Genomic DNA, 117,320 nt, shown 5'->3' with positions numbered 1-117,320 from the left:
GAATTGAGTTGGTATGTAAAAGAGGCGGCACCATCCCCCTACATTGCTTCCTACAACTGAATGTACTATATCTCGGGGTCACTGGGGCATGCACCTAATGAGGGCTTTTAAAACTCATGTTCAGCTGGGAATAGTGGCGCACACTTATAATCCCCACGCTTGGGAGGCAGAGACAGGAGAATCGCGCTGGTTTGAAGTCAGACTTGCTGGCTTAAGAGACCCTGTTTCCAAATAAAAAATATAAAAAATAGGTCTGGGAGTGTAGCCCAGAGGTAGAGGGGTTTCTAGGAACCCCAGTACCACACACACACACACAAAAAAAAAAAAAACCTCATGTTCATGGTCACTGAAGTCACTCCTTATGGATTACCCACAATGACCTTCCTCCCCCACAAGAACTCTGAACCAAGAGACCTGTTCTCAAGCTAGATGTCGGGGATCTGTGGATCACAGCAGGCGGGACCCTCAGGACCTGAGGATGGCAATGCCATTTCCAGTTTGGCTGACTGGGCACATGGTGATGAGTGAACTCAGACAAGGAGGAAAAGGGAAGAAAGCAGGTCTGGAGGTGAAAACAGTAGTCTGTCCTTCGTTCCCAATCCAGGAACCTAGGAACCGTGGAAACAGGAGGCACAAGAGGCTTTCCCAGGCTGGAGGCTCAATTCCAAACTCCTCTTTCTGGAAGCTTCCCCTACATTAGATCCAGGACACCCCTCTTAGGTGAATCTTCCTTATCTTCTAAGCCTTGCCTTTGCAGAGTTGTCCTCAGCTACCCTAGTGAGTAGGACTCTCTCTCTTTTCTGATTTCTGATATCACCAACGTCAATGCTATCTAATGTGGCAGGTACTCGGCTTTTATCATGACTGGAGGTCAAGTCTTCTTTGTCCACCAAGGCTGCAGTTAGGTCAGTCCATGCTTGTAACTGACACCTAACAGGTGCTCAGCTCCAGGAAACATGGTACACCCCTGGAACACAAAGATTTTGCATCTAAGCCACCCACACAGCTAACACAGTGATGAGCACATATCAGATGTTAAGTAAATTTAAATAAGTATGTTTAATTAAGTACATTTAAATAAGTGAGTTGAACCAAATATACAAATCATAATGTATTATTTACCTAGTATCTCATGGTGCTTTTCTGTGCAAACTCCATTATTCTCTCACATATTCCTTCTAGAACAACAGGTCTTCAAGTGTCTCCTTAAACTAAATTATTTTGCCTCTCATGTGTGCATACTTCACCGGTCATTTTCCTAAATAATATTCATCTTGTTTACCCCACACATACACCTTCTCAGTCTTTGTGATTCTTTTCTGGTATAAGAAATGAAAATCCCTTTGGTGTCCTAAATAATCCTTTTGCAACCTGAGAAGCCTGGGCCCAAAGGCAGATGGGCAGCTCAAGTTTCCATGAATCTCCAGGACAAAGGGCCCTGAGGAGGGACACCTGGTTAAAATACTTCAGCACTCACAAAGATTGCCTGCTCCACCCAGCCAGAGGATCACAGGGGGCAGGGCTTCCCGGTGAAACTCAGGTCCTGGCTCAACCTTGGGTTTCAGCCTTCCCGAGGTTACAAGAGGAGTCCCAGATTCTGTGACAGGACAGGATGACAGAAGCTAGCACTAAGCTGCGTGCCGGAAGCAGGGTCCTGGAAAGTTCCTCCACAGACAGCGTGGGCAGTACAGACAGCACATCCACAGACAGCTAGAGGTCCAAAGCTTGTTCTCACACCTCAGTCATTTCAAGCCTGAGAGTCACAGATTAAGTGTACGTGCCACAAAAGACACACGAGGGAACACGGGACATGTTCTGGTGTTTGGGGAGCAATAGAGGGCAGCACTGAAGCATGAAAAAAAGAAAGGCTCAACCTGCAAATGGCTACAGGGCAAAGTCCCTCTGGGTCCTCACACCATCCTTTGAGGAGGCTGGTGATTTCCAACACCAACGCAGCTAGCTTGGCAGGACTCTTATATGAACTTATTAATAAAACACAGAACAAAACAAATGATACCTAGCTAAGCACACCAGAGGGAGTGCTCTTTAATAAAACTACACTTGGCTGAAGAGCCCGAAGTGAAAAAAATTACAATAGTTCTAAATTATAGAAAGATCAGATGGGATTTAAAAGAGACACACTGATAATATCAAAAAGTAAGAACCAATGTTTGGAATTCACAGTTCATCATGTGTACCTTCAACTTTCCTGGCTGCCCTCATCACCCAGTACCTACCCGGGAAACTCCAATGTGGGTTTCTCTGAGTTCAAATCAGCTTCATGCCTGTCTCCTCCCAGTTGAAGAAACATATATCCAGGCAGCTGGGTATGCTCTGATTCATCACCTAGAGAGATCCCTTCGTGCCACCTGGCAGTCCACCGACCTCCCCTAGTCCTCTCACACCTCCCTCTCCTAGACTCCAGTCCTCCTGCTCCTCTGACATCAGCTCCCAGCCCCCTCCTCACTCTCAGCCCGGCTTGCTTCATCCTGCCCTAAAATGAGAGAAGCAATCAGAAAGCTACCCACATTCTCATACCTCTGCCACCCTCCAGTTGGCGTTTCCCCCACTGTGTGGGTGATGTGCACACCCCCAAGGCCAGCCTCCAGCTGCCCCATCCTACTGGTTTTCTTCCCTACCCCAACAGCTCCTACACAGAATCCTTCACTAGATTCCCCTAGTCCTCAAACCTCTAAATGCTGGAGTGGTCCTGGCTCAACCTTGGGTTTCTTCTTCATCTGGATCTATTCCTTGCTGATTTCACCCACTCCTGTGGAAACGCCACCTTTCTTAGACTGATCAGGCTGCTATAACAAAATCTTTGAGTATCTTATAAGCTGAAACTTATTTCTCATAGTTTGGGATGCTAGGAAATCCAAGATCAAGGTGCCAGCAGTTTTGCTGTTTGTTGAGGACTGCTCTCTGCTTCAGAGAGGGGCCTTCTAGCTGCATCCTCCCAAGGCAGAAGTGCAAAGGGTACTTCTGGTACCCTTCTGGAACTGGCGAATGAACGCAGGGGCATTCTACCTCTGAGCTACATCCCCCCAAACCTATTTTATTTATTTTGAAAAAGGTTCTCACTAGGTTGCTAAGAGTATCACCAAATTGCTGAGGCTGGTTTAGAACCTACAATCCTATCTCAGCCTCCCAGGTACTGGGATAACAGGAGTGCGCCACCACTCTATAAGGACATTAATCCCATTAGGTCTGCCTTCTGAATCTAATCACCTCCCAAAGTCCCCACCTCCTAATGCCTAATGCCACTGTTACCAGGAAGGTTCCAGAACCTGTTGTCCCATTCAAGCTCAGGTGGCAGACTAGTAAAGGAAAACAGGTTTATTAAAGCCAGTTTTGAGGAAAATAGAGACCTTTTCCTGTGCCAAATTTCCATCTTCAGGAGTTCAGGTGTGTGGATAGCTTTTATAAGAGGAGAAGGGCCCAGTGAGACAGGAAGTATACATCTGCAGATTAGCCAGCTGTGCTAGTCAGAAACAGCACAGTCTCAGGTTCCCATTGCCCATCAGGGCCAGAGGGCAGCCCCTCAACCCCTACTCTCAGTAGAAGGAAACCTCAGATGCAAAAAAAAAAAAAAAGCTTCTAATTTTAAACACCTTGAGGTTTAATTTCCAGCCTAGGAATTTGCAAGGACATACATTCAGACTCTAGGATTACCTATAGCCAATAATTCCCAAAGGCCACGTGGTGCTTGGTCACTGTGTCCCTTGGATATGTAATCTGCATTTTTATCTTACCTGTAGCTGAGCCCCCTAATTCTGCCCTTCCCTGCTCCTCCCACAGCCTTCCTTATCTTAGTAAATAAAATCTCTTCTACTTGCCCATGGAAAAATCCTGAATCTATTCTTGATAAAAAATCATCTCCTTTCAAACCCACATAGGAATGTCCAGCAAATCTTGTGATTTTCACCTTCAAAATACATGGGGCCTCCAACCACTCCAGAGCACCTCCACCTCCACTCTGGGCCTGGCCTCCAGCCCCTGAAGTCTATGCTCAACACAAAAGCCAGAAGAGGCCCTTTAAAGGGAAGTCAGAAGATGTTATTCCTCTAAAAGGCCTCCAGGGGGTTCCCACGTACTTAGAGTGCAAACTAAAATCCCTACAGTAACAAAGACTTTAACAGTCTGGTCCCTCCTGTACCTTCTGGTCTCACATTCCGAGACCCCACCCACACTCTGTTACAACCATTTGGATCTATCTCTTCAAAAAAGCAAGACCATAAGGACAGCCTTTGGACTGGCTGCTTCCCCATCTCCCTATACCCCATGAACAAATGCCTCACTGTCTGGCCTCCTTGACGTCTCAGCTCAGGTTCCCTTCTCAGTGCTTCCCCCAAATCACCCTATTTAAATTTCAAATTCTCCCAACTACCATCCCTGCCTTATTTTTCTCTAGATTACTCAACCACCATAAGGTATAATAGTATATACTTTAGTTACTTGCTAAGTGTCTTCTCAGTTAGGATTTCATAAGTATAGGAATGACTATTTTCTTTAATGTCCTAATATACTGCCACCACTGAAGTAATGCTTAATACTTAGAGTTTCTCAGTGTTGAATGAAAGACCAAGAATGTTAAACAAAAACAACTTACAAATTGGCTTGTTGAAAAACACTGTTAAACTTTCAGACAAATATTTAACAGCTAGAAAATGCCCCATGCACCTGGCTCCCTCCTCCTTCTCTTATTCATCCTTTTATCCCTCTGATGGGAAAAACTCAGTGTTGAAACCTGGTCCCAAAGCAGCAAGGCCAGAGGTGGGGCTTGGCTGGAGGAGATGGAACAGTGGAGCCATGGCCTTGAGGACTGTCTGACCTTGGCTGCCTGCCTGCCCCCCACCTCTGCTTCTGGCTGCCATGAGTTGAGCAGCTTTCCTCCACATGTTGCTTCTGCTTTGGAGCCAGCTGACTATGGACTGAACCTGTGCAACTGCCAGCCCAAACAAACTTCCTCCTCTACTTTGTTCTTGTTGAGTTTTCTGATCACAACAATTAAAAGTTAACATACCTAAAGAAGCAAGATATCATTTCTCATCTCGCTCCAGCTGCCTATGCTGAGAACAGGCAAGCTCTCCCAAACACATGCAGTAGAGAGATGGAGACTGTCTTCCTCCACCCAGCCCCCACATGTGGCGCAAAGGCCCTGTCTTGGGCATAGTGCACTGACAATAGTAGGCAGCAGATTGCCCTTGTCCTGACTTGTAAGCGCGTAGCTCCACACCAGGGAGGAAAATGGGCCAGAACTAAGGCTACCTCCCAAACCCTCTCCTCTCCCCTCAAGCACTCAACTCCTAAATCAAGAGTCACTCAAAGAAGCACAGGTCCAGAGCTGTAGCTCAGAAATATTGCCTTGGGGGCTTATAGAACAGATAGCTCCTAATCTTCCCCCAATGTCTCCCACTGACTTCATTTACAATTAATACAAAGATATTTTTCTACTTCAGAATCTCAGCTGACTTCTTTATAGGAACTGCCAAGTAGATTTCTAAAACTCTTTCAGAATTGCAAGGGATCCAGAATAGCCAAAATAATGTTGAAAAAGAACACTATAGGAGAATTCACTTTTCAATTTCAAAACTTACTATAAAGCAATTATAATCAAAACAGTATGGTAATGTCACAAGAATGGAGATTCAGATTAACAGAAGAGTCCAGAAACAAGGCTATGTGTCTAAGGTAAACTTTTTAAAGCAAGGGTGGAAAGACTATTCAACAGGAAAACACTAGCACTATTTCACAAATGGTGCTAAAAATTTGATTAGCCACATGCAAAGGAATGAAGCCCTTCTTTCACATTATATATGGAATTAATGCAAAATATATCAAAAACCTAAATGTAAGTGCTACACCTCCAAAGTCTTAGAAGGGAACATAGGGGTAAATTTTCATCTCAAATTTGGCAATGGATTCATTTGAAAATGTACTCAAAATATGTTAAAAATTTTTATACCATAACAATAAAAAGGTAACCCAATTTAGAATGGACCAAAGGATCTGACCTTTATCCAAAGAAGTTCTGTGAAAAGCCAATGAGCATATGAAGAGATGTCCTATCATTAATCATTAGTAAAATGCAAATCAAAACCACCACCAGGAGATGCCTCTTCATATTTATTGGGATGTTTAGAATTAAAAAGTCAGATAATAACAGGTGTCAAAGAGGATATGGAGAAATTAGAAGAGGTATCCACTGCTGGATGTGATGTAAAATGGTGCAGCAGCTTTGCCTTGGAAACCAATCTGGCAGTCTTCAAACAGTTAAATTTAAGGGTATCATTTGAAATTGCAATTCCCATGAGAAATGAAAGCAAATGCACACCCACATGCACAAACACACATACCTACAAACAAACCTGTACTCAAATGTCTATAGCAACAATGTTCATGAACACCAAAAAGTGGAAAGAAAGGAAATATTCAGTAGTTAGTGAATGGATTAAACAAAACATGGTGTATCTATACAGGTAACCTTATTTGGCAACAAAAAGGAATGAAGAAATGATACACATGTATGTATAAATCCTGACAACATGCTCCATGAAAGAAGCCAGTCACAAAAGAGCATTTATTTTGTGATTTCAGAGACGGACAGTAAATTAATAGTTGCTCAGGTACGGAGGTCACGGAGTGATAGCTAAAGGGTACAGGGTAACTTTTTGAGATAATGAAATGTTCAAAAATTGACTTTGGTGATAGTTGCACATATCTTTTTTTTTGGGGGGGGGTACTGGGGGTAGAACCCAGAGGCTTTCTACCTCTGGGCTATACTCCCAGACCTTTTTTATATTTTATTTGGAAACAGGGTCTCACTAAGTTGCTGAGAGCCTCACTAAGCAGCTGAGGCTGGCTTCGAACCCGTGCGATCCTCCTGTCTCAGCCTCCCAAGCGCGGGGATTATAAGCGTGCGCCACCACGCCCGGCTCAGTTGCACATATCTATGAATTGTATGATATGAATTGTCTCTCACTATAAAAGTAGTAAAGGTCATTTTAGACCATTTTTGCTACTTCAATAGAATGCTTGAGACTTGCATGTACAAATCATAGGAATTCACCTCTCCCTGTTCCAGAGGCTGGGAAGTCTCAGCTCAAGGCTCTGGCAGGCTCAGTGTTGGGTGACAGCCCATTCCCCATAGATGGCATTATGTAGGTGACCTCTCACTGTAGAAGGGTCAGAAAGAACAAAGAGGGTAACAGCTGTTCGGCCCTTCTATAAGGATGCCTGATTCCACTCATGAGGGCTCCACCTTCACAACTGTATCACCTTCTGAAAGCCACACTTCTTAATAAAGTGCAATAATAAAGCGCAATTGTGGTTTCAACATGAATTTGAGGGGACAAAAATACTGCAACCAGAACATTTCAATCCTGGTCCCCCAAAATTCACATCCTTTTCTCATACAAAAATACATTGATTCTATTCCACTAGTCCCCAGAGTCTTAACGTGTTCTTTTACCAGCCTGAACCCCCAAATTACTGATAGCCTGTTGTACTGCCAGCTATGCTGCCTGCTTGCAAAGGTCAAAGCCTGGGTGTTGATAACCATGTGCTCCCAATGGCTGACCTCAGAGCTGTCACATGTTCCCCATCACCTAGGGACTCCCAGACCTGGTCCTCCTGCCATGTTGACACTCCAAACGGCCTTGGGTTCATTAAAAATCTCATCATAGCCAGGCGTGGTGGAACACACTTGTAATCCCAGCATTCAGGAGGCTGATACCAAAGGACTGCAGTTCACACACAGCCTCAGCTACTTAGCAAGGCCCTTCACAACTCAGTGAGACCCTGTTTCAAAAATAAAAAGACTAAAAAACAGGCCTGGGGGTGTAGCTCAGAGGTACAATGCCCCTGGGTTCCATCTCCAGTACCCCCCCCCCATAAAAAATCTCATCATAATGAAAGAAAGCACACCCAATGGTGCCTGACAGATCCAACAATGCCCAAATTAGGGAAGAAAAGAGGTGACAACCAGATCCCTGGAAGTTTCTTCCCTTCCCAGGAAAACCTCTGATGACAGCCCTCCTCCACCCCAGCCCTTCCCCCAACTCCTAATCCTACTTAAAACCCTGCTCTGAGATCTGCTGGAAGGAGATGCTTTTAGAGAGTGTGCTCTCCTTCTCTGTTCTTTGCCCATAGGATAAAATTTCCTGCTTGCTCCCAGGACTGTTTGGTTATTTGCAAATAATACTGAATAGAAAAGGAACCTGCAAATTTCCCACCAGTTCCAGTACCAACTCAAAAGTCTAAAGTCCAGGGTCTTATCTAAATGTCATTAAATCAGGTAAAGTTGAAACTCAAAGGTATGTTTCATTCTGGGGCCACCTGCCCTCTGAACAAGAATTAGGTGTCTAAAATACAATGCTGGACAGACACAAGACAGACATTTGCATTCCAAAAGAATGGAAGTTAGGAAAGAAGAAAAGGGGAACTGGCCCCAAGTAAGTCTATTTCTCCTTTCTCTCTTTTTTTCTTCTTTCTTTCTTTCTCTCTTTCTTTTTCTTTTTCCTTTTCCTTTCCCTTTTCTTTTTTTTCCTCAGTGCTAAGGATCGATCCCAAGGCCTCATGCATACAAGGCAGAACACTAAGCTACACCCCAGGCCTCATGCACACTAGGCAAAACACTAAGCTAAGTGCCCAAGTAAATCTAAAACCCAATATGGCAAACCACTGTAAGTATTTTCTTTGTTTTGTTTTGTTTTTGAAGCTAGGAATGAACCCAGGGTCTCAAGCATGCTAAGAAAGTGCTCTATGCCCCAGCCCAAGCAACATTAAATCTTAAGGCTTGATAATAATCTTCTTTGGCTCCATGTGCCACCTTCTGGGAACACTGAAGTGGGCCCTCACAGATTTAGTGAGCACAACCCCAACAGCAGCTCTCCCAGACTAGGCTCACACTGCAATGACTACAGTCCTGGTGCCAAAGTCCCCCACCCCACCCCCAGTGCCAAGCAGATGTTACTGTTTACAGTAGCCCTGCCCCTGCAGCTATTCTCTGTGTGGGCCCTGAGTCATGACTGATCAAGGTAGAGGAAGCCCTGCCCCCTCTACCCTTGCTTTCTGCACCCCTGGAGTCAGTACCATACGAATATCACTAAGGTTTCCAGTCTGTACCCTCCCAGTGTGGCAGCCTGAACCACACCTGAGCCCACTTGAGCTATAGCTGAGGTGGCCAAGAAGCACTGGAAGATGGGGAGCAGAGACTTTAGGTAGCCCTGAATAGACAGAGCCAAGGTCTTCAGATGCCCTGGGCCCCTCCCTTGAAATCTTCTCCTCTCTACACCCCACACATGGGAATGGCAGATTCAAAGATCTCGGACACCACTGAATCCTTCAGAGGGTCATTCTTTCACTGTCTGGAATAGCACCTGGCTTCCTTCCATCCACAATAATCTCAGCATGTGTTTGTTTGGCCATAGCCTTAATGCTTTCTCCTAAAAACAACCTGGCCAGGCTAATTTTCCAAATCCTTAATCTTCTGTCTCTCTTTTGATTAAATTTCTGTCCTTAATTAATTCTCTCTTCTTGCGCATTACTATCTGCAGTCAAAAGAAGCCACACAGCACTCAGCATTCTTTGCCCAGGATTTGTTCCACCAAATCACTTAAGTTCCACCTTTCACAAGGCATGAAGACAGGGACACAACTGAACCCAAGTGTTTTTGCCACATGGTAATAAGGATGTCCTTTCCTGCAGTTTCCAAAAAGATGGCTCTCATTTCTAAGACCTCATGAGAGCCTTTTATTGTCCATACTATTACCAACCTTCTGCTCACGACTTAAGTTATCCCGAGGAAGATTTAGGCTCTGTCTACAGGTTTCCTTTTCTTCTGCGCCCTCACCAGAATTACCCTTAGCACTTTGTTCATAGCAATCCAGGCTTCTTCTACTCAACTCCTCCAAACTCTTCCAGCTCTGGCTCAGTTCCCAATTCCAGGTATTTGTTATAGCAACACCCTACTTCTCAGTACCAATGTCTGTCTTATTCTGCTTGTACTCCTATAACAAAATTACATAGACAAGGTGACGTATAAGCAATATAATTTTATTTCTCATAGTTCTAGAAGGTGGGAAGTTCAAAATCAAGGCAACAGCAGATCAGTCAGCCTCTGGTGAGGGCTGTTCTCTGCCATAAGATGGTGCCTTGTCACTGTCCCCATATAGGAGAAACAGCATCCTTACAATGGTAGAAAGGAAAAAAGGGGTTAAAAGAGGCAAACACCCCCATCAAAATCTTTTATAAGGGTACCTAATCCCATTAATAAAGGTTCCACACTCAGAATTATCTCCCCAGTACCGCACACAAAAAAATTACCTCCTAAAGGCCACACCTGCTAGGTGTGGTAGCACATGCCTGTAATTCCAGTACTTGGGAGGCTGAGAAAGGAGGATCACAAGTTCAAAGCCAGCCTCAGCAACTTAGCAAGGCTCTCAGCAATTTAGTGAGACCTGTTTCCAAATAAAAAATAAAATAATGTTGGGTGTAGCTCAGAGGTAGACTGTTCCTGGGTTCAATTTCCAACAACAAAAACCTAAAGGCCAGACCTTTGAATACTGTTATAGCAGGAATTAAGCTTCAACATGAATTTTGGAGGGGACAAAAACATTCAAACATAGCAAAGGACATTAAAATAAGAACTGGGAGCCAGGCATAGTGGTACACACCTGTAATCCCAGTATTTGAAAAGATGAGACAGGAGGATCACAGGTTCAAGACCAGCCTCAGCTTGGGAGGCTGAGACAGGAAGACTGCACAGGTTCAAAGCCAGCCTCAGCTACTTAGTGAGGCTCTCAGCAACTTAGTGAGACCCTGTTTCCAAATAAAGAATAAAACAGGTTTGGGAGTATAGCCCAGAGGTAGAAAAACCCCTGGGTTCCACCCCCACGTACCACCACCAAAAAAAAAAAAAAAGGACCAGCCTCAGCAATTGAGACCTTTAGCAACCTAGCAAGACCCAGTTTCTGAACAAAAATTAAAAAGAACTGGGGGTATAACTGAGAAGTAGAATGCCTCTAGGTTTAATCCCCAGTAATGGGCACACACATGCACGTGCGCGCGCGTGCGCGCACACACACACACACACACACACACACACACACACACACACACACAGTGGGAGGGCCATGCTTTCGGCATTCATAGAAACTAGAGTTTCAGGACAGTAGTGATGGCAGGACCCAAAGGCAATGGGAAGAGCAGTGGGTACACGACTGTGTACATCAGGAGGCACAAACAAGACTCTTTGCAGCAAGTGGATTATAACTGCCAAAACCCATGAACCACCAGATAGCCTCCATGGAGCCCGAGTGAACAGTGCCACACATCCATGGCACAGGGCACAGCAATAACTCTTAGAAACATAGTGTCTAGAGAGAAAAATGAGTCCTTTAAGACTCTACACATGATATTATTTTTGTAAATCCAAGATACATGCAAAACTTAATAATGTATTGTTCAGGCATTTATAATATATGTAAAACTTTACAAAAAATAAAAATTGGGTTATGGAGGCTGGAGTGCAGTGCAATGGTAAAGTATGTGCTTCATATGCATAAGACCTTGGATTGGATCCCCAAAGCAAAAAAAAATTTTTTTTAAATAAAAAGAATGCAGGGTTGCAACAAACACAAAAGTAAGAATGATCGTTACTGCTATAGTGGGCACATTTATGGGTAGCACAAAAAGATAAGAAAAGAGCAGTTGGGTGAACCTCATGGCATTGATAATGGTCTTGTTCTTGGAACACATGGAGCAAATGGCTTCACAGGCAGAGAAAGGGAAAGACTGGAGGTGAAGAAGAGTTGGCCAATAAGGGCTCCAGACAGGAAAAAAGAAAGGGATCAAGGGTCCTGGCAGATAACATGACCTTGCAAACAAGGCAGGCTATCCTCTGATTCTAGAGAGAAGATAAAAGTAGGTTGTATGTTGTGTTAGTCTGATTTTTGTTGCTATAACCAAAATACCTGACATGAACAACTTAAAGGAAAGGTTTATTTTGACTCAGCTTAGAGGGGCCAGTGCATGATTAGCAGGCTCCATGGCTCTGGCCAGAAGTGAGGCAGAATAACCTGGTGGAACAGGGTGGAGAAATAATAAACCCTTCCAGGGCACACCTCTAGGGACTTACTTCCTCCAACTAGGTCCCACCTCCCAGTAGTCCACTCAGCTATCAATGGATTTATGCATCTAAAAATCAAATGGGAGGTCGGAGTCCACATGATCCATTGCATAAAAGCACCACCTCTGAACCTTGCTACATTGGAGAGTGCTTCCAACACATGAGCTTTTGAGGGAATACCAGATTCAACCCACAATATATGTCTAAATCAATTTTGGGGAGAAGGTGTGTAAGGCTGAGCAAAAAGCTAAAGAAAAGTATTCCCAGGGTGTCAACTTCCTTAAGGTAAGCGGAGTCATGAGTTAAGAACAAATGTGAGTTTGCAAGTCACACCACATGGACAAGAGGTATGCAAAAGGCACAGGAAGATATAATTAGGATATGGAACAAAAAATTGCTAACACCAACCATGTAGTTGCCTGAATTTCTGGCACTAGCAACACTGCTATGTTCTGAAACAATGAATTTCACAATTCCTGGTCATATTTGGCTGGGAATGTAGTTCATTGGTAGAATATCTGCCTAGCATGCACAAGGTTCTGGGTTCAATCTCCAGTTTCAATTGATAGATAAGTTCCTCTCTGCTTTGCTCTCTATCTCATCGACCTTTGATCTGCTTGCATTTTCTCCTTGGTAAAGGGAAGGAAGGAAGGGAGGGAGGGAGGGAGGGAAGGAAAAGGTCTAGGAATGTAGCTCAGTAAGACATTGATTGCCTAGTATGAGGGAGGTGCTGAGTTCAATTCCCAGTACTGACAGACATTTCAGAACTTTATTTGGCCCTGATTCCAATTTTTTCCTGTAGATAAAAATGATATTAAAGTCACCTGAACACAGATACTTCTTGGTACCTGCTATGGTGTCACTGAGCAGTAATCATGTCTCCAGGACATGGCTATCCTTCTGATTGAGAGGGAAATGCATGTCAGTAAAGCATTTAAAATCTAGCTCCCAGAGCCGGGCATGGTGGCACACCATGGTGGCCAGGGCTGCCCCAAAGAGAGGGCCCCAAGGAGAAAAGGATGTGGGGACATCATGCAGCCATTCATTCATTCAAGAACAATTGTGGAGCACCTTTACATTCTGCAGAAAAAAATTTTAAAATATACTTTTGTTGGTGCACTATAGTCCCACATCATAATGTAGTTGAGAATAATAGAGACATACACCCACACAGCACTTGGTGAGCTTCCCTCTGGCTCCTTCCCCTTCCCCATATATGATAGAGAGTGATATCATAATATCAACAGAACTGTTTCCTCCATTAATTCTCCCTCCCACCACTACTGCCCTCCCCTCCACCCCCTCCATTGCTCCACTGGGGCTTCTCCTCCATTATCTGAAGTCCCTTTTGTATCCTGATTATTCCCATTTCCATATATGAGAGAAAACATGACCTTCACTTTCTGTGACTGGCTGATCTCACCTAACAAATCATCTCCAGGTCCATCCATTTTTCTGCAAATGATGTAATTTCGTTTTTCTTTATTGCTGAGTAGAATTCTATTGCATGTATACCCCATAATTTTGTAATCCATTCTTCTGTTGGACACCTAGGCTGGCCCATAATTCAGCTATTATGAATTGTGCTGCCATAAACACGGATGTGCATGTATCACCCTAACATTCTGATTTCAGCCCCTTTGGAAAGATACCCAGGAGTGGAATAGCTGCATCATATGGTGGATTCATTCCTAGTTTTCTGAGGAATCTTCACACTTGTCTCTATAGCAGTTGCACTCATTTGTAATCCCACCAACAGTGTCTAAGAGTTCCTATTTCCCCACATCCTTGTCAGCATTTATTATTGTGGAGAATATTTTTAAATGATATGAACCTGATCCCCATTTATAAAAAGCACAGAGTTGCAAAGAAAGGCTATGTTCATTATGTGGTATGACTTAGGACCGAGCAATTTCAATCCTGCAAAAGCCAGACAGGTCTGGCTAGGACTCAGTCTAGATCCGCCTCCTATAGCAAGATACCTTCAGCAAGTTAGTTACCTCTGCCTCAGTTTCCCCATATGTAAAGCAATGATGAACTCCAATTTCATGTTCTATCACTTCCCATTCTCTCCTTCCCTCTGCTACAGCCATTCTGGCTTCCTTGTGACTCCTCAAACACAAAGGCCACACTCCTTATGTACTGCTTCTGCTCGCCACACTTCGTGTGTGTGTGTGTGTGTGTGTGTGTGTGTGTGTGTGTGTTACTAGAGATTGAACTGTGAGGCATTTTACCTCTGAGCTATACCCCAGCCCTATTTTACTGTTTTATTTTGAAACAAGGTCTCACTAAGTTGTAGTAGGCCTCCCTAAATTGCTGAGGCTGGCCTCAAACCTATGATTCTTCTGTCTCAGCCTCCCAAGTATTGGCCTGTACCACCATGTCCAGCTTACTCGCCACACTCTGACACAAAACATGTGGGGCTCTTTTCTTAATACCAACCAATTCTCCAACTTTCCAGGCAATGACTAGGTAGTCTACAGTTCAATTTGGTTCTGACACTACCTGGAGTTAGCACAGACTCCACAAGGTTAAGGGTACAATCCCACAGGCCTGCCACCAACTTATGACATCAAGTCCAGTGCACCCAAACTTCCAAATGACTGGCTATAATGTCCAGAAGGCCCACGCTTTAGTATGGATAATGTGCTAGGGATATCACTCAAGAAAGTATCCTATGTATAATTATAAAGTTTATTACAAAGGACACAACTCAGGAACACCCAAATGGGAGAAATGCAGAATGAGAGATGGGGATAAAGCCCTGTACACCCTCCCAGCGTCACCCCAAAGCCAATGAGTGTACACCACATGGAAGCTTTCCAAGACTCTTGACTGTCCTGCCCTGTAGGGTTTTTGCGAAGACCTCAGTCTTTAGGCATGGCTGCTTATACCACTGGCCAGTGTAGATTGGCTGGATCTCCAATCCCTGTCACCTCCCCAGAAGCTGGGGCATGGAGCTGAAAGTCCTAACTCCCTAATCACAAAGTTGGTTCCTCTGGAAACCAGTCCCCACCTTGAAGCAGCTACCTAGGGGCTCATCAAAGGCCACCTCAAAACTCATACACTGAAAGCATCTTACTGAACACAACAAAAAGTACTCCAATCCGGGAATTCCAAGGGAATTAACTCTGTGTCAGGAACCTAGGACAAAGGTCATATATGCATTGAGATTCTCATTATCACACTCCTTCCTTAGGCTTAGATATTTTCTAGGTTCCCAAGCCAGAATACTTCCCTGAAATATGAATCATTCAGGTCCCTACTAAAATGCCACCAGCCCTGAAAAGTATTCTCTGGCCACCTACTTAAAACAGTATTTTCTTTCCTACCCATGTCCTTCCTTGTGCCCCTAAGCTAATTTATTTTCTCTCCAGCACATATCATACCTGAAATAACACTATTTATTTGTTTACCCTCTCCCCACCCCATGTAAATTCCTTGAGGGCAATATCTTGGTCTTAGCTGAATCCCCACTTCCTAGAATTCCTGATACAGTACAAAAGAATAGAAATAAAAAATATTACTTGTTGTTGAGTATGGTAACACACTTAAGAGTCTCAGATATTCTGGAGGTCTGAGGCAGAAGGATGAATGGCTTGGACCTAGGAGCTGGGAGGCCTGGGCAACACAGCAAGACATCATCTCTCAGAATAAAATAAAATAAAATAAATTTGCTGAACAAATGGTGATAACATATTGGGGGACAGAATGCTGACAGGCCAGTCATGAAAGTTTGAGATCACTCCCTAAGCCCTTTGATATATGAAGAGCAGCAATCGGTTCTTGGGAGTTCATCTTAGGCCTTGTTACTCAGGCTATATTTAACAAGTCTGTCTCATTTCAGTTCCCAATTGCTTTGTCTACGACTGGTCACATCCTTAAGTTCTGTACAGAATATTCTGCCTGATAAGCTCCTAGTTATTTACTCTGCCCAGAAGGACCTCCACCCTTGTTCATGCTTTGAGAAGACTTTATGGCAATGAGAAAACTTTATGCTTGATATGAATTGCTGACGTGGGTTAAAGAGTTCTCGGTATTTCTGTATGATATAAATATGCTGCAGAGCTGCATAGTAAACACCTGTTGTGGTTCCAAGCCTCATGCCCCCCATGTCCTTCTTTACTTTCTCTTTTTCCTCACTATCCATTCCTCAGTCCCGACCCCCATGAAGAGGGGTCACCACAATAACAGAAGGATAATTAATACCCTACATCAGGCCAGGAGTGGTGGTGCATGCTTGTAATCCCTGTGCTTGGGAGGCTGAGATAGGAGAATCACGCAGGTTCGAAGCCAGCCTCAGCTGGTTTAAGAGACCCTGTTTCCAAATAAAATATAAAATAGATCTGGGAGTGTAGCCCAGAGGTAGAAGGCCCCTGGGTTCCATCCCCAGTACCACCATCAAAAAAAAAAAAAAAAGAAAAAAAAATACCCTACATCAGGACTGGATTTAGCTCAGTGGCAAAATTAAAAAAAAAAAAAAAAAAAAGAACCCACGACTTACATCAAAGGGTCTTGTGTGAATTAAATGAAAGAGTGCACTGTAAGGGATATAAAGTGCTTACTATAATACCTACCACATAGTAAGCTCAATGACGTTGGCTAAGGCTATTATCAAAGGAATCCAGAAGAGGGTGAGGTCAACATGGGTCCCAGGCAGTTACAGAAGATTTCAGAATGGTGCCAGATCCTATGCTTGATCTGGAGAGGACTTTTCTCTGTAGATAGGGTCAATGCAGAGGGTTGGAAGGGTCTCCATCCCTACAAGAGCCACCTCTCCCCACATGTGCTGTTTTCACACCCCAACTCTAACGCAGTCTTCACAATGTAAGAGTCATCTATTGATCACCTTCTTCACCCATCCACTTATCTTTCATTTCTATACCACCAGAGCTTACACAAAGACACAACTAATGGAAATTCAATAATATTTTGAATTAATTAGCTTCTGAGGTCTATAGAAAAGAAACAACCTACTCTTCAGTGCAGCAAACAGGCTGAGGTGTCTATCCTAAAAAAATACTCAAGTAGCCAGGCGTGGTGGTGTACGCTTGTAATCCCCACGCTTGGGAGGCAGACAGGAGGATCGCGCAGGTTCGAAGCCAGCCGCTTGCTCTGGCTTAAGAGACCCTATTTCCAAATAAAAATATAAAAATAGGTCTGGGAGTGTAGCCCAGAGGTAGAAGGGCTTTCAGGAACCCCAGTACCGCCAAAAAAAAAAAAAAAAAAACACAAGTATTAGCATTAAAATACAAATATGGGAGGAGGGTACCAAGTGCTGTGTGAATATGTCTCTGTCAACATGATCTACATTATGATGTGAGACTATAGTGCACCAATAAAAATAATAATAAGAAATAAAAATAAAAAATAAAAAGAGACAGAAAATACAAATATAAAAATGATGTCCACTTGTGAGAGAGGGGGAAAAAAAGAAGCAACCAGAATGTCCATCCACAGAACAAGAGACAGGTACATCCATCCTGTGCAGAGGTTAAACTAAGACAAGAGGATGAAAAAATATCCAAAATATATTGCTAATTGAAAAAAGTTGCAGAATACACAGCTTGTGACTTTGTTTAGGTTAAAACAATTTATTTTTTTTTTTTTTTTTTTTTTTTGCGGGTCTGTGGATGGAACCCAGAGAGAGACATTTGACCTCCGAGCTACACCCCTTGCCCAAGTTTTTATTCTTAATTTTGAAACAGGGTCTCACTGAGTTGCAAAGGGCCTCACTAAGTAGCTGAGGCTGTCCACGAACCTCCATCCTCCTGTCTCAGCCTCCCAAATGCTGGGATGACAAGCTTGTGCCACCACGCCTGACTAAAACAAAATGTTTAAATATAACACATGGTCTTGTTAGCTCCTATATATAGCCACTCTACCAACTCTTTCAATACCTTCTCTGGAACACAGTAAGTTTTCAATAAATATCTGCTGAATAAGAATATACATACAAGAAGGGGAAACAAAAGGATCGTAAAACTGATTTGCTTTTCATTCTAAGTCCTATTATACTGCTCGCATTTTAAAGAGATTGTATTAATGTTTATATAATTAAAATGAATTCAGCCGGGCGTGGTGGCGCACGCCTGTAATCCCTGTGCTCGGGAGTCTGAGACAGGAAGATTGCACGGGTTCGAAGCCAGCCTCAGCTACTTAGTGAGGCTCTCAGCAACTTAGTGAGACCCTGTTTCCAAATAAAATATAAAAAGGGTCTGGGAGTATAGCCCGGAGGTAGAAAGCCTCTGGGATCCACCCCCAGTACCACACACACACACACACACAATGAATTCAAAACAGTTACTATAAAAAACACTGTAAGACTTGGATATATACTGTAAAGGGGTCCAAGCACCGGACTGTGATTAACTTTCCAAGTAACTATTTTTGAGCAATTAGGGCTTTTACACAGCAACTCTCACTGTGCCTCTCAGGCATCAGACTCCTTAACACCAGAAAAGAAGAGAAACGTTCTGCGTTTGCAACGCTCCTGAACACCTAGGAAGCGCGCAGCCCTGCTACAGTGACTTTCTGCCACGCAGGATTCCCCCGGGCCGGGTGCGGGAGCGCCCGCCTTCCCCGCACAGCCCAGGCGCCCGGGCCGGAGGGCAGGTGGCAAGGAAAGCCCTCCAGGTGGTGCGCGCGGCGTGGGGAGGAAACTTACTTTGCGACTGGCCTCTTCCCTGGTGGTAATCTGTCTCTCCTGCTCAGGCATCACCCCGAAGACACCCGTTTGTTTCTTCTCCGATCGGGCCCAGAGCGCAAAGGTCACCTGGTCGGGCTGGGGGAGAAAGGCGAGTTAAAATCCAGGAAGAAGAGGAGTGGGTGTGAGGGCCCGTTCCGGCTCGACTCTGACCCAGGGGCTGGCCCGCGGGATCCGCCGCCCTCGCCTCCGGGTTCAAATCGCGCGCGCCCTTCCCCTGACGCGGGCGCGGGGTGAGGCGCGGGGCGGCGCGGGCCTCGGACACTCGCCCACCGAGGCCGGCGGCTGCCGGGGGTCAGCGGCCGAGCCGGACCGCAGCGCGGGCGCCCGCCCCCCGCCGCCGGGGCTGCGCTACCTCCCGCGGATGCGCGGCGAGGACCGTCCGCCCGCACGGCGCTGGGTCCCTCCTCAGCCCCAGTCCAGATCCGCCCCCGGTTCCAGGACACCGCGGCCACCAACGGCGACCGCTGCGAGAATGGGCTCTAAGCCCGCGAGGCCGATCGCCACCCGCCGGGGCCTCGCACGGGTTCTCCAACCCGCGGCGGGTTCGGAACTGGGGACCCAGGCACCCAGCGGGGGCTTCCAGTGGGGGAGGGGCCGGGGCTCCGGCTGTCAATCACAGGCCACGCCCCCCTCCACGGTCCAACTCCCACCTCAGCGCCGCTGATGGGGGCGGGATCCCAGGGCGCTGCGCTGAAATCGCCTCTCTGCCTCGGCAGGTTCTATTGGCTGGAAGGCCGTGGGAAGCATTTACCAGAAACCAATTGGAATGCAGAAGCGCCCGCGAGGGCAGAGGGAACGCCCTAAGCTTCCTCAGAAGCCAATAGAGGAGAGGAGCGGCCGGCGCTTCCTGACCTCCGTGGAGGGTGAAAGATGGCGGCCGCCAAAGGGGGTGTCTGCCTGTGCGAGATCTTGAGGTGAGTGGTGTCGGGTCGCAGGCGTTGCGTATTATTCTGGGATATTACTTGCCCGTCCAGTGCAGCTAAATGTTGTGGGACAGTGGTCCTCCTTGTCATGAATCTAAGGCATTTTCTTAGGCCGTTGAGCTGTTTGCTTCCCCCTTTGGGGTCTCGTAGATAGAGCAGACTAGGTCTTAAGATTCTCTTTACCGCAGTTTTTTTGTTTGTTTTGTTTTCTTTTAAATTGGCCTCCCTGTGGCTAAGGGGTTATTTCCTTAGGTTTTCCAGCGTTTTCTTTCTTTCTGCAATCCAATTACTCTACCATTAATCATTCATATTCTTTCCTCGTTTTCCTTAATGATCGAGCCGCGAGTGATTTTTCCAATCTGTCAGGTCTCTTTCTTCGATAAAGAAGAAACTGGTTCTTCCTTGTCTGTTAGTTTCTCCTCTTTAACTCATCAAACTGCTATTGTTAACAAATGTTACTTCCTTATTAAGTTTATGTTGCGTTCTGTTTCTTTCTTTTTGTGCGGTACTGGGGAATGGAACCCAGAGGCATTCTACTTCCGAGCTACACTCCCAGCCCATTTTTTATTCTTTATTTTGAAACAGGGTCTCCCTGGGTTGCAAAGGGCCTCACTAAGTAGCTGAGGCTGTCCTCGAACCGCGATCTTCTTTGTCAGCCTCCCAAATGCTGAATTTACAAGCATAAGCCACCACCACGCCCGGCTTGCGTTCTGTTACTTGAACATCCACTGATTTTATTTTCTCTGATGTAAAAAAAAAAATAGGTACTTATTATCTTTATAGTTATTGTCTACGTAATAACGTTGTTTCTTCTTTAAAAATTAGGGAATAGTTAAGTAAAAGGAAAAGTCAAGAATGCTACCATCAGGTGATAATCACTATTAACTGACCTTTTTTCACCTTTGTTGCTATATTTGCTGCGTTTTAAATACCTTTCCCAACACTGATTAAAATGGAAGACCTAGTATATTTTACCTACCTAGTTGTTTTAATACCCACATATATTTTGTTCAGATAGAAACTTTATAATAAACAATAGCCTCCTGAATAACGGTTATATACATATTATTGCCAAAATTCAGGTGTTTCTTCATTTTTGTCCTCTCTTCAAATTCTGCAGTGATTATTTAAAACATTTGAATTTAGAAAATGTATTCTCAAATGTGTTCTTCCTTACGCTAGAGAATAACACTAATTGTTTTGTATGTTATCATGGCTAAATGCTTTCTAAATGAGTGACTTAGTGTTAATTAGCTACCTTTTTAAAAAACCTTTTGTCTGAATATGGGTGAATATTATTTAATGCTACATATTTTAGTAGTAATGTGTAAACTCTAAAATAGAAGATCATTTTGATGTGCAAGTACTATAGGGTGTTTAATAAATTTATTTATAGAGCCAGTAAGTGTTTTTGAAACTAGACTTAAAGGATTGGTTTAACTTTAGTCATTAATGGGATTCTTTTTCTGGGTTAAGTTGTTCAGTTTGAAAAGCCTATCACATGAATTTCCCCACCTACATCATTGTCATAAAAATCTTCAGATTCTATAAGTTATTGCATTTTAAATAAAATGGGAAAGTTTGCCCCGAGGAAAGCAAATTGTCCTATATATAGTATTGTTTTGTGAACTCATATTCCAAATGTTTAATAAATGATGGCTCTTACCACATCTGTCAAACACTGTTCATTTTTTAAAGTGCTAGTTCTCAGTGTTGTTTGTGGATCCATGCAGATCCAAGATTCATTTCAGTGAAACTTTTTAAAATAATGTTAAGGTAGCCGGGCATGGTGGCACTCACTTGTAATCCCAGTACTTGGAAGGCTGAGACAGAAGGATAGCAGATTTGTAGCCAGCCTCAGCTACTTAGGCTCTGTTTCAAAAATAAACCATAAAAAAATAGGGCTGGGGGTGTATAGCTCAGAAGAAGAACGCCCCTGGGTTCAATACCCAGTACCACAAATAATAATAATAATAATAATAATAATAATAATAACAATAATAATGTAACAATTGCCTTTTTCATTACCTTGAAATTTACACTGATGGTACAAAAGTAATGGTGGATAAAACTACCATAGCACAAATCAAGGCAGTGATGCCAAACTACACTCGTAATCATTACCACATGCAGTTACTGAAGCCAGTTTTAATTAAGGATTTTTGTGGTGAAATAATAAAATTGTTAATTTTGTTAAATCTCAGCCCTTGAGTGCATATCTCTTTAATATTCTGTATCACAAAATGGGAGAAGTACATATAAAGCACTTCTGAATATAATAAGGAAAACCTCTTAAATGGTTGACTGAGTTGTGTGCTTATACATTTCTTATGAATACCATTTTTACTTGAAAGAACTAAGGACAACTTGTCAGGCTGAGACAGGAAGATCATGGGTTCAAGGCAAGCCTTAGCAATTTAGCAAGACTGTCAATAACTTAATGAGACCCTGTTTCAAAATAAAAGTAATATAGTACTGGGGGATATGGTTCAGAGGTAGAACATCCTGGTCTCAATCCCCAGTGTTGCAAAAGAAACTAAGAATGGCAGACTATCGAGTCATAATGTTATAAAATGAAAAGATCAAAGACCCACTGAATCCTGGGTTCAAGTGGTCATCCTGTTGCAGCCTCCCAAATAATATGGGAATACATGTGCATACCACCTTGCCTCAGTAGAGTTTTCAAAATTAAAAATCATTTTTATGCCGGGCGTGGTGGCGCACGCTTGTAATCCCCACGCTTGGGAGGCAGAGAAAGGAGGATCGCGCAGGTTCGAAGCCAGCCACGCTGGCTTAAGAGACCCTGTTTCCAAATAAAAATATAAAAAATAGATTGGGGAGTGTAGCCTGGAGGTAGAAGGGCTTCCAGGAACCCCAGTACCACACACACAAAAAAAATCGTTTTTATAGCCTGGGGATATAGCTCAGTAGTAGAAAACTTGCCTACCATGTGTGTGGTTCTAGGTTCAAACCCCACTAGTGTTCTTACACACACACACACACACAATTTAATAATTATTTTGTTTTGTTAGCTGGCTTGTAAAATACAAAAATTATCTTCTAATATGTAAAGTAAATATGTTAAAGTAGAAAAAATTGTCATTTTAGTTCTTTTAATGGGCATTAAATGGATTTTCACTTTTTTCTTCTTATTTCAGGTTTTTTTATTCATTACTCTTCCCTGGGCTAGTTGTATGCGGAGTTTTATGTGTATGCTTGGTCACTGCCCTTTCTGTACTCAGACTGCTGCTGCAGAGAAAGAAAAAGTCTGTGTTAACCAACAAAAATGGGAAAAATCAAATGGTTATTGCATTTTTTCATCCATACTGCAATGCTGGTGGAGGAGGAGAAAGAGTTTTATGGTGTGCTTTGAGAGCCCTGCAGAAAAAGTAGGTATGCATCTTTCTTAGCTAATTTGCTCTGGTGTTGACATTTAAAATAAGACAAAACAAACCATTACCTAGAAATTCATCTTTCTCTTATACCTTATTCATAGCCAGGAATTCCTCCCCCCACCCCGCCCACCGTGGTACCAGGAATTAAACCTAGAGGCATTCTGAGCTACAACCCCCCTTTTCTAAATTTTTTTTTTTTTAAAACAGGGTCTCACTAAGTTGCTGAGGCTGGCCTCAAACTCCCAATCTCCCTGTCTAGACTTTCAAGGTATAGGAGGCATGTGCCACCACACCCAACTTGAATTTCTTTTTTTTTTTTTTAATGTTTTTACTGGTGCATTATAGTCTCACATCATGTTAATCTTTTTAACTATTGTTTAGTCAAGAGAATATTTCTTTGCTATGCCCACCCCCCTCACTAGATCCTATTGAATTTCAATCCTACTGTAACATCACATTCACGTAGTCACAGTTTGAGGCCAGCCTCGGCAACAGTGAGACACCCATGTCAACAACAACAGCAAACATCTAGCTTTTAAGACATGTTTGCATTTCTCAGATAAAAACATTGAGCAGTGCTTTAGCATTATGATCCTTTCTAAAGACACCTTTAATTCTAGTTCGTGTTGTTGAGTATGTTATTATTATTTCATTACCATTTTTATACTATGAACATTGTTGAAATAGGCTTTGTTTTGTTTTGTGCTGCTGGGGATCAAACTCAGGGTCTCACACATGTTAGGCAAGTACTGTACCACTTAGCTATACCTCAATTTCTTAAAATAAAATTTTTAAATATTTCCTAAAAGTTAAAACTTCTCATTGTTAAGTCAGCAATTTTTGTTGGTGTCTGCTCTACCGGAAACCCTTAATGAAGAAATAGCAAAGAAATGGAAGATACAGTGTCTTAGTATGGTCAGGCTGCTAGAATAGATTGCCTTGTGGTAGGTGATTTATAAACAGTAGAAATTTATTGTTCACAGTTCCGGAGGCTGGGAATTTCAATATCCAGGCACCAACAGATTTGGTGTCTAGTAGGGGTCACTCTCTGTCTCATAGAAAGCAACTTCTTGATGCATCCACATGCTGCCTTAGTCCTCTTTTATAAAGGCGCTAAGGGTCTGGGATTATAGCTAATGGTAAAGCATGCTCCTAGCATGCACAAAACCCTGGGTTAAGTCCCTAGTGCCAGTCATTCAAGGCATTTCTTATTATGGGTCCCCTCTCCACGCCCGGCAGTACTGGGGTTTGAATTCAGGGCCTTATACATGCTAGTTAAGTACTCTAACACTGAGCTATACTCCCAATGGCCCCTCCTCTTAATACCACTATATTGAGGATTAGTTTTCAACATCTTATTTGGGGGAACACAGACATTTAGATCATAGCATATTGTCTCATTTGGAGGACTAACATTTTAGTCCTCAGGCAGTAAAAAAACTCAGGAAAGGACAGGGTCAATACTTCAAATGAAAAACACTGGGAAACTTTTTTTTTTAGTATAAAAATAAGTTTATGATTGTGAGAAAAATATTAACTTTCTGTTTGATTTTTTAGCCTAATGACATTCTTTAATGTTATATTCTATTTTAGGTATCCTGAAGCAGTTTATGTTGTTTATACTGGTGATACTAATGTCAATGGTCAACAGATACTAGAAGGAGCTTTCAGAAGATTTAACATCAGATTAATTCATCCAGTGCAGTTTGTTTTCTTAACAAAACGCTACCTTGTGGAAGATTCACAATATCCTCACTTCACACTGCTGGGCCAAAGTCTAGGATCCATTTTTCTTGGCTGGGAAGCTCTGATGCAGTGTGTTCCTGATGTTTACATCGATTCAATGGGATATGCTTTTACACTCCCTCTGTTTAAGTATCTAGGGGGTTGCCGAGTTGGAAGCTACGTTCATTATCCTACTATCAGCACTGACATGCTGTCTGTAGTGAAGAGTCAAAATGTTGGATTTAATAATGCAGCCTTCATTACCAAGAATCCTTTTCTCAGCAAAGTAAAGCTCATCTACTACTACCTATTTGCTTTCATTTATGGACTTGTTGGTTCTTGCAGTGATGTAGTGATGGTCAATTCTTCTTGGACACTAAACCATATTCTCTCACTGTGGAAGGTTGGGAATTGCACTAATATTGTTTATCCACCTTGTGATGTGCAGACATTTCTGGACATTCCCTTACAGGAGAAAAAGATGACCTCTGGGCATTTACTGGTTTCCATTGGCCAGTTCAGGCCTGAAAAGAATCATCCTTTGCAGATCAGAGCTTTTGCTAAATTGTTAAGTAAGAAAGCCAAGTTACCTTCTTCACTTAAGCTTGTCCTCATTGGAGGTTGTCGAAACAAAGATGATGAGCTTAGGGTAAATCAACTGAGAAAGCTGTCTGAGGATTTAGGAGTTCAAGAAGACGTGGAATTTAAAATAAACATTCCTTTTGATGAGTTAAAGAACTACTTGATGGAAGCAACAATTGGTCTGCATACCATGTGGAATGAGCATTTTGGGATAGGTGAGTTTGACCTTGAAACAACTTGTTTGGTTCCCTGAGATGTACATTTTAGGTTCTTTTGATAAAATAATGCTTTGGAAGCCTGCATTAGGGCCTGATTTTCTGTCCTTAATTCACCAACTATGCTTTCCTTATTTGAGACCTTTAAGACAGTAGTTTATGATAACGTGGGCTGAAAAGTCAGCAAAGAACAGAATACAGGACTGGGAAAACAGGCAGTGTGGTGCTTTGGAAACCATGGAAGACAGCATTATAGGTAGAAGGAAAAGGGCAGCAGATCCCAATGTGCCCAGATGCTAGGGAAGGTAGTAAAGCCATTGGTCAGCAGGCAACAGCAGTTTCAAGGGGAAGCAAAAGTCAGATGTGGCAAGTGAAACATGAGTTACAGATGAGCAAGTGGAGCCAGTGAGTGCAGACCACTTTCCATCATTTATCTGTGAAAGGGAGATGAAGGAAGAGAAGAGAGGGTGGCTGGGGAGGGCTTGTGACCAGAGGAAGCTTACATGCTGCCTTGTCTTTATGAGCTTCAGCTATCTCAGTTCTGATAGGAAGGGGCCAGGAGAGGAGAGGTGGGAGGTCATGAAGGGGAGTGCTGCCCTTGATTCGATTGTGGTCTCAGAATGCATAAAGGGAAGCTGCAGGCCTGAAACCAAACACGAACCCCTCTGCAGAGATTTCACCGTATTTGGAGAAACACTTGGAACTATTTTATTTCTCTCTTATGCATCTAAGATGATATTAGCTTTGATAGGAATTCTTCAGAGAATTAATCACTTCATTGTTCCTTTTCTAAAAGACTTCGTTCTCTCCAGGAACATGTCTTGAAGAGACTGGTTAGAGTAATTTATATCCTCACCTGTATTATTAAATAAACACTAATGACAAATTTTCACTTAGTTAACACTTGTTGGACATAGAGTAGTCTCAGATATGCCCAAAATCCAAATAGTAACATAAGCACCAGCAAGAATATGTTTCACTAAAGTGGCTTACATTTTTCTCTTTAATAATGTAACTTGAACACCTAAAATTTTGCTTTTAATTATTTGTATTCCTTTTATCTTTCTAATACCTAATAGTAGCCATTTTTATAACATTGTCTAGTCTTCTACTTTGTGTAGGAACGGTGCTTTTTGTGGACTTCTCTATCTACTTATCTGTTTTAATTAAGAATGAATCAAGCCGGGCGTGGTGGCGCACGTTTGTAACCCAGCATTTGGGAGGCTGAGACCTGAAGATCGTGGTTCGCGGACAGCCTCATCTACTTAGTGAGGCCCTCCGCAACTCAGTGAGACCCTGTTTCAAAAATAAAGAATAAAAAATTGAGCTGGGTGTGTAGTTCGGAGGTCAAATGCCTCTGGGTTCCATCCCCAGACCCTCAAAAAAAAAAAAAAAAAAAAAAAAGAATCAGCATTATTGTAAAGCTTTAAAAACTAAACATCTGCCGGGCGTGGTGGCGCACGCTTGTAATCCCCGCGCTTGGGAGGCAGAGACAGGAGGATCGCGCAGGTTCGAAGCCAGCCGCGCGCGCTGGCTTAGGAGACCCTGTTTCCAAAATGAAAATGTAAAAACAATAGGTCTGGGAGTGTAGCCCAGAGGTAGAAGGGCTTCCAGGAACCCCAGTACCACAAAAAAAAAAAAAACTAAACATCTTTATTTTATTTTGTACCATGAAAGTTAAATGAGCAAATTTATAGACATAGACATTTAATTAAGATTTTCCCGAGTCTCTTAAATTTTCTGATGGTTTTCATTCACCCTTGTTCTTATGAATACACCCAAAAACTTAAAAGACTTCTCAGTGCATTGGTGCATGCCTATGATCCCATAATCCCAACTACTTGGAAGGCTGAGGTGGAAGAATTGCAAGTTCAAGGCCAGCCTGAACAACTTAACAAGACCCTGTCTCAAAATAAAAACTAGAAAGGGCTAGTGATATAGCTCAGTGGTAGAGACCCCTGGGTTCAATCCCCAGTACTACTACTACTACTACTAATACTACTACTACTAATACTACTACTAATAATAATAATGAATTTTTTAACCCCCTCAGGAATTGTGGAGTGTATGGCTGCTGGCACAATTATCCTCGCACACAATTCAGGGGGCCCGAAGCTTGATATTGTCGTTCCTCATGAAGGAGATATAACTGGATTTCTGGCTGAGAGTGAAGAAGGCTATGCTGAGACCATGGCTCATATTCTCTCCCTGTCTGCAGAAAAGAGACTCCAAATCAGAAAAAATGCTCGTGCTTCTGTAAGCAGGTTCTCTGATCAAGAGTTTGAAGTGACATTCCTATCATCAGTGGAGAAGTTATTTAAATAATGCCGTATCTATTTAAATTCAAGTTGTGTAAAATAGTTGGACCAGGGGTATGGCTAAGCTGTAGAGCCTGTGCTTAGTATATACAAGGCCATGGGTTCAGTCCCCAACACCAAAAATAAAATAACATGGTTAAACACCTTCATAAGTAAATATTTTTCTAAACTCCTTCCCTGTTATGATGAAGTCAGCCTGAGCAGTGTTCTCAGTATGTATATAGACAAGGTATTTATTTCAATGAAATATGGCTAATTAACCTAAGTGGCAAAGTTTAATATAAATATGGCAATTACTTAAATGGCAATAGCTTAATATAAACATTTTAGATTAGCATTTGGACTCAAATACTGAAAAATGAGCCGGCGTGGTGGCGCACGCTTGTCATCCCAGCATTCAGGAGGCTGAGACCGAAGGATCATGGTTCGCGGTCAGCCTCAGCTACTTAGTGAGGCCCTTTGCAACTCAGTGAGACCCTGTTTCAAAATAAAGAATAAAAAATAGGGCAGGGAGTGTAGCTCAGAGGTAGAATGCACCTGGGTTCCATCCCCAGACCTGAAAAAAAAAAAAAAAACTGAAAAATGCAGATCTGGAAGAAAAAAATGAATAATCTTTAATTTTGGTATAGCATATATCTTTTAATCCTGCTTTTCAGAACACTTTACTTCAGGAAACAGGAAAGAAAATTTTTTATATACTTGTTATTTTTCTTGGTGCTGGGGATAGAACCCAGGGCCTTGCATGTGCTTAGCAAGCTCTATACCACAAAGCTACACCCTAGCCCTGTTTTTTTTGTTTTTGTTTTTGTTTTTGTTTTGCAATGCTAGGGATCCAAACTGGGCCTTATACATGCAAAATACATGCTGTACCGCTGAGCTGTGCCCCCAATTGAAAATTTCCTTTAGAAAAAAAGGAAATGTTGAAAAAAAATGGATGCAAATAAATAGCTGACATGTTAGAATTATCTAACATTTTCAGAATAAACTCTCAATGTCATGATGCATGACTAATCACAGTACTTGGGAGGCTGAGAAAGGAAAATTGTAGGTTCAAGGCCAGCCTCAGCAACTTATAAAGACCCTGTTTCAAAGTAAAAAGTAAAATAGGGCTGGGGGTGTAGCTTGAAGATAAATAGCCCTGGATTTAACTTCTAAGAACACACACACACACACACACACACACACACACACACACACAGTTTTGTTTTTGTTTGTTTTTTTCTTTTTTGGTGCTGAGTGGAAGGCAAGTGCTCTACCACTGAGCTATATTTCGACCCAAAAATTCTGTTACATTTAGACTCTACACAATATCATGCATGTCCTTTTTAAATGTGCTTAATGATATTCTTAAAAGAAAAAAGAAATTTTAAGTAGGCTTTATGTTCCCTCAGTCAAGAGTTGGGACTGAGGCTTCCTATGTGTGGAGGCACGTGGATTCCATGGTACCTCGGCAGTCTCTTTCGTAGTAAGTGCATCTCAGCACGTTTCTTTGGGTTTCTCATAATCCCAAAGTGACACTTTGAAAAGAACACTGGACTAGCAGTTATCATATCTGGGCCAGACCTCTTCTTCATCATTAACAACATCAGACCTTCTCAAACTAAACTGCTCCTTCATCTTTCTCAGTGTCAGATTTTGGTAAACTGGACTTGTTAAAACCCGTCCTTATTACCTTTTAGATTTGTGACACTTGAGATAGAAAGTGAGTAAAACATCTTTGAAAATTATAAAAATTACTGTAATTAAACCTATAGTAAGAAATATCTTCTGTAATTCTGTCTTTACCAGTGCATTACAACTACATCCCAGCCCAGTAGATACTTGGTTACTAAGCCAAAAGCTAAGAATTGGTATAAGTTTAATGTAACTTCTATCCTGAATAACTCACATGGAAAAATGAGTGTATGTGTGTGTAGATATGGCTATAAAGACGTATGATTTTTGGCATTTTTTGCATTCATAATGCCTTCTGGTTCAGCAAATTGGCCCCCTTACAATCTGATTTATATTTGTATTAGGAGTGTGTGAAGGAGGCATATTAGTCCCTTGCAATGTCCTCTCGATTATTCATCAATTCAGCCAGCTTTGTTTTCTACTCCCAGTTATGTTGCTTTATCTGCAGCCCAAATTCTGTCATCAAATCAAAAACTAAAAAACAGTCTTAGATGTAACACACCAACATAGCTCTGTGTTGGAGATGATTCGGTTTACAAAGAAAGATAGTAGAAATTGAAGCTCGCAGGAACTCTCCAAATTCTCTAGTCCAATTTTATTTTCAACTCTATAGACAAGAACAAAATAGAAAGGATGTAATAGACTGCTTCAGTGTCACAAAGTTGTTTTATGACAAAACAGGTTAATAACCTGGTGTCCTGACTCTCAGCCCAGTGCTTATTCTATAGCTCATCCTTGAGGTAAGATCTGTACTATTGCTCACTCAGCCTACACAAAATTATGGGATAAAAATAAATTGAAATGAACAGAGCAGAAGTAACGAAGGAAGGATTCTGGAATTCCTTAAAACTTTCTTCTGTTGCTGTGGTGGTAGTGGTACTGGAAATTGAACTCAGGGACACTCACTCTACCACTGAGCTACATCCCCGGCCCATTTTCTTATTTTATTTTGAGACACGGTCTCACTAAGTTTTATCTGAGGCTGGAAGCTGGGATTACAGGCATGCATCACCATACCCAGCTCCCTTAAAACATTTTTAAGTTTACTTAAATTCTATCACAGACACAAAATACTATTTGCATATATGTTCATTTCTAGTGTTCCCGAGGTGGTGTTACCTGTATTTTTCTGAATGAGTAGTACTGTGAATGTCAAAGCAGGTATATCGGTTATGGGGAACTTCTGAGTTCTATGTGGGAAACTTCTGAGTGATTATTAATTTCTCTAAGAAATTTCCCTTTTGGGTGGTCCAAGTATGCTGTTTTGAGCCCACAGCAATGAGAATTTACATTCTTATTTCCAGTTGTTACATAGTCTTAGTGTATGTTACATTGCCTTTATTTTTTTGTATCTATATATGATTTGGATCTAATAGATATAAACCTATTTGTATTTAAAAATGACTTAAAGATGTGAGTTTTCATTATCTGGGGTACTTTTCCCAGTGTGGTGCCTTTTATACCCTTCATGTCGTGTCCCGGTTCTGTTAGTATTGTTTGAAATGCTGAGAAATTTTTTAAAAAGAAGAAAATAAAAAATCTGCCATGTTGCCTAAGAAGAATTGGTTGTTAGGCTTCAGAGACTTTTATTTAGTGAATATTTTAAACACGTTTGCAGAACTTCACTTTTTTTTTTTTTTAATGCTACTGGGGATTGAATCCAGGGCCTTGTGTATACTAAGCACACTTTCTGCCACTGAGCTAAACCCCTGTCCCCATATACTTTAATAATTTTCAGGGTATTTTATTAAGGATCTCATAGACAAAAGTATGAGATAAAGCCCAGTGTGGTTATCACTGTTTCCAGAATATTTGTCTTTAGCAATGTGAGTATACCCTAGACTCCAGAATCCTGATGTGAATAAATGAATAAATTGGAGTGTTTGTGCTAAATCTGTCAATGAGAACAGCAAAGTTACTTCTGTCACATAACTATAAGGTTTGCAAGTTTCTAGAAGCCAGCTGGTCTCTGATTTACCCCACCTCTCCACTGCTCCTCTGCTCTTTCCCTGCTCTACATCTAAGGCTACCCTTAGCTTTGGAGAAGCATTGTTTCTCATATCCTAGTGCTCTGTGCTCACTTGAGTGTATGCAAATGTTACAAGACATTAAGAGGTGAAGTTGAGCGGTCGATACACTTATTGGGGCCATTTAAGAGATGATGAGTTTGATAACCATTATACATAGCTTGCAAAATGCTGGTTGTTCTAGTAAAATTTATTATATAAACAAGCACATGAAGGTCTGATCAAACAGTTTCAGTTTAATAGATACAGGCAGTCCTAAATCCAGAGCAAAGTCATCAGAATTGCCCTGGTATAACTGACATGATATAGGGAATGTGTATAAAATGGGTAAGGTGAATTAAGGGATGAAATAGGGCTGAAAACCCTTGTGGACTGCTGGGCATGGTGGCTCGTTTGTAATCCCAGCATTTGGGAGGCTGACACAGGAGGATCGCGGTTTGCCGATAGCCTCAGCTACTACTTAGGCCCTTTGCAACTCAGACCCTGTTTCAAAATAAAGAAAAAATAGGGAAGGGGGTGTAGCTCGAAGGTAGAATGCCCCTGGGTTCCATCCCCAGTACTGCAAAAAAAAAAAAAAAAAAAAAGAGCTGGGCGTGGTAGCACATGCTTGTAATCCCCAGCATTTGGGAGGCTGAGACAGAAGGATCACAGTTCACAGACAACCTCAGCTACTACTTAGTGAGGCCCTGTTTCAAAATAAAGAATAAGAAAATAAAGCTGGGGTTGTACCCCAGTAATAGACTGCTCCTGGGTTCCATCCCCAGTACTGCAATAAATTAATTAATTAATTAATTAATTAATTAAAAAAGAAAACCCTTGAGGATAGTATGTATATATCACAAGAAACATGTATTTCTCACAATGAATACTTCCCATTATACTATAAAGAAATCAATATCACAGAATGAATTAAAGCATGGTGGCTGTTATGTAAAAGAGATTTTAGCTAAGTATCTGCCACAGGATCAAGTCCAATATACTTATCCTTAAACTTTTCTCTTTCTTTCTTTCTTTTTTTCTTTTTTCTTTTTTCTTTTTTTTTTTTTTTTTTTTTTTTTTTTTTTGGTGGTACTGGGGTTCCTGGAAACCCTTCTACCTCCGATACTCCCAGACCTATTTTATTTTTGGAAACAGGGTCTCTTATGCCAGCGCGGCTGGATCCTCCTGTCTCCGCCTCCCAAGCGCAGGGATTACAAGCGTGCGCCACCATGCCCGTCTCCTTAAACTTTTCTTCTGCCTTTCATTAACTTGGTCCTTGGGCTCAGGGACTTTTGGAAATTGTGTTTCATTTCCCATGCTTTCAAATACTACTCAGAATGGGGTTACATGAAGGCATAGTAGATTTATTATGTCTGTACTCAGTAGATAATGTCCTGAAAGTAAATAAACATGGAAACAGCACTAACAGTGTAGAATTAAGGATGCTCCAGTCTCTCTGGGCCATTTGTTACCCAGTTTGAAATAAAATGGTGAGAACATTACTCAAGATATAAACATACTGAGCATTCTCTTTAAACAAGTAAAATGTAACTACATCAAGTTAAAGCAATAGTCCCTTAAACATCCCCAGGAAGGACAGCACAGAAAACTGGACACCTCCCAGGCAGGTGACCCCTGACACTTGTACCCCCACATTGTGGTGAAAAACACACCAAATACAAATAATAAGCACATCTTTAAAATAACTGGAACAACTCATTGTTTCTTTCTTCATCTAATAGTGTACCAACTGACGTGCCATTTTAGTTTTATTATTAAGCAGATATTTCAGATGGGATTCTGTCACTTAGAAATAGAGCTACCTTGTCCTTCCTCCAGCAGATGTGTCCCCTAGTATGTATTTTTTCTTTTGGGGGGGGATGAGGAGTTTGAATATTGAACCCAGGAACCTTCTACCTCCAAGATACAACCCCAGCCCTATTTTTTAAGTATTTATTTTTAAAACAGGGTCTAAGTTGCAGAAGGTTTCACTAAGTAGCTGAGGCTGGCCGCAAACCTGTGATCTTCCCGTTTCAGCCTTCGAAGTACTAGGATTACAAGCATGTGCCTGGTGTCCCCTAGTATTTACATGAAGAAACGTCCATTAAATTCCAGGCACATGTTCAACCCTGGAAGTGTGAGCAGTACTAAAAAGTTTAATTGGGCGTGGTGGTGTACAACTGTAATCCCAGTGCTTAAGGTTGAGACATGAGGATCACAGGTTTGAAGCCAGCCTCATCAACTTAGCAAGGGTCTCAGCAACTTAATGAGACCCTGTTTCCAAATTAAAATAGGGCTGAGGTATAGCTCAGGTAAATGCCCCTGGGTTCAATCCCAAGCACCACAAAAACAAACAAACAAACAAAAAAAAAATTGTTTATGTCATTTCCCCCTCAAAGAGGTTACAGTTAGCTGGATGTGGTAACACACGCTTATAGTCACAGCATTTGGAAGGCTAAGACAGGAGGATCGTGGTTCTTGGCCAGCCTCGGCTACTTAGGCCCTTTGCAACTCGTTGAGACCCTGTTTCAAAAAAAAAAAAAAAGAAAAAAAGCCGGGCGTGGTGGCGCACGCTTGTAATTCCCGCGCTTGGGAGGCAGAGACAGGAGAATCGCGCAGGTTCGAAGCCAGCCGCGCGCGCTGGCTTAGGAGACCCTGTTTCCAAATAAAAATGTAAAAATAGGTCTGGGAGTGTAGCCCAGAGGTAGAAGGGCTTCCAGGAACCCCAGTACCACCAAAAATAAATAAATAAATAAATAAATAAATAAATAAATAAATAAATATAAATAAAAAATAAAAAAATAGGGCTGGGGTGTAGCTCAAAGGTGGAATGGAATGCCCCGGGTTCCCTCCCAGTACCACAAAAAAAAAAAAAAAAAGCTTACAGTTTAAAGAAAGAAAATTTATTTTGCAGTTATTTATTCCTTCAAGAAGTTTATAAACTTATATATCTGAAACTATTAAAAAAAATCCAATAAAATATAAAATAGTTATTTGGCATATAACACAGTATACTTTTTTTGTTGTTGACTGAAATAAAATTAACCTAGTCATGAGCCAAGAAGATTACATTGATTTGGGGCTTATTAGGACTGTAATCTGAAAGACACAAAATTCAAGCAGCCTTGAAAATGTGCTCTGAGGCCTTACTAAATGGTAGCTATTTGTACTATCTTAAATTGCAAAGGGTATTGCTAATGGTATTACTTCTTAGGAATTATGATTGGTGCAGCACAACCAATAAAAGAATTGAGAAGAGTCTTAAGCTTTGGGCAGGGTAGGTGGGGGAAAGGGGCACATTCACAGGCTATGAAAGGGGCAGTGAATTTGGCACCAGAAAGTTATAAACCCAATCAGTAAATATTGACGCCTCAGCTCAAAAGTCCAGTCAAGCATGTGTCTGAAACTGACTTAAGACCTCCTGACTCCATTCTAAGTGCCCTGAACCAATGCTGTCCCAGGAGGATTTCCTCCCCAACACTCTCCTGGCCTAACTGCCTTCCTCCATATATGTCAATGCCAGCTTCAAGAAAAAGTATTCAATATAACGTCAGAAATTCTCAAAACCACAGTTTTGCAAAATGGTAGATTCATTATTTTAAGTGCTGAGTCTCTTGTATTAATTTTCTACCACTCTCCTAACATATTATCACAAACTTAGTTAAAATAACACATGCTCTGCCGGGCGTGGTGGCGCATGCTTGTAATCCCCGCACTTGGGAGGCTGAGACAGGAGGATGGCAGAGGTTCGAAGCCAGCCTCAGATTCTTAGTGAGGCTCTCAGCAACTTAGTGAGACCCTGTTTCCAAATAAATTATAAAATAGGTCTGGGAGTATAGCCCAGAGGTAGAAAGCCTCTGGGTTCCATCCCCAGTACCACCAAAAAAATACAGAATAAAAAAGTAGAATAAAAAGAATAAAAAATTAGGACTGGGGGGTTTCTCAGAGGTAGAATGGCCCTGGTTTCCATCCCCAGTAACACACACACACACACACACACACACACACACACACACACACACACACGCTCTGACAGTTCCACAGGTCAGAAGTTTGTAATGGACTTCACCAGATTCAAATGAAGGCATTGGCTACATTCCATCTGGCAGCTCTAGGAGAGAGTCCATTTCCTTACCTTTCACAGATTCTACCACCTGCCTGCATTCCTTGACTTGTGGTCCATCTTCAAAGACAGCAACATGAGGCTGGGTCCTTTCCTGCTGCTACACCTCTGGTTCTCTCTTTTGCCTCCTTCTTCCACCTTTTTTTTTTTTTTTTTTTGGTGGTACTAGAGTTCCTGGAAGCCCTTCTACCTCTGGGCTACACTCCCACACCTATTTTAACATTTTTATTTGGAAACAGGGTCTCCTAAGCCAGCACGCGCGGCTGGCTTCGAACCTGCACGATCCTCCTGTCTCTGCCTCCCAAGCGCGGGGATTACAAGCGTGCGCCACCACGCCCGGCATCCCTCTTCCACTTTTAAGGACCCTCATAATCACATTTGGGCGCATCTGTGTAATCCAAGCTAACCTCCCTTGTTGGAAGCTTAGAAAATTAGCAAATTTAATTTCATCTGCCACCTTAATTTCCCCCTTACCAGGTAACAACATATTCACAAATTCAAGAAATTAGGACATGACATCTAAGGTATTGAGCTACACTATTCTGCTTGCCACATATATTATCTCTAAGATTTAATAGAAAATTTTTTTTACTGGTATGCATATGAAATGTTTTTATTTATAGTCCCACCAACTCTACGTCTTTCTTTTTAAAAGTATGTTATTTTCTCTGAGTAATATTTTTATTTTATTTTTTATAAATTTTTATTGGTGCATTGTAATCAAACATCACAATGGAATACAAGATTTGTATGGATATCCAAGTACACATCATCCAATTAGCCTTTGTCCAATCCCCATCCCTTCCCTCCACCTCCCTCAATCCCATGCTTGATTTAGTGTTTAACACTGATATATTTCTTTACCTACATCTTATGTATTAATGAGATTCCATCTTCCCCCTTCCCATCCCCTCTGATTGGTCACCTTAACTGCTCCTCCATAGGGCCCTTTCTTCCACTAGATTCCCTCCTATTACCCATTTCTTCCTAGTTTTGTGTATTAGGGAGAGCATCTGATTTTTTATTATTCTTTGATATTTCTCTGTGTATGCCACATTGCAAGTTCTGATCCCACTCGCAAAGGCCCCAGCAACTGCCTGGTCACCTGGCAGATTCTGTTCCTGGCCTCGCTGGCTCCACACTGGCCTTGCCTCATGGCAGGCTCTGATTCTGGCCTCAGAGGCCCCTGCACCGGCCTTGCCTTTAGGCAGGTTCCTATCCCGGCCTTGCTGGCTCCATCTACAGCCTCACCAAATGGCAGGCCCCGATCCCGGCCTCGCTGGCCCTGGCACCGGCCCCACCCCTCGGCAGGCTCTGATCTCGGCCTCGGAGGCCCCAGCACCAGCCTTTCCTCACGGTCGGCTCTGATCCCGGCCTCACTGGCCTCGACATTGGCCTCACCCCTCGGCAGGTTCCAATCCCAGCCTCGCTGGCCCCGGCACCAGCCTCACCCCTTGGCAGGCTCCAGTCCCGGCCTCGGAGACCCCTGTACCAGCCTTGCCTCATGGCAGGCTTCAATCCCAGTCTCGCTGGCTCCAGCACTGGCCTAGCTTCACAGCAGGCTCCAATCCCAGCCTTGCTGGCCCCGGAACAGGCCTCACCCCTCAACAAGCTCCAATCCCAGCCTCGGAGGCCCCAGCACCGGCCTTGCCTCACGGCAGGCTCCAATCCCAGTCTCACTGGCCCCGGCACCAGCCTCACCCCTCGGCAGGCTCTGATCCTGTCCTTAGAGGCCCCAGCACCAGCCTTGCCTCACAGCAGGCTTCGATCCCGGCCTCGGAGGCCCTAATAGAAATTTAAAGTAAAAATATTAAAATTCTCAGAGCCTCTATTATCTAAATTGAAAGAAAGATAAGTCCTTGGGATTGCTGAAAAATGTTTATTATAATTTTTTGCTTGTACCCAAACAGTATAGTAAATAAATACTAATTTATTATTTTAAAAAAGATACATGATATCCAGTGCCACACACACAACACAAAAAGTATAATCACACTTGTACATTTTGACTGGTTGTTGGCTTTCCTTGGTCTTCATCAATAATACACTTTTGGCCATTCAGTGGACTAGAAACAGCCTCCAACCCTTCATTTAATTCTCCAGAATTGGGCATGCCTGTCCTCTCCCTTTCTCCTGACTTTTCAGCATCTTTTGAGGAACTGGGAACCTCTTCCCTTTTTACTTCTTGGGTTACAGTGAGTTTTTCTAGGGATTCTACTACTTCATTTCTCAACTCATCTTCAGATTCTTCAAAATTGCTGAAACAACAAACAGTAAAAGTCAACAGAGTCAACAGAAGAACCAGTCCTCTCTTTAGTTGTAGCTGTGTTCAATAACCTTTATTATATGTATTAATATCCATCTATACTTATGATTAAGAAGAGAGAGAAACAATAAAACTACTGCCACCTATTAAGCCCTTACTGTATGCCAGTCACTGTCCTCAGGTAGTTTCACATGCTATATTTAATATAATACTCATCCCTTAAGGTAGACATTCTCATCATCAAGTTATAAAGAAACCAATAGCCAGCCATGGTGCCACACACCTATAATCCCAGTACTTGGGAGGTTCAGATAAAGGATCATAGGTTCAAAGACAGCTCTAGCAACCTAGCAAGAACCTGTTTCAAAATAAAAAATGGGGGTTGGAATAAAGCTCAGTGGTAGAATGCCCCTGAGTTCTATTACCAGTATGAGAGAGGGAAGGAAAGAAGGGAGGGAAGGAAGGAAGGAAGGAAGGAAGGAAGGAAGGCAGGCAGGAAGGCAGGCTGACTCAGGGGAGGTTAAAAAAAACTGTTCAAGCTGGGACTATAATCCTAATACTTGGGAGGTGGAGACAGGATTACAGGTTCAAGGCCAGCCTCAGCAATTTAGTAAGATCCTGTTTCAAAATAAAAAGACTAGGGGAGAGAGTATAACTTGAAAGTAGAACACCCCCTGGGTTCTATCCCCAGTTAAAAAAAAAAAAAAAAAAAAAAAAAAAAAAAACCTCTTTAAGGTCACAGCTGCTAAGGTCACAGCTGCTACTGTCACGCACTACATGACCATCAGTGCTTCTGTCAGCAATGGACTGCATATGCAACAGAGGTCCCGCAGGATGAGGATGGGGCTGAAAAACTCCTACTGCCTAGTAACAACATAGCTACAACAAGGCTGAAGCACATGCATTATTCAGTGCCTGTGATGATGCTGGTGTAAATGCACTTACTGCACTGCTGGTTATCCAGAAAAATGGCACATACGATTATGTACCTCATACTTGAGAATGATAGCAGTCATCTATGCTACTAGTTTATGGAATTACTGTACTTACACATTTTTATCAATATTTAGTGCATACTTTGTGTATAGGGAGGCACTGGGGCATTCTACCTCCGAGCTACACTCCCAGCCCTATTTTATTTTTATTTTGAAACAGGGTCTCACTAGGTTAATGAGAGCCTCACTATTTGCTGAGGCTGTCCTCAAAACTGCAATCATCCTTTCTTAGCCTACAAATATTGGGATTACAGGTGTGTGCCACCATGCCTGGCTCTACTCCTACTTATAAAAGGTTTACTGAAGCCAGGCGTGGTGGCACACGCTTGTAATCCCCGCACTTGGGAGGCAGAGACAGGAGGATTGCGCAGGTTCGAAGCCAGCCGCGCTGGCTTAAGATACCCTGTTTCCAAATAAAAATATAAAATAGGTCTGGGAGTGTAGCCCGGATGTAGAAGGGCTTCCAGGAACCCCAGTACCACCAAAAAAAAAAAAAAAAAAAGAGGTTTACTGAAACAGTACACCGTGTTATGCTGACAGCAGCCTCCAATGTCTCATGTTTACTGTCTCTTGTTTGCATCAAGAGGTTATGTCAAGCCAGGTGTGGTGGCTATAATCCCAATATTTGAGAGGCAGAAACAGGAAGATCACAGGATCAAGGCCAAACTTGGCAGCATAGCAAGACTTTCAGCAACCTAGCAAGACCCTGGGTTTTTTTTTTTTTTTAAAGTAAAAATAAAAATGGCTGGGTTTATAACTTAGAGGTAGAGTGTCCTGGGCTCAGTACCTAGTACTAGATGATAGGAATGGAATCTAGGGTGTTTTCATTGGAAAAAAAAAGTAAAAAGATAACAAAAAAATAAGTGGTACCTGTACCATGAAGAAAATTACAAAAATGTTGAAAAATATATTTAAAGCTAGGCACAGTGGCAAAATAATCCCCAAAACTAAAATTAAAACACATATACATAAATAAATGTTAAGATAAATGGGTACAAATCTTTTTTTTCTCTTTTTTTTCAATGCTGAGAATCAAACCCAAGCCCTCATGCATGCTAGGCAAATTAATTACTACTTACCCACACCCCCAGTCCCAAATATTTTTAAAGTTTAGACAAGGTTTGTGGCCAGCAGGTTCATGGCCAGCCTCAGCTACTTGGTGAAGAACTAATTCCAGATGAGATTATTTTTATGGAGGATTTTAATAAATTCTTCTTATGTTCAAAGATATAAGTAAACACAAAAAATCCATTTTGAAAAATTTAGAAAACTGGGATTGGTTGTGGCTCAATGGTAGAGCACTTGCCTAGCATGTGTAAAGCCCTGGGTTCAATCCCCAGCACTGACAAAAAAGAAAAAAAATAATTATAGAAAGTGATCACATAAAAATGAAATAATATATGAATATAATAAAAGCAAGTACATAGACATAAAACATTCAATAATTTAAATAATAATCTAAATTTAAAACTCAATCATTGATACCCAGATAAGATTAGCAAAGGGTATTCAAGAATTTTTTTTTTTAATGGTACTGGGGGTGGAACCCAGGGGCTTTTCTACCTCCAGGCTATACTCCCAGACCTATTTTTTATACTTTGGAAAGAGGGTCTCACTAAGTTGCTGAGAGCCTCACTAAGTAGCTTAGACTGGTTTCGAAGCTATGTGATCCTCCTGTCTCAGCATCCCAAGCACAGGGATTACAAGCGTGCGCCACCACGCCTGGCTTGGTATTCAAGAATTTACCTATAGCATGTGCAAAACCTTGGCATTTGCCTATAGCCCCAGCTACTCAGAAGGCTGAGGTAGGAGAACCACGTGAGCTCAGGAGGTCAAGACCAGCCTCCTGCACTATGTAGCAAGACTCTGTCTTGAAATGAAAAAGTTGGCTCAGTGATGGAATGAAAGATTGTTCTAACCTATCGAAGTCAATCACTAAGCCAAACCTGAGACGCAGGGAGGGGGAGGAGTAGGGTGGGAATTGGAGAAGGGCTAAATGAGTGATGTGTGCATGTATGCCTCTACCATCTTGTATTCCATTAAGATAGATGACTACAATGCATCAAAAAATAAATAAATAAATTGGGGGGAAAAACATTGTTCTGTGGTCTGTCTCTATCTCAACAGCAGCATTTTCACTTTCTACCACGTGCTCATCTTAGGCATCTACACATGAGCTACTTACGTATCATCATCATCTGATCCTGGTTCCAGTTGTTCATCTACTTCAGTGCTGGAGGTCATTTCCACCTTCCCTTTATCTTCTTTAGGAACCCATGGTTTCAACATTCCTACCGTTAAAGAAATGGAAGAACAGGATTAGTGCAGCCCAGTCCATACACTTGATGAACAGAATATATCAAAACTCCTATAATGAATGAGTGAATGTCAACCGTGATGGTAAAAGCCTTTAATCATCTCCATTAAAACAGAGTAAGAAGCCAGGTGCACACCTGTAATCCCAGTACTCCGGAGGTGGGGACAGGAGGATCACAGGTTCATGCCCAGCCTCAGCTACTTAGTGAGGCTCTCTGCAACTTAGTGAAACCCTGTTTCAAAATAAAGAATAAAAAATAGGGCTAGGACAATTTGTAATAGCCAAAATATGGAACCAACCCAGATCACCATCAACAGATGAATGGATAGCAAAACGTTGGGAAATACACACAATGGAATTCTATTCAGCCATAAAGAAGAACAAAATTATATCATTTGCAAGAAGATGGAAAGCCCTGGAGAACATTATGTTAAGTGAGATCAGCCAAGCACAGAAGGAGAAGGTACATATGTTTCCTCTAATATGCCCAAACTAGGAAACACAGAGGATAGCAGTGGGTCTCCAGATAATGGAGGGGAAATATCAGCAAAGTTTGAATGGAAAGATAGGAGAGGAGGAAGGCTGATCTTGATTAATGAGGGTCTACATCTGAACATGTGTAAAATTATGAATATGACATGGTTAACCTGGATAACCATTGGTGGGAGGGGGGAAGGGAAAACGGGGGTGGGGGGGGACAGGGCACCAAATATAATTTAAATGTATACTATTTATGTTCAATAAAAAAATTGTTAAAAGAAAAAAAAGAATAGCAGTAAAAATTAGATGAATTGATTTTAAAGCTCATTCGACTCAACAGGCACACTTCAAAGAATATGTATAAATGCTATGTGCGAAATGTTTTTGTTATGGTGCCTGTTTACCACTTTAACATTGAATAAAACCTCAGTATCTTTTAAGGGGAAAAAAATAGGGCTAGGGGTATAGCTTGGATGTAGAATGTCCCCGGGTCCAAACCCCAGTACCAAAAAATATATACAGAATAAGAGACAGGTACTGTGGTGGATACCTGTAATCCTAGCTATTTGGGAGGCTGAAGCAGAAGGCAGGAGGATAAAAAGTTCAAGACCATGGGGATCGGGGATGGGCTAATTGGATGATGTGTGCATGTATGTCTCCACAAGTCTTTTATCTCATTAAGATGTATGACTACAATGCACCAATAAAAAAAGTTTTTTAAAAATGTTCAAGACCAAGCCGGGCGTGGTGGCGCACGCTTATAATCCCTGCGCTTGGGAGGCTAAGACAGGAGGATCGCACAGGTTCAAAGCCAGCCTCAGCTACTTAGTGAGGCTCTCAGCAACTTAGTAAGACCCTGTTTCAAAATAAAATATAAAATAGGTCTGGGAGTATAGCCCGGAGGTAGAAAGCCCCTGGGTTCCACCCCCAGTACCACCAAAAAAAAAAAAAAAATGTTCAAGACCAGGCTGGGCTACTTAGTAAGACCTTGTCTCAAAATAAGAATAAAAAGTAGGGCTAGGGATATAGCTCAATGCTGGAGGCTCTGGTTTCAATCCCCAGCACCACAAAACAAAGTCAGAATAAGAAAGGACAATGGACACACAATTATTCAGTGTTGTACTGAAAGTAGTAAGCAATGCAAGACAAGAAAAAGAGACATGCCCCCACTCATGAGGTAGAAGTTTTGATTATAAAGATAATTTAGGGCCGGGTGTGGTGGCGCACACTTGTAATCCCGGTACTTGGGAGGCTGAGATAGGAGGATCACAGTTTGTGGCCAGCCTCAGCTTTTTAGTGAGGATCTCGGCAACTTAGTTTCCAAATACATATAAAATAGGGCTGGGGATATGGCTCAGAGGTAAAATTCCCTGGGTTCAACCCCCAGTGCGAGAGAAAGAGAAAGAAGAAAGAAAAAGAAAGAAAGAAAGAAAGAAAGAAAGAAAGAAAGAAAGAAAGAAAGAAAGAAAGAAAGAAAGAAAAAGGAAGAAAGAGAAATAAAATGTAGGGAAAGTGTGCATAAAAACATTACACTTGACAAATTGGACCTCTCTTATTTTATTCTTTATTTTTTTAAACACTGAGTTGCAAAGAGCCTCACTAAGTAGCTGAGGCTGGCTGTGAACCTGCAATCCTCCTGTCTCAGCCTCCCAAATTCTGGGATTACAAGTGTGAGTCACCACGCCTGGCTTTTCTCTGTCCATCTTATGGTTGGGCTTAATTATTGATGTCTAAAGAACAACCAGCCGGGCGTGGTGGCGCACACTTTAATCCCTGCACTTGGGAGGCAGAGACAGGAGGATCACACAGGTTCGAAGCCAGCCTCTCTGGTTTAAGAGACCCTGTTTCCAAATAAAAATGTAAAAATAGGTCTGGGAATGTAGCCCGGAGGTAGAAGGGTTTCCAGGAACCCCAGTACCACCAAAAAAATAAATAAATAAATAAAAAATAAAAAATAAAGGGGGACTTCCGGGAAGATGGTGACCGAGAAAAGCAGGGCTTAAGAGCCCCGCTAACAACAAATATCCATTACCACAAAATCAGCGCCTTTCAAAGCCAGAAAACAACATCACCAGAGAAACAAAAAAAATCACCAGGCTCCAGAGAGAAAGCGGACTGAGAACAGAGCCACAGAGGAGATCCTCCCGCCCGAGGACGCGGCAGACGCAGCAGCAGCGCCATACTGCTGGCGGCACCGGCAAATTCACGGGACGGCCACAGCAAGCCGAGGGGAGCCGCTGCAGAACAGCCAGGCGGGATTTCTCGGCGCAGAGGACATCTAAAGCTCCCAGTGTCTGAGCTCAGCACACGCTGCAGGGATTCAGAGTGGAAATCAAAACCAAGAAAAAAAAAAAACGCCAGCCCAACAGCCGAGGGCGTAGCAGCGGCGCCATATTGCCACCGGCGGCAGCAGCAACGAATTCACTACAGCTACATCTGCGTACTCAAGAACAGTGAGTCAAATTGCGGGCCACAGAGGAGAAATCCCAGTACTGTACTCACTGGGACTTGACCCAGTGGGAGAGGGGCGGTGGCAGTGATATCACACCATAGGAGAACGTGCAACCTGGCACCCCCCACAGTCTAAAGCAGCCTCTATCGACTCTCTGGGTCGGAAACTCTGTGATACAACCCAGTAAAGGAGTAGTGGGGTCTGAGATACTACTGAATCGAGATCCAGAACACCTTAAGTGAAGTCATAGTGACCCAAGGGAAGAACCCAGAGAAGGCACAAACTTCCGAAATCATGGGAAAGAGGAATAATACTGGAGCAATGAATGCTCACAACCCCACAACATCAGAACCCGATAAAACAGAAAATCAGAGATTTCTAAAAGATCAAATCAGGAAAATAACTGTAGAAATAATAGAGGTGCTTCGAAAAGAACTCAGAGAGAGCCAAAAAGAGATAAAGGATGCAATTAATGAAGTAAAGGCCTCAATTCAAAGCACAAACAACCGATTAGAACACATGGAGAACAGAATCTCGCTCTTAGAAGATGATCATTCCAAAAATGAACGCATAGTTTCTAATCTAGAAAAAAATATCTGACAGCAGGAATCTGATATTGAAGAAATATGGGCCCATTTTAAGAGAGCTAACCTAAGAATAATTGGAATAGAGGAGGGAAAAGAAAGTGAAACCAAAGGGATCAACAATCTCTTCAAGGAAGTAATAGCAGAAAATTTTCCAGACATAGAGCAAGAGGTCAATACGCAGGTCCAGGAAACTTATAGAACTCCCTTTAGACAGGATCAGAGAAGAGGATCCCCACGCCACATAATTGTCAAAATGACCAATGTGTAAGCCAAGCAGAGAATCTTAAAGGCAACAAAAGCAAAGGGCCAAGTGACATTCAGAGGCAAACCAATTAGAATCACTCCAGACTTCCCAAACCAAGTTATGAGAGCCAGAAGGGCTTGGAGTAACATATTCCCAATTTTGAAAGAAAACAACTTCCAGCCAAAAATTTCCTACCCAGCAAAACTTTCTATCAAATTAGATGAAGAAATAAGAAGCTTCCATGACAAACAGAAACTGAAGGAATTTATGTCTTCAAAACCAGCACTAGAGAAAATACTCAAAGAGATTAACTACAAAGAAGAAATAGGTAACACACATCAGAACTAGAGAAACAAGATTTTCCATCCAACAGACAACTAAGATTGGTTATCTGTGGAGATTCATTATTTATGTTGGTCTGTTACCTATCTCTAAAGGGTATTGTTTGCCTTTATTGTTGTTAATTTTTAGGATTTCTAGTTGGAATATTAATATACCTTCAGATATAGCATTTGGAAATATTTTATGCCATTCTATTAGTAACTGTTAACTCTGCTTACATTGTCTTTGGATATACAATATGTTTTTTATTTTTTAGGGAGTTTGTATACTCTTCTGTTGCCTGTGCCATTGAAATCATAACCAAGAAATCACTGCCAATTTCAATGTTGTGAGGTTTTATGACCCAGATTTTCTCGTAAAAGTTTATAGTCTTAAGATTTATATTTAGGTCTTTTATCTATTTTGAGTTAATATTTGTATATGGGATTAGGTAAGGGTCCAATTTTATTCTTTTCCATGTAATTATTATTTTTCAACAATATTTAGTTAAAAGATTATTATTTCTACCACCAAATGTTCGTGGAAACCTTGTCAAAAATAACTTGACGATATAGGGAAGAATTTAGGTCTAGGCTTTTATTTAACTCCAATGGTTTATAGATCTGCCTTTAGAATAGTACTACACTGTTTCAATTATTGTAGCTTTATATGGTCTGAAATCAGAAAATATATATCTTCTAGCTTTGTTCTTTTTCAAGATCGTTGTGGGTACCTAGAGTCCATATTCCATATTAGGATAGATTTTTTTTTCTGAAAAATAAATATATAAATATATGATAGTTTCACCTAAAAAATAGAAAAAAATAGATTCTCTAGTAAGAAAGAAAGCAAAAAGAAATATTGAAATGTTATCTTTAAGTCATCAAAAGCTTGGTATCAGACAAATGAAACTGTTATGTGAGGTTATCATTTTTAATTTTGGATAAATTGCTATAATACTAGATGTCAACTACTAAGCCAAGCATAGGAGGGGGGGATAGGGAGAGAACGGGGTGGGGATCGGGTGGGGGCTGACTGGGCAATGTGTGCATGTATGTCTACAAAAGTATGTATCCCACTATGATGTATGAATACAGTGCACCAATTAAAAATAAATATGAAAAAAAAATAAAATAAAGAACAAACCAAAGCATGACTGGGAGGTATGGTAGAGCAGGTGACTCCCCCATGCATACGTGCACACACACACACACACACACACACACACACATTATTTTCTTGGGTAAAGGATTAGACTAAAGATGGCACAGTACTTCATTTCTCTATAGCAATGCAACATTCCCTTGAAGGAGCTAAGGATGTGCCATTATTATTGAGCACAGAAGTGTTGTCTATTTGTGCATAGAAGCCAATACTACAACACTAAGGATTTTTTAGAAAAAAAAGTAAAGCTTTATTGCACTGTCAATAGACAAGGAGGCCTTTACTCTATGTTCAAGTCTGCCTCCTGATCAGTTGATAGCAAGGGAAATCATAGGAAGGGAGAGGGAGGATGTTGCTCATCAATTAGATGACACACCTCTTTGCAAGTCACATGTTTTAGGGGAGTTATGTTCTGCTCAGGGGACTTTGAGCCTGTGGTATCATTGTGCAGATGACCTGGATTCTTCTGCTTATATTCATTCTTGAAAAGCTGATTTCCAAACCTTTAAAATTATTAGTGAAAGGCCTGGAGGCTTCTCCTGGAAGATAAGGTAAGGAATTTATGCCCAGGCCTTAGCCAGTTTCACCATTGCAAGAGATGTTGATTTGGTAGACGTATTATTTCAAACTGAGGCCAATTGAGAAACTGTGTCTTTGGAAAGAAACATTTGACCTGTTTTTTTGTTTTTTCTCCATGCAGAAAGCCACAACGATTCTTTGGAGCGGGGGGGGGGGGGTGTTCCTGGTTCCAAGGCAAGAAAATAGCCTTGATCACCAGAGACTGGAAATTGAGGCTATAATGAATTTGAATAAGTAAATTTACCTTCCACTAGCTTGCACATCCCCCATATATGTCAGGGAAGAGAAAAGGACTATTGTCATTTTTGCAATCTACATAACAGACTTCCTTCATAGCATCCCCAGAATATACTTCACTAGCTCAGAGATCCATCTGTCCAATCAGTCCTTCAAAAATTTATTGTTCTTTGCCCTAAAAATATAAATGTATTTTGCACTTTTGTCATTTCTTCAGACTTCCCTCTCTTGAAAATCCCCATGTACATGTAAATTTAATAAAATTTCTGTCCTTTCCTTGTGTCAATCAGCACTTGTATTAATTGGGTTCGTAGATTCAGCCAAAGAGCCTATGCAAGAGCTAAGGGGTGGGGGACTCCACAGTAGAGGAGATAATTCAGTCCTGTACAAGAAAGAAGTAAAGAAAGAGAGGGAGGGAGAAAAAGGGAAAGGAAAATAAAAAGAAGTAAGTCATGACAGAAGGGGTCTCTCATTCCCCATCACTGACAAAGGTTTGGGCAGATTCTCAACACCAGTAATCATGAGGAAAATGCAAAACAAAGCCACAGTGAAATACTGCCTTATATCTGGTAGGATGACCCCATTTTTAAAAGGTCAGAAATGAACAAGTGTTAAGGAGGATGTGGGACGAGCAGAATCTTTGTGCACTGTTGGTGGGATTGTGACATGGTATGGCTGCTATGGAAAACAGTCTGGAGGTTCCTCAGAAACTTAAAAATAGAACTACCAATGATCTGGCAGTCCCATGTTGGGTATATACTGTTAGGACTCAAAGAGTGATACCCTCGTGCTGCATCCCAATTTTAGAAACTTTAAATAGAGGAGGAAGGTGCATCTTAGAATTGTTGAATTTCAGGGTCCTGAGGCACAGAGTCTTAAGGGACCATCTGAGATCACAAAGTAACCAGTTGGGACCTGTATTAGAACCAAAAGCTATAATTTATTATGCACGTAAGCAACTTGATATGCATTATCTAATTTCATATTTTAAAAATAATTTGAGGCTGGTGTTATTCATAACTCTGATTTCACAAGTGAGAAAGTGGAAAATAAAACTGGTTATCTTATTGGGAGATCAGAGCCAGACGTTATACTGGATTTGTCTGAGTACAGTGCCCACTCTTAACCACTATTCAGTGCTGCTTGCCAAAAGACCATAAAGAGTCTGAAGGTGTAGCAGATTGGTAAAGTGTGTACTTACCATGCACAAGAACCTGGGTTTAATCCCCCACAACCAAACAAACAAAATTCTTTTGCAAAGAGGGAAACTGATGTAAAATAGCCTTTATTTAATTACAAATATAAGTGTTTGCATTTTATGTATTATTTCTTTAACTAGCACATAATACGCTTTAAATTTGCATACAGCCCGGGCCAGACCACACGTAGCATGCCAGACCCCTGGAGAAACCGGGCCAAGTACCCTGGGTCCCGGGCGGGGCTCGCGCGGGGCACGCCAGCCGGGGCCCGGGTCGCGGGACTCTGGGCCCGGGCTGGACCGCACGTAGCACGCCAGACCCCTGGAGAAGCCGGGCACAGTAAGATGCTGGGTCCCGGGCAGGGGTCGGGCGGGGCACACTGGACCCCGGAACAGCCGGGGCCTGGGTCGCAGGACTCTGGGCCCCAGGAGGAGTAGTGCAGAGCACGCTGGACCCATGGGGAAACTGACCGGGTCACAGTGCTACTGAGTGCCTGATCCCACTACCTCCTCAAACGACACATACTGTCTTCTCTTATTGAGAAAAAAAAAAAGGAAAAGAAAAAGAAAGAGGAAAAGGAAAAATATCGGAGAGGGGTTAAGAAAGCCATGGCGGATGCCAGGACACTGGAGATGCAGACAAAACTTATCCAAATGCACTGGAACTTACGGAAAAATTCCCCGTAAAGGAGGACTGCTGTTTTTCTATATTGTTAAGAATCTTGGACATCACCTGTAAGGAGAGAGTTTAGTGGAGACCAAGGAGAAAGGTGGTGTTGAAAGCGGTCTCTGCAATGGCGGTGGAGACTTGTATTCAGGAGAAGCAGAAATCGGATCCTACCAACCTTATTTTTTTGGAGAAATTAAACCAAATGTCAAATGCTACCGTCGTGCATGCTTAGGAACACTGGACAACATTCAGAGTGGAAAAAGAGCTTGGGAAAGATTTGAAATGGTGGAGGCAGTGGCAATGGCAGTGGCCAGTACTCAGGGGAGGCAGAGATCTGGTGCATTACACCTGGAACCTTTGAAATAATAACCCCAGAGGCAGAATGCTCCCACCACGTACCCTCAAGAACGTGGGACAATTGGTTGGGCGAAGAGGGTGCTCGGATTGGAGCCTGCCGAGGGGTGAGGCCGGCGACGGACACAGCAAAGCTGGGATTGGAGCCTGGCATGAGGCAAGGCCGGTGCTGAAGCCTCCGAGGCCGGGATCGGAGCCTGCCGAAGGGTTAGGCCGGAGCTGGGGCCAGTGAGGCCGGGATCAGAACCTGCCGTGAGGGAAGGCACTACTGGGGCCTCTGAGGCCGAGATCGGAGCCTGCCGAGGGGTTAGGCCAGTGCCAGGGCCAGCGGCCGGCATCAGAGCCTTCCGTGAGGCAAGACCACTACTGAGGCCTCCAAGGCCAGGATCAGAGCCTGCCAAGGGGTTAGGCTGGTGCTGGGGCCAGCGAGGCTGGCATCGAAGTCTGCCATGGGCAAGGCCGGTGCTGGGGCCTCCGAGGCCAGGATAAGAGCCTGCCGAGGGGTTAGGCCAGTGCCGGGGCCAATGGCCAGCATCAGAGCCTGCCATGAGGCAAGGCCACTACTGGGGCCTCCGAGGCTGGGATTGGAGCCTGCCAAGGGGTTAGGCCAGTGCTGAGGCCAATGGCCGGCATCGGAGCCTGCCGTGAGGCAAGGCCAGTGCTGGGGCCTCCAAGGCCAGGATAAGAGCCTGCCAAGGGGTTAGGCTGGTGCCGGGGCCAATGGCCGGCATCAGAGCCTGCCGTGAGGCAAGGCCACTACTGGGGCCTCAGAGACTGGGATCGGAGCCTGCCAAGGGGTTAGGTCGATGCCGGGGCCAGTGGCCAGCATCGGAGCCTGCCGTGAGGCAAGGCCGGTGCTGGGGCCTCCGAGGCCGGGATAAGAGCCTGCCAAGGGGTTAAGCCGGTGCCGGGGCTAATGGCCGGCATTGGAGCCTGCCATGAGGCAAGGCCGGCACTGAGGCCTCTGAGGCCAGGATCGGAGCCTGCCAAGGGGTGAGGCCGGTGCCGGGACCAGCAGCCGGCATTGGAGCCTTCCGTGAGGCAAGGCCGCTACTGGGGCCTCTGAGGCTGGGATCGGAGCCTGCCGAGGGGTTAGGCTGGTGCTGGGGCCAGTGGCCGGCATCGGAGCCTGCCATGAGGCAAGGCCGCTACTGGGGCCTCCGAGGCCGGGATCAGAGCCAGCTGAGGGGTTACGCTGGTTTCGGGGCCAGCGAGACCAGAATCAGGGCCTCCCATGAGGCAAGGCCACTGCTTGAGCCAGCGAGGTCTGGATCAGTCCACCAGGTAGCCAGGCCACTACTGGGGCCGTCAAGAGTTGGATTGGTACTTGCAACGCAGCATGCACAGAGAAATATAGCAGAAAATAAAAATCAGATGCTTCCCCTAATCAGCGAAAAACTAGGAGGAAAGGGGCAACAGGAAGAGGTCGAGCTATAGGAAGGGCCCTATAGTGAAGCAACTAAGGAGACCAATCAGAGGGTATGGAATAGGGGAGGATGGAGCCTCTTTAAAACACAGGAGGTACATAAACAAATGTATGAAAGTTAATCACCAAACAGGCATGGGATGGAGGGAGAAGGAGGGAATGAGATGGGGGCTGGATGAGGGCTAATTGGATGATGTATGCTTGTATATCCTCTCAAGTCTTGTACTCCAGTGTGATATATGATTACAGTGCGCCAATTAAAAAAAAGAAAAAGAAAAAGAAAAGAAAACAAAAAAATTAGAAAATAAAAATAAATAAAAATAAATTTGCATACAGAAGAAATTTATACCATCCTACTATAAAATCAGAGGAAAAAATCAAATGTTACAGGTATAAGAAATGAAGAAGAAATACCTTAGGAATGAATCTAAATTTATTTTTAAAAGGAAGTAAGTTATATAGTAGGTATTTAAACCAATAATAACATCTAACATTTAAAGAGTAGTATTTGGCCAGGTGTAGGGCATCTGTAGTCCCAGCCACTCAGGAGGCTTGAGCCTAGAAGTCTGAAGACAGCACGGGAAACATGTAAGACTTCAGCTCAAGAAAAAACAATTGAAAAAAAAAAAAACAGAATCTTGCAAAAAGTTGGAGATGAAACAAAATAAACTACTTTGGGATGAATGTTATTGCCTGTGAGATAGTAATTCAAGTTCCTTGAATAGCTGTCAGAAAAAAAATTGCCTCTTTCAGGTAGAGCCGAGTGATACTGGATCATAATTTACAAGGCTGCCAGGCCTTCATATCAGTTGTCAGGTGGCTGTCATTCATGTCATTTGTTGATTGCATTTGCAACAGGCTTGGATGAAGCAAGTCAGCTTCCACAAAGGCAAGACTCCTTCCCAAATATCTCTTCAAGCCAAAGGTGTTTCTATCCCCTTTCCTGCATTTATAAATCTTTAACAAAATTCTCAGGGGACTGGTTATAGAGTTAAAAAGTAAAGCACATACCAGAGTCTCCTTCGCTCTCAGAAAATGAACTGCTTGTGAGATGTGCTGCCGCCAGCGCGCTCATCAGGGTCCCTGGCGCCTCGAGCCGCCACTGCTTCCTAGCTTCCGGAATGCCTCCAACCTCAATAACTTGACCATCTGAAGAGGACATTGCATGACTGAATGTAAAATCTTCATTTCAGTTTTTCTAAAATCACAAACTGTTAGAACTGGGAGGTAATCCCACCCCTCATTTTAGTAATAAAGAAATTTAGGTATAAGAAAAAACTTAGTGACTTATTAACATGTAGCTGATGGGTAAAAGAGTTTTTGTTGTTTTGCCTTGTAAACCAACATTGTGTGTGTTGGGGGGAGAGAAGAGATAGATACGTATACACATATGTACATACGTACTAGGGATTGAATCCAAGGGCATTCTGTCTCTACGTCACATTCCTGGCCCTTTTTATTAATTGTTTGTTTGCTTGTTTGTTTGTTTGTTTCTGAGGATTGAACCCAGCGGCATTCTATCTCCGAGCTATACCTTTAGCCCTATTTTATTCTTTATTTTGAAACAGGGTCTCACTAAGTTTCAGAGGGACTCACTAAGTAGCTGAGGCTGTCCACCAACCACCTCCCAAATACTGGAATATTTTTATTTTTTTAATAAATTTTTATTGGTGCATTGAGGTCATACATCTTAATGGGATAAAAAAAAAAACTCGTGGAGATATACACGCACACATCATCCAATCAGCCTCAGACCTTACCCAATCCCTAACCCCTACCCTCCCCCTTCCTCCTTCCCATGCTTGGCTTCCTGATTGACTTTGATATGTTTAAGTACATCATGTGCTTTAAAGAGTTTCCCTCTTCCCCCCTCCCATCCCCTCAGATAGGTCACCTTAACTGCTCCTCTATAGGATCTCTTCTTTATCTAGAGTTCCTTTTGTTATCCATTTCTCCCTAGTTTTTGCACATTAGGGAAAGCATTTGATTTCTTATTTTTTGTGACATTCACTATAAATGTCATAATTTTGTTCTCCTTTATGGCTGGGCAAAATTCCATTGTGTACACATCCATAGTTTTGTAATCCACTCATCTGTTGAAGGACATCTTGGCTGGTTCCATATTTTGGCAATGGTGAACTGTGCAGCTATGAACATGGTTGCTCATGCATTCGTTTGGTATTTTGGTTTTCATTCTTTTTGGTAGATACCCAGAGGTGGTATTGCTGGGTCATATGGTAAGTTTGTTTTCCTTCTTCTGAGGATCTTTCATACTGTTTTCCAAAGTGGTTGCACTAACTTACAATTCCCACCAATAATGTATTAGAGCTTCCATTTCTCCACATCTGATCAATTGCAGTTGCTTTCTTCCTTGGAAGTCCTTCTTTAATTTCCACCTTTATTTCCACTTACTGAAATCCTGAAAGCCAGGAGGTGAGTAACTTTGACAAGATGATCCACTCACAATCAATTTTTTTTAATAGAAGTCACTTGAATCTAGGAATCTGCTGAGAGATGAGGTGAGGCAGTGCCAGCTTCTAGTGCTTCCTGGCTGCACGGTTGCAGGGACCTGCTGGTCCTTTGTTGTGGAGCAGGCTCTGGTCCTAGACCTGCCAAGCAACAGGCTCTGGGCCCGGCTTCTCTGGCTCCAGCCGTGGTCTCGCTTCTTGGCAGGCTCAGGTCCCCATCACTGTGGGCAGGACATCTACAAAGGTTTCCACTTTTCCTTCCATTTCATTTTTTTTAATAGGAGAAAACAGTATGTGTCATTTGCAGAAGCTGGGAGCCTGAATCCCTAGCGGCAGTGGATTTTTAATTCCCCACCAAAAGTGGAATGGGATCCGCTGCTCCAAGCGCACCTCAGCCCCTGTGCAGTGCAGAGGAGTGTGTCGGCCATGAGCACAAGGGTCTCCCGGGATGCCCAGTGCAGCAAGCCAGCAGCCATGTGGGCAGGGCTACCTCCGACTCACACCAGACTTTTTTTTTTATTTTTACATAGTATGTTGTTCAGAATTCCTGAGCATGTGTGGCAGGACCAGTCTACTTTCTGGGAGATTTCTTCAAAAATTCAAGGTGGATTGGATTGGATCTCTCTGCCTCTCCCGAATACTGGCCACTGCTGCCACCACCTTCTTTGTCTCTTCTAGAGTATGTTGTTAAGAATTCCTGTGCATGTGTGGCAGGAGCAGTCTACTTTCTGATCTCTTCTGGGATATTCCTCCAAAAATCACTTTTCTTGCAGTGGCGGGAGCCACGCTGCCATCTTGCCTCTAATTCCGCCATTTTCTACTCTCTCTCCTATATTTCAGAAGTCATGACTGGAAATGTCTCCATATGTTGTCCCAATCAGCTATTAAACCAAAATCTATTGTCCAGGGTTTCTCAGAGGAATGCATGTCCTATTTGGCCGCTGCCAACCATCACCACTGTGGCCGCGGTCACCCTCTTCAATATTTTATTTATTTTATTTATTTTATTTTTTGGTGGTACTGGGGATGGAACCCTTCTACCTCTGGGCTATTTTTATGTATATATTTCATTTGGAAACAGGGTCTCTCAAGCCAGCGAGGCTGGCTTCGAACCAGCACGATCCTCCTTTCTCTGCCTCCCAAGCGTGGGGATTACAAGCATGCGCCACCACACCCGGCCTCTTCAATATTTTTTATTATTTATGTATTTATTTATGTATGTATTTATTTATTTATTTTGCGGGTCTGGGGGTGGAACCCAGGGGCATTTGACCTCCGAGCTACACCCCCTGCCCTGTTTTTTATTCTTTATTTTTAAAACAGGGTCTCACTAAGTTGTGGAGAGCCTCACTAAGTAGCTGAGGCTGTCTGCAAACTGCAATCCTCTGGTCTCAGTCTCCCAAATGCTGGGATTACAAGTGTGCGCCACCATGCCCGGCTTCTTCAATATTTTTTAATAAAAAAAAGTACAAGTCTTTTGCAGAATTTGGGAGCCCAAGTACTTAGCAGCAATGGGTTTTATCTCCCCACCAAAAGCAGAAGCCCATGGCTTCACCATGGAGAGTGGGTTCTGCTGTTCTGAGTGCACCCCGGCCCCCAGCACTGTGTAGAGGAGCGAGGCAGCAGGAGAGCCTTTGTCTCCCAGGACACAAGGTGTACCAGCTGACCTGGCTATGTAGAGCTCCCTCTGATGCACCCTGACCCTTGTTCTTACATAGTATATTCATAGTTCCTGAGCAAGTGGGGCAGGTGCAGTCTACTTCCAGGGAGATTTCTTCAAAAGTTCAAGGTGGGATTGGATTAAATATGTCAGCCTCTCCCGATTACTGGCCGCCTCTGCCACCACCATCTTAGTTCTCCTCCCGAACATCTTTCTTACATAATGTGTTGTCCAGAGTTCCTGAGCATGTGGGGCAGGAGCAGTCTATTTTCAGGGAGATTTCTCCAACAGTTCAAGGTAGATTGGAATGGATCTGTCTGCCTCTCCCAAATACTGGCCGCTGCCACCGCCACCACCACCATCTTGGTCCATCTCTTCTCTCTTATATTTTAGATAGGAAGTCATGGTTGGAAATGTCTCTGTATGTTGTCTCAATCATATATTAAACCAAAATCTGTTGTCCAGGGCTTCTCAGAGGAATACATGTCCTATTTAGCTACTGCCAGCGGTTGCCGCCACCATCTTCCTTCCACACACCCCAATATTTTTATTTTAAAATTAAGGTCTCATTAGGTTGCTGAGAGGCTCACTACATTGTTGAGGCTGTCCTTAAACCTGCAATTATCCTGTCTTAGCCTTCCAAGTACTGATATTACAGATGTGCACCACCATACCTGGCTATAAACCAACTTGTTTGGTGTGATCAAAATTTTTATTCTATTTGCTTATTTGAAGTTGGGCTTTCCTTCAGTTATCTCATTTGATGGTCAGTAGTCAATGCATATACTTATAATTACTAATTGCAGTGATATACATTCACTCCCCAGGGTTACTAAAATCTGTGGATGCTCAAGTCCCTTTACATACGGTGTCATGTTTTCACAGAGCTCATGCCCATTATCCTACATACTTTTAAGTCATCTCAAGATGGCTTGGACTCATAAAACAATGTAAATGCCATGTAAATAGTCATACTGTGTTGTTTTGAGAATAATGACCAAAATATGCATTGAACCCAAGTATATAAAGAGCTGACTGTATTTACATATTTTAATTCAAAGCACATGATAAACTTTAGTGCTGTCAGTTCCATATACTCAAGAGAAACATAAAAAAAAATGAGTAGTAAAAATCTTCACCGCTCCAACACTACAACACATAGGCACAGACAAATATTTCCTCAACAAGACCCCAAAGGCACAACAAATTAAAAGGAGAATCAATACATGGGATTGCATGAAACTGAAGAGCTTCTGTTCAGCAAAGGAAACTATCAAGAATCTCAATCGAGAGCCAACAGAATGGGAAAAGATTTTTGCCACCTACACCACTGATAGAGGACTAATATCTAGAATATACAGAGAACTCAAGAAACTCAACACTAAGAAAACAAAGCATCCAATAACAAAATGGGCAAATGAACTAAATAGACACTTCACAAAAGAAGAAATTCAAATGGCCAATAAATGCATGAAAAAATGCTCAACATCACTGGCAATCAGAGAGATGCAAATCAAAACTACCCTGAGATTTCACCTAACTCCAACTAGAATGGCCATCATTCAAAACACAAACAACAACAGATGCTGGCGAGGATGTGGAGAAGTGGGAACTCTAAGACATTGTTGGTGGGATTGCAAATTAGTGCAACCACTTTGGAAAACAGTATGGAGAATCCTCAGAAGAATGGGAACAAATCTACCATTTGATCCAGCAATACCACTGTTGGGTATCTACCCAAAAGAAAAGAAACCAAACTACCAAACTAATGCATGTGTATCTATGTTCATAGCCGCACAATTCACCATAGCCAAACTATGGAACCAGCCAAGATGTCCATCAACAGATGAATGGATTACAAAACTGTGGGATATGTACACAATGGAATTTTACTCAGCCATCAAAAAAAACTCAATTACATCATTTTCAGGGAAATGGATGGAACTGGAGGACATTATGCTAAGTGAGATTAGTCAGGCACAAAAAATAAGAAATCAGATGCTTTCCCTAATATGTGAGAGTTAGGAAGAAAAGAGGAGCAAACAAGTCAACCTAAAGGAGGAGAAATGAGGGGGGAAGAGGAAAATCTCTAAAGCTCACAATGTACTTAAACATATCGAAGTCAATCACTAAGCCAAGCAAGGGAGGGAGGGACGGGGAGGGAATGGGGTGGGATTTGGGTAGGGGTTAAATCAGCGATGAGTACATGTTTGTACACACAAGTTTTTTACCCCAATAAGTTGTATGAATATAATGCACCAATAAAAAAAATTTTTAAAAAAATCTTCACCGCCTGTGAAGATAATGCTCCAAGGTTACTGTGTACCCCTTCTTGGAAAAGACTGTCAGAGCCTCAAACACAAATGCAGAAATTCATCAGAAACGAAACACTCCAGACATTTAAGGAGCACGTTGTATTACATCCCAATTTTATGAATATCTTTGCACTGTTAACTCTCAGTATCATAGGGGTAGCTCTTTTAATTCCAATTTTATTGAGGAAGAAAATGATCTTCCATAAGGAAGTTACTGAGCTGGCATTGGAGGGTAAATCAAATTGACTGCCTTCCTTGTACCTCTCCCTCTCTTTGAGGAAGGTGGCATCCTGGATTTTTCCCCCTTTGCTTTTGCATGGCTAATGTGGTCAATTATCTAACACAATTAGCATGAAAGTCTCTCTGGAGATGGAAGAGAAACCAAACCCTTGAAAGGTGTTTGGTACAAAACCTAAAGGGACTGTACTGAGTGATGGTAACATGGCCAAGCTGGTTTTGTTTTGTACTTCCCACCCTATTCAGGAATGGGATTGGACGCTGGGGTGCTCTACCACTGAGTCACAGCTCTTTTATTTTATTTTTTATGAAAGACTTATAGCATAGCTGTCTGGGGGCCATGGTCTCCTCTTGCAGCTAATGGGTTCTGATGCAGAGACTCACCATCAGGCACAGTGGAGCAGGTGGAGGTGACCTCGGCTGATGCCATCATCTGCAACAGAGTCTGGGGCACTCGGGCATCCCACTGCCTCCTGTCTTCTGAGGCCTTAGCATCCTGGATGAAAAGCTCTGGGCAGGAGAAAATAACTTGTTAGATCAAAAGCAACCAAAGAGTGACAAATTGTACCAAACAGTTCTTAGGTGCCCAAGGCACTCTATTAGCTGGTGCAAAACCAGAGAAATGAACACAGACAAGAATTTATCAGACGAAAATTACATGCTGGACATAGTGGCACACACCTGTAATCCCAGTACTTAAGAGATTGAGACAGGAGAATCAGTTGGAGGATAAGTTGGAGGCCAGTCTCAGAAATTTGGCAAGACCTTGTTTCAAAATAAAAAAAAAATAAGGCTGGGTGTGATGGTGCAGGCTTGTAATCCCAGCATTTAGAAGGCAGAGACTGAAGGACTGCAGTTCATGGGCAGCCTCAGCTACTTAGTGAGGCCCTTCGCAACTCAGTGAGACCCTGTTTCAAAGATAAAAATACTATAAAATAGGGCTGGGGGTGTGGCTCGTAGGTATAATGCTCCTGGGTTCCATCCCCAGTACCTAAAAAAAAAAAAAAATAAATAAATAAATAAAAAAAAATATATATATATATACATACTTGGGAGGCTGAGACAGAAGGATCATAGGTTCAGAGCCAACCTCAGCTACTTAGTGAGGCCCTCTGCAACTTAGTGAGGCCCTGTTTCAAACTAAAGAAAAAAAAAATAGGAGTCAGGTGTGGTGGCGCATACTTGTAATCCCAGCATTTGGGAGGCTGAGACAGGAGAATTGTGGTTCACAGACAGCCTCGGCTACTTAGTGAGGCCCTTTACAACTCAGTGAGACCCTGTTTCAAAATATAAAGAATAAAAAATAGAGCTAGGGGTGTAGCTTGGAGGTAGAATGCCCCTGGGTTCCATCCCCAGTATTGCAAAAATGAAAAAATGAATGAATGAATGAATGAATATAAATAAAATATGATTAGGTTGGGGGTAGCTCAAGGTAGAATGCCCCTAAATTCAGCCTCCAGGACCAAAAATGAAAAAATAAATTACATACATGTTTAAAGACTTTTCATTTTTATTATTATGAATAATTTCTGTGGTCCTAGGGATTAAGCATAGGGGCACTCTACCACTGCGCTACACCCTAAGCCCTTTTGCTTTTTATTTTGAGATAAGGTCTCATAAGTTGTTCAGGATAGCCTAGGACTTGTGATCCTCCTGCCTCGGCCTGCCAAATACTGGACATGTGCCATCATGCCCAGCTCTCACTTTTATTATTAACATTTGATTGACCACTCAATATAACTAAATGTTAAGGAAATATTAGTGACACAAAGAGACAATCCACTAAGGCATGTATGAGAACTCTTTAATCAGTTTCCACATAATGTGATCAGTTCCATTTTTTTTAATTTAAAAAGTAACTTGTATTAGCTTTCTCCTTATTATTATATTTTCACTATAGAAAACAGGAAAATTATTATTATTATTTTGCCAGTCTGGGGGTGGTACCCAGGGGCATTTGGCCTCTGAGCTACACCCCCCTGCTCTATTTTTTATTCTTTATTTTGAAACAGTCCCTCACTAAGTAGCTGAGGCTATCTGCAAACTGCAATCCTCAGGTCTCAGCCTCCCAAATGCTGGGATTACAAACATGCGCCACCATGCCTGGCTGTAAACAGGAAAATTAAATAAGTAGAAGAAAATAAAACACTTATAATCTCACCATCCAGAGAATATTAAAAATGTTAAACATTTACCTTTTGATATCGTGTGTGTGTGTGTGTGTGTGTGTGTGTGTGTGTGTGTGTGTGTTTCTGGGGATGAAACCCAGGGGCCTTCTACCTCCATGTTATACCCCCCAAAACAGGGTCTCACTAAATTTCTGAGAGCCTCAATAAGCTTCCAAGGCTGACTACAAACCTGCAATCCTTCTATCTCAGCCTCCCAAGCACTAGGCTTTAGAAATATGCACCACCATGCCCAATTTGATATTATTTTTGCTTTGCTTTAAAACAAAAATTGAGCCCCACATGATATATTCTTTTTTAACTTTTTTTTTTCAGTAAGCTACATATCTTATCTGGATTATTATATACTCCTCTATGCTATCATTTTAAAGCAAACATAGTGTTCAGTCTCATGAATATAAGTATTTTTGCTGCATTTTTAAGATGTTAGCAGTTTTTCAATGATAAATAATGCTCTAAAGAATTCATTTACAGCCAAATTTTTGTGCATATTTATGATTATTTACTTTAGATAACTTATTGAAATGACAATTCTAGGAATTAGTATTATTTGCTTTAGTAAAGCAAATAATCACTATCAATGTGAAATCTATTACTAATTTATTCTGTGATTTTTCCATGTATTTAAAATGGATAGTTCTTCCTATCCAAAAAATTTCCCATATTTCCTCTTACTTTATTTTCTAATATGTACCGTTTCTACATGTAAACTCTGATTACTTTGGAATTTGTTCTTGTATCATATTAAATGGGGATCTCTGGAATTACAGGCATGTGCTACTGTGGGCCACATCCATCCATTTTTCTATAGAAAATAGCATGTTTGATTTTTTTATAAGATTCATGTAAATCAAACCTTTGCCTATAATATGTATCATATATTTTCCTCAGTTGGTCTTCAGATCTCATTTGTAGTCACAACAATAAGCATATACATAAGTCCATTTTTATTTTATTTTGAGACAGAGTTGCCCAGACTGGCCTCTCACCTGCAATCCTCCTATCTCTCAGCCTCGCAAGGACTGGGATTATAAGCATGCACCACCACGCCTGGCTTCCATCACATTCTTGTCTCTGTCTGCATTTATCTAGCTCCTGCACCTGTCTTTTCCCCACTGGACCAGTCTCCTACTGTCAGTCTTTCCCCTCCAAGCTGTCCTCCGCCCTGCAACCAACATGATTGTTCTCAAACACAAACATGAGTCAGTCCCTTTGATTGAAAGTCGTCACCCATGTGGGTTAAAGCGCAGGCTCTGAGGATGCCCCATCGCTGGAGAAGCAAGGGCCTCTCCGGCTCTGCAGACAGCTCCCACCTCACAGCCATTAGCATTTCAGGCTCAGGACACTTTTTATGCCTCCTTTCTTCTGCTCATGACAGTCTGTGACATTGAGGGCAGTGCCCGGGTTTCATTCATTTATCTTCGAGCTCCTTCCCACCAAGCACAGAATGTGGCTGGCGCAAGGGAGACCCTCAGTGTGATGCCTGCTGCTGTGTTAAGTGTTGTGTGGTGCTATGAAATATATGTAGAATGGAATTTATCCTACGGGTCTTATCAAAATAGGAAAATTTGAGCAGGGTAAGAATATATCTCTAGCCGGGCGTGGTGGCGCACGCTTGTAATCCCCATGCTTGGGAGGCTAAGACAAGAGGATCGCACGGGTTTGAAGCCAGCCTCGGCTACTTAGTGAGGCTTTCAGCAACTTAGTGAGACCCTGTTTCCAAATAAAATATAAAAAAGGTCTGGGAGTATAGCCCGTAGGTATAAAGCCTCTGGGTTCCACCCCCCAGTACCACCAAAAAAAATAAAAAAGAAAAAAGAATATATTTCTAGCATCCAGGTAAGAGATGAAAGAGGAAATAGCAGAGAAAGGGGGGGGGCACATAAGAAAATAAGGCAGTACAAGGAGGGAAGGCAGAGGGCAGAACTAAGGAGAAAGCATTTGTGAAACCCCCAATGCGTGTCTGGACCTGATACATCACATCTCACTTTTGCCCATTATAACCTTTGTGGTCATTACTATCACTGTCACCCTGCATTCCTAGGAGGAGACTGAGATTCAGAACACAGAAGTAACTTGTGAAAGGGCCACAGGAACAGGAAACGCAGCATCGGCGGGATTCACACGCCCACGAGTTCCGAAGCCCATGTACTTCCTACCCCACCAGGCCACTGAGGTGACCCAGTCCCAACCAGTAGCAGAAGGAATGAAAGAGGAGGAAGAGTCCAGAGACCAGGGGAAAGTGCCCTGGTGTGCAGCACAAGCATCTACCCTGCCGGAGGCATTGATCCAAACAGAGGGTCACTGGGAACAAGGAACACAGAAGTTTGGTTTTATGCATGCCTAATTTGAGGGCTTGTGACACCTTCCTGGGAGGTTTCCAGGAGGTCATGAGAAAGACTGGCAAGTGCCGGGCTCCTGGGAGATGCCGAGGCTGAGGGAGGGGTGGTCGACTCACTGGTGGAGCAGGGCAGCCGAGCAGAGTCCCAGGGGAGTGTGTGGAGAAGAGCAGGCGGGGATGCTGATGGGACAGCTCCCACTCACCCATGGCTTACAAGGAATACACACCTGGGTCTGGCCCACAGAGCTTTTCAAAGGCTTCATCTGTGTAATTTTCCTGCTCCTTTATACAGTTATATTCCTTAAACTTCATGCCATCTTCAAAGGTCAAAGTTTCATTTAGTGCATCCACTGCCTGAAGCAGTCCCACAGTGAATTAGCCATATTTGAGGAGGGGGAGATAAAAAACGTTATGTTCCCATTAATGCTAATTAGCAAGATGTATGGTAAGTACTCAATAAATAAACAAATCTATAGAGTTTTAAAAGTGGAACTATGTTGAAATAGCAATGTTTTCATTCTTCTGTCAATAGTGACAAGCACTGGTCACAAGGCAGCTTAATTTTATCCAGACTTGCTGTCTTCGATAATATTTGACTTCAGTTCCATGTCACGGAATTCTCAAGGTTTTCTTATCCACACCCTGCTTTCTGTAGATAACACAACACTATTTAGCTTTGTTTGTTTGTTTATTTGGTTGTCTTTAAAACTAGGTCTCACTCTATTGCTCTGGCTGGTCTTGAAATCTTGGGCTCTTGTGATCCTCCAGCCTCAGCCTCCCCAGTAGCTGGGGCTACAGATGTGCAAGCCATCCAGCTTTATAACATCCTTGACTAGGCCATTAAAACTGTTCCTAATACTCCACAATCAATACCAAAATGATCGCTTCTGTTTTAACCATATCGATGCATAGAGTATGGAACACCTTGGCAGATGAGCTTTTTGGAATCTGCTCTTTCTTTCTAGCAGGCCAAGCTCAGCATCTCACTGCAATGAAGCCCTGTGGCTGTTCCCACAGCTCTGGGGCACTCAGAGGTTTAATGGTTTAGTAGAAGTAAGCACTAGTTCTCACCCTTCTGATGTCATCTTTATAGAACAAAATGCTTGTTAAAATATGAAATTATGAGCCAGGCGTGGTGGTGCACACTTGTAATCTCAGTACTTGGGAGGCTGAGACAGGAGGTTCAAAGCCAGCTTCAGCTCCTTAGTGAAGCTCCCTGCAACTTAGTGAGACTCTCTGCAACTTAGTGAGATCTTGTTTCTAAATAAAGAATAAAAAAATAGAACTGGGGATATAGCTCAGAGATAGAATGTCCCTGGGTTCAATCCCCAGTATTGCAAAACAACAACAAAATTATTTGAAATTATGATGCAAAAAAGTTGTGGACTTTTTTGTGGGGGTGGGGGAGTGCTGGGATTGAACCCAGAGCCTCATACATGCTAAGCATATGCTCTACCACTGATCTATACCTCCAGCTCCAAAAAGTTTTAAGTTAATAAAGAACACGAAGGGGCTGGGGACTTAGCTCAGTAGCAGAGCACTCACCCAGCATGCCAGGTTTGAGGCCCTAGATTAGATCTAAAGCACCACAGAAAAAAAGAAAAGGGAAAAATTAAGTCAGGTATGATTATTCATAGTTGACTTTTGGTAATCTAAAAATAAATTCAGAAAAGACAAAATAGAAAAATCAGTTCTCTTGACATCTGTTAGTAGATCTGATAAAATGAGATAAAGATGTTAAAATCAAGTAATAAAATGAGATATAGGTTTACTGTACATGTGTATTTATTGCTTTGACAAGGAGAACCCAAATGCATTGCTGAGATTTGCCCAAAGAAATGTACAAGGTTACCAGTAACTAATTAAGACCTGAAATAAATGTGCATGGTTTTTGGGTAACTGCTCAATTTTTTAAGGTCAGTTTATTAGCTGTTGAATATATACCATGTCTCCTATTTTAAATTAATAATAGTTGCTATTATAAGGAAAATATATCTCTCATAAAATAAAAATAAAGCCAGGCGTGATAGCACACGCCTGTAATCCTAGTACTTGGTAGACTAAGACGAGAGGATCACAGGTTCAGGGTCAGCTTCCGCAAGTAGTAAGACTCAGTAACTTAGCAAGATCCTTTTTCAAAATTAAAACTTAAAAAAGGAGCTGGGGATGTAGCCTAGAGGTAGAATAAATTAAATCCAATACTGTAAAAATAAAATAAAGCCGGGCATGGTGGCGCATGCTTGTAATCCCCGCACTTGGGAGGCGGAGACAGGAGGATCACGCTGAATCAGAACCAGCCTCGCTGGCTTAAGAGACTCTGTTTCCAAATAAAAAAATATAAAATAGTCTGGGAGTGTAGCCCAGAGGTAGAAGGGCTTCCAAGAACCCCAGTGCCACCAATAAAATAAAATAAAATAATTAAATTTAAATTCAATTAAATTAAAATAGAATAATACACCGAAGGAAATAGTCTCTTTTTTTTTTAAAGAAAAAGGATAAAAAGTTTACAAAGACTCTTAAATCCCAGATACCCTGCTGGGAATGTTTAAGAACATTTTCCCTAGAGCCTGGGCAACAACTTCATGAAACTTAAGATGTACTCATTTTCTCATACCTACGGATGGAAATGTATATGTAATGACATACCTCTTCCTCTTGAAGAGTATTTTCATCCAAAATACATTTACCTAAATTAATTTCAAACTTCACCCCTCTCTAGAACAAAATGAGAAAAAATTAGAAATTTTATAAAAGCCTTAAAATTATAACTCCCTACATCAATTTATTTTGATATTATATACATTTAAAACTATTAGTCTAACATAAAAAATAAGGCTATTCCATAAAATAACAATGAGGAGGAGTCATGTAGGCAACCAGACTATAGGGTGTGCCCCCCCAAGCCAGTTTTTGGAGCCAAAAGGCAAAAAATATTTATTACCTTAGCTTTAGATTTCTGTTCTGGAATTTTACTTTCCTTTATTTTCTGAAGTCTAATTTGTTTCAAATCTTTCTCAATGTCCTGAAAGTTTAAAGAAAAATATAATTCTATTACTTAATATTTATCAGTTGTATTTTTGCAACCTCTGAATTCATAGCCCTGTATGTGTACATTGTCTGCTTTCTCCCTCCCTCCCTCCCTCCCTCTTTTCTTTTCTGTTTGCATGCTTGCACTAGGGATAGAGCCCAGGGCCTCACAGGTGTCAGGCAAGTGCTATGCTACTGAGCTTTATTCTTATTCCTTTTTATTTTTATTTTTTTATTTTGAAGCAGAGTCTCACTAAGTTGCCTGGGCTGGCCTTGAATTTGCAATTCTGTTGCCTCACTAGGAAGCTGGAATTACAGTTCACCTGACTATATTATTTGATTTTAAGATTAAATATGATGCTTGATCCAGGCGTGGTGGCACACATTTGTAATCATCGTACTCGGGAGGCTGAGACAGGAGAATCACAGGTTTGTGGACAGTCTCAGCTACTTAGTGCAGTCCTCTGAAACTTAGTGAGATGCTGTTTAAAAATAAAGAATAAAAAATAGGGCTGGGGGTGTAGCTCAGAGGTAGAATGCCCCTGGGTTCAATTTCCAGTACTGCAAAAAAAAAAATTAACTCTGATGATTGATTATAGATAAAACTTGCTTTTATAAATGAAAGTAACAATTCACAAAAAATTGGGCATATAAGGGCTCATATGGAAACCTAAGAAACCTCAGCACAGAGTGCCCTTCTCAATTGTTCCCTTGAAATTCTTGTCATCTGTTTTTACAGATGACACTGCGCATTTAACACTGGCGTATCGATGGTTAAAAATTCGATATGCAACAATGCTTAACACTCCAGTGCAGTGTAATTCAACCTGATGAAATTCAAGAATGTAAAAGTTGGACTGGGGATATAGCTCAGTGGTAGAGCACTTGCCTAGCATGTAGAAGGCCCCAGGCTCCATCCCCAGAACTGCAGAGAAAAATAATGTAATTTCTAATTTTATTTATTTATTATTTGTGTGTGTGGTACCCCAGTTTTTGTACATACTAGATAAACACTCTACTGTTGAGCCTCATCCCCAGGCCACGAATAGAATTCTGACTACAGGATTCTTTCCTTAAAGAAGTTTATGATCTTAATCAGGAAAATAAGAAAAGTGCATAATTCATGGCAGTATAATAGGAAGGTTCAGAAACCTGACAGGTGATTTCAAGGAGGAAAAGAAGAAGACTGTAAAAACAGATGACAAGAATTTCAAGGGAACAACTGAGAGGGGCATTTGTGCTGAGGTTTCCTAGGGTTCCATGTGAGCCCGTATTCTGCATCTTGGTGCAACGGGGAGCTAACACCTGAGAATTAAATGTCATCTTTATGCAGTGATTGTTCATTGCATATCTTCAGGCTCATTCTCTTCTCCTTTGAGCTTTAGACTCGCATGCCTTGCTTCAATTTAGTATTCATTCTACAGACTCATACTGAGCACCCACTGCGGTCCAGTTGCCTCCACATGGGTTAGCACAGTGAGCATGGCTGAAGACGCCCTGCTGCCATGGGGCTTGCATTTTACTGGAGAAGGATAGGTAAAAATGAGTTAACAAAAATCATGACACATATCAGAAAGTATCAAGTGCTGTGAAGAAAATAAAATAGTCTAATAGGTTGGGTAATGAGTAGGGGTGAGAGTAACATAGGAAAAGTGGTTTGGTATTTGATCTGAGGCCTGGGATGATATTGATATGATATCATCAGTATTTGATTTGATATCATGGTATCAGAAGGTCTAGTGAAAGAGTTTTCCATGCAGAGGGAATAGCAGGTATGTAAATGCTCAGATCTCCTCTGACTCAACCTGTCCAAAATGGAATTCCTGATGCCTTCAATCCTCACAAGAAGTAGGTACTGTGTACTTCAGCTCCCAGTCAAGACACAGTGCCAAGGACCAGAGTTATTTCCCTACCCTAAACAATCACAGAGACACAGCAAGTACAGGAGCGATGGTTTTTAATACATTAGACACTCCAAATGAAATGCAAGTTCCTTGAGAAACAGAAAACAGGTGAGATGAGCTTTATACCTGCCCAGCCTGTCCCCATAGAATCTGCAGACCAGGGTGCAGGGTTGGAGACTCATGCTGAGCCTGGCAGACTCCCTGGGTTGATAAAAACAAAGCTGACAAGCTGGGAATATAAGGCTGCTAGAGATAGAAGGATAGAGTCCCCAAAAGGAGAGCCACGTCAAGAGGTAAGTGCAGCTCTCGTGCAATGCTGGTGAAAATGTACACTGTGTGCTCTGCAGACCCTTTTGGCAGTTTCTTAAAAAGTTAAACACACCAGCCAGGCATGGTTACATGTGCCTGCAATCCCAGTTGTTCAGAAGACTGGAGCAGAAGATATGAGTTCGAGGCCAACCTAGACAACATAGCAAGACCTTATCACTGATGAGAAAAATAAGGGGGAAGAGGGAGTAGTTCAGTGGTAAAGCACCTGCCTAGTGTGTATGAGGCCATGGTTTGGGTCCCCAGCACCACACACACACAAAGGTGAATATGTTTCTATTATATGATCCAGCCACTCCGGTCCACTGTATTTATCCAAAAGAAAGAAAAGAAGCATTATGTCCACAGAGATTTTCAAATGAATGTTCATAGCACCTTTATTTGTGATAAGCTGTAAGCAACCCAAATAACCATCTATAGGTGAATGAACGAATAGATTTTGATATAGTCATATCATGGAATATACTCAGCAATAAAGAGGAATGATGAAGTATCAGTGTGTACAATACAGATAAATCTCAATGTTATTATGCAGATCGAAGGCCGCCAGATAAAAGGGAGCGTGTGCAGCACTATCCCATTGACATACCGCAAACTAATCCAGAGAGTGCGAACCAGTGGAGAGACAGAAAGCAGCTCTGTGGTCGCCTGGGGACGACGACGTGGGAGGAGAAGCAGTGAGAAACACAAGGAAGGAACTGACAAAAGGACACCCGAGGTTTTAGGAGGCTCAACTCACATGCTTCTGTTGCACTGTGAGAGGTAAGAGCCCCGGGGCTAGACATTCTCTGGAAAGTGCGTGGACAGTTAACAATAGCCATCCTACCTGCATGGGTACTTCCTCCTCAGGTGCATCTTGGGGAATGGGTGGGCAACTCTTCTTCACCACATAGGTTTGATGGCTGATTTTGGGGTTCTCCTTTAACAGAAATTATACACGGTCGATGAGTTTGGTTCCGCATGAGTTCCGAAGGCTGTTTTCTGTTCCTCAATGGGTCTGGCAAGGAAACACTGTCCTGCTGGCAGAGGCTGAAAAGAATCCTCTTTTTTCTTCTTTCTTTTTTCATTTTTCTTCCCCCCCCCCCCCCCAGTGCTGGAGATGGAGCTCAGGTCCTCTCTGAGCCACACCCCAGTCCTTGGGCTCTCTTTATGGCTTCTTTTCCTTCTGGGATGATTCAGTAGTCCCTACATGCTTCTTTCATAGTCTTTCTAGAAATTTCTGCTACCCAGTGCTTGCCTAGTAAGTACAACACCCTGGGTTGGATCCCCAGCACTGCCAGAAAGAAAAAGAGGTGCTAACCCTCTTTTCTAGACTCAGTTTTTCATCATAGACCTACCTTAAATATAAGGCTGGTGATGGCATAAGCCACATGAACCAAACCTCTGCTCTGGAGAGAACCACCCCAAGCTGCCCTTCCTGGCACATGCAGACCATTGTGAAAACCTTGGCATAGTTCTTTCAGAACATCTTCCTTAGCTCAATGCTATGGTTTGAATATAGAATGTCTCCTGGAAGAGCTTATGTATTAATGCAAAAATGTTCAGAGGGGAAATGGTCAAATAATGAGGTTTCTATTCTGATCAGTGGATAAACCTGCTGATGGATTAATGGATTTATTGAGTGGCAAGGTAGGCAGGCAGGGTGTGGCTGGAGAAGATGGGTCACTGTGGGTATGGCTTGCAGGAAATATATATATTTCTCTTGTCCCCTCCTCTGGCTCTGTTTCCCACGCCATGCCCTGACCTCCGCCGACCCAGCCTAACAGGGACTAAAACCTCGAAAACTATGAGCAAAGAAATCTTCCTTCTTCTAAGTCGTGGTTGTCAGGTATTTGGGGTCACAGCTGAGAGAATACTGACTTAAACTCAGCCTCACTAAATTCTACTCTTCTCAGGGCTGCATTAGCCCTGCTCTCTTCAGCCATGAAAACCCTCATCCTGATCAGCTTTATCGTTGCTCCTATGCGGCACGGCTATAGTCAGTTTTACTCTATCACTGTTTCATATGTGTTCAATTTCTGACTAATTATGAATAGAACTGCATCTGCTAGGAAAAGAAGAGATTTCAGATTTAAGTACATATTTATTTTGTTTTATTTTATTTCATTTTGGAATTGGGGATAGAAGTCAGGGCCTTGTTAAACAAGGTGTTCTACCACTGAGGTACATCCCCAGTCTCAGGGTCATATTTGTAAGTATTTAGACTTCCTTGTAATATCTAAGTAACTTTGAACCAGTCAATTTCTCTGTTAAGGAGACTAAATGGAGAGTATGTAAAAGCTCTAGTGCACAGCCTGGCACATGAACAGAATTGTACCGTGTGCTTAGTTAACTTATAGTAATTCATTCCTATGCACTCAGGGGTGGAGAGGAAGGGCAGGAGGTGGGGAAAGAGGTCAATTTCAGCTGTGCTGGCAGGCCTTTCATAGGCGAAGTGTTCCTGGGTACTAATGGTGTTCCAGTGTTGAAATATCTATGTGATTTTCACACATCAGGTCTCCAGACACAGGCTAGCTATTGTGATGATCTGCTACAACTCTAAATATCTTCCTGAAAGGGAGGATGAATTGCCAATGTGGTGTCTTTACAGGGTTTTTAAGTATCATCTCAACTGCACTCAGATTCTCCCTACACAACTGCATAAATCAAGGACAGGAATGTGTTCCGACAAATGCATGGTCAGGCAACTTCATCACTGGGTGAGCATCACAGGCTGTACTTACACAAATAAGACGGCTACATCACTAGTCAATATAATCTTATGGCCCATCACTGACCTATACATTATGCCCCCTGATGACTGTATAGACTGTAGAACCTTACCACTGCCCACAATTTATCAATAAACTCTAGTGAGTTTATTTATTCTTTTTTTTTTTTTTTTTTTTTTTTTGGTGGTACTGGGGTTCCTGGAAGCCCAATCTACCTCCGGGCTACACTCCCAGACCTATTTTTTTTTTAATATTTTTGAAACAGGGTCTCGTAAGCCAGCGTGGCTGGCTTCGAACTGGCGCGATCCTCTGTCTCCGCCTCCCAAGTGCGGGGATTACAAGCGTGCGCCACCACGCCCGGCTATTTATTCTTTCTTATGGGCATGAACATTTACTCGTGTGTGTGTGTGTGTGTGTGTGTGTGTGTGTGTGTGTGTGTTGTACTTTGAATTGAACTCTGGAACACTCTCTACTACTGAGCTATATCCCCAGACCTTTGTATTCTTTTTATTTTGAGACAGGGTCTCAAGGTTGTCAGGCTGGACTTGAATTTTGAGCCTCCTATCTCGATCTAACATGATTTTTTGGGGGGAGGGGTACTACTGGAGATTGAACCCAGAGGAATTCTACCTTTAAGCTACATACCCAGCTCTATTTTATTTATTTATCTTTAAAAATTTTGAAATAGGGTCCCACTAGGTTGATGAGAGTCTCATTACTTGCTGTGGCTATCCTGAACCTGTGATCCTCCTGGTCTCAGCCTCCCAAGTACTGGTATTACAGGTCAGCACCACCATGCCCAGCTCTAACAAGCATTTTTAATAACAACCATCCTAACAGAATATCAGATATTCTTATCATCTTGTGTAGTCGTCAGTAAAGCATAGTAAAGCAAAGTTTGTATTAGGTCTGATAACTTTCCTATTAAAAAAGAAGTTTGCACGGTTATCCCTATGATAAAACCTTATTTTTTCCTATGAAAAGATCATTACTTTTGTTGTCCTTCTTTGGTGCTGGGGATTGAACACAGGGCTGGGAGTATGCTAAGGACACTCTCTACCACTGAGCTCCACCCTCACATAAGGTAATTACTTTGAATGCCTATTTATTTAGTCGGCTCTAAATCAACAGTTTGTGAACTGGGGGTGATGGCGCATGCTTGTAATCCCGGGTTTGGGGGGCTGAGACAGGAGGATCACACGGGTTCGAAGCCAGCCTCAGCTACTTAGTGAGGCTCTCAACAACTTAGTGAGACCCTATTTCCAAATAAAGTATAAAATAGGTCTGGGAGTATAGTCCAGAGGTAGAAAGCCCCTGGGTTCCAACCCCAGTACCACCAAAAAATAAAATAAAATAAATAAAATAAAATAATCATCAGTTTCCTCTAGAAGAGTGAATTTACCTCTGGCTCTCTTCCCATCTTCCTTCTAATTTTTTTCATGTCATTGTGGTATTGTTGGCGTATTTCCTCTAACTGTTTCCAATATTCCTGGAAAACAAAGCCAATCCAAAAGTTTTAATGTTGGCAAACAGTTTAATGACAATAATTTCTGTACAGCCTACAATTAAAAACATGTGTAATATAGGCGGGTGTGGTGGTGCATGCTTGTAATCCCCGCGCTTGGAAGGCGGAGACAGGAGGATCGCGCAGGTTCGAAGCCAGCCACACACGCTGGCTTAGGAGACCTTGTTTCCAAATAAAAATGTAAAAATAGGTCTGGGAGTGTAGCCCGGAGGTAGAAGGGCTTCCAGGAACCCCAGTACCACAAAAAAAAAAAAAAAAAAAGGAGAGACCCTGTTTCTGAATTTTAAAAAAAGTATAAAAATAGGTCTGGGAGTGTAGCCCAGTACCACACACAAAAAAAGTAATATAAAATAAGCATTAGAACACCTGTTGCTGCTAAAGATGATACCTGTGTTATTCTGGCCATGGCACTTCACATCCTGTGAGGGATACACTGCTTGGGATTCAGATCTCTTATTCATATATAACCCCCAGTGTATTCGTGATGTGTGGATACTCCACAGATCTCACTTTTATATATAACTTTGTCTCTCCAAAATAGATGTGTTAAGTCCTACTCCCCCAAAGAGCCTCAGAATGTGACCTTATTTGGGAATAGGAACACTGCAGATGTACTTAGTTAAAATTAAGTCGTGCTGGAGTGGAGTAGGCCTCTTGTTCAGTATTGCTGGTGTTCCTTTAGTAGACAGCCATGCAAAGATGGAGAAAAATGGAGAAAGCCACACCACATAGGCAGAGATTGGAGTCACGTCCCCCCAAGCCAAGCCTGCCAAGATGGCTGACAAGCCACCAGAAGCTCAGAAGAGGAAAAGAGGGCTCCCCCACAGGCTTCATGGGGATGCGGGATGGACAACACTTTGATTTGGGGCTTTGCACCTGCAAACTGTGGGACAAAAGTTTCTGCTATTTCCAGCCATCCACTTGGTTGTATTTTGTTAGAGCCGAACCAGGAAACTAATAAAACCCCCAATTATGTTACCAATGAACCATTATATTTTCAATCCTAGGGAAAAAGCCTTATGAACTTAGCTGTGCTGGATTCTCTGAGAAAATGGCATGCACAACTCTGCATCCCCTAAACCACCATGGTGCGTTACGAACTGAGCGTGTGCAGCAGCGCCCTCTCAGGCGCAGAGAGGCAACGCCTGCTACAGGACCCTGTGCTACAGGTCCCTGTGCCAGGGACGCCCTAAAGCTGGCCCTGGAGAGGGCTTGGTTTTCACCTGGTCCTTCATTTCGTTTTTCTTAAACTGCAGCTCCTGGTACCCAGGCTTTTCTCTGTGCCTTCTTAGCTCTTGTGTCAGGTTGCGATTCGACTCAGCAGAAGATGGGCGAAGACCCTATTTAATGAATGAAATCATTTGTAAAGCACCCTTGCATGTCATAAATATCTTCCGATTTGACCTTGACTTTTTCTGATATACAAGAATTATATCACCAAGCAAACTTAGCAGTTGGAAGCTTTTTATGGTAAGTAGTGGAATTTTCACTTAAAGTATGATGCACTAAACAATTTTTAATTCAAATATGCAGAGTGTTTATTCTAAGCAGTTGATGTTTTATGCTATCACTTGAGACATCTAGATTTTTCTCTGAGTTGATAAGTTAAAATTGTGAAATTAAAGCTCTGTACAGGTTTATCAACCCAGAGCATATGACTAGGTAGAGGAAGGACTACAACTCCTAAGCAGTACAAAATAAGGACAATACAAATGGGACACGTGCCATGGGATTCACTCAACCCCAGAATTTCAGGGTCAGGATTAACTTTCAATTCAAATAAAGTATGATAATCATTTTTTTAATGCGTAAAAAAGTCTTTAATAGAATTAGGGAGCTGGGCATGGTGGCGCACGCTTGTAATCTCAGTACTTGGGAGGCTGAGACAGGAGGATCGCACAGGTCTGAAGCCAGCCAGGTTTGAAGAGAGAGAGAAGGAAAGAAAGAAAGAAAGAAAGAAAGAAAGAAAGAAAGAAAGAAAGAAAGAAAGAAAGAAAGAGGAAGGAAGGGAGAAGAAAAGAGAAGAGAAGAGAAGAGAAGAGAAGAGAAGAGAAGAGAAGAGAAGAGAAGGGAACGGTGAGTGAGTAAGCCAGGGGTGTAGCACAGAGGTGGAAGGCCCCCCAAAAATAGAAACAAGGCCCTGAGTTGGATCCCCAACACTGCTAAATAAATAGAGGATAGATAGACAGACAGACAAGGAAACTGAGACTCAGAAAGGTTACATGAACTGCCCAGGGTCACACAGCAAGTGATAGATCCAGGGACAAAACCAGGCTCCCCTGACTCTGTTTCATGCCTGCTCCCATTATTCTTCTTCAACAATTAAAACTGGAGGCAAAAGGAGGGTAGTCTTGCCCTTCTTTCTAGTGGAATGAACTTTGACTTAAGGACCCATGGATATTTGTGAACAGAGAAACCACTAGGAAATTTTTTATTGCCTTCCATATTTTAGTATTTTACTCACCAATTGCTTTTCCACTTTCAGCTTATATTGTTGAGCTTCAAATTTCCTCTGGAGATACTCAGCCGGCCTTAGGAAATATACATGTTCAGCTTGAGTAGAAATTTTAGCCAGTCTCAGACATTAATTTGACAAGTGGATTTCCAGTTTAATAACGAGATGCACAATTCACCCTGGGCTTGAAGTTGCAGGTTCAGGAAATATAGTTCAAAATTACAGAATGTTAACATTCAGAGAGAAAATGTTTGGAATCAAGGGGAAGGTGGAATAAAGAGAAAAGTGGAACCAAGTAACCCCCGTGCTTGGGAGGCTGAGAGAGGAGGGTCACAGCTTTCAGAGCAGCACAGTAATTTAGAGAGGTGATTTTCCTGCGAAGGAAAAAAAGAGAAAGAAAGAAAGAGAGGGAGAAAGAAAGAAAGAAAGAGGAAGGAAGGAAGGAAGGAAGGAAGGGAGAAGAGAAGAGAAGAGAAGAGAAGAGAAGAGAAGAGAAGAGAAGAGAAGAGAAGAGAAGAGAAGAGAAGAGAAGGGAAGGGAAAGGAAGGGAATGGTGAGTGAGTATAGCTCAGAGGCAGAATATCTCTGGGTTTAATCCCTAGTATAAAAGAAAAGAAGGGAGGGAGGGAGAGGAAGAAAGGAGGGAGGGAAAGATAACAACTGGAGATACAGAAAGGGTTAAGGGGTCCTCTGATCTAATGGTTTTCCTTCAGGGCAGGACTCCATAGTCTACTATGGGCTGGGGCAGGATGGGGGCAGGCCCAGGCCTTTTGAGGCTTTGTGTGGCCTCCAGTCTAGTGTGTCGCTCCGGCCTCTGCAGTTTTTGCTGTCTGTTCCCTCACACCATGAGCTTCCTGAAAGCAGGATGGGTTCCATCTCTTTTCCTTTGCACTGGCACATAAGTGCTTCCTGAATAAGGAAATGATGGTTTAGTTGCCTCTCAAAAGCTTTAAGGTATTTTGTCCACACAATTCTGGTTGATTCTGGTCAAACCACTTTTACATTTATACCTATATTCTATCCGTATTTTTAGCACACATAAACGTGTGTGCACACGTGCACACACACATACACACACGCTATCTTTTTTGCAGAATGTCTTGTAAAAAATTTCTGTAATTACAGGTCGCTAAATAAAAACGACTGCATTTCAAATCATAGAACGATCTATGTGATAGGTTTTTTTGGAATACCAATAACTTCTAGGGCTCCAAAGACAGAATATTACTCTGTAAATCACTCCTTTAGGAACATCATGAAGAGCAGTTCCCAGTTTACAAAGAATGAAGTTAATAATCAGTCATTTAAAAGTATGATAAATGACAAGCTAGTTAAGGTCTCTGGGTCTTAGTTCCTCGTCTATAAAAAATGGACACATGTCACAGGGTTGATGTAGGGTTGTGAAGGTCCTTGGCCACTGCCTGACACGTAGGGGTAAATCCTAGAACTTATCCCTTGAATCTTTACAAAAAGCAAACTGGCTTGTGCAACACTATCTTCACTAGAAAAACTATCTCTCCCCTCCTTCCCTGCCCCAGCTCTGTACAAGGTCCTCTTCCTCTGTCCTATGACCTGGAATTGTAGCTCCAGCAGAGAGAAAACTAGGGTGGGGAAGGGAGTAGGGAAAGGGTGTAGAACAATGAGGAGGTTACTGATAATCAGAGGGGCATCCTGGGATACAGTAGGATGGGGCTATGATGGGCAGACGTGTAGGGAAGAGAAGGACATTCTATCATTTCATGTATGAGCTTGGGAGATAAAATTATGCAACATAATCAAAATCTCTGATAGTTTGGCAGCTCTCCTATCTAGACAAAGAGTGGAAGATACAATTTCCCAGTGGATAAGAAAAGAAAAAGGGTGTTTTGTGGTTACTCCTAGTTCACATATAAAATACGTGTCTCTCACCAATTAAGTCCCACATAGACGTTATAATTTGAACTAATGGAGCATATAATTTTTTATCATAAGCATAATTAAAATATGTTATGATATGGATAAAACTACAGTAGAATCCAGTATTTTTAAAGATAAAATGTCTGATTTTCTGACTGTAGATTTCTGAAATCATCCTTTTCCACTCTTTCTTTCACAAATGATTAGATCACCACCCTGTAGTCTCTTATATTTCTCATTATTCATCTAAAATTTCCCTTGCCTAGCATGTATGAGGCCCTGGGTTTAAGTGTCAGCACCACACAAACACAAAATCAAAAATAAATAACCAAAGTTAGCAAATTTCCAACCCTGAGCAACAATAAAAAGTGAAAACAAAAACATTAAAACAAACAAAACTCCCAGGCTGTGGGTGTAGCTCAGTAGTAGAGCACTTAACAGCAAAAAACAAAACAAAACAAAAACAGAAAAAAAGCTCTTTCAAACACAGTTTTAGGCCTCTGGTGGGTGTCAACAGTGTAGGAAAAAAAATTTGTTACAGAGTAAATTTTTAAAAAATCTAAGCCAGGTGTAGGTGTGGTAATACATACTTGTAATCCCAGAATTTAGTAGGTTGAGACAAGAGGATCACAGGCTCAAGGCCAGTGTCAGCTACTTAGTGAGGCCCTTTGCAACTTAGTCAGGCCCTGTTTCAAAATAAGGAATAAGCCAGGCATGGTGGCGCACGCTTGTAATACCCGCGCTTGGGAGGCGGAGACAGAAGGATTGTGCAGGTTTGAAGCCAGCCTCACTAGCTTAAGAGACCCTGTTTCCAAATAAAAAAATATATATATAAAATAGGTCTTGGAGTATAGCCAGGAGGTAGAAGGGTTTCCAGGAACCCCAGTATCACCAAAATCAATCAATCAATCAATCAATCAATAATAAAAAATAGGGCAAGGTGGGTGTAGCTCGGAGGTAGAATGCCCTGGATTCCATCCCCAGTACAAAAAAAAAAAAAAAGTCTACCAGCCAAGGCTGGTGGCACATAATCCCAGTATTTGGGAGCCTGAGACAGGAGGATCTCAGGTTGGAGGCCAGCCTCAGCAACTTAGTGAGGCCCTCAGCAATTTAGTGAGACCTTGTTTCCAAATAAAAACTAATATAGGGCTGTAGATGTAGCTCAGAGGCAGAATGTCCCCAGTTCTATCCCTCATACCCCACACACACAAAAATCTACCATTAAAAATAATTTAAGTGTCTCATTCTATTTCAAATACAGCCACATTTTGAACCTCCCTAGAATGTAAATGCGGAATGAAATCTATTTTATCTTCTAAATTGTCCCAAAAGATCATTTGATTTTAATAATTCAGTTATTAATGGTTCCTATTAATAATCTTTTTGGTAAATGAAACAAATATAACTAGTCATCCCCCAGATAGAGGAACTCACTAGGAGAAAGAAAAAATATTAAAAATTTAAGAGTGTGAATATTGCCTACAGTAAAATAGTTCCATGAATAAGAAGATAAAGTACATCAGACTTGAGATGAAAAGGAGGCCAAAGGGACTGTGAATTCAGTGTTTAAAGTGAAGATCTGGGGAACCTTGTGGGTCATTTTTTAAGGAGAATTTGGAAGGGCTTCAGAATGCACAGTGTTGGTAAGTGAGGCAGGAGGATCGTCTGAGCCCAGGGGTCTGAGACCATCCTGCAAGCACAGCAAGACCGTGTCTTCAAACAAACAAGAATGATACCCCGGGAAGACGTTTTCAGAGGACCGGGCTCGGGTTAGACGGCCACATTACCACTGAGCAGGTGCGGGGCGGTGACTTTCCTCCTGATCCCGAGTCTCCTCAACTCCAGAACCTTGAGGCTCATGATGGCAACGAGGCTCACAGGCTCTCTTCCTCAACAAGTCAAGCTGAGCATAATACAGATCATAATGTCCACAGACTGCAGCAAGTCTGGGCCTTTCTATCAGCTTTATCTGAGACATTGAAAAGAAGAGGAAAATATTTTTAATACAGAATGCAAGTCTACAATTAACAACTGGATAGCCATCATAGCCAAGAGAAAGCGTTCAAAGGATAGTTTTACTCTAGACATGTTTTTAGAGCAAAAATGTTCGTTTTCAAATCCTAGAATTGAAAAACACTTCAGAAGTTTAAGTAATTGTAGTATAGCAATACACACACATGTAATTATAGTACAAATATATAAACATATGTGTATATATCTCTCTATATAGATACACACACACACACACACACACACACATAAATATGGTGCTGGGGATTGAAACTAGGGATGTTTTACCTCTGAGCTACCGCAGCCCTTTTTATTTTATTTTTATTTATTTATTTATTTTGCAGATTTGGGGATGGAACCCAGGGGCATTTGACCACCGAGCCACACCCTCTGCCCTATATTTTTACTCTTTATTTTGAAACAGGGTCTCGCTAAATTGTGGAGTGCCTCACTAAGTAGCTGAGGCTTTCTGTGAACCACGATCCTCCGATCTCAGCCTCCCAAATGCTGGGAGCCACCACACCTGGCTTTTTTTGTTTTAATTTTGAAATAGGGTCTTGTTAGATTGCTGAGGGTCTTATTAAACTGCTGAGGCTGGACTCGAACCTGCCATCCTCCTATCTCAGCCTCCCAAGTACTAGGATTACAGGTATGTACCACCATGTCTGGCTCAGCAGTTCATAATTTTGCCAAGATATGGATGAGCATCACATACACTTTTGGCTAGTGTGTGAAGAATATTTAGCTAGTTAGAATGCCTAACCAAGATCTGACACTATACTCATAATTATTGCTTTCTGATTTTATAAATGTATTTATACCTTTCTATATTTTATGGGAGAATAAATGCTATTGTGGCACTCACAAGTTTGGGGGGGTGCAACACTGGTAGTGATATAGGATAGAAGAAATTGAAGAAATATGTAGAAAGGAAATGGAAAGAAAAAAACCCAAATGTAACTTTAATATAAAAGCCTGGTGCTAAAGTTCTTGTACCTTTAGTCCCCAAAAGCAGTTCTCTCCCTAGGCCTGTCTCTCCCAAATTTCTGGGAAATCTGTAAATCTTAAAGTTAACAACAACAAAACAACAACAACAACAAAAACTGTAATTGCCCTTTCCACTGTTAATAAAACATATTCATATCTTGAGACACCTACAGTTTAGGGGACTTTTGAGCTCATCCATTGATCAGATGATAGAGACCACAGTCAGCCTAAGGAGCCAGCAGGTGAACAGGTTCAATAAAGTAGCTCACAATCCGAGGCTGATGTCTTCCTCCTATAACTTTCATTCTCACCTTTCACCAAGTTTCCTTTAAAAGAATAGCCAGGAACCCCCAAAATGCATCTCTTGCACTGGAGATGGCCCACATTCGACCTTGAATGTGCATTTCTTGCTTTCCTAAATAAATCTCAAGTTTATGTCTCTGGCTTATTCTGGAATTCTTAATTTTATTTTTGCAGCACTGGGAATGGAACCCAGAGGCATTCTACCTCCGAGCTATACCCCCATTCCTGCTTTTTATTCTTTATTTTGAGACAGTGCCTCACTGAGTTGCCAAGGGCTTCACTAAGTAGCTGAGGCTGGCTGAGAACCGTGATCCTTCTATCTCAGCCTCCCAAATGCTGGGATTACAAGTGTGCGCCACCATGGCCCGCCTGAAATTCTTTCCCATCACATAAGCCAGTCCTGAGCCTAGTTCACGTCTCCCTGCTCCCCAAACTAGGAACGCTTCCTCTGGACCCTCAATGCAATCAACCTCTTCTCCTGTGTCATCAGATTCTGATAAATCGAGTAAATGCAAAATGGCCTCCTGGTTTGAAGAAAAGAAGATGCAGAGTCACTGAGTCACTCTTCCTAAGGAAATACCAGGAAGGTCTTACACAAGCTGGGACAGGAATTTTACTATCCCAACCTATTCCAGCCAGAACACAGAGAGGAGGAAAACCAGAGACACAAGCTCGTCTTATCTTAGAACTGAGCAGCAATCAGTAAACCAGAAGATGAGAATCCGACCAAGTTTAAAAAAAAAAAAAAAAGGCAGTCAAGATGCTACGGTAAAGAGGAAGCATCCTGAACTTAACATTAAATGTGACAAGTGTGCCTACACAACAGCCGCTAATGAGACAAAAGTCAAACCACTGGAACACCTAGGCAGCTGGGGGTAAGAATACCAGATAAATGATTAAAACTGAAATGTTCCCATTCTAAAGAAATGACACTCTACATTCTTTGTTCTTTTTAATACTGTCTAGGCTCACAGACATGTTGGATTAAACTGTATGGAACTGTAGATATCTGACCATCTTTAATCTACTTAAATGGTACTTTTATATAGTTCTATTTAAATATTAAGGTGTATGTATAAAATATGGTTGTTTAGTCTAAACATAAATGATATGTTTAGTTTTTAAATCTTTTAAAGTGAAAAGTAGCTTTGTTTGGTTTATGATTTCACCCATATACGACCTGGAAGAAGGCAATACTAATTTACTTGTTGGAAAATAGAAACAAACAAAAAGATGGGAGAGAAATAACCTGCTTCTTTGGGTTTTCTCTAATATTCAGTCAGTCATCAGGACATCCAAGGTAGTTATTGTACAGATCCATTTATTTCATTGCACTGGCCGCAGTGGTTCAAAAGATTAGAAAATATAGCTGGGTGTGGTGGTGCACACTTGTAATCTTAGTACTTGTGAGGCTGAGATAGGAGGATCACAGGTTGACAGTCAGCCTCGGCTACTCAGTGAGGCCCTCCACAACTTAGTGAGACCCTGTTTCAAAATAATAAAGAATAAAAAATAGGGCTGAAGGTGTAGCCTGGGGGGTAGAATATCCCTAGCCAATCCCCAGTAACAACAACAACAAAAAGATTAAAAAGTATGTCAATTTGTTTGACAGTTCTCCTAACTAAATCCACCCTCAAATCTTAAACAGAGCTCCTGAATTCCCTCATGCTGAGAATAAATACTCCCTTGTGTTGGGGACAGAAGCCAAGGAAATCAAGACTGACATATTCTCTGGCTAAACACAGCTTAACTAAATCTACATACATAAATCATCCAACTTTTGACTCTATAAGTTGCTATCACTTTTGTGGAACCAGAGAATCAAATTACATAAAATTCACTTTTCCTTTTTCCATGTTTACTGGGGCTTGGGAGGAGGGTGTTTTTTGGTACAGGGTATTGAACCTAGAGACATTCTGCCTCTAAGCCATACCTCCAGCCCCATTTTATTTATTTATTTTATTTTGAAACAGAGTCTCACTAAGTTGCTAAGGCTGGCCTCTAAGTGGCAATCCTTCTGTCTCAACCTCCTACTAGATTACAGTCATCTGCCATTGTGCCCAGATGTTTCTGCTTTTCGGTTTTGTACTGGCAATTGAACCCAGGGGCATTCTACCTTTGAGCATTCACAGCCCCCTTTTTTTGAACAGGGTTTTACTCTGGTCTCAAACCTGATTTCCACATCTCAGCCTCCTAAATACAGGGATTGCAGCTGCTCACTGCTACCCAGCCAGGTATAATGTTTGCTTATTTCTTAAGCAAGCAACAGCCAAATTAAGTCAGTGAAGATTCGGGCAGACTCCCTGGTTTGGATGCTGGTAATAAATCTTTTAGATGTGTTCTCTCCTATAGGCCTGATACAGGGTATTCTGTATCCCAATATATTTTTCCCATTTCTTTGAGTTAATCTACAATTTATTAAAAAATAGGGAGGAGGCAATAATTTAAGCCAATCATTCAGAAATCTGTTTATGGGCCAACACATTTTCCAAAATATCTATATATCAAGTAAACATTTAGTAAATATACTTCCAATTGGTACTCTAGGAGTAGGGATGTAGTTCAGTGGCAGAGCACTTGACTAGCATGTGCAAGGCTTTGCACTCAATCCCCAGCATAAGAAAGCAAACAAGAAAGGATGGAGTGGGGGGAGACATACAATTATGTGGGGCTGGGAATATAGCTGGGTGTTAGTATCTGCCTTGCATACACAAGGCCCTGGGTTTGATCCCAGCACTACAAAATGGAAAAAAAAGGTAATGGGCACTTGGTCATTTATGTTTCAGAAGCATTTCCCTAGCATGACCTAAAAGATTCAACACTCCATTGAAGTAGATACAAAAACTAAGCATAAAAACTTCCTTGAGAAATATCGATTACTATATAATAAAAACTCAGATATATATATATATATATATATATATATATATATATATATATAAAAGAATATGGAATGCAGTGTTTTCTCTTTCTATGTGACTCACTTATCCTATGCAGGGAAACTTTATTTATACAAAGAAATTAGAAATTTTTCAATTATAAAAACTAATGTAAAATTGTAAAAAAATATGGCATTCACTGTTTTGTTTTTGTGGTACTAGGGATTGAACCCAGAGGCATTCTACCTTCAAACTACATCCCCTAGCCCTTTCTTTCTTCCTTTCTTTCTTTCTTTCTTTCTTTCTTTTTCTTTCCTTCTTTTCTTTTCTTTTTTTTTTTGTGGTACTGGGGTTCCTGGGAGCCCTTCTACCTCCGGGCTACACTCCCAGACCTATTTTTTATATTTTTTATTTGGAAACAGGGTCTCTTAAGCCAGCGTGGCTGGCTTCAACTTGCATGGTCCTCCTGTCTCCGCCTCCCAAGCACGGGGATTACCAGCGTGTGCCACCACGCCCGGCTTTCTTTTCTTTTTTTTAAGAACAGGGTCTTAATAAGTTGTTGAAGGCCTGCAATTCTTGTATCTCAGCCTTCCAAGTACTGGGATAACAGGAATGCACCACCATAATCGGCTTGCATTCATTATTTTTAAAAATATAACAACTAGAGCCAGGAATATAGGTCAATGGTAGAGTGCTTACCTACCGCACATGAGACTCTGGGTTCAATCCCTGCATAGAAAAGAAAATGTATACAAAACATATATAAAACCACTAGAATGAAGTAACACTTTAATGCTCATTACAGACTGATTTTAAGTATAAAATTAGTGGACACCAAATTAACTTGTACTGCATGAACATGTGCAGGCTGATTCGTTAGAGCATACCATAGCTAGAGAACCAGAGGGAAAATCTGGCACAACTCACAGGTATGGGTTTCTGGGCTCCAGCTGGCGGCTGCCATTCATTTCTGTATAATACATCCTTCCTTTTAATTGGCATCGATATCCTTGATCTTGGTGGGAAATTTCCCTGGAATCTCGCTCTCTGTATTTTAGAATCTTGTTTAACCAAAATAAAACAACTTTAGTTTTCTCTCCCTACACCTCTTGAATATTGCTATTTGCAAGAATACAAACATAAGCTGCATTTCATAACACAATAACTTTACTTTAGCCAGAAATACTGTATACACAGTGAGAGAAATGCTGATGAAAGATCACTATGCTGCATCTTTGAATGGAAAAGCCCATTCTTCCTAGGGTCCTTTTACTCTAGCAATAAATAACACTGGTGTGTGTGTATGTGTGTGGGGGGGGGTACTAGGGGTGGAACCCAGAGGCTTTCTACCTCCGGGCTATACTCCCAGACCCATTTTATATTTTATTTGGAAACAGGGTCTCACTAAGTTGCTGAGAGCCTCCCTAAGTAGCTGAGGCTGGCTTCGAACCTACGCGATCCTTCTGTCTCAGCCTCCTAAGCGCGGGGATTACAAGCGTGCGCAACCACATAACACTGCTTTTTTTAAAATGAGGAATTAATGTTAACATTTATAGAAACAATATGCATGAAGTAATGATAAAAGGAATTAAATATGGTGATGAGAGCTTGGGTTATCAGGCCACACCATCTTGTTGCATTATTGTTGGAAATGTATGAGTATGTCTTCTGTTTGTTTTGGTCTCCATTAAATTTTGTTCTTTTCTTTATCAGAGAAGTAGACAATATGCTTTCTCTCATCTTCTGCTTTTCTGTTCTCTGGATGTTCTCAGTCTAGACTGATATGATAACTTGAAATCAAATAAAATATGGCAAAGAGTCTTACATGTTTTCCTTTTATAACTGTCCTCACTTGTAGTTTCTCTATTATATCAGATACCATTTTCCTACCAGATACCTTGAAGAGATTTTCAGCTACTGATCCTATAAGTGCAGACATTTGGTTATGGCTCAGTTATACTGCTCTGACTTTGACAGCCTCAGTGGACTCAGTCATTACCTCTTCCTTAATGTGCGACACCCTCCCCCAACACACGCATTCAGAGTTTCGGCTGATTCTCCACACCATGACTACATTTGTACTCTCTTTCTTGCTTTCTTTGGAATGCGCACTGTTTTCAATTAGTTCCAGGATCCTAACTTTGGTTCAAATGGGCCTTTGCGAGAGAACTCTTTTTGTTGTCGTTGATTTATAATGCTGGGGATAGAAGCCGGTGCCTTGTGCATGCTAAGCACACACTGCACCACTGTGCTACACCTCAACTCTATGCAAGAGGAATCTGAATTACCAGCCCATTCTCTCCATTTCAGAATCAAGTTTCATCTCATCATCTCCCATCTGTCTGTGAGCCTTCTCCCACGCTATCCCTTCCCACCACAAAAGTTAAGTCCGGATTCAACCTCTTGAAACAGCTCTATCAGCACACTGAGCTTCTTGAAGGTTTCCTGACTACTGAGAAGAAAGGAGCTGAATATCCCAGGTCATCCTGGGCTAGATAAACACTTCTCCAGCACACCCACTAGATGCCATGTGTCGGTCCAGGTACTTTCTCTCCTGTTTACGTTGTTCATGTCTTCTAAATGTTCATGTTCAATATTTTTTGGGGGCATTGGGGATTGAACTCAGGGGCATTCTTCCTCTGAGCTATGCCCCCCAACCCTTTATACTTTTTATCTTGATACAGGGTCTCACTACGTTGCTGAGGCTGTCCTCAAACCTTTGATCCTCCTGTCTCAGCTGCCTGTGTACTGGGATTACAGGCATGCACCATCATGTCCAGCTGTGTTCACTATATTTTGTGGAGTTCCCTGGTAATATTGCCAGCCATATATTATAACTCAGTGGGTGAGGCACTTGTAATAAACACCTTTTTAAAAATGCTACACAGGAGCTGGGCATGGTGGTGCACACTTGTTTTTTGTTTTTGTTTTTTGTGGTACTGGGGATGGAACCCAGGAGCATTCTACCTCTGAGCTACCCCCAGCCCTATTTTTTATTCTTTATTTTGAAACAGGGTCTCACTGAGTTGCCAAGGGCCTCACTAAGTAGCTGAGTCTGGCCTTGAACCACGATCCTCCGGTCTCTTGGTACATGCTTGTAATCCCAGTACTTGGGAGGATGAGACAGGAGGATCACACAGGTTCGAAGACAGCCTCAGCTACTTAGTGAGGTTCTCAGCAACTTAGTGAGACCCTATTTCAAAATAAAATATAAAATAGGTCAGGGGTGTAGCCTGGAGGTAGAGGCCCCTGGGTTCTATCCCCAGGATCACACACACACACACACACACACACACACACACATACACAAATGCTACATAGGTAATGTGCTAACATAGCACACAGTGGAGTAAAACCCAATTGTCATATCATAGTTATGAATACAAAAGGATCATAATCATAATTTTTTTGTAGTTCTGGGGTTAGAGCTCAAGGCCTCACACATACTGGATAATTGCTTGCTACTGAACTATACCCCCAGCTCTATCAGTGCTCTTCTTCCTCTTCCTCTTCCTCTTCCTCTCCTTCTTCTTCTTCTTCTTCTACTTCTTCTTCTTCTTCTTCTTCTTCTTCTTCTTCTTCTTCTTCTTCTTCTTCTTCTTCTTCTTCTCCTCCTCCTCCTCCTCCTCCTCCTCCTCTTCCTCCCTCTTCTTCTTCTTCTTCTTCTTCTTATTATTATTATTATTATTATTATTAGGTACATTGTAATTTTACATCATATTGGGGGTAGAGTGACAGAAAAATACATGCACACGACTCTCAGAGCCCTTCTTTGATTGCATGATTAAATCACTCTTACCCTGGACCACTTTCCCAGGAGGTGGTGAGACTGATGACCTTGCTCTGCGTCTGAGGGCATGATGGAATTCTTCCTGAATGATCTGAAACCCAACACAAGCGTCAAGGACCTGCCAGCCAAAATCTCTGCCAGAATACAAACAGAATCACTTCAAAACTCACCTCAGGAGTCAAGTATTTGGCAATAAGACTCTCTAAGAAGGGTCTTTTCAGAATGGAATTAATAGATGGCCGATCTCGAGGAGAAACTTTAAAGAGCTGAGTTATCAAAGACCGCAGGTCACGAGAAAACCTTGGTGATATCGGGGCAACATGTGCTTGACAAATCTTCAGGACCAGCTGGTGTAAGTTGCTACCCTCAAACTGCAGGGACAGGGCAATAAGGAAGTCTGAGAAGATGGATTCTGGCCTTAAAACAGTAAGTATTCCAAAGGGTTTGGTTTTAGTTTTTGTTGCTGGGATCACGCTCAGGGCCTGAGACATGCTGAGCATGTATACCACCACTGCTCAATACCCCAGTCCCTACTTTCAACCTCTTAAACTAAAAAAGAGTTTTCTTTAGTTTTAATGTGTTCTTATTATCCAAGTAATATTGACTCATAAAAAATGGAATGTGTAGGAAATTATAAACAATCAGAGAAATATGCATAATTTTACCACTCAGGTATATTTCTTCCAGTCTTCTCAAAAATAGTATATTTTACAGTTGAGATTATACTGACTTTTAAAGAATTAGTATAAATATTTCCTCCAAACCTCCTTATAAAGTAGAAAATCTTCTACTGTATGAACTCATCAGTTACTTATACATAATAATCAACATCATAGTGTGATAATACAGATGAAGGTTTTGGTCAGGCATTTGATGTGTAACCTTTGATGATAATAACAACAACGACGATCATGACAACTGCATAGAAAAGAGTTGGCAGCAGGCTATTCCTAGAAAGGCCTGTTTACAGGGTCAGCCCTTGGCTTATGTCTAGGAACATAGACTTGAGGAGAATTTCCACTATTCCCTAATGCTTAAGAGTGACTCTCTTTGCCTAAACTATTTGTGCAAACAATATGACTTATGCTGAACACCTCATTTGTTTCTGGGACTGTGGAATTTGGTGTGTACCAGGCAGAGATGATGTCTACGTGACCAGTCTCCACTGAAAACCTGGATACGGGGTACTCAATAAATTTACCTTGGATATAACATTTCACACTCATCATAACTTGCTCCTGGAGATCTTAGCACATCCTGTGTGGCCACTGGGAGAAGAATCTTAGAAGCTTGTGCCTGGCTCCCTACAGATTCTGTCTCAGGTTCTTTTTCCTTTTGCTGCCGGGACATGAGATTTTTCATTCCCTTTTAGTCTGGTCTAGTGGCAAAAATATACCCATCCCCAAATCTCTCTTTGGCTCTGCATCTCTTTCTTTTCTCTCTCCCCCATCCCTCCTTTCCTCTCTCCCTCCACCTCTCTCACCTCTTGTCCTTTCTCTCTGGTTGCCTGGGAGTGGCTATATGGGAGTTGCACTCTTGGAGGAGAGGTGGGGGTATGCCTGTATCCCTCTGTACCTGAGTCTCTGGCCTGGCCCCTCCTTCTTAGGGGCATCCCCTTGAGATGGTGCTTCTGTGGGCCATTTCTGACAAGCCATGGACTGCCAAGGTGTGTCTATATCTTTATTTCTGTCCCTCCTTTCTATTTTAAATTGTATGTATGTATATGTATGAATGAGTGTATATATATATGTGTGTGTGTGTGTGTGTGTGTGTGTGTGTGTATGTGTGTGTATATATATATATATATATATATATATATATATATATATATACTAATGAAAACATGCTACATATACTATTCTACAATTTGGACATTTTACCTTACAATATTACTGGGATATCTTTCTATACCAGAACATATAATTCTATCCTATTTTTATATAACTTGTCCACATGCACACATACACACACAGTTTTTAATGGTAAAATCTTTTTAAATTTTTTTTCTTTTTATTGGTGCATTGTAGACATATATCTTAATGAAGTACAAGATGGTAAAAGCATGTGTGCACACATCACTCATTTAGCCCTTCCCCAATTCCAACCCCATTCCCTCCCCTCTCCCTCCTTCTCATGTTTGGCTTAATGATTGACTTTGGTATGTTTGTGAATGTACATCATTTCCCTCTCCCCCATCCTCTTTCAGTTGCCCAGGCTGGTCTCAAGCTTCTAGGCTCAAGAGAACCTCTCATAAGCTTCCCAAATAGCAAGGACTACAGGCACAAGACTATGACCTGCTACCCATATAATTTTTAACATTCTAATAAAACCAAACATTAACCTTTTTCTTCTACAAGTTAATTTCATTTATATGACTTCATTACTGGTTAACATACTTACAGGATGCTTGAGTGTGCAGAGTTCATATAGAACACAGCCAAGAGACCAAATATCCCTAGGGAAAAGAGAAGTGTGCATGCCAAGAAAATACTTATAATTTCAGTAAAAAGCTCTTACCCTTACGATACCTTACATGTGTGTAGTTACTTTATATAGGTTGATCCGTTTTACAAATGCTTTTAGATATATTATCATTTTAAAATAAGAAATAGAATAAAACTCATTTTTAGTTTTGTCAGAATCCAAGCAGATAAAATGTATATAAATGTTGCTATAATCTGATGACTCAATAGTCCCTTCAACTTCATGTGCCCAAAGCAAATGTATGAGGCAATTTTTGGAATAGAGAGTCAGCATTCAAATATGGATTTGTTTAGATTCAAAAGAGAAAATGTGAGCCAGGTGTGGTGGCGCATACCTATAATCCCCTACTTGGGAAGTTGACACAGGAGGATTGCACATCAAGGGCAGCTTCAGCAATATAACAAGATTTGGGAACCTAGCGAAATACTGCTTCAAAAAAAAAAAAAAGATGGGGGGCTGATGGTAAGCCTGGCATGGTGGCACACGCTTGTAATCCCTGAGCTTGAGAGGCTGAGACAGGAGGATTGCACAGGTTTAAAGCCAGCCTCAGCTATTAAGTGAGGCTCTCAGCAATTTAGCAAGACCCCGTTTCCAAATAAAGTATAAAATAGGTCTGGGAGTATAGCCTGGAGGTAGAAGACCCCTGGGTTCCTTTCCTAGTACCATAAAAAAATAGGGGGGGCTGATGGTACAACTCAGAGATAGAATGCCCCTGAGTTTAATCCCTAGTACTGGGGCATGGGGGAGGTAAAATGTGGTTGATTTTGAAAAAGATATATTTTATTTGAATATTAATATCTGGCTCTCTATGACCATTTGAAAAATGCTTATATGACTCATGCTTTGCTCTTTACTGACTTTATATATTTTTATTATTATTATTCATTTGTTTTCATGCTGGGGATCAGCCCTGGGGCCTCACAAATGCCAAGCAAGCACCCTACCACTTGAGCTACACCCCTATTAGTAAATAATGATATGTGATTGATGTATGAAGAAGTTATTTTATAAAACCAAAAACATAATTAAATCTGATAGACAAAGGAAAATATAATGACATGTCAATGGGTTATCAAAGAGCCCAAACTAGGAGGTAAAAAGAGGTAAGCAGAGCATGATGGCTGTAATCCCAGCACTTGGGGGGCTGAGACAGGAGAATCACAGGTTCAGAGCCAGCCTCAGCAACTTAGCAAGGCTCTCAGCAACTTAGTGTGACCCCGTTACCAAATAAAAAATAAAATAGGGCTGGGGGTATAGCTTGTAGGTAAAATGCACCTGGGTTCAAATTCTAGCAAAGAAAGAAAGGAGAGAGAGAGAGAGAGAGAGAGAGAGAGAGAGAGAGAGAGAGAGAAGGAAGGAAGAGAGGGAGGGAGGGAGGGAGGGAGGGAGGGAAGGAGGGAGGGAGGGAGGGAGGAAGGAAGGAGAGAAAAAAGGGATAAAGGGAGGAAGAGAGGGGAAAGGCAGGCAGGCAGGCTGGGGTTATAAACTCAGTGGTAGAGCATCTACTGAGCATGTGAGAGGCCCTGGGTTCCACCAAGCTCCCAAAACAAAACAAAACAAAACAACAACAGAAACCCAACCAACAAGAAACTGTCATGCCTGCGGCATTTAATAAATTTTACTTTTCCTTTCTCCTGTTGAAACATAAATGAATAAGCCAGCACAGTGGCACACTTCTGCAATCCCAGTACTTGGGGGCAGGTTCAAGACCAGTGCGAGGTTAACTTAATGAGAACCTGTTTTAAAATTTTTTTAAAAAGAACACTTCTGGCCGTGCGTGGTGGCGCACGCTTGTAATCCCCGCGCTTGGGAGGTGGAGACAGGAGGATCACGCTGGTTCAAAGCCAGCCTTGCTGGCTTAAGAGACCTTGTTTCCAAATTAAAAAAAATACAAAATAGGTCTGGGAGTGTAGCCCCGAGGTAGAAGGGCTTCCAGGAACCCCAGTGCCACACACACACACACACACACACACACACACACACACACACACACAAAATAACACTTCTGGGTTTAATTCCCAGTACCACACAAAGATAAATGATAGAAAGAAAGATAGATGGATGAATGGCAGGCTGAGAGAGATGGAGAGATGTGTGGCTCCATCAGCAACTCTGTGTGTGTATGTGTGTGTGTGTGTGTGTGTGTGTGTGTGTGTGTGTTTGTATAAGATAGAGACAGACACAGAGACATAAAGATAGATAAAGGGAGAATGAGGCTTCCTAATTTTCAGTACAATAGAGGATGAGTACAGAATTAGTGGGAAACAAATAAATCTGAACTGCTTTCTACAGTTTCAAGAAACTTGCTGGCCATTTCGCACCATACAAATTTTGTGTTTAAGTGTCCCATAGCTCCCAGCTTCTTCTCTGTTCCCAGAGCGCCTCTATGGCCAGTGTAGTGAATTCACCTGTGGGCAGAACTCAATGCAGTAAGGAAGCCTCCTGGGGACTGACCGGGCCACTTACACTGGATGCCACACTCTATGTAATGTGTTCTGGTCAAAGGGATGGTTTGCTGGTCTAAAGGGGCCAGTGGCTACCCAGCTAGTTACTGTTAAGATATTCAAATTTTCAGACGCACTAAATATGCGTGTTTAAAAAATCTTTCAGTATTTAAATGTTGATTCAAATTCTTAAAAAGCTGTACAAGGAGGGCATAGTAGCACATGCCTGTAATCCCAGTACTTGGGAGGCTGAGACAGGAGTATCACAGGTTCAAGGTCAATCTCAGCAATTTAATGAGACTGTTTCAAAATTTAAAAAAGAGTTGGTGGTATAGCTTGGAGGTAGAATGTCCCTGATTTAAACCCCTAGCACCAGAGGGGAAAAAAGAAGTACAAGAAGGTAAAATAGTGCTAAGGACAAAGCACGTCCCTGGCAGTTTTAAGCTGTGCTCTCAACCACCTGCCTTCCCTCTAGCATTGCCCTGTGTTTGGCACAACCTGAAGCCAAACTCCATGGGGCTGGGATGTCTCAAAAAATAAATAAATAAATAAATAAATAAATAAATAAATAAATAAGGAGAAGACTCTGGGTTGGCCCCAGCACAAATAAATAAATAAATAAATAAATAAATAAATAAATAAAATCTGTCATTTTATTACATAGAAAATTGTCTATTATTCTTCCCTCTGGGTTTTGCCTTCCATTTATCCCTTTCAAATTCCAACAGCCAAAACAACCCCTAGCATTTTCTTAAACAAACAGGACAATTAACTACCAAAAAGAACTTGATCTTCCTTGTGGTCCAACTTGTTCAAAGACAGCCATCTTTGAAAGATAAAATTTTTCTTCTTTTACCTGGAGTAAAAAATTACCTCATATTCACCTTTTATTGTTATATGTTGTGGCAAAAGGCAAAATTATAATTTAGTTTAAAGATCTTAATTATATTTATTTCTATTCTGGAATCAGGTAATACTTCATTTCATAAAATAGGATAAGTAAAAAACAATTTTTTTAAACTGGGCTGGGCTATAACTGAGTGATATAGCATATGCATTGCATGCCTGAGACCCTGGGTTCAATCCCCCAGCACAACACACACACACACACAAAAACCCCTGAAAATAAAATACAAAGATGGACACCACAGTGACTAGTTTTCAGTGTTATTCTTTAAATTACTTATATCTTTAAATGAAGGTAAATGGCTTTGAATATGTATTAAAGCTTTAGAACTTTAGTTTCTGAAATCTTTATTCAGAATATTTCATCATATTTTACCGACACTTTCAAACCAATAGTCGCAACTCACGTTTTATTGTTGTATGGTTTATTCTGACAGATCTCTGGGGACAGGTAGTAAGGTGTTCCAACACAAGTTCGGGCGAGTTCCATTGAACTAGTAAATTATATTAAATAATAAAATAGTATGGTTTATTGTTGGAGTAAGAAAGGCTTAAGACATGAACACGCAAGAAGTATAAAAATGGAGAACAAATTTGATTCATGTACATATTAGAAGAAAGCAAAACTTTGTACATTGATAATGGAGTAAAAAATGATTAGATTTTTAAACTTATAATTCACCTCCCCAAATTTACACATTAAAAATTTATTTTTTAAAACTATACTCTGGGGCCAGTGGTGTGGCTCAGCAGTATAGCACTTGCCCGGCATGCAAAAGGTCCTGGGTTCTAGCCCTAGAAGCATTAAAAAAAAAAAAGCATAATAAAGAAAGAAAAATATTATCCAGAGATGGGCTAGGGTGAGACAGGAGGATCGCAGGTTCAAACCTGCTTTAGCATTTAGCAAGACTTTGTTTCCAAATATAAAATAAAATAGGGCTGGAGTATAGCTCAGAGGTAGAATATCTCTGCTTCAATCCTCAGTACCACAAAAATAAATTAATTTAATTGAATAGGGCTGGGAGTGTAATTCAGTGGAAGAGCACTTGCCTATGATTGCAAATGCAAGGCCCTGGTTTCAGTCACCAGTACAAAAAATTATATATGTATATATATAACACACATTCTACATACATACATACATACATACACACACATTCAGGTACATGGTTACACCACATTTTGTTAAATTTGATAATTTCCCAATTATTTAATAAATTACTACTATCATTTAAATTATTTCAAAGTAGTCCCTTGGAAATTTCCAGAAATAGGACATTTAAAAACTTCTTGATATAAACCGGGCATGGTAGCACATGCTTGTAATCCCAGTACTTGGGAGGTTGAGACAGGAGGATCACACAGGTTCGAAGCCAGCCTCAGCTACTTAGTGAGGCTCTCAGCAAATTAGTGAGGCCCTGTTTCCAAATACAGTAAAATAGGTCTGGGAGTATAGCCCAGAGGTAGAAAGCCCTTGGGTTCCATCTCCAGTACAAAAAAAAAAAAAAAAAAGATAGAAAGGAACAAAGAATGAATGAACTTCTTGATATATGTTACCACCAAATTGTCTTATAAAACAGTTGTACCAATGCATTCTCCTACAAGTATAAACATGCCTGCTTCACCAAATGATCACTAGCTTTATGCACATTTCAGGCACATCTCATATTTGATACATTTGCACCATACAAAAAAACATCACCACCACAGTTTATTATGCTACACTTTACTTTGGAAATTTTAATCACTGATATGTGAATGATTTAATGCATGTGTATAAAGTTACCTAAAATTATTTAGACAACCAGGCTTTTAATATATTCTTAATTCATGATGCCTCAAAATGTATACTTTGGCTGTTTTGAATAGAAAAAAAATTATTTTGAGTACTTACTTATTTAGGACTCTCGCTATACCAAAGTCCCCAAGCTTTGCGACCATTCCATTCTTGCTAAGAAAAATGTTCTAAAAGTGGGCAAAATGTTATGTTGTTGGAGGTACTTTACGAAAAGATTCATTCTGTCTGAATCTTCTCTCCAAGCTTTTACCTGAGCTTTTATGTCCCTGTGTAATATCTTCCTGTCATGAATATATTTTAGTCCTAGAGAAATCTGTACAAACCAACCCAGAATCTGTAGAGGGAAACATAAAACAAAACTATTAAGCAGTCTGGTAGACATTGAAATGTTTTCATAATAACATGTAAAAAGAAAAATAACATACTTTGTGTGTATGTGTGTTAATAAAAATGAAGCTAATAGACATATTATTTTCATTTTAAAACAAGGAAAAAATGGAGGCACAGGAAGGCAATCCAAACATCATTGGTATCAAAGGGAATTCCACATGCAGAAAAAGAAGAACAGACGCAAGGGAGGGAGGGAGGTAGGCCATTGGTGATTTTCTTTTTTCTTATTTAACACTAGGTTGCCAACTCTAAGGACTTTGCGTGTCTACTGTTTCTGTAGCCTGATAACATGGATGTCCGTGGGTGTTTCTTTACATTCAACAGAGGGTACCAAGGACAAGGAGAAAAAGAGGAAGAAGTGGAGAATATGTGAGGTTATTAGAAATTGTAGTAAAATATCCTCTGTATATCTAATATAAAACCAACACATATTTTACTTTTAAAGTTCAATTTTGAGCTAGAAGCATACTTTAGTGGTAGAGCAATTGTTATCATATGCATAAGTACAAGGGCCTGAGTTTGATCTTCAGCACTGCAAAATTTTAAAAAGCCTAATTTTTATTTCTTAGTCATAATTATAGTTAGCCATGAGCCTCTTTATTAAAATGTGTTTTATTCTTATAGAGATTCATTTGAACTGTTCTAAACTTTCACTGGTTCTTTGTCTCCCAAACTACATAACAGGAAAATGATAGAAGAAAAAAGGCTAAATTCTGGACATCAGAGATGGCCTTACCCATTGACCACATGAGTCCTAGTTTGGATTTCTCTCCACACACATAAACCTGTATCCTTTATGGGTACAACTCCCAAAAGTCTTCCAAAGAAGGCTTGGAGTATAGAAGAAAAATGTGTTTGCACAAAGAGAAAATAAGAATTAAGGCCATTATTTTTCCCCTTTTCTCTCTTTCTCTTAATAACCAATAAAACTGGTGCTGGGAGTGTAGCACAGTGGTAAAGCACTGGCTCGGTATGCACAAGGTAGGTTCCCAGCACTCCAAAAGAAAAAAACAATGACGCTAAATAGGCATTGCTAAGATCATCTACCCTCTGGCAGAGTGGCAGGCTATTTTAAGACAGAGTACCAAATGGTAAAGAGAAAAAGTGAAGTCACGAGCTCAGACCCGTAAACTGAGCACTTAGTAGGCTGAGGCAGGAGGATCAAAGGTTTAAGGCCAATAATTTAGCTAGACCCTGTTTCAAAATAAAAATGACAGCCGGGCATGGTGGCGCATGCTTGTAATCCCAGCATTCGGGAGGCTGAGACTGGAGGATCACAGTTCGCGGACAGCCTCAGCTACTTAGTGAGGCTCTTGCAACTCAGTGAGACCCGGTTTCAAAATAAAGAATAAAAAATAGGGCAGGGGTTGTAGCTTGGAGGTCGAATGCCCTGGGTTCCATCCCCAGACCTGCAATAAATAAATAAATAAATAAATAAATATGGCTAGGGATATAGTTCAGAAGTAGAATGCCCCTGGGTTCAATTCTCAGTATCACAATAAATAAATAAAGAAAGAAAGAAAGAAAGAAAGAAAGAAAGAAAGAAAGAAAGAAAGAGAGAGAGAGAGAAAATGGCTAAGGAACATCCATAGATTTTTTTTAAGTCATCAAGCTTTATCTCAGAGGCATCCTACATAAGATTATTCAATGAAATTGGATCTTTTTTCAAGAAAAAGTCTAAAAAAGAGATTGTTTCAGTTACATACATGTTCTGAGCTAAATCAACCAAGACTATTCATCCACACTATTTTATGGTTCCAATTTCTCTACCAAAAAACCATGTTTCCTATCAACACTGTCTACTCTTTATTCTAACAGACACTTAATAATCCATATCAATACATACATTAACAAACAAATTAGAAATGGGCATGGTGCCGCATGCTTGTAATCCCAGCATTTGGGAGGCTGAGACAGGAGGATCCCGGTTCGCAGACAGCCTCAGGTACTTAGGCCCTTTGCAACTCAGTGAGACCCTGTTTCAATTTCAAAATAAAGAATAAAAAAAAAAAGGGCAGAGGGTGTCTCTCGGAGGTAGAATGCCGCTAGGCTCTATCCCCAGTACCGCAAAAAAAAAAAAAGAAGCAAATTAGAAGTGTTTTACCTGATCTTCACTAAATAACACTCCCCGTTGCCTATGGATCCTCTTCATGAGATCCCCTCCATCACAAAATTCCATTACAATAAACAGGCTGCTATTTTCTGTAAGAAGAAAAGACATTATTTGGCGCTGGAAGCAGTTCAGATACGTATCAACCACTTGACTTTCAAATTCTAGAGGCCAAGAATATAACAACAACAACAAAAAGGATATAATAGTTCAAATCTCTGGCTATGGAATCAAATGGACGGTGTTCTAATCCCACATCACCATGCACATTTCTCAGCTCTGTGGCATGAGGTAAGTTACTTTCTCTGTGCCTTATTAGCTCATTTGTAAAATGGAAATAATAGGATAGAATCTTCCTTTTAGAACTGTTGGAAAGATTAAATGAGTTAATTCACACCAGATGCTAAGAATAATGCCTACATTTGATGCAAGTTCAATAAATATTAACTATTTTCAATATATTCCTACCAGAGATTAGAAATCTGCTGTAAAACAGAAGTTGTATTTCCCAGTACCTGAGGAATTTGCGTATAAGCTTGTATTTGTGCAGCATGTATTCAACCATGCTCCTGACTACATAGAAACCCTTGTAACTGACCTCTGCCAGCCTCCCCACTAACCAACGGGTCCTTACCCATGCTGTTGTCACCTGAGGTCATCACTGTGGCTACCAGGCTCTCGAGCAAGTCCCGATGCCTGAGGTCCCACCAGTTAGATTGGCTCTTAACAAGATCTAGTGTCATTCTACATCTGGGCTACACCTTTAGTCCTATTTAATTTTTACTTGGAAACCAGATCTTACTAAGTTATTGAGAGCCTCCCTAAATTGTTGAGACTGGCTTTGAACCTGTGATCCTCCTGTTCCAGCCTCCCAAGTACCAGGATTATAGATGTACACCATTATGCCCTGCTAGATGTAACTTTTTCTACAAAAATTTCTTGGAATTGTTTTAAAGAAATCAATAAACAGCAAGTAGCTAAGAAAAAAATGTCATTGACCTCAATGTTGGATGGGAGAAGTAAAATATAATTGGAAAAGCCCCAAAAGAATTGTGGATGCAGATTATTCATAAATTCTTGCCCCACATTAAAAAAAATTAAAATTCTAAATGAGAGATATAGCTTATGTAAGGAAGAATAAAAACAAGGCCGTGGCCTTGTATCAAAAGTTTGGCAAGCTGGGCGTGGTGGCACACGCTTGTAATCCCAGCATTCGGGAGGCTGAGACTGAAGGATCACAGTTTGTGGACAACTAGTGAGGCCCTCTGCAACTTAGTGAGACCCTTTTTCAAATTAAAAAGAATAATAAATAGGGAAGGGGGTATAGCTCGGAGGTCGAATTCCCCTGGGTTTCATAACCTAGACCCACCAAAAAAAAAAGTTTGACAAATGATTGTATAATATGTAAATATGTAAAAATATGTTTTATCTAATTATTTATAATCCCCCCATTTATATGTTGAAATACTAAACCCCAGGGAAATTAGTATTAAGAGGTGAGGATTTTAGGCCCTGCTAGATGTGACTTTTTCTACAAAAATTACTTGGAATTGTTTTAGAGAAATCAATAAACAGCAAGTAGCTAAGAAAAAATGTCATTGACCTCAATGTTGGATGGGAGAAGTAAAATATAACTGAAAAAGTCCAGTGGTTAGGCAATGAGGGTAGAGCCTTATGAATAGGATGAGTGTTATTATAAAAAAGCCCCAAGAGAAACTTCCCTCCCCTTTTACCATGTAAGGACCCAATGAGAAGGCACCATCTATGAACCAGAAACCAGACACTGAATCCAAAAACTATTCCACTGACCTTGGACTTCTTGACCTACAGAACTGTGAGCAATAAATATCTATCTATTGTTTTTTATATATATTTTTATTGGTGCATTGTAATCATTCATCATATTGGAATACAAGACTTGTAAGGATATACAAGCACACATCATCCAATTAGCCCTTATCCAATCTCCATCCCATTCCCTCCCCCTCCCTCGATCAGATCTATTTGGGGTTTTTTTGTTTGTTTTTTGTTTTTTGTTTTTGTTTTGGTGGTACTGGGGTTCCTGGAAGCCCTTCTACCGCCAGGCTACACTCCCAGACCTATTTTATATTTTTTTAATTTGGAAACAGGATCTCTTAAGCCAGCATGGCTGGCTCCAAACCAGCGTGATCCTCCTGTCTCTGCCTCCCAAGGCGGGGATTACAAACCCGCGCCACCACGCCCAGCAAGGATCTATTGTTTTAAAGCTAGTCAGGCATGGTGGCGCATGCTTGTAATCCCAGCAGTCGGGTACAGGCTTAGCTACTTAGTAAAATGCCACTGGGTTCCATTCCCAGTACCACACACACACACACACACACACACAAAAGAAAGCTATCCAGTAGCTAGGCATGGTGGTGCAAGCCTAATATTTGGAGGCTAAGACAGGAGGATTGCAGGTTATAGGCCAGTCTCCACAACTTAGTGAGATCCTGTTTCAAAGTAAAAAAATAAAATAGTATTAGGGTATAGCTTAGAGGTAAAACACTCCTGGGTTCAATCCGTAATACTACACTCAAAAGAAAAAGAAAAAAAAATTAGTAGTTTGTTATAGCATCTATAGCAGAATAAGGTGATTTCTACTTCAATTCCTTTCTTAGCCAACCAAACACCATCTGGGCTCTTAGAGAAAATGGCTTCTAGCAACTTCTTTGTTTCTCTTGTTATTTTGCAAGTTCCCTGGAGACTAAGTTATAATTCATTCTTTTGTATTTTCTGTACTAACACAGTTACTGGCACACAAAAGAGATTTAATAAAGATTTGTTGACTGAACTCATGAAAACACCTAAGGAAACAAAATATCTATACAAAAGCAGGCATATAATACACTATTAATATTTCCAGTGGTTTCCTTTATAGTTATTGAGTACCTACCAAGTGCTGGAATCTTTTGCCGAATGTCCATCTTTTGCTGCCCTTTTCTTTCTTTAAATCAAGTTGATTATTACTAAGATTAGGATTGCAGGACTGAGAATTGACCCAGGGCCTTGCACATGCTAGGCAAGTGCTCCACCCTCCACCACTGGCCCACATCCCCCCTTCAACTTGAAAGTTGACCTGACAACACCTGCCCTTGGTGGTTCCTCTCTCTCTCTCTCTTTCTCTCTCTCTCTCTCTCTCTCTCTCTCTCTCTCTCTCTCTCTCTCTCTGTGTGTGTGTGTGTGTGTGTGTGTGTGGTACTAGAGATGGAACCCAGAGGTTTTCTACCTCCAGGCTATACTCCCAGACCTATTTTCTATTTTATTTGGAAACAGGGTCTCACTAAGTTGCTGTGAGCCTCACTAAGTAGCTGAGGCTGGCTTTAAACCTGTGCGATCCTCCTGTCTCAGCCTCCCAAGCGCGGGGATCACAAGCATGTGCCACCACGCCTAGCTCCCTTGGTTGTTTCTAATGTGCAAGCCATGCTTCTTTCACAGAACACGTCCATTTTTTCTACCTCCCTTCTAAGGACAGAGCTATTCATTTTCCCTTTACTGAGGACATATGACAAGTAAGAATGTATGAGGAATACAATGCAAACAAGCCATCCTTCCTGCCGCAAGGGAGGCAGAGCCTAGCTGGGAGCCCCTTGTCCACAGCGTGTGTGAAAGGGCTGTACTCTAGATGAAAGAGGAAATCCTATAGAGGAGCAAACAAGGCAACCTAAAGGAGGGGATGGGAGGGGGGAAGGAGGAAAATCTCTAAAACACACAATGTACTTAAACATATCGAAGTCAACCACTAAGCCAAGCAAGGGAGGGAGGGACGGGGAGGGAATGGGGTGGGAATGGGGTAGGGGTTAAATCAGTGAAGTGTACATATATGTACACACCAGTTTTTTACCCCAATTGGATGTATGAATATAATGCACCAATAAAAAAAATTTTAAAAAACAGGCCACAGAGGTCTGTACGCTCCAGGGCAAGGCAAGCAAAGAGACAGTGAGTAAAAAGCAGACGGAGACCCAGGGCGGCTTGTGAGGAGACTCGTCCTGTGTTCTGTGTGTGATAACCAGAGCTTTGCTTTCAGGGCAACTGACACATATGTTCTACAGCTTAGTCACTGAAAGGGCCATAAAAACGAAGGGATGGCAATTTCCAAAACCAAGGGAGAAACAGACCAAGGAAACCAAGGAGGAAAGGGCTCCATTTCACGTCCTTCCCCCCAGCGTCCAACTTACTCAGCCTCACAAAGGCTTTTGGTGAAAGAAATGGACGGATTCAGGATCAATCATGGCTGAGTCGTCTCAAGAAACTATTCAGGTCAATAAGCATTATCTGGCTCTAAAATAAGCACTTTTCTCCAAGAGCCACTGTTAATCTCATATTTAATAGAGTTAGGCCTGTCTGACAAAATCACTTATACTCTCAAATTTTGTTTTTTTAAAGTAAGCACTATAGGGGGGACGGTATAATAAATAATTCTCATCCCAAAGAAACTTCCAATTACATTGAACCAAATAAAGAATATACACTAACCAAAGAGTATATTATAAACACCACATGAGTGAGCAGGCTAGCAAGAGTTTAGAAGCACTTAAGCGGAGGGGAAAGGGATCGCTGGGTTTAGAAGGTCAGGCCTATATTTACTCTTAAAGGACGTATAAACCAGGTATGGTGGCACATGCCTGCAATCCTAGTACTTGGGTAGCTGAGACAGGAAAAGAACAGGTTCAAGGCCAACCTCAGGAATTTAGCAGGATACTCAGCAACTTAGCCAGACTCTGTTTCAAAAAATAAAATAAAATAGGGCAGGGGATGTAGCTCAGAGGCAGAATGCCTCTAGGTTAAGATGAGAGTACCAAGGGGGGAAAAATAGATGTATAATATTTTAAAATGCAGAAAGGAAAAAATGAATACCACAAAAAGAGGGTTGTAAATTCTGGACCTGTAAAGATCATGGATTATAGTCCTTTTCAAAACAATTTGAGGGACACTAACTTGAGGGTTGCAGCCTTTTTACTTTCCAAGAGCTAACAATTGTTAAATAATACTATACTTAGTTCATACTAAAATATACTTTGAAAAAAATAAGTTTGTATTTTAAAGACATTGGCATCTTCCAATAAATTGCTGTAGCACAGTAGTCTTTTTTTTTTTTTTTTTTTGGTGGTACTGGGGGTGGAACCCAGAGTCTTTCTACCTCCGGGCTATACTCCCAGACCTATTTTTTATATTTTATTTGGAAACAGGGTCTCACTAAGTTGCTGAGAGCCTCACTAAGCAGCTGAGGCTGGCTTTGAACCTGTGCGATCCTCCTGTCTCAGCCTCTCAAGCACGGGGATTACAAGCGTGTGCCACCACGCCCGGCAGCACAGTAGTCTTAATGTTGTCATTGCCTACATACATTTTAGAATACCATAATCAATTTTATTTGACTATGACTATATATCTTACTTATTTTTTTGTGGTGATGAAAGAACCCATAGCTTCACATATGCTAGGCAAGAACTCTACAACTGAGCTATACCTCCATCCTCCTTTTTTTTTTTTTTATTGGTATTGGGGATTGAACCCAGGGGCATTCTACCTCTGAGCTAAACCACCAACCCTATTTTTTTTTTAATTTTGAAACAGGGTCTCACTAGGTTGATAAGAGTCTCCCTCCTTGCCGAGGCTGTCCCTGAACCTAGAATCTTCCTCTCTCAGCCTCCTTAGTACTGGGATATAGGTGTGCACCACCACACCTAGCCCCCAACCCTTTTTGACTTTATTATGAGACAGGGTTTACTTAGATTTTCAAGGTTGGCTTCAAACTTGTGATCCTTCTGCTTCAGCCTCCCCCGTAGCTGGGATTATAGGTGTGTACCACTGTAACTAGATATATTTTCATTTTTATGTATACATCAAATAAAACTCTGCTTTTAAAATAATATTATTGGTGCATTATAGTTGTATATGATAGTGATATTCATAGCAATATATTCAAAACTATGTTTGACTAAGTCACAAAATCTTTCAATACAAATAAAATAAAAATCATTAGTGATTAGAAGCATTGTGTTATAATCTAATTGACAGCATTTTCCTTTCTAATTAGCAATGATGGCGCATCTTACAACCAACATGTTAGATCCAATGAAATGAGAGATCATCCATGATTACTATCATTCCAAAAAGATATATCAGGACCAAAATCTAAGCAGTATACAGTATCAGAATAATGAATAAATAATATAAGGGATAAAGTATCATACGATTTCCCTCTCTCTCATTGTACTCCATCCATAGTGACTTTAATTAGTATCCTATGAAGGATCTGAGACGCTACCCTACCTAGTAACTCATTTCTACTTCATGAATGCTGGCACAAGACACAAAACTCCCAGAGATAAAACAGATTATTCCTCGTGACAAAAGCAGTAGCTAGTACTTCATGTAAGCACTGATTCTGTGTCCCCTGACTCCACACACATGCAGCATAGGTGGGCCTATATGAACCCTGGCACATAAAATGGGCTGCATAAAAGAAGAGTGCTAAGCTGAGGGAAGCCATTATCTTAATAGTGAGTAGTAGACAAATCTCTCTCTCTCTCTCTCTCTCTCTCTCTCTCTCTCTCTCTCTCTTTCTCTCTCTTTCTCTCTCTCTTTCTCTTATCCCCAGAGTGTTTTGCTTGAACTTGCAATCCTTCTGTCTTTAGAGATGTCAACTTATCTTTCAAAGTCATTTATAGAAAAAAAAAATCCTCGCTTGTAATCCCAGCATTCGGGAGGCTGAGACCTGGAGGATCGTGGTTTGCAGACAGCCTCAGCTACTTAGTGAGGCCCTTTGCAACTCAGTGAGACCCGGTTTCAAAATAAAAAATAGGGCAGGGGGTGTAGCTCGGAGGTCAAATGCCCCTGGGTTCCATCCCCAGACCCCGAAAAAAAAAAAAAAATCCTGAGAAAGAGCTCAAGTAGAGAGTGAGATAGTGGAGTGCTTGCAACTCCAACAGAAATAGAGATGCTCACATCCAGCTTACTCTTACCTTGGGCCTTTGTAGTGGTTGTTCCCTAAGCCCATACATCAGCTAGCCTCTCTCCCCATCTTCCCAAGTCTTAGCTATAGTATCACCTTCAGAATAAAGCCCATCCCTTCCCCCAAGACTATAAACCCAATAGATGGAAAAGGCAGAATTATTATTTTTTTTTGCACTACTGGGGGTGGAACCCAGGGGCATTCTACCTCTGAGCTATACCCCCAGCCCTATTTTTTATTCTTTACTTTGAAACAGGGCCTCACTGAGTTCCACAGGGCCTCACTAAATAGCTGAGGCTGTCTGGGAACTGCAATCCTCCAGTTTCAGTCTCCTGAATGCTAGGATTACAAGTGTGCACTACTATACCCGGCTTGAAAAGACAGAATTCGGGACTTCCGGGAAGATGGCGACCGAGAAAAGCGGGGCTTAAGAGCCCCGCTAACAACAAATATCCATTACCACAAAATCAGCGCCTTTCAAAGCCAGAAAACAACATCACCAGAGAAACAAAAAAAATCACCAGGCTCCAGAGAGAAAGCGGACTGAGAACAGAGCCACAGAGGAGATCCTCACGCCCGAGGACGCAGCAGATGCGGCAGCAGCGCCATACTGCTGGCGGCACTGGCGAATTCACGGGACGGCCACAGCAAGCCGAGGTGAGCCGCTGCGGAACAGCCAGGTGGGATTTCTCGGCGCAGAGGACATCTAAAGCTCCCAGTGACTGAGCTCAGCACACGCTGCAGGGATTCAGAGTGGAAATCAAAACCAAGAAAAAAAAAAAAAACGTCAGCCCAACAGCCGAGGGCGTAGCAGCGGCGCCATATTGCCACCGGCGGCAGCGGCACCGAATTCACTACAGCTACATCTGCGTACTCAAGAACAGTGAGTCAAATTGCGGGCCACAGAGGAGAAATCCCAGTACTGTACTCACTGGGACTTGACCCAGTGGGAGAGGGGCGGTGGCAGTGATATCACACCATAGGAGAACGTGCAACCTGGCACCCCACACAGTCTAAAGCAGCCTCTATCGACTCTCTGGGTCGGAGACTCTGTGATACAACCCAGTAAAGGAGTAGTGGGGTCTGAGATACTACTGACTCGAGATCCAGAACACCTTAAGTGAAGTCATAGTGACCCAAGGGAAGAACCCAGAGAAGGCACAAACTTCCGAAATCATGGGAAAGAGGAATAATACTGGAGCAATGAATGCTCACAACCCCACAACATCAGAACCCGATAAAACAGAAAATCAGAGATTTCTAGAAGATCAAATCAGGAAAATAACTGTAGAAATAATAGAGGTGCTTCGAAAAGAACTCAGAGAGAGCCAAAAAGAGATAAAGGATGCAATTAATGAAGTAAAGGCCTCAATTCAAAGCACAAACAACCGATTAGAACACATGGAGAACAGAATCTCGCTCTTAGAAGATGATCATTCCAAAAATGAACGCATAGTTTCTAATCTAGAAAAAAATATCCGACAGCAGGAATCTGATATTGAAGAAATATGGGCCCATCTTAAGAGAGCTAACCTAAGAATAATTGGAATAGAGGAGGGAAAAGAAAGTGAAACCAAAGGGATCAACAATCTCTTCAAGGAAGTAATAGCAGAAAATTTTCCAGACATAGAGCAAGAGGTCGATACGCAGGTCCAGGAAACTTATAGAACTCCCTTTAGACAGGATCGGAGAAGAGGATCCCCACGCCACATAATTGTCAAAATGACCAATGTGGAAGCCAAGCAGAGAATCTTAAAGGCAACAAAAGCAAAGGGCCAAGTGACATTCAGAGGCAAACCAATTAGAATCACTCCAGACTTCCCAAACCAAGTTATGAGAGCCAGAAGGGCTTGGAGTAACATATTCCCAATTTTGAAAGAAAACAACTTTCAGCCAAAAATTTCCTACCCAGCAAAACTTTCCATCAAATTAGATGGAGAAATAAGAAGCTTCCATGACAAACAGAAACTGAAGGAATTTATGTCTTCAAAACCAGCACTAGAGAAAATACTCAAAGAGATTAACTACAAAGAAGAAATAGGTAACACACATCAGAACCAGAGAAACAAGATTTTCCATCCAACAGACAACTAAGATTGGTTATCTGTGGAGATTTATTATTTATGTTAGTCTTTTACCTATCTCTAAAGGGTATTGTTTGCCTTTATTGTTGTTAATTTTTAGGATTTCTAGTTGGAATATTAATATACCTTCAGATATAGCATTTGGAAATATTTTATCCCATTCTATTAGTAACTGTTAACTCTGTTTACATTGTCTTTGGATATACAATATGTTTTTTATTTTTTAGGGAGTTTGTATGCTCTTCTGTTGCCTGTGCCATTGAAATCATAACCAAGAAATCACTGCCAATTTCAATGTTGTGAGGTTTTATGACCCAGATTTTCTCCTAAAAGTTTATAGTCTTAAGATTTATATTTAGGTCTTTTATCTATTTTTAGTTAATATTTGTATATGGGATTAGGTAAGGGTCCAATTTTATTCTTTTCCATGTAATTATTATTTTTCAACAATATTTAGTTAAAAGATTATTATTTCTACCACCAAATGTTCGTGGAAACCTTGTCAAAATAACTTGACAATATAGGGAAGAATTTAGGTCTAGGCTTTTATTTAACTCCAATGGTTTATAGATCTGCCTTTAGAATAGTACTACACTGTTTCAATTATTGTAGCTTTATATGGTCTGAAATCAGAAAATATATATCTTCTAGCTTTGTTCTTTTTCAAGATCGTCGTGGGTACCTAGAGTCCATATTCCATATTAGGATAGATTTTTTTTCTGAAAAATAAATATATAAATATATGATAGTTTCACCTAAAAAATAGAAAAAAATAGATTCTCTGGTAAGAAAGAAAGCAAAAAGAAATATTGAAATGTTATCTTTAAATCATCAAAAGCTTGGTATCAGACAAATGAAACTGTTATGTGAGGTTATCATTTTTAATTTTGGATAAATTGCTATAATACTAGATGTCAACTACTAAGCCAAGCATAGGAGGGGGGGATAGGGAGAGAACGGGGTGGGGATCGGGTGGGGGCTTGACTGGGCAATGTGTGCATGTATGTCTACAAAAGTATGTATCCCACTATGATGTATGAATACAGTGCACCAATTAAAAATAAATATGAAAAAAAAAGAAAAGACAGAATTCTAAGATGGCCCTAGTGCATGCACTTCATGAAACTTGCCAACCTTGAGTGAGGGCACAACCCATAAACACCATGGGATAGCGCTCCACCTGCGAGTATGTTTTGTTAGCAAAGGGATTTTGCCAATGCCATTGCAGTTACTAATCGACTGATTTGGGGTAAATAAAAAAGATTATCTAGGTGGATCTGACCTAATCACATGAGCTGTTCAAATCTGGGTCTAGAGGTCAGAGAGATAAGTGAGAGAGAGCTAAATCTATTAAGGGGCCATATGACAGGGCAAAAATTTACCTTCTGAAGCAAAGATCAGCTCCTCCTTAACAGCCAGCAAGAAAGTGGGGACCAAAGTCCTTTGACTGCAAGTAAATGGATGCTGCCATTAACCTAAATAAGCTTGAAAAGAGGACTGGGAGCCACAGATAAGAGCAGTCCTAGCTGACCCTTGAGTTCAACAACATGAGACCCTGAGCAGAGAATCCAGCTAAGCCAAGCCCAGGCTTCTGAGCTACAGAAATTAGGAGAGTATCAAGGAAACAAATGTGTGTGTGTGTGTGTGTGTGTGTGTGTGTGTGTGTGTGTGAGAGAGAGAGAGAGAGAGAGAGAGAGAGAGAGAGAGAGAGAGAGAGAGAGAGAGAGAGAGAGAGAGAGAGAGAGAGAGAGAGAGAATGGGTGTTGTCTTAAGCCATTAAATTTATGGTCACTTATGTGGCAATAGAAAACAAATACAGCAGTGCAAGGATTTTGACAATTTTACTCATGATAGATCTCTAAGACCTAGAACTTATCTAGTACACGTGAGACAGTTGATGAATATTTATTGATGGAGTTTAAGTGGAATTAATTTAGCCTTAGGAAAATATTACTACATTTTTCTTATGTTGCTTCAAACCCATAAAACCTTCATGTTTTCCATAGACAAACATTACAGCCATAGAGCTTATGTTCTGTGATAAGCTATTTTAGAGTAAACAAAACCTGTACTTATCCTCTTTCACAGTCAAGTGTGACAAGGACCTCTGAGGCTTAGCTCTAGTTTCCCTAAACAGGGGGTGCCCTATGTAAAACAAAACAAAACAAAACAAAAACAAACAAAAAATAATCATAAGGAAATTTAAACTTACAATAGAAATAAACTTCACAAAGGTTATTTATATTGTAATAAATGACCTTAGTTTTATAACAGCAATATAAATTGTCCTCAAAAGTCATCTTACATGGTATAATTATACTACTACAGTCTATTGAAATGGTCCAGTCCGTTCACTCATTCAGCAAATACCTGTTGCACAGCTCCTGTTTGCCACTTGCCAAGGACAAAAGGGTGAGCAAAAAATAAGAGCCCCCCAAATTCATTAAGTTCCCCCTGTACTGTGTGTGTGTGTGTGTGTGTGTGTGTGTGTGTGTGTAGGGGAGTAGTGGGTGTCAGGGCCTTGCACATGCTAGGCAAGCACTCTACCACTGAGCTACACCCACAGCCTCTAAGTTTACTGTCTGGAGGAAAACAAATTTGCAATCATGTACATGAATAGATATACATACCATATGTAAGTTAAAAAAAAAAGTGCTGTGGAAGATTAGCAAAGGGTTATACCTGGGATTGTGAGTGTGGGGGAGCCTGAGGGTGAACAGGATGGTAGATAGTCACAATAACAACCCACAAAAGAGGAAAAGACAGTCTTATGATTTTGTTAGGAATAATGGACAGGAATGTGGGGCATTTTATTCAGTGGCTGCCCTTAAAAATTGTTCAGGGCTGAGGATGGAGCTCAATGGCAGAGCTCTTGCCCAGCAAGCACAAGGGTTCCATTTGCAACACTAAAAAAAAAAAAAAAAAAAAAAAAGGTTGTTCAGTACAGCTCAATGCCTGCCTGTGTATACTGCTGTGCTCCCCGGTCGGTCTTTAGAAAAATTCCCAGAGCTTCTTTAAATACCCAATAGTTAAAGAAGGGCCATACACACAGAATTACTTCAAAACCAGGGGTCTTAACAGTACCCTGCACAGCTTTAGTTCAAGAAATAGTGAGTGTATTCATTTATTTACTGATTTTTTCCCCCACCTCATGATGCATGAAGATATCTGGGTTAACCCTCTGATGCTTTAACTATTTACAACACAGAATTAAAACCGCTCAGTGCTGGAGACTAGGTTGGGGAATGTCCCTGTTCCATGGTGAGCTGTGGGCACATATGGCCCTGTCACAGCCTTATAAATACCTGCCATATGGCCGGGCGTGGTGGCGCACGCTTGTGATCCCTGTGCTAGGGAGGCTGAGACGAGAGGATCACACAGGTTAGAAGCCAGCCTCAGCTTCTGAGTGAGGTTCTCAGCAACTTAGTGAGGCCCTATTTCAAAATAAAAATATAAAATAGGTCTAGGAGTATAGCCCGGAGGTAGAAAAGCCCCTGGGTTCCAGTACCACAAATAAATAATAAATAAATAAATAAATAAATACCTGCCATACTGTTTTAGTCTGTTTCTTCCCCCTATAATGTAAACTTCATGAGGAAAGGGACTTTTGTCTGTTCTGTACACTATATTCCTGTTACCTGAAAGGATACTTGAGTACTCAGCAAGTATCTTATTAAGTGAATAAATGGTCTCTCGCCAATGATCTATTATTTTCTTTTGACCTTTGAAATAGAGTGATGAATAGGGGCAGAACACATGTATTCAGATGTGCAGAGGAAGGAAAGCCCTCTTTGTTTTAGTTTGTTTTTTCATCACTGTGACTAAAATACATGACGAGACCAGCATAGACGAGGAAAGGTTTATTTAGGCTCACAGTTTCAGGGGTTCAGTTCATGGTTGGCCGTCTATGAAACATCATGTCTGCAGGACATGATGGAAGAAAACTGTTCATGGCAACCAGGGGAGGGGGTGCCAGGGACAGAGAGAGCCATGCTCCATCCACCCACCCACAGTTACCACCCAGGAAAAACATTCAAATATTAATCCATCGATGGACTTATCTACTGATAAGATTTTAGCCTGGATTCAGTTATTTCACCTCTGAACATTTTTGCATTGCCAATATATAAGCTTTTCCAGGGAGCATCTATATTCAAATCCTAACACTCCTCAAAGATCATCCCGTTCATTTGGGTAGTTTGTTTGGCTAGCGCATTTGGCTAGCGGCCCCACCTGTGCCACAGGACATGGAGGGCCTCATGTAGGCACAGTGTAACCCCTTATACATCACCCCATTGAGTATGATAGTGTGGTGGGCTGTCTTCCTCTTTCCTCCTACTTAAAAAATAGCATGCTCCACGTCTATGTTGTCCCTTAGCCTGGACCCTAGACTTGAGACCCTTCCTTCCCAGCCAGCATGCAATTTGAATAAGACTTACATGTGTATTAGTATAGGCCACTGATATTTGACAGTTGTTACTACTGCAAGCCTAACATAGTAGTCATTGACTGCTTGGGGGAGTAAGAATTAAGGAAAACTTAAAAAAACAGGAAAGCTGTCTACAAAAACTTACTTGAGAGCATATAAAGACAGTATCTTAAATTATAATTGGGAAAATTTATCCATTTACAAAACTTAGTTTATACACAAGTCTCAGAAACATATCTTTTATGTAAGTCAACATATCTATACTTCATTACAATAGTTTAAGAATATTAGAAAATCTGACCTTGAAATGAAGTGAAGAAGGTCACAATGTTGGGATGTTTCATCTTAGCCAAAAGAATCACTTCTTTTTTTGAAGCTTCTTTCTCTTGGATAGGCATCTACATTATATTAAGAGACAGAGTTGTCTGGTGAAGGCAACTTGCTTTTAGTAACGTGCTTTCCGCTCAGTCCCACCTAAAATCCCCTAAGATGGGCGGGAGGCACAGCTCAGTAGAAAAGTGTATCTTAGCATGGTCGATGCATGCTAAGTGCTGGGTTCAACCCCAGTACTGCAAAAAATAAAATAAAATGAAGTAAAATAAAAAAAAAATAAGATGTCACTAGAGGTGTGTGTTTGTGTGTGTGTGTGTGTGTGTATGTTAGTTGTTGGGGAATGAATGCAGGGTACTCGCCCACTAAGCTATATCCCAGCTCTTTTTTAGTTTATATTTATTTATTTGTTTATTTACTTTTTGCGGTACTGAGAATAGAACCCAGGGGCATTCTACCTCTGAGCTACACCCTCAGCCCGACTTTTTACTCTTTATTTTGCAACAGGGTCTCACTGATTTGCAAAGTGCCTCACTAAGTAGCTGAGGCGGTCCCCAAACCAAATCCTCCTGTCTCAGCCTCCAGAATGCTAGGATTAGAAGCGTGCGCCACCACGCCAGCTTTTTATTTTGAGACAGGGTCTAAGATACCCAGGTCGGCCTTGAACTTGCGGTCCTCCCCAAACAGACTCCCCCTAAAACTGACACACTTCCTCTAAAATTGGCAAATTCTTGATCTCTTATTTTTCTGCATTTCCTCATGATGAGAGTAAAGGCGACAGGGCTGCCCACCCTGGCTGGACAGGACCGAGGAAGTGAAGGCCTGGCTGAAACTGACAGCTTCTCTATCTACTGAAATCTGCATATGTATATTTCCTTTCTTTTGTCCATTTATTTACTAATTCTTCTCTTACTAAAGAGCTTCCCTTGCCCTTGAGTTCTTAAGGAGACTTGAAACAAGGTTTCCTCTATCTTCCTTCAAAGCTGACTTTGAGTAAAACCTATTTTCCTGCCAATGTGACTGAGCTTTTATGAAGCAGGGCAGTGCTAGAACCTAGCCTCTGCCTGGTGTGGTGTGGAAATAGTTCTGCCTCAGCATGTCTTCTGACATATAAAAGGTTTTTGTTGTTGTTGCTGTTTTCTTTTTTGCAGTGCTGGGTCAAACCCAGAACTTTGTGCATGTTAGGCAAGTGCTCTACCTCTGAGCTTCATTCCCAGCCACAGCAGTTCTTTTTTTTTTTGGGGGGGGGCATACTGGAGATTGAACCCAGGGGTGTTCTACCTCTGAGGTACACTGTACCCCCATCCCTATTTTCTTTTTTATTTTTGAAACAGAGTCTCACTAGGTAGCTGAGGGCCTTGCTAAAAGATTGAGGCTGGCTTTATTTATTTTATTTTTGGTGGTACTGGGGTTCCTGGAAGCCCTTCTATCTCCGGGCTACACTCCCAGACCTATTTTTACATTTTTATTTGGAAACAGGGTCTCCTAAGCCAGCGGGCGCGGCTGGCTTCCATCTCTGCCTCCCAAGCGGGGGGGGGGGGGGGGGGGGGGGGGGGGGGGGGGATTACAAGTGTGCGCCACCACGCCCGGCTGATGCTGGCTTTAAAATCTGTGATCTCCCTGTCTCAGCCTTCCAAGTACCCAGACATTCTATATTTTTAAGTAGTCAAACTAGCCATCTCTCCTTTGTGACTTTATAACTTTCAGTGAAGGTTTGGGCACATGACTGTAGTGCTATTCAAACTGTACTCTGTGTGTGTGTGTGTGTGTGTGTGTGTGTGTGTGTGCATGCTATATATAACATACTATATGAAAAGTGGCTCTGTAAGAAGCTCCTGAAGGACCCAAACCATTGACAAGTGACCCATGGCACTGACAGAAGGAATGAAGCATATTAAAGGAAGAGAAAGAGTTTATAGTATTCAGCAGGGAATTAGGATTTGGAGGGAGAAAAAATTCACAGATGACCCCAAGGTTTGAAGCCTAGAGACCATAAAGATATCAATGTTATTTGCACACTGCAGCACACAGGACGTGAAATGGATTGGCACACGATCATGAGGAGTTCCTAATAGGTTTGGGGTACAATTATGGTAGCCAGACTCCAAAGTGGTCTCAATGATTCTTATCCTGAGTTCTTTATTTTTGTGATGCTAGGGACTGAACCTAGGGCCATTCTACCTCCAAGCTACACCCCCTGCCCAATTTTTTATTCTTTATTTTGAAACAGGGTCTCACTAAGTTGTGGAGGGCCTCACTAAGTACCTGAGGCTGGTTTCAACTTGTGATCCTCCTGTCTCAGCCTCCTAAATACTGGGATTACAAGTGTGCACCACCATGCCCAGCTTATCCTGAATGCTTGGTACATTAAAAACTGTGAGGAAAAAAACGTGTTGTTTAAGGCATTAATTCTGGATCAATTTGTTACATAGCAAAAGATTATCGACAGAGACTTTTTTTTTTTTTTTTGGTACTGAGGATTGAATCTAGAGGCATTCTACCTCCAAACTATGTCCCCAGCTCAATTTAATTTCTTTATTTGGAAATAGAGTCTCACTAGTTTCTGAGCCCCTCTACATTGCAAAAACTAGCTTTGAATCCACGATCCTCCTCTCTCAGCCTCCCAAGTACTAGGATTCAAGCATGCTCTACCATGCCTTGCATAACATTCCTTGAAGATACCTAGCTGGTGGATGGAATTCGGAGTGGGGGAGCTGGACGATACCAAGGCTGGAGAGACAGTGTTGAGTGTTCTGATTAGTGTAAACAGTGAATTGACATGATCGCAGGTGAGTATGTGCAGAAAGGGAAGATCAGCAAAGGACAGATGACTGGGGACACAGGGTAGGGAGACAGAGAGGGCTCAGAAGGAGCGGTCAGATGAACAGAAAAGAGAGAGCAGAGCTGGCGTGGTGCCACACTCCTGTAATCCCGGTACTTGGGAGGCTGAGACAGGAAGGTCCCGTATTGGAGGAGAACCTCAACAACACAGACTCTCAGTAACCTGGGGGGACCCTGTTTCAAAACAAAAATTAAAAAAGGGCTGGGGAGGGTGTGTAGCCCAAAAGTAGAAGGCCTCTGGGTTTAATACCTAGTACAAAAAATAAAAAAGGAGAGAAAACTATGGCAGGTCACTAGAATAAGAGACTGTTAATATGAATATGCCATGGATCCATGAAAAGACACCTCTATTAGTAAATAAAGCATTCCAGGAGCTAACCATCGACACATAAGTTTTAATTTAGTGTTGGGTAGTTTAAGGGGTTTTCTTCTGCAATTTTTAAAACTGTAAAATATAAAACACCTATACTATTTTAATAATTTTAAGAATACAATCCTTAAATTAGCATGAATTTGATCTTGACTTTACCTTTGCAAAATTTATCTCTTTTATGACACAGTGCTTGCTATCCGATTTCCCTTTGGCCAAGTATGCTTTTCCAAAAGCACCTTCCCCAATGACTTTAATCATGTCAAAGTTATCCATGGTCTCCAGCGCAGAGGTTCCTGGAATCAAGGTCATGATATTTTACTTCTCATGGTAACCAGGAAAGTCAGAAAACTGATGACTAAAATGTAAAAGAACTCACTTTCCTAAAACGTCCCTCCCAACATGACCAAGATAGAGTCGAATAACTTCTTTGGGGTGTAGTAATGCAGCTCCAAGGGCCCCAGGTCAGACTTGGGGTGTAGGTCAGCTTTGATACACTTTAGCTTTGTGAAGCTGAACAAGTCATTCAGCCTGGCAAAACCTCAATTTACTGGCTTTTGAGATGGAAATATCTGTTTTTCAAGTTTGTTCTAAGGAAAGGTCTTATTATATCCCTGGTGATGGTCTTCTGCAGAGGAGGAACATCCTGCCTGCGTTGTATCACAATCAAGTCCTTCTCAGTGGGGAGGCACTGCTCTCTAGCGGGATGTTTGTAAATTGATGCGGGATTTCAAGTTATCCGCTGAGAATGAAAAGCATTCCAGCGTTCAGGTGGTTAAGGAAGGCCAGCAATGCTAATTCTGGCATGCAAAGGTCGGTCTCACGCAATAAAAAATTGTCTCCGAGCCGGGCGTGGTGGCGCAGGCTTGTAATCCCAGCATTCGTGAGACTGAGACCGGAGGATCGCAGTTCTCAGACAGCCTCAGCTACTTAGTGAGGCCCTCCGCAACTCAGTGAGACCCTGTTTAAAAATAAAAAATAGGGCAGGGGGTGTAGCTCGGAGGTAGAATGCTCCTGGGTTCCATCCCCAGACCCGCAAAAAAAAAAAAAATTGTCTCTGGCCCTTCAACCTGGGAATATCTCCCTGAACATTTATATGCATATAATAATCTATTCATAATTATCTGCGGCTGGAACCATCTAGATATATTTTTTCCTGAAAGTTTAACCAACACTGCAGACCCAGCAGCGCACTCTCCAGGTACCTGGTCGGGTTCAGGTGACCCGCCTAGGCGCGGGCACCTGGCCACTTCACTACAAGGAGTGTAGTGGCGCCAGGCATTCGTTGATGGGAAAACATACTTATTATAAATTGTTTCCTTCCATTTTCCCATTTATGTTACGGTTAGGACATAATGCGAATCTTTAAAAATTAAGTGAGCAGGCAGATTGTTTTCGACTAATTTCAAGTCAAGTCAGTGTAGGAAGTAGGTAGGTTTGGGAGGCCCACGGAGGCTGCGGGCACCCAGGGCCGGTCCAGGTGACGCTGGAGAGAAATCCCATCCCGAACCGAGGCTCGAGACCCTCGCAGGGGCGTGGAAGCCCCAGGCTTAGGGGGATCTTCGCCCTTAGGGCCACCCTCGGAGGACGCGGGCGGGTGGGCTGGGAATCTAAACGCGCGCCCAGAGCTCGGCGTCTGCGCGTTGCCATGGAGACCGACGCGGCCGCAGACAGTAGGCAGCTGGGCGAGGGGCTAGCGCCCTCCGCCCGGACTCCATCCCTTTCCACCCACTGCACCTGGGGCCCTGGGTGAGAACTAAAAGAGGCCTTCCGCAGCGTACCTGCCACCAGCTCGACGCGTTGGACGGAGCCTCCCGGGTGGGTCCAGGTTCCGCGGCCGCGGAGCCTCGGGCGGCCAGGGCGGAGCCGCGAGGGCGCAGGCGGGGCGCTGGGCGGGAGCTACAGACAGGCCTGCACAGTGCACGCTGAAGAAAGATCCGGACCGGCGTGGGGCGCGCGCCTGTAATCCTAGTACTTGGGAGGCTGAGACAGGAGGATAACAGGTTTAGGGCCAGCCTCAGCAATTTATCGAGGCCAGTTTTCTAACTAAAAATAGGGATGGGGGATGTAGCTCAGAAGTAGAATGCTCGGTGTTCAATCCCCAGCAGAGACAAAGACAGAAGGAGGCAGGGAGGGAGGGAGGGAGGGAGGGGGAGAAGAAGGAGAGGGAGAGGAGAGGGAGAGAAAGGAAGGGAAGGAGAGAGAGAGAAGAAAGAAGGAAAGGAAGGAAAAAGGAAGGAGGGGGGGTAGATATCCAGGGAGTTTGGAGACCCAACAGATTACTGCCTTTGGTGCGGATCCCTTAGGCATGGGAGAACAATTCTGTTCTCACACTCCTGGCTCTTGTTTTCTTGTTTAGGGTACACTTCACATACATTTTCCCTATTCGAGTATGTATGTATGTGTGTACGTGCACATACATTTTCTCTATTCGCGCGCGCGCGCGCGTGTGTGTGTGTGCGTGCGCTACAGGGGACTGAACCCAGGTGTATTCTATTTCAGAGGGACACCCTCAACCCTATTTTATTTATTTTAAAACAAGGTCTGGCTATAGCACAGCCTTGCTAAATTGCCATCGCCGACCTCCAAGCTGCAATCTCCGTCTCAGCCTCCAAGAACTGGGATTACAGGAACGCGCCCCATCACCCAGCTTTATTTTTTGTATTCTTTACTACAACAACCCCTTCAGGAAGTAGACTCCCATTTTACAAATGAACTGAGACCGGAAGTGGCTTGTTTTGATTTGATGGTGTTGGGGATGGAACCCAGGTCTTCTGTGTATGCTAAAGAGGTGCTCTCCTACAGCCCCATCAGAAAGCAATTTTCTTGTGCAAGGTCTTAAGTTTAATTCGTGTGGTGTATGAGACTGGAACCTGGTCCTACTCTTTTGGACAAAATCCATAGCCCTTTTTTGGGTTTTTTCTTTTGGTGGTGGTACTGGGGTTCCTGAAAGCCCTTCTATCTCCGGGCTACACTCCCAGACCTATTTAATACTTCTTTTTTGTTTGGAAAAGGGTCTCTTAAGCCAGCGCGGCAGGCTTAGAACCTGCGCAATCCTCCTGTCTCTGCCTCCCAAGCGCAGGGATTACAAGCGTGTGCGCCACCACGCCCGGCTCTTTGGGTCTTTTTTTTTTTTTTTTTTTTTTTTTTTTTTACAAAACTGGCTGCTGCCCAGTGATCTGCAAACACTGCCCCTCCCCCGCCTAGCCCCATTGGCACATCAAGCTGCAGCCTTTACGGGTTCATTATATGTTTAAGCAGTTGAAAAGGATGGAACTTTCAGCAATGTTAAATACTGACACAAGCAAAATATATCCCCATCCAACGGAATCTAAATGCCACAACCATCTGATAATCACATTGTCTATCCAAAAATAAACCCACTTCCTTAAGAATCAGAAAGTATACCCTGGCAGTGGTGTACATTCTTTATCCCAGCTACTCAAGAGATCAAGGCAGGAGGGCTGTAAGCCCTCAGCAACTTAGTGAGACCCTGTCTCAAGATTAAAAGGGGGCTGGGATGTAGCTCAGTGGTAGAGTACTCCTGGGCTCAATCCCAAAGAAGGAAGGGAGGGAGGAGGGAGGAAATCAGGGCACATCATTACTTTTTTTCCCCTCTCCTGGAAATCTTGTCTCCACTCCACTTTGCAGCACAGAATTTTATGCCAATGTAATCTTTTCCATGCTTGAAAGTTTTATTGATCACCCTATTATACTGCTCTGAAAGTATGTAAGTGGAAATTAATGTATACTTCCTAATCATAAGATCCTAAATTATTTTTCTGGGGTTGAAATATTACCAGCAGTACACAGTTGTTAAAATAAAAGGTATCACGATGTTGATGCTTATAAAATGAAAAATTATTTTGGAAATTTATTTCTTAAAAGACCTGGATAGAGAGCTCATGCCTCATTAGCTCATAGAGATACGGATGAGTGCCAACTTCTTGCTTCTTTTTTCTTTATTGTTTCCTCTCCTTCTCCCCCCTCCTTGCAGTACTGCAGATTAAACCCAGGGGCATTCTACCTCTAAGATAGAATCCAAGC

The 117,320-nt window shown here is 41.8% G+C and overlaps 2 protein-coding genes across 2 annotated transcripts; one reads left to right on the top strand and one right to left on the bottom strand.

The window, feature by feature from the left end:
• Window positions 1-19,709: 19,709 nt before the first annotated feature.
• ALG11 (ALG11 alpha-1,2-mannosyltransferase) lies at window positions 19,710-28,004 on the top strand (the record flags this gene model as incomplete). The annotated part of the gene is made up of 4 exons (XM_080689006.1): window positions 19,710-19,753; window positions 22,921-23,151; window positions 24,751-25,679; window positions 27,733-28,004. The coding sequence occupies 4 exons, from the start codon at window positions 19,710-19,712 to the stop codon at window positions 28,002-28,004; spliced, it is 1,476 nt and encodes a 491-aa protein (XP_080545132.1).
• A 9,786-nt stretch (window positions 28,005-37,790) lies between these two features.
• On the bottom strand, window positions 37,791-113,549 carry NEK5 (NIMA related kinase 5; the record flags this gene model as incomplete). The annotated part of the gene is made up of 22 exons (XM_080689451.1): window positions 37,791-38,058; window positions 41,247-41,352; window positions 52,102-52,239; window positions 58,155-58,280; window positions 62,525-62,651; window positions 64,944-65,012; window positions 65,239-65,319; window positions 68,382-68,474; window positions 71,669-71,755; window positions 73,015-73,131; window positions 74,256-74,322; window positions 77,930-78,111; window positions 83,249-83,382; window positions 86,121-86,202; window positions 86,282-86,482; window positions 88,512-88,566; window positions 92,353-92,439; window positions 93,840-93,910; window positions 93,994-94,077; window positions 96,238-96,335; window positions 110,034-110,130; window positions 113,433-113,549. The coding sequence occupies 22 exons, from the start codon at window positions 113,547-113,549 to the stop codon at window positions 37,791-37,793; spliced, it is 2,487 nt and encodes an 828-aa protein (XP_080545577.1).
• Window positions 113,550-117,320: the final 3,771 nt, after the last annotated feature.

The sequence above is a fragment of the Muscardinus avellanarius genome (assembly GCF_963383645.1).
Source record: "Muscardinus avellanarius genome assembly, chromosome: 2".
Lineage (NCBI taxonomy): Eukaryota > Metazoa > Chordata > Mammalia > Rodentia > Gliridae > Muscardinus > Muscardinus avellanarius.
Note: the sequence above shows the minus strand (reverse complement) of the source record. Positions and strands in the feature narration are given on the sequence as shown.